This window comes from Amblyraja radiata, chromosome 16 (assembly GCF_010909765.2).
Source record: "Amblyraja radiata isolate CabotCenter1 chromosome 16, sAmbRad1.1.pri, whole genome shotgun sequence".
In the NCBI taxonomy this organism is placed as follows: Eukaryota; Metazoa; Chordata; class Chondrichthyes; order Rajiformes; family Rajidae; genus Amblyraja; species Amblyraja radiata.
The window spans coordinates 24,795,859-24,917,754 of NC_045971.1; the positions used below are offsets into that span (position 1 = coordinate 24,795,859).

At 42.0% G+C, this 121,896-nt stretch overlaps 1 protein-coding gene and 1 long non-coding RNA gene across 3 annotated transcripts; one reads left to right on the forward strand and one right to left on the reverse strand.

The window, feature by feature from the left end:
• Positions 1-60,853: 60,853 nt before the first annotated feature.
• On the reverse strand, positions 60,854-71,047 carry LOC116982062. Its single transcript, XR_004414344.1, has 3 exons — positions 70,646-71,047; positions 62,968-63,070; positions 60,854-61,625 (listed from the first exon to the last, which is right to left on the reverse strand). It is a non-coding gene; the product is annotated as an uncharacterized LOC116982062 (long non-coding RNA).
• Positions 71,048-71,074: 27 nt separating this feature from the next.
• On the forward strand, positions 71,075-120,214 carry fam117a (family with sequence similarity 117 member A). 2 transcript variants are annotated; one of them, XM_033035347.1, is made up of 9 exons: positions 71,075-71,534; positions 81,689-81,837; positions 102,682-102,771; positions 105,784-105,900; positions 106,601-106,744; positions 109,210-109,429; positions 114,022-114,142; positions 115,875-116,203; positions 118,135-120,214. In XM_033035347.1, the coding sequence occupies exons 1-9, from the start codon at positions 71,192-71,194 to the stop codon at positions 118,137-118,139; spliced, it is 1,518 nt and encodes a 505-aa protein (XP_032891238.1). In that variant the 5' UTR covers positions 71,075-71,191; the 3' UTR covers positions 118,140-120,214. The 2 variants fall into 2 exon arrangements, with proteins under 2 accessions (XP_032891238.1, XP_032891237.1); XM_033035346.1 differs by having other exon boundaries at positions 115,875-120,214.
• Positions 120,215-121,896: the final 1,682 nt, after the last annotated feature.

Consider the following 121,896-nt stretch of genomic DNA (forward strand, 5'->3'; position numbering starts at 1 on the left):
CCTGAAAAAAACACGATTCCACCACAGCCTATGTTGGCTCTGTGCAAAGAAATCCAGTCGGTCCCTGGCCCCTGATCTTTCACCGGAGCCTTGCAAATGTTTGATGTGCAGCTATTCATCCAATTAATATGAATATAAGTAGTAAGCACACTGTGCTTGAATTTGTGAAAAATAGCTGTGGATCTTTTTCAATCCTGTTTACAATTTTCTCTTTCCCATTCTGTCACCAGAGAGTGTTGGTTTCCTGAGAGGAGCACTGTTGCAAAGGGAAACTCTCTGGTGTAAATAACTATGATTTAACACCCTAACATCCATGCAGGCATTTCCAAGTGAGGGATCATTAGTGAATGAGCACGAACTCTAGCCTGTACCTCATTCTCTTCTTCAGCCTATTGCGAACAACAGATGTGTCATTTCCTGAATTGGTCGAGGTACATTCATCAGACTAAAATCAAACGGGAGATCTTTATAACCCCTCAGAAGATTTAAAACAAAAACAGTCAATCATCCAAATCGCTTCAATTTATCACATGCTGAAAAATGTCAACCTCCACTTTTGCAGTCAATTTTAAGTTATTAAGCTATAGGTCACATGAAAGTGGTGCCTTTGCAGGGTTTTATTCAAGTTGTTCCAAGTGTACGATAAAGAAGAGTTTATGTGGATCGAGAAGAACAATTCATGTCTGAAGAGGGGTCTCGACCTGAAACGTCACCTGTTCCTTTTCTCCAGAGATGCTGTCTGACCCACTGAGTTACTCCAGCTTTTTGTGTCTATCTTCGGTTTAAACCAGCATCTGCTGTTCCTTCCTATACAATTCATTCTTAATGATCACCATATAAAATCATGGAGACACACTTAAAAATATGCTTTCATTTGGAAACAGATAATTGCAGTCCATCAGATGCTATGTGACCTCACTGGAGAGGAAAGTATGGTTCCATTGAAAGAATTGGAAGAAATCATTTATGGCATCTAACTGCTGTCTGCTTGCACAGAGAGGCCTGTGCTAATACCTGGTCCAAGCGTAGGTTATCATTGTTGAGACTCATCCAATACACTGGGGAGGAGAACTTTAACTCCATGTGGTATCAGGGATAACACCAACACTCACAGGAGGGTGAACAGTCCCTCACTGTCCATGGGAAGGAAGAGGTACTGGCATCTCAGGCTTGCCCAGCCACTTAGTCTTAGCCGCAATAGAAGCGCTGGCTGTCTAGGGCTTCTTCACGACTGTCTACTCTTGATCATACAGTGGCGCTAGTGGTTTCAGGTTTGTCCCAGTGGCTCAATCTTCCTCAAACCTGAAACAGGAGAACTCAGCTAGCAAGGAGCCACCACACCTTGTCTCCCTTCCTCTATCCTTTTCCTTCTTTGCTCTCTTTTTGTTTTCTTCCTCTTTCTCTCGTGCTTCTTCTGTCATCATCTCTCCACTGGCTGGAATGGCTAGGGAACAGGCTGACAAGGTTCAAGTGGCCAACCAATGTCAGCTAATTGCCTTTATCAATGATGCTGGGTATTGGCCTCTCCTGGCCTTTCAGCCAGTGATCGGGACAGAGCGGGCTCCAAGCCAGGGGGCGCTGTCACACCCAAGAACATATTAGAGTTGATTAACTTGGTAAAAATGTAAAACATTTCAGCATCTTTAATGTTTAGCTGGACTGGGTTTTAATCTTACTAGAACAAACTCTTTCTTAAAACAGGTGGAATCATAAAGAAACTAGAAGCCTATTTAATAAAATTAATGAAAGCCAATCAAAAATCAGGATGGCACAGCTGGTAGAGCTGCTGCCTCACAGCGTCAGGGAACCGGGTTAGATCCTGATCTCGGGTGCTGTCTGATTGGAATATGCACGTTATTCCTAGGATTGTGTGGGTTTTCTCCAGGTGCTCCAGTTTCCTCCTACATCCCAAAACGATGTAGGATTTGCTGATTAATTTTCCTTATTAAAATTGTTGGGAGCAGATGCGACAGCATAATAACATCAAACTAATGTGAATGGGTGTTCAAAAGGGAACTGCAGATGCTGGAATATCGAAGGTACACAAAATTGCTGGGGAAACTCAGCGGGTGCAGCAGCATCAGAATGTGAATGGGTGATGTGTGGGTTTGTGGGTTAATTAGCCTCTGTAAATTGCCCCTAATGACTAATGACCACATGTCGGATAACACGGAACTAGTATAAATGGGTGATCGATGGTCAATATGGTGGGCCGAAGGGCCATTTCCATGCTTTATCTTTCAATCAATCGATCAATCATCTTGAGTCAAAAGCCTGAAATATTCAAAGTACTTGGCAACTGATGAACTGGTAAATATGTAGTAAATATACAAGGTAGGCAAAGGTTTTCTGATCAATTTAACAGTGGAATGGCAGATAAGAAAACATTATGCAGAATGCATACTGCTCAAGGTTTGCCTGTAATAAATGATTAAGTAATAACTTTTCTGTTCATTTAAATTACACTTAGCATTTCCATGGATTTTAGATTAAGTGGTAACCCCAGGAGAATGGGGTTAGGAGGGAGAGATAGATCAGCTATGATTGAATAGTCGAGTAGACTTGATGGGTCAAATGGCCTCATTCTGCTCCTATCACTTATGACCTTATTACCTTATTTACCCACTTCTGCCAGAAACTATTTGAAGACTCTGCTTCCGATGTCCTTTGAGAAAGGGGGTTCTAAACCCTCACAGAGAAAATAAATTATCTTCATCTGTGCCTTAACTGGATGATCCTTATTTTTAAACAGTGACTTTGTTCTGTATTCTCCCACAAGAAGAAAATACCGCTCTGTGAAGGCCCCTCAAGATCTTCTATGCATCGGTTAAATCAACCCTCACATTTCTAATCTGCAGCAATACAATGCCCATGCAAAAGTTCCAAACAAGACGACCTATCTTTTCCAGTTATCAGTCAAGAAAACTACCTCCAAATATCCTCCTTAAATAAGATGACCAATACCATATGACCAAGTGCAGGATCGGCGATCATTTCGCTGAACACCTCCGCTTGGTCCGCCTTAACCTACCTGATCTCCCGGTTGCTAAACACTTTAACTCCCCCTCCCATTCCCTCACTGACATTTCTGTCCTGGGCCTCCTCCACTGTCTGAATGAGGTCCAGCGCAAATTGGAGGAACAGAACCTCATATTTCGCCTGGGCAGCTTACACCCCAGCAGTATGAACATTGACTTCTCTAACTTCAAGCTTGCTTTCCCTCTCTCTCCATCCCTCCCCCTTCCCAGTTCTCCTACCAGTCTGAATGTCCCCAATTACATTTTATCTCTGTTTGCTTTGTTGTCACCTTCTCCTAGCTAACAATGCTCTATTCTACAGTTCATACTCAGCAGTACTTCCTATTACCAGGTGGGCTTTGCTCAACCTGAACCTCACGTTCATACTTTTACCAATTCAGGGTTTGACTTCTCCAACATTCTGTGGACTACACTCACTTTTTCATCTTCCCAAATATTACAGCTCATTCAAATGTTCCCAAATGTTATAGAAAAATAGAAAATAGGTGCAGGAGTAGGTCATTCGGCCCTTTGAGTCAGCACCACCATTCAATATGATCATGGCTGATCATCCTAAATCAGTACCCCGTTCTGCTTTCTCCCCATATCCCTTGAATCTGTTAACCCTAAGAGCTATATCTAACTCTCTCTTGAATACATCCAGTGAATTAATCTCCACTGCCTTCTGTGGCAGAGAATTCCACAGATTCACAACTCTCTGGGTGAAAATGTTTTTCCTCATCTCAGTCCTAAATGGCCTACCCCTTATTCTTAAACTGTGATCCCAGGTTCTGGACTCCCCCAACATCAGGAACATTTTTCCTGTATCTAGCCTGTCCATCCCAAGAATTTTATTTGTTTCTATAAGATATCCTCTCATCCTAAATTCAAGTTATCGACAGAGTATGGAAACAGGCCTTTTGGACCACCTTTTACATGCAGACCAAGATGCCCCATCTACACTATTCTATCGAGGCAAGAATTCCTGTAAACAACCAGGATCTACTGAATTGATGGCAAAGGTTGAGTTTATAATTGCGTGAGATGCACGAGATGCCGCCAAAATCAGTGACATAAAACAATACAAGACAGAGGAATAATTATTGACCAAAGAACTATCAAATGAGTTCCTTGGCCTTCTTTATGGGGAACAGGACCTGAGCAGTCTGCAGGTCATTAAACCATCAAAAACAAAATTCCTTTGAACAATTATATTCAGATTAATTGAATCCTGAACTAATGAATTAACTCTATGAGAGTTTCAAAACAAGAGGCTGTTTCATTTTAAGCTCTCTCTTTCTGGCTGTTATTTTATATCGTTGAATCAGAAAGCGATAGGAATTGCAATCAAGCATGCCACGCAAAACAATGGCAGGGAGTTAAAGTTAAACAAGGATGGACATTTTCTGTACAAGCACAATAAGCGCTAAGAATAAATTCTGTTGTTAAAAATTATTTAAATTTAAATTCTCCGCAGCATAAAAGTATGTAAATTTCTGCAAATTAGCTGATTTTATTCTTAACTTTACCTCATAACTTTAAATAAAATGGTATTTGAATAGTTAAGCTGCATGTAAAAAGTATTTCTATGCTTTAGTCTGGTCAAAAAGTTGATAAACATTGGAACAGTGGACACTGGGTAAACTGAATCCAAAATGGTCTCGGGGCAAGCAACAAAATGTTAGTCACTGAGAGGTGAAAATGTGCTTAAAGGCCTGTTACCTATTGGGTCTTCTTCTTCTTGCGTATGGCGTGCATAGCCTAAAGTTGTAGGACAACTTGTTCTATTTGATCTTATTTGCTTGTGCAATCTCTCACCCCACCAGGTAATATACAAATTAGCCATAGGATTCTATGTCCTATTTCTATGATTAAGATACAAGAGGTAATCTACGGGAAGATAATGCTGGTGTGATCAGATAAACAGAAAAATGACTTGGGGATATCATAGAGACGTGCAACGCAATGCAGAATAGCATGAGAACATATCGTACATGACAGCAAAAACTAGCTGAATTCCTTATAAACCTGGTGAAATTCTCCAATTCCATATGCCTAAATATCCTTGGTCAGAAGCACACAAAGTGCAAGGAGTAACTCAACGGAACAGGCAGCTTTTCTGGAGGACATGAATAGGCGATGTTTCGGGTTGGGATCCTTCTTCAGACTGATGGCAATTGGTGGAAGAAAGCTCGATATGAGGTGTGAGGCAGGACAAATCCTGGCAAGTGATATGGGACATAAGGAACTGCAGATGCATTAGTTGAGAAGGAAAATGACTATAGCATATCATACAGAAACATGGAATGTTAAACAACAGTCTGAAGAATGTTCCCATCCCAAAACATTGTCTGTCTATGTTTTCCAGAGATGCTGCCCTGACCTACTAAATTATTCTACCACATTGTGTTCTACACAATATTTTAGCTTCTGCTGCTCCTTGTATCTAGTCCTTGATCAATGGCTTCTCTACATTGTTCCATCAGCTGAGTACCTCTGAAAGTGCTCTTTATGAGTCATAGTCGAAGACTCATACTGTGTGGAAACATGCCCTTCAGCCCAACCTGCCCACGCCAACTATTTATGCTTTAAATAAAACATAGTACAGTACAGGACAAGAACAGGCCCTTCTGACCACAATGTCTAGGCTGAACATGATGCCAAGACCAACTGTTATCTGCCTGCATATATTCACATAATTCCCTGCATATCCATATGCCCACCAAAAGTCTTTAAATGGCACTGTCATATCTGCCTGACCCATCACCATTGGCAGTGCATTTCAGGCACTCACCACCCTCTGTGTAGAAAAACCTGCCCTGCACATCTCCTTTAAACTTTGCCCACTCACCTTAAAGCTATGCCCTCTCGTATTTGATTTTTCTATCCTGAAAAAAAAAGGTTCTGTCTACCCTATCTACGCCTCTCATTTATTATTAACTTTTATCAGGTCTTCACTCAACCTTCGACGTTTCAGAGAAAGCCATCCAGGTCTGTTCAATCTTTCCCTGTAGCTAATACACCTGGCATCATTCCGGTAAACCCTTTCCAAAGCCTCCTCATCAACCATCGTCCTATAAAGCTGCCTCATGACATACAGATTCTTATACTCAATGCCCCAACCTACGAAAGCAAGCACAGCATATGACTTCTTTACCAATCTACCTATTTGTATTACCACTTTCAGGTGGTTATGGACTTGAAAGTAAGATCCCTCTGTGTAGCTATGCTGTTAAAGGTCATGCCATTAATTGTATATTTTCCCCTTATATTTGATCTTCCAAAGTGCATCACATCATACTTGCTTAGATTAAACTCCATCTGCCATTTCTTTGCTCATTTCCGTAGCTGCTATATCCCGCTGTATACTTTTACAGCCTTCCTCACAGTCCGTGACCCCAGCAATCTTGGCGTCATCTGCAAAATTACCAACCAACCTGCCTACGTTTACGTCCAAGTCATTTATATATATCACAAATCATGGAGGTCCCAGCAGAGATCCCTGAGGAACTCCACTGGTCACAGCCCTCTAACCTGAATATTGTCCTTCCACCACAACCTTATTCACTGGAGTTTAGAAGGATGAGGGGGATCTTATAGAGACATATAAAATTATAAAATGACTGGACAAGCTAGATGCAGGAAAAATGTTCCCAATGTTGGGCAAGTCCAGAACCAGGGGCCGCAGTCTTAGAATAAAGGGGAGGCCATTTAAGACTGAGGTGAGAAAAAACGTTTTCATCCAGAGAGTTGTGAATTTGTGGAATTCCCTGCCACAGACAGCAGTGGAGGCCAAATCACTGGATGGATTTAAGAGAGAGTTAGATAGAGCTCTCGGGGCTAGTAGAATCAAGGGATATGGGAAGAAGGCAGGCACGGGTTATTGATTGGGGACGATCAGCCATGATCACAATGAATGGCGGTGCTGGCTCGAAGGGGCGAATGGCCTCCTCCTGCACCTATTTTCTATGTGTTTCTATGTTTCTAGCCTTATCGTAAGCCAGTTATGAATCCATATGACCAAGTCACTTTTAATCCCATGCATTTTAATCTTTTGAAACGGCCTACCATGGGGGACTTTATCAAATGCCTTAGTAAAATCCATGTAGACAACATCCACCATCCTACCCTCATCGATCACCTTCGTCAACTTCTCAAAAAACGTGATCAAGTTGGTAAGACATAACCTGCCACCTACAAAGCTATGCTGCCTGGCCCTAATCTATTCTCTTTGAAATGGGAGCAAATCCTCTCACAAAGAATCCTCCCCAGAGCTTCTCTACCACTGACGTGAGGCTCACTGGCCTTTGTTCTGTAACAAGTAATTCATACGTCAGGAGTCTGCAGAAACGCACTCCTTACTAGTTTTTGTAGGCCTCATTTTGAAGTTAGGATGTCCAAATTTGCAAAAAATATTGCAAAAATACCAAGAGCATTGGCTAGGTTTTATTTATAGTATTTGGTATCTTCTTATCTGCTGCACATTCTTTCATAAAACAATGATCACAATAACCCCAACCCACCACCAACACCACTACCCCATGTTATTTAACTTTAACTCTTTTGGCAAATGGGCATATTAGAGAATATGCAGACAGAAGAAACTGCAGATGCTCGAAACTTGAGCAAAAGCGAAGTGTTGGAGAAACTCACCAGTTTAGGTAGCATCCGTTCTGTCCATTCCCTCCGCAGATACTTCCTGAGCTGTTGACTTCCTCCAGCACTTTGTTTTGTGCTCAATATTTCTAATATGCTTTATCTTTCTCATTTATCCAGGTAAAAATTGCATCAGCCAATGCCTTCAAGTAATTAATGCCTTCTGTATAAACTGGTCCATGTTCTTGTGTATGCAATCAATCTCACTTGTACTTGTTATCTTACTACATGAGTTGATGCCAATAGCATATTTCATGTCACACACTACAATTGGGATTATGGGGAGAAGGCAGGAGAATGGGGTTAAGAGGAAGAGATAGATCAGCCATGATCGAATGGCGGTGTAGACTTGATGGACCAAATGGCCTTATTCTGCTCCTGTCACTTAAGACCTTATGACAATTCACTCTATGCCTGAAGCTTCCATCTCGAAGTATTGTTCTGGGTTATGTAAAACGAACATGTAGTAAATCAGGTTGTGGGAACATTGCTTGAAACCGAAGTTGTAGCTGGTAAACAAATACCAGGAGACACATTCAGCATAAGACAGCATGAACAATAGAACAATAGTGCAGTGAATCAAGCAGTCATGGGACATGGACACGGCCAAAACACCTGGAGCAATCCTGGAGGCATTCAGTACGTGGGACTTCCTTCATTCCCATGACAACAGGGACTCAAGATTATCCCTGGTGTAGATGTGCTTGTTGTCCATTGTAATGGTGACAAATTTGCCGTCAAGGGTGACCAGGCAAAGTTTTTTTTTGGAAACATAACTGGTGAAATGAAGCAATGTTGCACAGACAGGGAAGTTGTTCTATAAAGGTAGGTTAGAAAATGGAATAAGGGAAGGCCTCTCAGCCAAAAGCCGTATTCACCCAGAATGTTTAAGGAGCAAATCTCGTACACAACCCCAACATCTCCAGATCCTGATCTGAAACGTCACCCATCCTTGTTCTCCAGAAATGCTGCCTGACTCGCTGAATTACTCCAGCACTTTGTGTCTTATTTTGTGAATCAGCATCAGCAGTTCTTTGTATCTCCACCTATTGCTTTCTAGCTTTGTCCTGCTCCCACCTCTCTTTTCCAATTTAGATCCCCCAAACTACAATCAGTGTGCACTTTCTGCTTTACCTTCAGCAAGGTGTCATCTCTGAGATGTGTCAATTGCTGCAGTCACATCTAGCAACACAAGGTTGGAGAAGGACAGAACTCCCTAGGACTGAAAAGTCACTGTGCATAATAGGTTTCATGTTTGTGGCATCTTCTACCCTGATGTATGAGAGATGTACTACTCTGCTGTTAAAGGGAGCTCTCTCTGCAGTGACCTTTTCATCTCATTCCAACCTGCCTGAGGCAAAAACGAATCCAACTGTGAATGGAAATGAAGGCCTCTCACCACTCTTCCCTCTGTCACGATGTGTGGCAGCATCCTCTGTAATTCTCCTTGTGATAATCAGTGCTCCTCTGCCGTGGTTAAAACATCACGGGATGCTGGTCTTCCTCGGTTTCTGTCCTACCCCTGACTATTACTTTCCATCCTCGTCTGCAAGGAAGTCTCACTGAGTGCCCTGCATGGATAGGAAGTTTAGGATGTTGTAATTGGTGGGGATGCGAGATATTGAGCAGTAGATAAGGCTATCAGTGCTTTTGGAACGATCTGCTCGCTGAAGATGAAACACTCGATGTGATAAGTCGTGTCAGATCGTTAAAGTTCTTCCAATGTTGTATTCATCTGTTTGGGTCTGATCTCAGTTGCCACTAACTCCTGCTGCTCCTTGATCGTTTATGGGGATTCTCCTTTTCCCCCATTTCCCCCACACTGGTATGTCTGAAAACCTTGATTTATGCTCTGTATCATTGATTGATTGATTGATTGATTGATTTTGATTGATTGAAAGGTACAGCATGGAAACAGGCCCTTCAGCCCACCAAATCCATGCCGACCATTGATCTCCCGTTTACACTAGTTCTATCATATCCCATTTTCTCATCCACTCCCTTCACACTAGGCGCAATTTACAGAGGCCAATCAACCTACAAACCAGCAGGTCTTTGGGATGTTGGAGGAAAACCATGCGGTCACAAGGAAGAACGTGCAAACTCCTTACAGACAGCACCTGAGGTCATTATCAAACCTGGCACCGTGAGGCAGCAGCTCTATCTAAGTCACCGAGTGGCGCATTAATGGCAGCCTCGCCTACAGTTTGTCTGTCCTTTTCGTCATTTTATTTTTTATTTTTAGTGTGTTTTAAAAGTTTGTGTAAATGTTCTCTGGTTTGTTTAATGTGGGGGGTGGGTGGAAGGAGTCGGGGGAAACCTTTTTTCAATCTCTTACCTTGCCGGAGATGCGATTGTTTTCCAGGTCGTATCTCCAGTCGCTCTGTGGCCTAACATCGTGGAGCTGGAGGCCTTGCTTGCGACTGACTTTGAGCCCCACTGCGGGGACATGGACTTACCATCTGAGCCGATTCCTTGCCTGGTATCGAAGCTCCAACCGCGGCCTCGGACTTTAACATCAAGGGCTCGCAGTCTCGGGAGAGACAGTCGGGAAGCTCCAGAAGCCGCACGACGTCGACGTCGGTAGATCGCCCGGCACGGGGAAGCTGAGATTCCCCCCCGATGCTGGAGCTTGATCACCCCGACGAGGAGGCCTGCCGCCAGCTATGGGAGTAAGATCGTCCCGTCAAGGGAAGAGTAGAGGCCCCCGACCGCGGGTGGACAAAGAAGGGAAGAGATTGAACTTTTTTTCGCCTTCCATCACAGTGAGGAATGTGGAGGAGTCACTGTGGTGGATGTTTATGTTAAAATGTATTTTGTGTGTTCTGTTGCTTTTTATTAGTATGACTATTTGACAAATCAAATTCCTCGTATATTGCAAAACATACTTGGCTAATAAATTAAGTATGAGTATAAGTATCACAGTCTGAGATTGCTTAAAGAATCACGACCCAGATTGACATTTGAAAGATCTCCCACTTTCGACTGCCATAATATGCCTTTGCTTTAAGAAGAGCCTGTTGTCTTTAAACAGCAGTAGCAACTTGCAGTGTTAGCCCCTCCCCCCATCTGTTGCACATAGTCAATGAACTGAGACTGAAGTGCTGGCTGGATGTAGCAAGCATTTAAAAGAGCAGAAGGCACCAATTTAACATGCTGACTGTAATGGAATGAATGGGTGTGGACTAATCCCCATGCCCATTTATTGTAGATTTGGCAATTTAAGATGACCAAACTTAGTTCAGAAATATTAACGATAATTTTAACTGCTGACATCGTTGTGAAGTTTGTTTGTAAATATTATTTATTTTTAACCTCTGTCAGAATCCACCAGTTTTGCAATTTTTCAGTAACATTTCCCTTATTTAACTTTTGCTTTCTCAAGAGTATATATATATATATATATATATATATATATATATAGTCGCCTTTAGTGTTATAAGGCAGCAGCAATTTTAGTTCACAACCACTTTAACTGGGGACTGATTTCCTTATTGCCTGGTAGGCGCTAAGTATTTAAAAAAACACAACCTTGGGTGTGGTAGCGACACTCTGTAGACAGTGAGGGCAAGTACTACCCATCATTGTTTAATCTGATGGCACCTTGTCCCTGTATGATCGTTGCCAGCTCTTGATTGTGAAACTGATAATATTTCATATACAGGTAGTGCATGCAAGAAATTCGGTCTCTTATCTTCATTTCGTCTGTTAACAACGAGATCACTATAACATTCATTTCGATTAGAGAGGGAGGTTAAAGCAGCTTTAAATTGATAGAGCAATTGGAAATGCGGTTCCTATTTATTGAATAGGGGAAGAATGAACTGCTGCTGGAAGTGGTTAGTGGGTAGTATTTAAACAGTAATGTTCAGTGATGATCCTGTCACAGATGAATTGTTATTCATACTGCAACTGAAGGGCATACGTGATCTTTCCAGGATGTTCTGAAATATTTATATCTGCTAAATTCCATTATCAGATATTTTGATGCTTTGAATGGCAAAGAGTCCATTCCTTACACCTGGTGACTGAGATATCATATTTTTGCATTTTTTAACAAAACTGTTCAATTGACCTGATCTAAATCTGTTAATGTGATTCTAGAAGATATGTGGAAACACAGAGATGCAATTGTACATTTTGCTGCAGAATGTTTAACCATCTTCATTTTTGATTTGGTCTGGGACAGGAAGTCGTTATATACACAAGTACAGTGAAGTTCCACTACAATGAAAAGCTTACTTGCAGCAGCATCACAGACACATAGACTCAGACAAAACACAAAACATAAATGATATGTAAAGAGCGGCACAGTGGGACAGGAGTGCAGCTGGAAGAGCTGCTGCCTCACAGACCCGGGTTCAATCCTGCTGCATGTGTGGAGTTTGCACGTTCTCCCTGCGACCATGTAGGTTTCCACCGGATGCTCCGGTTTCATCCCACGTCTCAAAAACAAGCGGTTTGCAGGTTAATTTGCCTCAGTAAGTTGCCCCTAATGACCAGGGAGTGGATACAAAAGTGGGATAACATGGAACTCGTACAAAAGGGGTGATCAATGGTCAGCGAGGAGTCGGTGGACCGAAGAACCTGTTTCCATGCTGTATCTTTCGATTCAATTCATTTCAAATTATATAAATTCGACAAGATTGAAGAGGAGAAAATTGCCAAAAAAAACAAGACATTAGGGCAAAACACAATTAGAAAACAAGTCCATGGTGGTGCGAAAGGTGGTCTGTGGTGTTAAGCTGTTGAGGTAAGATTAAGGGGGGGCCGTTAGAGAGGAAGGGGGGGAATCACAGAGGGGGGGGGGGGTCAGTTAGAGAGGTCGGAAGAAGGGTTTCGGCCCGAAACGTTGCCTATTTCCTTCGCTTCATAGATGCTGCTGCACCCGCTGAGTTTCGCCAGCATTTTTGTGTGCCTGAGGTATGATTAAGGTTGTGAAAGTCAGTTGAAGAACAAAAGACAAAGGACAAAGGACATTTATTGTCACGTACACCAATTGGTGCAGTGAAATTTGAGTTACCATGCAGCACACAAATCAGATAAACACAACACTTTAGAATTTAACATAAAACATAAAAAACATAAAAACCTGATGTTTGTACGAAAATAGATGTTGCTGTGCCTGGTGATGTGGGACTTCAGGCTTCTGTATCCCCTGCATGGTGGTAGTCATGAGAAGACGGCATGGGCAGGAAGGTAGGGATCCTTGATGATAGATGCTGCCTTTTTGAGGCAGCCCCAGAAAAAGACGATCCAAGCATAGGAGATGCTTTTCAGTGGCCGTTTTTAAATTCGCACTGGGCAAAGTACAAGGTGAAACTGAGCAGCTGAGACACATAAACGTGATTCACTTCAGTGGGCCACGGCAAGTTGCTCACAGAATTAAATGGGGTCAAGGAAAGAGCGTTCACGTCGTGGCCCTGTTTCTACCAATCTTTCCACCACCACGCACAAGAAGCACAAGAAGCGACAAGACAGACACCATTGTATTCAGATGCCGAGATGTGTGTTCCACTCTGGCTGAACAACTTCTAATCTTGTGTGTGGACTCGATAATAAGACAGAATTAAATGAAAAAGCAGATTTGTTGATGATATTTGTGGGAGCATGAAGAACCTTTTGTCCTTCTTTGGTCCAACCTTCACCCGCAGAAGTGAGCATCAACCAAGGCCACCATGGCAACACTCCCCTCACCCTCCTCAACCTCCAACAATACTTCACTTCCGGCTAAGGAATCTTCGGAGTTCAAACTTTACAGCTCCACCCTCCTCAGTTGGTGACTCTCGGACTATCCTTGATCGGACTTTGCTGGCTTCACCTTGCACAAAATGCTATTTGCTGATCATGTATCTATATACTGTAAATGGCTCGATCGTAATCATGTTTTTCCTTTCTGCTGACTGGTTGGCACGCAACAAAAGCTTTTCACACTATCTCGGTATACGTGACAATAAACTAAACTGTAACTGTAACATCCTTTCTTCTCTTCCTCTACCTCCTATTATCCATCCCCCATTCCACCATCCATCATCACCTTCCCAACTCCCCTTCCCCGTCGCGCATCCCCCAACCACCAACCCCCCCTTTCCTATTGCCCATCCCCCAACTCGACATTCCTCAACTCCCACCATGCACCACCACTCACCAATCCCCCTTCCCCATCGTCCACCCCCCAATCCCGCATCCATCCTCACCACGCACCCATACACCCCTCCACCTTCCAACCCCAATCACCCACCTCTTTCCCCATCATCCATCCCCCCACCATGCATCCCTCATCCCCATCATGCACCACCACTCACCCATTCCCCATCCCTCAACCCCCAACCCCGCCACAAGTGGAGCATTTATTCAGTATTGGCAACGCAGTGGTATTAATATAGTGTGACCCAATTAAACTCCCAATTTATGCAATAGTTGTAAATTACCCATGCATGTCACTATTTTAATGAGGAATTGATTGTAATGTGTGATTAAAACAGTATAAAAGAGTCTATTCAGAATTTTCCCATTGAATTTCAAGGCAGATCATCTAAGCCTTTACTGTTTGCACTGAAGTGGTGGCTTTGATAGCGTGGCTTAGTGGGATTGAGGATCAAATATTACTGCACATCTGCCCAAAACATGTCCTCTCAAGTACTCAAAGCTCCTGAGAAAGAAGGGAATGCGTTTTACCTAAAATTTGTTGGTCACATTTAATAAGAGTAAAAAATTGATATATTTGAAATAAGTTTTTATCTTATAATCTTCATTTGATCCTTTGCAATATCCAAGTTGTGCCTCTTGAGTAACTTGAAAACATACTCAAGGCGCTTTACATCGCATTATTCATACACTCCTCAGTCACACTCGGTGGTGGTGAGCTACTTCTGTAGCCACAGCTGCCCTGGGGCAGACTGACGGAAGCGTGGCTGCTAATCTGCGCCTACGGCCCCTCCGACCACCACCAATCACTCACACACATTCATTTTCTCCTCATCTCCTTCCTAAAAGTACATCTGCCATACCAAAGCTCCCAGGGCAACTGGAAATATTGGTCCCCACTCTCAGAATAGGAATGAGGTCTAACTGAGGCCTTGGTTGCTTTAACCATCTTTGTCTCACTTTTCCATTTCTTCTTCTTTTTCAAAGAAGATTGTTGGAAGTCTGGGCGACTTTCCAGCTCCTGCATTCATCTACTATGACAGCCATTGTGTGTATCATCTACCATTGATGCACTAATCCCAATCAGAGTTGTGGGTTCCCATTCCTGCCTCTGCCCCACAGCTTGCTGTCACTTACTGTGCAAGTACTGGATGGAGATTCTGCTCTACAGAAGATAAAGTGGAAACTCTTGGCAATATGCATGTTATGGGGACACACTGTGAGGATAGTGGGACGGACAGATAAAAGCAGGTCTACAAGCCACATTTCCATCGCCAATAATCATTGATGATGGGAAGGGTCATGCAGTTGCTGCAGCACTGTACCACACAGTGGCACAGCTGATAGAGCTGCTGCCTCACTGCACCAGAGACCCGGGTTCGATCCCGACCTTGGGTGCTCTCTGTGTATAGTTTGTTCAATCTCTCTGTGACCACATGGGTTTCCTCTGGATGCTCCAGTTTCCTCTCACATCGCAAAGTTATACAGGTTTGTAGGTTAATTGGCCCCTGTACATTGTCCCTGTGTGTAGGGAGTGGATGAGAAAGTGAGATAACATAGAACTAGTGTGAACGGGTGATCGATGGTCGGTGTGAACTCGGTGGGCTAAAGGGCCTGCTTCCATGCTGTATCTCTAAATTAACGCTAAACATAATAATTGTGCAATCCTTGATGTGGATAATGTATACTAGACGAAGTGGGACCCGTTGGGTCCCATGTTCACACGGGAGGGCTGGTCCCCCAACGCAATATTCCACCTCTCCACCAATTCCAATATTGGCTTTCTGGAGCGATAGTATGGGTGTTGTGAGCCGAAGGGACTGGTTTCCAGAGGGCTAGTATGGACATTGTAGGCCAAATGGATTATTGGGCTGGCAGCTCAGTCACTCAGGCCTGGTGGGCTGGCAGCTCAGTCACTCAGGCCTGGTGGGCTGGCAGCTCAGTCACTCAGGGCTGGTGAGCTGGCAGCTCAGAAACTGCCAGAAATTCTGCCCAAAACAGGTGAGAGACTGTGAGAGAGAAGGGAGAGAGGGTGGAGAATCAATTTTAGAAATTTTTCATCTTTTTATGCAGATCACAGCAATGAAGGAGGAAAGTCTATCCTGGCCTGGATCTCACAGGGAGCCAATGAAGGGAGGGAGAAAAATACTGGGCTGAGGTTTAATACTTGCAGGGGGAATACTTACTTGTGGGCCGAAAGGACTCCTCCTGGGCTAGTGCAGGCATTTTGGGCAAAAGGGACTGGTTTCTCGGCTAATAGGGGCATTGTGGGCCGAAATTAGGGGTTTCAGGCGGGCCAAACAACTCATTTCATTTCATTTCCATTTCAATTTCAAGCACAGGGCAGGCCAAACAGCTCATTGCATTTTCGTTTCCATTTCCATTTCAATTATAAGCACAGGGCAGGCCAAACAGCTGATTGCATTTTTATTTCATTTCCATGGCCATTGCAGTTTCAAGCACAGGGCAGGCCAAACAGCTGATTGCATTTTCATTTCATTTCCATTGCCATTGCAGTTTCAAGCACAGGGCAGGCCAAACAGCTGATTGCATTTCCATTTAAGTTCCATTGCAATTGCAGTTTCAAGCACAGGGCAGGCCCAACAGCTCATTGCATTTTCATTTCATTTTCATTGCCATTGCAGTTTCAAGCACAGGGCAGGACAAACAGCTCATTGCATTTTCATTTCACTTCCAGTGCCATTGCAGTTTCAAGCACGGGGCAGGCCGAACAGCTCATTGCATTTTCATTTCACTTCCATTGCCATTGCAGTTTCAAGCACAGCACAGGCCGAACAGCTGATTGCATTTTTATTTCATTTCCATTGCCATTGCAGTTTCAAGCACAGGGCTTTTTGGCCAAACAGCTGATTGCATTTTCATTTCATTTCCATTGCCATTGCAGTTTCAAGCACAGGGCAGGCCAAACAGCTGATTGCATTTCCATTTAAGTTCCATTGCAATTGCAGTTTCAAGCACAGGGCAGGCCCAACAGCTCATTACATTTTCATTTCATTTTCATTGCCATTGCAGTTTCAAGCACAGGGCAGGACAAACAGCTCATTGCATTTTCATTTCACTTCCAGTGCCATTGCAGTTTCAAGCACGGGGCAGGCCGAACAGCTCATTGCATTTTCATTTCACTTCCATTGCCATTGCAGTTTCAAGCACAGCACAGGCCGAACAGCTGATTGCATTTTTATTTCATTTCCATTGCCATTGCAGTTTCAAGCACAGGGCTTTTTGGCCAAACAGCTGATTGCATTTTCATTTCATTTCCATTGCCATTGCAGTTTCAAGCACAAGGCAGGCCAAACAGCTCATTGCATTTTCATTTCATTTCCATTGTCATTGCAGTTTCAAGCACAGGGCAGGTCAAACAGCTCATGACATTTTCATTTCATTTTCATTGCCATTTCAGTTTCAAGCACAGGGCAGGCCAAACAGCTCATTGCATTTTCATTTCATTTCCATTGCCATTGCAGTTTCAAGCACAGAGCAGGCAAGCAGCTCATTGCATTTCCATTTCATTTCCATTGCCATTGCAGTTTCAAGCACAGGGCAGGCCAAACAACTCATTTCATTTTCATTAAGGGCTAACAAATCATTTATTGCTAGTACATTGCAGACTCACAGTTAAGTTGATTCACAGCTTAGAATGAGAGTCGTGGCCTCTCCCTCGCGATCTTGCAGAGTGACAGATGTCATGTCAAGGCATCCAGGGTTTTATAGTTCTGCCCAACCCCCCCCCCCCCACCCCCACCCCCCCGGAAGGGGCGTTACCTTAAACGCGGTAATTGACAGACGAGAGGATCTCAAGGTATTTTAAACACTCATAATTTATTTATTTTCATCGATGGGAAAAATCCTCAGGGCCTGCTCAGCGGAGGAGGACTATGAGTAAGATGGCCAACAATCATAGCGATATATGGTAGCGTTTTTTCTAAAATCAATATACAGCGCAGACAGGAAGTGATCAAGATTTTAATTATATTGACAAAAGGCCTCTAACATCTGTCAAATTTACAGTCCTGTGTGTGGCTGTGGAAAAGACCCAGCAAAGCTGGGCTGCTGCCATTTTCCAGAGGATGAGACCCATATTGCCAAAGTTACACTGGCAGAATCCCCCAGGGAACTTGGCTTGAATTTCTCCAGCAATACAAACATTATGCAAACATCTCTTTTCTGCACCGATGCAAGTTTGAAACCACACTGAAGCTTCGCCTTTTGTCTTCAATCTTGAAATTTGATTATCTGCAGTATTTTCATTATTTTTGAACTTTGAGATGATTTTCGGAAGGTCTTTTCTTGGCTCCCTCTCTAGCAGTCTTTCAATCTCATTTCGTATGCAAACGGAAATCCTCCAGTTCCTGGCCACAGTTACAATGCTTTTAGGAGTGTTCAGACACGGCACAGTTTATTCCTATTAGTTCAAAGAGACGTTTTGCAATAAAAACATCTATTATCTGTAAGGTTTACTCAGCACAAAAAGAAAGGAGCACTTGAACAAAGTTGTCCAAGTAACACTAGACTAAGTGAGCTGTTATATTAATTTTAAGAATAGTTTTTGCTACAGTTTAATATGAACCAGCTCTAACACATGTACTAAAAGCACTAATAAAATTGCATTTCCATTTGCAAAATGCCACTGTGCCCACTTGAAAATATGTCAGTATTTAAAATGATCGCTGCATGGAATCATATTCAATGGTCATTACCTCTGAGAAATAATGTTGTAAAAATAAATAGATTTGAATATAGCTAAAGAAAAGTTTCCACTGTGTAGTCCTGCTAGTTGGTTGCCTGGATAATACATTTGCATTGTTCCAAATATTGATATCGATACTGAATGGCAGAAACAGCACCAGGCAGACAAAGTCCATTCACAATTAACGAACATCAAACACTCCCCAGTTCATGAATGAGAGTAAAACTGTTCGGACTCTGGAGTTAAACGCTTGATTCAAACCAAGGCATTTATAGCCCCTTCTTTTTGATTCCTGATGCATTAATAATGCAGGCGCACAGAGCCGCACAACGCGCTCCGAGTTCCCACACTTGCTTTGTGAGCTAAATTTGAGAGGCTCTTGCGAGACCTGCTACTGACAGGTGCTGAATAAGTGTTAATTAATAGCTGCCACTCAATACAAGTAGCCAGGGCGACTCGTAGCACTGCCTCATCCACTGTGCCTCTCCTCTGATCTGGCAGCCTAATCAAAAGCAGGTGGCTTGTCTGAGGGAGAAACTTTCTGAATAAATGGTATTATTTCCAAGTCTTTAATCCTGAAAAGTCTGAACAACAGATCTCTCCTCTGGCAGGGCGGATAGGACAAGTTTTCACTTCCCAGACAAAAGTAGCCAGTTTGTGTAACTTCAAATTCTATGCTAATTGGAGATATTGACGTAAATGGTGTGAAAGAATACTGTAAAAAAAATAATGACTATGCCAGAGCAGTTTTGCTTTACATAGTATTTGCGAGATGGGCGCTGTAATAATGTCAAACGCTTTTCGCCGCCTTGTCATTGACTGACTCCATTGGCAAGATATTTACTCGTCAGGAAGTGGTGCTAATAATGCCAGACTTTTCCCTTTTGTTGCTAGTGTAAGGGTTTTTCAAGAATGCCCGGGTGGCACGCTGGAGAATTATAAATGCAAAAGGGAACATTGTCGGTGTAATTAGGCCGCGCGTGCAGTGTGCCCCTCGCCACTAAACATGCCAACGTGTGGCATAATTAAGACATGCCTGCTGCTGGCACAGAATGACACGGGAGAGGCGATGGGAGCAGGCTCCGTCACCCAGCGCTACTGGTGGTGGCAGTGGCAGCCTCGTGGTTGCCAAGAGAGATGGAATTGAGAGAAATTTGAAGAGACTGCATCTTCGGAAGAGACCGACCCCCAGGCTCGGCTAACCACCTCTCTCTGAGAAGGAGAGCACCATCAGTTCGGAGCTGAGCAGGCAGCCATTTCATGCCATTTGTTTTTGAGGTTCCAGTGTCAGATACCTGTGCCTTTACCTGCAGCTGTAAACGACAGCTCATAAACTCTCGACAGTAAACACTTTAAAGGCTCGGCTCACGTCTCAGATATATGTAAATGTATACATCGCATGTGAAAGAAAGCAGAGTTTTGCATTTCCTTGGGTTCGATCCAGCAATTGCTAGAATCAACACAATAGTTGTTCTCGGTCTAATCCCTCCCACAGGCTCTGCGAGAGAGGTCAGTCAAACAGCTGGAATCTTCCCTGAATAGAGATGACTTGTCATCAACACAACAATCATTTAGATAGAGTGCAATCCCAACAATTCCCAGTTCACATGTTGGTGCAACAGACCAGATCCATCTCGCTGGGGCAAATCGCTTCTGACCATTCTCCATAGGAGTCTTGACATGGGCAGAAATAACCTCAGCAACCACACAGGCATTCAGTTCAAAAACATGACTTACGATTCTCAACCTGAATACAACCTGTATTCTTTTGTACAGAAACACAAAAGTCAGGTTCATAGTGTTTTTAGGAAAAACCGTGGAGAGAACGTTGTTTGGATGGTGTTTTATCATGTTCTCTAGATGTCTTAGAATGCCGTGCAGCCACTGAATTATTGTTAAACTGTTGTTAAGCAATAAAATTGTGGTGTAATATTTGACAACTGAGATGAATGCGCAGTTAATCTGTTACGAGATGGGAAGATAAAAGAAGAGGTGACGGTGCTTTTGTTCAAATAACAGGCCAATGTTTTCGAGAGAATTGAGCAGGCAGAGAGGGCTTGGTACTCAGTCTCGTCTGAAAGATTTGCACTCCCAAGAATGCAGGATGAATTACATTTGGCATGTTCACCAAACGTTTCAGACAATTTGATGACTGCATTATAGGATAATCTTACATGCATTATGCGCTGTGCTATAATAAATTGTGGTATTCTTCAGATCTGTTGAAAAGTAGCAATGCTGTAAAACAAAAAAAAACTACCTGGTAGTAAATATGGTGGCTCTGTCATCTCCAGGAGGCAGTGCATTCAAATCATGCACTGGCATTTTATTCAGCACTGCTCACCCTAACACAATAACATTTCAGTCACAGTTTATTTTTAGTTTAGAGATACAATGTGGAAACAGGCCCTTCAGCCCACCGAGTCTGCTCCTACCAATATTCATTTATACACTAGTTCTATATTTCCCCAGTTTCACATCCAACACACCGGGGGCAATTTACAGAAGCAAATGAACCAACAAAACAGCATTTCTTTGGAATGTGGGAGAAAATCGGAGAACCCAGCGAAAACCTACGCGGTCACAGGGAGAATATACAGACTCTGTACAGACGCTATCCAGGGTTAGGATTGAATCTGGGTCGCTGGTGTTGTATGGCATCAACTCTACCACTGCGCACACTATGCCGATAGACTGCATGATTAACTATTGCTATGGACTTGATTCTGTAGAATTTAAACTATTCGGCAGATTCTCACTGTTTCCCAATAAAATCTGCTCAACTTCAACGGGAAATAAAAATGTTAAAACTGCGACCTCTCTTTGAACTAACCTCATGACCCTATCTCCCAATCATCTTTCTCCTGACTCCTTCCTGCAATAATCAATCCAAAGTAATCAAAGACCTCTCACACCTCTCTCTTCTCCCTCTCCTGTTGTGCAGCAAATTAAAAAAGCTTAAAAGCCTGTGAAAACAGATTTTAATACAGCTTCTTCACCTCTGTTATCAAACTCTTGAACGGAACTCTCGTAAGCAAAGCATGAATTCCTAGTCTTCCAATCTATCTATTGCTGGCCTTGCACTTATTATAATCTGTACTTTCTCTGTTGCTCTTTAACACTATATTCTGCACTCATGTGTTGTATGATTTGCTTGGATAGCATGCAAAACCAAATCTTTCACTGTATCTCATCATGTGAGACAATAATAAACCAATATCAATACCAAATGCTCACAAACTTCTTTTTAACACTCCACCCTCCAGCAACCTGTTCTCCTACACCTCCTCAATCCTTTTGTTGCTACTTCAATCACTTCAATTCCCGGAATGGTGAGACTGTCATATGTTGAAAGAATGGAATGACTGAGCTTGTATACACTGGAATTTAGGATGAGAGGAAATCTTATTGAAGCATATAAGATTATTAAGGGTTTGGACACACTAGAGGCAGGAAACATGTTCCCGATGTTGGTGGAGTCCAGAACCAGGGGCCACAGTTTAAGAATAAGGGGTAGGCCATTTAGAATGGAGATGAGGAAAAACTTTTTCACCCAGAGAGTTGTGAATCTGTGGAATTCTCTGCCTCAGAAGGCAGTGGAGGCCAATTCTCTGAATGCTTTCAAGAGAGAGTTAGATAGAGCTCTTAAAGATAGCAGGGTCAAGGGATATGGGGAGAAGGCAGGAATGGGGTTGTGGATGATCAGCCATGATCACAGTGAATGGCGATGCTGGCTCGAAGGGCCAAATGGCCTACTCCTGCACCTATTGTCAATTGTCACCACCATAATCAGCTCTTAGCTGATAACACAATGGTATGAACATTGAATTCTCAAATTTTGAATAATCTCTAACAACCCCCCCCCCCCCCCCTCCCACTTTCTTCCCAACAACCCCTTCTTTCCCACCTTCCCTCCCCTGTGCCCCATCTGGACTTGCACCTATTTCTCCCCTTTCCCTCAACCTACATTCCTTCCTCTGGCTTTACAATTACCAACTCTTCAATCCTGTCTCACATCTGCTTTAATCACTGGCCTTTGTTCCAACTATCCACCTATCAAAACCTCCCTTGTCTATGTCCACCTGTTACCTGCCACACTTTGGCCTCTCTCACTATTTATTTCCCCTCCCACCACGATCAGTCTGAATAAGGGTCCCGACCCAAGATGCTGCCTGACCCGCTGAGTTACTCCACCACTTTGTGTCCTTTTGTGTAAGCCAGCATCTGCAGTTCCTTGCTTCTAGTCTTTATCTCTTCCATACAGGGGCGGAAATCCTGGGGGGTACAGGGAGACTCGTGCTTTGAGAGGTGGGGGACAATCCCGCCCCATGTTTTGTCATACGGACTTTATCAGATGCTTTCTAAGGGCTGAATCGGCCCATTCGCGGGGCCTATCATCGCCCGGTACGCTTAGAATCAAACTGCTGCATCGAGGCGATCAAGGCTCCTGATGTCGAAGCCCTCGCCGGCCGATGAAAGACCCCGTGAACGGGCCGATTCAAGCCCACGGCCGAAGCCTCGCACTAATGCATCTCGCTCTCTCCACGCTGGAAACTAGGAGACAACAATCAGTAAATTCCAAATCTGGGAATACAAAACCTGAAGATGCAGCAGAAAGATGGGAGACCCAAGACAATAATGAGTGTCCAAGCAATAGATCTATATTTTAACAAACTGAGGAAGGCTGTTTGCCAAATTTATTGATTTGCCCAGCGCGCCGCTTGAATCGGGGATGATTCGGTACAGCGTGGAGCGGCGCCTGATGGGCAGAGGGAACCGGGACCGGGTCACCGCCATGGATGCGGTTCTCTATCTGGAATCTGGAGGGTCTGCTGCGGCTGCTGGCAGGTACACACACACAGAGAGAGAGAGAGGGGCCACTCGGCCCGCTCGTTGCTGCTGCCTCACAGCGCCAGGGACACGGGTTTAGATCCTGATTCCGGGCGCTGTCTGCACGGAGTCTTTTTCTCCCCACTAGCGCCTTGTCTGATGTCGATCTCACCCTTGATGCTGAACAGACCGAGCACCAGCACCGAGTGCTCGCTCCGCCACCTCCCTCGCTTAAGTTTATTTTGACAGTGGGTCTCCACAGGGCCCACGGCTGAAGCCTCCAAAGCCTCGCCAGTGTGTGTGAGTGTGCGCATGCAAGAAATTGTGTCCCCCCGGTCCGCCCCAAGTTTTTATAGCAATTTCCGTGCCTGCTTGCATACCATCCTTTCTACCACATTAGTTTCCTCTTTGATCTTCTTGCACCACAATGACGGGAGGTTATGCCAGGTTGCTAGTGCAAGTCCTATACTGGTTTGGCTGTCTGTGTTTGGATGACCTTCTCTGAAAGTGGCAACCCAAGTAAACTGGAGGGTGAAGAAGACGTTTGGAACAGTTGCCTTCATCGATCAGGGGATCGAGTACAGGCATTAAGATATCATGTAGCAACTGGACATATCATTGTCCATACTCGGAGTATTGTGCACAGTTGTGTTTGTATGAAGTATTGCGAGATGACGTATTAAGCTGGAAAGGGTGCAGAAAAGATTCAGGAGGATGTTACTGGGACTGGAGGACCTGCGTTTTAAGGAGAGGCTCGATAGGTCGAACTTTAAGGAGGCGCGCAGTCACTTTATAAAGGACTAGACTAAGTGGGACCCGTTGGGTCCCAGCATCACATGGGAGGGCTGGTCCCCCAATGCAATATTCCACCTCTCCACCAATTCCAATATTGGTGGCCAGTGAGGGGGGGGGGGGGCTTTCTGGAGCACTAGTATGGGTGTTGTGGGCTGAAGGGACTGGTTTCTAGAGGGCTAGTATGGACATTGTGGGCCGAATGGATTCTTGGGCTGGCGGCTCAGTCACTCAAGCCTGTTGTGCTGGTAGCTCACTCACTCACGGCTGGTGGGCTGGCAGTTGACTCATGGCTATTCCTTGAAATTCCATTTCAAGCAGGGTGCAAGGTCACCAAATTCAAGTGCAGTTTCATACCATTTCAAGCAGGGTGCAAGGCCACTAAAGACAGCGAGTCATGACCTCTCCCTCCTCCATCTTGCAGAGACTGAGCCAAGCCCACACCTCCGGGTTTTATAGTCCCTCCCCCCCTCCCACCAGAAGGGGTGTGGCCTTCATGGCGTGATTGACAGGAGAGAGAATCTCAACATTTTTTAAACACTAATAACTTTTATGTTTCATCGATGGGAAAAATCCTCGGCACCTGATGAGCAGAGGGGGACTGAGTAAGATGGCCAAAAATCACAGCTGTACGTGGTAGCGTTTTTTCTAAAATCAATATAAACCACAAACAGGTGGTCAAGATTAGACTTTTAATTATATAGAAGGCAAGGCAACTTTAATTAGGCAAGGCAACTTTAATTAGGTGACAGCGCTTTAGCATTTCCAAACCAAAGGCAACACAGCTTTAGCATTTCCAAACCAAAGGCAACACAGCTTTAGCATTTCCAAACCAAAGGCAACACAGCTTTAGCATTTCCAAACCAAAGGCAACACAGCTTCAGCATTTCCAAACTATATTTTCAAACCACATTAAGGGCACTGACAGGTCAGTAAAACCACTCACAGTTTAGTAGACATGTGTTCAGTTTATTCACAGCTCAGACTGAGAGAAGTGACCCTCTCGCTCCCCCATCTTGCAGAGACTGAATGAGGCACTCAACACTTCCGGGTTTTATAGTCCATCTGGAAGGGGCGTGGCCTTTAGGAGAGAGAATCTCAACATTTTTTAAACACTAATAACTCTTTTATTTTTCATCGATGGGAAAAATCCTCTTGTCCTGCGCAGCGGAGGGGGACTCTGAGTAAGATGGCCAAAGATCACAGCCGTAAGTGGCAGCGTTTTTTCTAAAATCAATATACAGAACACCAGGAAGTGGTCAAGATCAGACTTTTAGTAATATAGACTAGTAAATCATGAAGGGTGTGGGTAAGGTGGTAGATTCCTGGCTTTTTCACAGGGGAATTTATAACTAAAGGTGAGAGGGGAACGATCTAAAAGGGACCTGAGGAGCAACGTTTACACAGGTGGTGGGTATATGGAACAATTAGCCAAAGGAAGTGAAGCAGGCCGGTCAAGTTATAACGTTTTAAAGACATTTGTACCACTGCATGGATAAAAAAGGTTTAGAAGAACATGAAGACAGACACTAAATGCTGGAGTAACTCAACGAGTCAGGCAGCATTCCTCGAGAAAAGGAATAGGTGAGGGTTCAGGCTGGAACCCTTCCTCAGACTCCGTAGAGGGACATGGCACAAACATAGTCAAATAGGACTAGATCAGAGAGACATCTTAGTTAACATGGAGAAGAGTTACCTGGCTATTTCACTCTATTACAATATCAGGATGACGCAGGGACATAGGTTGGGACATAAGTTATCTGCACACTCAGTTCTATGGCTGCCGTGAAGAGAGAGTGGACGCTAGCGCGCTTTGGCTGCCGCTGCTCTCTCTTCACACTGTGTTTTTGATTTTCTGTTTTTGGATTGAATTCTGTTTTTAATTTGTGTCTCTGTGATGTCTTTATTACTTGTTATATTCCGATTATATGTTATTCCGATTACTATGTAAGGTGTCCTTGAGATGTCTGAAAGGCGCCCATTAAATAAAATTTATTATTATTATTATTATGTTGCTATTCATTGAGATTGCGTGTGATTTGTAACCACACCCACGCAACTGATTTTGCTCCGATTACTTAATTGTCATTGAGGGACATAACCTCAGTGAATATCTTCTTCACCATCAAAAAGGTTCAGGAATCTACTGACGCCGTCACTACAAATGGACCCTTTTGTTTTACTCACTCCTCTAGCCTCGTATCCACCTCGACAAAGGTTCATTTGGTCTACATCTCTCTCTATTACCATCTATATCTCTTGTTTCCCTTTCTCCTGACTCTCAGTCCGAAGAAGAGTCTCGACCCGAAACGTCACCTATTCCTTTTCTCCAGAGGTGCTGCCTGACTCGCTGAGTTACTCCAACGCTTTGTGTCTATCTTCGGTTAAAACCAGCATCTGCAGTTCCTTCCTCGACATGTTTTAATTCTGTGTTAAAGCGTTTTCAGGAAGCCAATTGAGAAAGATCACTGCTCAAGCGACAGGTGGCCAGTGACTGCGTTATGCTCCATAATGGACTGATTATCCAATGTCCTTCCCGATGAATGAATGAATAGCTAACACTGTGCAAATATACATATTGTGGATTACTTCTGAATATTTCAACCCTCACCCACTGCAAAACTTAATATTGTAGAATTTAAACATGCCTCATATCTACAAACAATAATGAATAGATTTTCTACAATCGGAGATGCTGTATAAACTATCTGACCCTTCTCTGCTTTCATTATTAGTTAATTGAAATTTAAGAAAAACAAGCAAATTGATGAAGCTAATGGAAAAAAGGAGAGAAAATGAAATGAAATAAAATAGATATCATCCATTCTCCTGGAAATGCTCTTTCCCCCATGATCTCTCATATTGAAGATCCATTTGTACCTCTTGTCTCGTTCTGACAGAAGATGGCTAACACAAAACATTGTGTAGGAAGAAACTGCAGATGCTGGTTTATACCAAAGATAGACATATACAATCTGGAGTAACTCAGCAGGTCAGGCAGCATCTCCGGATAAACGGAATAGGCAATGCTTCAGGTCGGAAGCCTGAAAAAGGGTTCCGATCCAAAACGTCACCTATTCCTTTTCTCCATAGGTGCTGCCTGACCCACTGAGTTACTGCAGCATTTTGTGTCTAAACTCAACACATTGACTGTTTCTCTTTCCATAAAGGCTGTCTGACCTGATTAGTTTTGGTATTAACAATCATCCTTCTGGCCTCGAGATGCCTCTAGATTTCCAAAATTGTGCCTGCACTTTTGTGAGGCTATAAACAGTGGGCAGGATATTATTGATGGCTTTGGCCACATTTTTCATGACTATCTCCTACAGAGCTGGTAGGCCATGGTGTCCAACTGTGTGCAACTCTAACATGATTGCTGGGGTTCCATTTTGGAGCACAATACACTAGCTGGCAGCTTCTCAAAACCCTGCACAGCTGAACAAGGTAGGATCTCTGACCAATACCATTTAGAGGGATCATCTATGATCATAAGGTCATGTGATAGGAGAATTAGGTCATTCGGCCCATTAAGTCTACTCCACCATTCAATCATGGCGGATCTATCTCTCCCTCCATTCTCCTGCCTTCTCCCATTATGGGCATGTTAGTTATTCCTTGGTTTCTTTTCCCGCAGCTTTGGTTGTCCGAGTCTTCAAGGAGCAGCGTGAAGCACATTTTGCTGACCGTGCTTCTATACAGATTGGTTGTTCCTGTACGAGAGGGAATGTATTGGTAGGTCTTCTCCTTGTGTACATGATGATTAGAATGGATAGAGAGAACAGGGAGAAACACACAACTCGGAGAGCAGTCCAGAGGTCAGGAATGGTTGGTGGAAGAACTCTAAGTGGCACGTTGTGCTTGCCCAGGTAGTCCATGAACATGTCGCCCACATGGACCTCAGTGACAAACAAGGAGGGTAATTGTGCTTCAGGAAGGACAATTTCAATCAAATCTGCCACCCGCAACCTCTGCCTCGGGGCTGGGTAAAATATGGGCTAAGCACTACCAGCGCCTGCCAAGGAGACTATCGCAATGAGCTTTCATAGAGTCATACAGCATGGAAATAGGCCCTTCAGCCCATGTTGTGCATGCCATCCGAGATCCCCCATCTAATCTGGTCCCATTTGTCTGTGTTTGGCCCACATCCTAAACTTTTCCTGGCCATGTATCTATCCATGGCCAGGTAATGTTTGAAGAAGGATCTCAACCCAAAATGTCACCCATTCCTTCTCTCCAGAGATGGTGCCTGACCTGCTGAGTTTCTCCAGCTTTTTGTGTCTATCTTTGGTTTAAACCAGCAACTGCAGTTCCTACATGATAGGTAATGTCCATTCACTAGCTTTATCCAACTGATTCTATTTGCTGCATTTCACTGTTTGATCACCTCCCCATTGTAAAACCTGGAAGATCACCGATATTCACTCTCTTGGAAGAGCTGACTTGAGTTCACTCCCTCTTGCCTCACACCGGAGATAGAGAGAGCATGAAACTCTGCTTGGATTGCAGACCCTCTCACAGAACAGGACTCATTTGCGCCACGCATATTACCTCACAGAAGCTATGTCAGTTCTGTGGAACAGCAATAGATTATGTTCCCTCAGCATGCAGCTGATACTTTACAAAAAGCAGTTGATAATGAACATCAGAGCACTTCACCTCGATGCATTCATCTGCAGCAGTCTGCCATGTTGACTGCAGCTGAATCATCGTGGTGAACCAAAAGCAGAACACAAAGTGCTGGAGGAACTCAGTGGGTCAGGCCGCACCTGTTTCCCTCCACAGAAGCTACCTGTCTTGCTGAGTTCAACAGTCAAGACTGTTTTATTGTCATATGTCCCAGATAGAATATATATATATATATATATATATATGCACATGTACACACACAAAAACAAACAATAATAGTGCAATAATAACAATAATAGTCTATGTAGTTCAAAGCTTATTTGAGGTTGTAGTGTTTAATAGCCGAATGGCTGTTGGGAAATAACTATTCCTGAACTTGGACGTTACATTTTTCAGGCTCCTGTACCTTCTTCCCGATGGCCTGGGTGAAATGAGTGTGTGGCCAGGGTAGTGTGGGTCTCTGATGATGCTGGCTGTCTTTTTGAGGCAGCTATTCCAGTAAATACATTCGATAGTGGGGAGGTCAGAGCCGGTGATGTACTGGACAGTGTTCACAACTTTTCGCAGTCTTCTTCGCTCCTGAGTGCTCAAGTTGCCGAACCAGCCGTTCCTCCAGCACTTTGTGTTTTGCTCAAGGTTCCAGCTTCTGCAGTTCCTTGCGTCTCCATGGTAAACCCAGTGTTAATTTTCAGGGAGAGACAAGTCGATAAATTGTCCCATGACGCTACCCCACAGCATACATATGTCCAATGAAAGACACGCTGTTTCAACATATTTATTGGAGCAAAATGGCAAAAAAACTTGCACAGCCTGGACTGCTGTGAGGGGCCCTGCCATTGGATGGAGGCTGAACGGCGAGAGTCATGGTGGTTTGTTGCATGCTGTACCACAACAGTATTAACTCAGTGGAGGGCAGATGAGGAACAGGACCTTGTAGTGGAAATGCAACAGGAAGAAGAGACCAGGAACGGAGACAACCTTAATACCCACCTGTTTGAGTCACCTTTAGTTTAATTTAGAGATACAGCGCAGAAACTGGTCCCTCGGCCCACTGAGTCCACATCGACCAGCGATGCCGTACACTAGCACGATCTGACACACTAGGGACGATTTACTATCTTCACCGAAGCCTATTAACCTACAAGCCTGTATGTCTTTGGTGTGGGAGGAAACCGAAGCACCCGGGAAAAACCCACTCGAACATGGGGAGAACGTACAAACTCCGTACAGACAAGCACCCATCGTCAGGATCAAACCCGGGTCTCTGGCGCTGTAAGGCAGCAACTCTACCACTGCGCCATCGTGCCGCTTTAAGGAAGGCATCCAATTGTGATATTACAAGGATAATTGGGCCCATTCCCCAATCTTACCTTCTGTCTCTTACTTACCACCCAAGAGTCAGCTTGGCCAGATTGCCCTTCTGCATGTACCCTTACCTGGTCTACTGCTCCTTGTTGGTGCTGTATGGCAGTTATAACGAAGGGCCTGTACAACACCCTCCAACCTGATTTGGACGCTGTGACCCATACCCAGGCTGACTTTGTGCAGCTGTGAATTGAGCTTCTACTTCATCACACAGGTCTTGGTGGTTACATCTTGTGCTAATGTAGAGGCTGCAATGCAGGCATTCTGTCAAGGATAATATAATAATAGTAATATCTTTTATTGTCATTGCACATAAGCACAACGAGATTTGCTATGCAGCTTCCAGCTGATGCCATAACATAAATAGCTAATAAAATTTAGATTTAGATTTAGATATCCCGAGAACATGGATTGTAAAAAGAACAGTAAAACAGTCAAAACAGTTCAACAGACTAAAGTGCAGATGTGTCTGTGCGATGTGACCTTCCGAGGGAGACAGTCCAGGGGGGATGGGGGGCACTCAGCAGGGCCGGTTCAGAGCCGCTATAGCTCTGGGAATGAAGCTGTTCCTGAGTCTGGAGGTTCGGGCGTAGAAGGCCTTGTAACGTCTGCCAGAGGGAAGTAGTTCGAACAGTCCATTACAAGGGTGTGAGGAGTCTTTATGGATGCTGACGGCCTTCCTGAGGCACCGTGTGTGGTAGATGCCCTCCAAGGCTGGTAGCTGTGTCCCAATAATCCTCTGCGCTCTGTGGACGACGCGCTGAAGAGCTCTCCTCTCCGCCTCCGTGCAGCTGAGATACCACACAGAGATGCCATACGTTAATATGCTCTCTGTGGTGCAGCGGTAGAAGGTTGTCAGCAGCTGTTGGGGCAGACCAGTCTTTTTTAATGTCCTCAGAAAGAACAGTCATTGCTGTGCCTTCTTGACCAGCGCAGCGGTGTTGGTGGACCATGTGAGGTCCTCTGAAATGTGAATGCCCAGAAACTTAAAGCTGGACACTCTCTCCACACTGTCCCCGTAGATGGAGATTGCGGCGTATTCTCCATTATGGGACCTCCTGAAGTCAATAATCAGCTCCTTGGTCTTGGAGGTGTTTAGTGACAAGTTGTTACGTGCGCACCAGTCCGCCAGGTTCTGCACCTCCGCTCTGTATTTAGTTTCATCACCGTTGGTGATCAGCCCAATCACTGTTGTGTCGTCTGCAAACTTCACGATGGTGTTGGTGTCGAATGCAGGAACACAGTCGTGAGTGAAGACTCGACACAGTCGAGGTCCCTCAGTGTGTGAATGGACATGTGAAGAAATTAATTAGCTCTGGCTATGATTATCACAGAGTATGGTTGCTTGAACTGACTGAAAGATAAAGCATGGAAACAAGCTCTTTGATCCAGAGTCCACGGCGACCATTGATCACCTGTTCACGTGCTCTATGTTATCTGAATTTCTCATTGACTCCCTACACACTAGGGGCAATTTTTCAGAGGCCAATTTACCTACAAGTCCATATGCCTTTAGAAAGTGGTAGGAAACTGGGGCACCTGGAGAAACCCCACCTGGTTACAGATAGAATGTGCAAACTTCACACAGACAGCACCCAAGGTCAGGATTGAACCTTGGAGGGGGGGGGGGGGTGGCGGAGGGGGAGAGAAGGGGAATGGCCAAGTGTTTGAATGTGAGGTGAAGCTAGGTATAGGTTCTAATTGATAAGAAAGTTGGTGGGTGATTCTTGGGGGATTGTTGAATTGAACAGTGTGTGTGGCTAGTACTGAAATTCATATGCTGTAACATTTGAAGATGAATTTACTAATCTTGATGATTGTTGTTTCTCTAGACGTTTGTTCACATGGTATATTGCATTTGTGTAGATATTCTGGCCTATGATACAGAATATCTGGAAATGGTACAGAGAAGATTTACGAGGATGTAGCCAGGACTAGAGGGTCTGAGCTATGGGAAGAGGTTGAGTAGGCTGGAACTCTATTCCTTGGAGCACATGAGGATGAGGGGTGATCTTGTAGAGATGTATAAAATCATAAGAGGAATAGATTGGGTAGATGCATAGAGTCTCTTGCCCAGATTAGGTGAATCGAGGACCAGAGGACATACTGTAGGTTTAAGGTGAAGGGGAAAAGATTTAATAGGAATCTGAGGGGTAATATTTTCACACAAAGGGTGGTGGGTGTATGGAACAAGCTACCTGAGGAGGTAGTTGAGGCTGGGACTATCCCAATGTTTAAGAAACAGTTAGAGAGGTACATCGATAGGACTGGTTTGGAGGAATACAGACCAAACGCGGGCAGGTGGCACTAGTGTAGCTGGGCCATGTTGGCCAATGTGGGCAAGTTGGACCGAAGGGCCTGTTTCCACACTGTATCACTGTATGACTATCTATCCTACTTTGAAACCTCTCCACCAGGGCCGACAATGTACTGTGCTCTCTCCCAAGCTGTTCCGTTATTCAATGTTTTCCAGATTAGGGTTCACTGCACTTATTCACTACACCTATCCCCTGGTGATACATGCAGCCAATCAACAATGTGGACACAAGGAACTGCAGATGCTAGTTTACAAAAAAGACACAAAGTGGTGGAGTAACTCAGTCAGGTAGCATCTCAGGAGAGCATGGATAGATAATGTTTCAGGTGGACTTTTCAACAGTGAATCAGTCTGAACAAGAGTCCTAACCTGAAACCTCACCTATCCAGAGATGCTGCTTGATCAAGAGTTACTCCAGCAGTTAGTATATTTTTCTTCAATCAACTGTACAGGCTGATAGTCACAAGGAACTGCAGATGCGGGAATCTTGCATGGAACGGAAAATGCTGGAGTAATTTAGCTGGTCAGGCGACATCTCCGGAGGATATGGATGGGCAATGTATCGGGTCGGGCCCCTCCTTCGGGCCCCATAGTGTGGCTGGTGCTGGCTGAGGTCCGATCTCAATCAAAGGTATAAGCACCCTCAAACTGTACTGCAGTAAATGGGTGTGAGTTGTTTGCCTGCGCCTATTTCCCGGGGCTGTCATATTTTTGCGACATAAAGATGTTATTGAGCAAACCAGGACTAATGGCCATTTGTCATCTGGATGACTTTAAGATGTTGACCATGCCTAGCTGTAATACGTTAGGTTTTCTGATAAGAAAATTGTGCTGGTTCCTGGTTAATGATTAGATGTTGCAAGGGAAGGCCATCCTTGGCTGCTTCTGCTGATAATACACAATTTCACTTTATGCTGACGTTTTCACAATGTTTTCCCTTTCTAATCTTTTCATTGAATTTGCATATTCATTCTGTCAACATCTGCCCACACACTACTTCAGTCGGTTTTGTTGAGCAGTATAGCTTTGCTACAGGCATGGCATTCATTATTTTGCATTAGAACTTAGCACATAGAACAGTAACAGGCCCCTCGGCCCACAATGTCTGTGCCGAACATGATTCCGATGAACTAATTTAATCTTACTGCACGTGATCCATCTTCATGTTCGCCAACGACACTACCGTTGTTGGATGAATGGTGATGAATCAGAGTGTAGGTGAGATAGACCGATTGACCAAATGGTGCCAGCACAACAAAATCAAAATCAGCTCTCAAAATCAGTAAAATCAATGAACAGAATGTGGACTGGAAGAGGAAGGATGAGGACCCACAATCCCGTTTATCTCAACGGGACGATGGTGGAGAGAGTCAAAAGCTTCAAATTCCTGGGTGTGCATATTTCCAAAGATCTTTCCTGGAGCCGGCACACTATGTAATTACAGATAAAGCGCATCAACGCCTCTACTTCCTGATTAAGGAGATTCGGTGTGTCAAAGAGGGTTCTCTTGAACTTCTACAGGTATACAGTAGCGAGCATATTGACTGGTTGCATCATGGCCTGGTTTGGCAACTTGAATGTTCAGGAGTGGAAAAGGTTACAAAAAGTTATGAACACTGCCCAGTCCATCAACGGCTCTGACCTCCCCACCATCGAAAGGATCCATCGAAGTGGCTGCCTCAAAAGGGCAGCCAGCATCATCAGAGAACCACACCATCCTGGCCACATACTCATTTCACCACTGCCATCGGGAAGAAGTTACAGGAGCCTGAAAACTGTAACATCCAGGTTCAGGAACAGCTTCTTTCCTACAGCCATCAGGCTGTACAACTACACTACACTACACTACACTGTACACTACAACCTCAAATAAGCCCTGAACTGCAATAGACTATTAATATTATTATTATTATTATTATTGCACCACTATTGTTTGTTTTTTTGAGTATGTGTGTATGTGTGGTACCCGGATGTGGCGTCGAAGGAAGAGAAGTCGAAGCAAAGAAGTGGAAGCCAAATAGACGAACGGAAACAAAGCCGAAAAGCCAAATAACCGAAAGGACAGGACGCCTAAAAGCAAACTCACCGAAAGGCCACTATGCCGAAACGCCAACTCACCGAAAGGCTGCGTCACCTACAAGCCAACTCACCGAAAAGCTGCGTCACCTACAAGCCAACTCCATGAAAGGCCGCTCTGCCGAAAACCCCAGTCACCTATGGCTTGAGTGGGGAAATGACCCCCACCCTCCCGTCTCCACCGGCCAGTGATGTGATGGACGTGGGGGTCTGGACTGACCACTGACAAGTCCCGCAACCCCCCGTCGACGTCATGTCTGTTATTTGGCTTTTCGGCAGAGCGGCCTTTCTGTGAGTTGGCTTGTAGGCGACGCAGCCTTTCCGTGAGTTGGCGTTTCAGCATAGCGGCCATTCGGTGAGTTTGCTTTTAGGCATCCCACCCTTTCGGTTATTTGACTTTCAGGCGTCCCGCCCTTTCGGTTTGTTGGCTTTTCGGATTTGTACGCTTTCGGTTACTTGGCTTCCACTTCTTTGCTTCGGCTTCTCGTCCTTCAACACCACGTCCGCACATGGTATGTGATAATGTATGTGTATATATTTATATGTGTGTGTGTACAGTATGTATATATATATATATATATATATACACACACAGTATATACACGTCTTAATGTACTTGTGAGTGTATGTATATATACACTGAACTTTTCTTCTCTCTCTTGTTTAGTGATTATGTTTACGTATTCTGTTGTGCAGCAGCAAGTAAGAATTTCAGTGTCCTATCTGGGACATATGACAATAAAACACTATTGACTCTTTCCCTGCATATCTATGTGCCTGTCTAAGAGCCTCCTAAATGCCACTATCATATCTGCCTCCACCACCACCCCTGGCAGTGTGTTCCAGGCACCTACCACACTCAATGTATAAAACATGCCCCGCACATCTCCTTAAATTTTGCACTGCTCATCTTAAAGCTATGCCCTCTAGTCTTTGACATTTCCACTCTGGGGAAGAAGTAAGTAAACTTTATTTATATAGCACATTTTAAGTCAACTTGCATTGACCCCAAAGTGCTTCACATAAATTAAATAATAAGTTCCATTGCAAACCATAGAAAAAAGGTATAAAAAAAGTGAATAAAAAATGGACACAACATATTATAGAGTTCAACACAAACGTCCCCCCACAGCAGAATCAAAACATTTCCACTGTGGGGAAAGGCACCAGAAAGTTAAGTCCTCTTCCTCTGTGAAACACCCGAGGTCAGGGCCCATCTGTGGCCGTGCAGCCAGTCCGATGATTTTCAGGGCCCTCTTGCTGTAAAGATGGAACATCGGCGTCGGGTGAAAACATTCCTCAGCGGCTGAAGAAGGGTCTCGACCCGAAAAGTCACCCATTCCTTCTCTCCAGAGATGCTGCCCATCCCGCTGAGTTACTCCAGCATTTTGTGTCTATCTTCTGGGAAAAAAAGTTGACCGTCTAACCTTTCTTTGCCTCTCAAAAGGTTGCATTACTATGGTCAGGTAATCTTGAAAAACTAATAATTTGTTGTATTAATGTTACAGTAGTTTAATTTATTGTCACGTGTACCGAGGTACAGTGAAAAGCTTTTGTTACGTGCTAACCAGTCAGCAGAAAGACAAAACATGATTACAACCAGGCACGGAACTTGCTATCAAAATATGGAGGGGACAGGGGGGGACACAATTATTTGGCGGCCGCGTGCGCATGCACACACTCACATCCACATGTGCGAGGCTTCGGAGGCTCAATCCAGCGCTAAATGCAGCTCAACTCTGCCTGTCTCACCGGGTTAACTACAGCCCTGACTGGACTGACGGGATACCAGTGCTGTTTCTCCGCGCTGGCCATATTTCCCGCAAGCCCAGGCATGTTAACCTGGCGGGACAGGCAGAATGAGCTGGGTATAGCGCTGCTTCTCTGCTCTGGCTGTGGACCTGGGGGTACCGCGCCCGCCTGACTCCCGACCTCTCTGGCCACCCGTGGGGGGGGGGCACTCATGTGCGGACGGGACAGAGCCGGAGACCCGGCCGGGATCGATCCTTGCTGCGTATGAGGCGCAGGTCTGTGCCACATCTCCCTCCTCCAATCACTGCACTCTATCCTCAGTCCCACCCCCCCCCCCCCCACTCCTCCCTCCTCCAATCATCGCGCTGAATCATCATGTCCCGCCCCCATTGCCTGCTGACCAACGTCTCTTTCGTCCAATCGTCGCCCTCGATCAGCAGTCCCACCTCCACTGTCTCGCCGAAAGCGGAGATTTTAAAATCTGAATGACAAAAACTTGGGGGGGATGTCCCCCTCCTCTCAAAACATGGGGGGGGGGGGGCGTGTCCCCTCTGGCCCCCCCGGGTTTTCCGCCCCTGATTACAACCAACTCCTTTACAGTGTGAGGTCAATATTTGAATGAATATTGATTTCTCTAACTTCAAGTATCCCTTGCTTTCCCTCTCTCTACATCCCTCTCATTCCTAGTTCTAAGACCAGTCTGACTGTCCCCTTCATTAAATTATATCTCTGAATGCTGTGTTGCCACCTTCTCCTGGCTAACAATAATCTATTATACATGTTTCTTGATCCACATCCCCTATGACTCATTTTCACGTCTTACACTTCATCTCTGTGTCTCCCTCTCCTCTGACTCTCAGTCTGAGGAAGGGTCTCGACCCGAAATGCCTCCCATTGCCTCTATCTAGAGTTCCTGCCTGTTCCACTGAGTTACTCCAGCATTTTGTGTCAATGTTATTGTTAATTGGATATCTATTTGTTGTGATGTTGCATTAATGTGGGCTGGAGCAAGTAAGAATGTTATTGTTTCATTCCAGGTGCAGACAATCAATCACTCTTGACTTGACTCCGGAATTGTAAAAGAGAAATTAAATTTAAACAATGAGGACATTGGCATTGTTATCAGAAGATCCGGTAATGATGTTTCGCTTTTCTTACGACCACTCACTTACAGTTTTGAAAAGTAGGGGAAGATATTTTAGAATCCTGGTTTCATTGTTGCCAGCATTGCCTAAGCAACCACTTGCAAAATCATAGAGTTTTATTCAGAAATGTACCATTTGGCCCCTCATCTGTTTCACTGGATACATCATCCAACCCTCGTGCTTCCAATTCGTCATTTTTAAGCAACTATTGTGACCTATATTGCAATCTACTTCAAGAGGATGACTGGGGGTTGTTCATGCAAAGCTGAGAGACTGCAGTCAGCCAGAAATGTGATTCTCTTGACATTTTATGCTGAATGCTATAACACAATATCCTTTCTGGTTGCAATCCTTAAACAGACATTCAGGACTTCTCTCTGGCAGAAAATGAGGTGGTACCGCTGTGAAAATAAGGGTACAAAATGAGCAACAAACCTATTGCTGTCACCAATAAAGGTATATAAAATTATGATAGGCATAGATAGAGCAGACAGTCAGAATATTTTTCACAGGGTGGAAATGTCACGCAGTTTAATGGTGAAATGGCCAGAGTTCAATGGAGATGTGAGGGGCAAGTTTTTTACACAGTGGCGATGGGTGCTTGGAACGTGATGGCGGAGGCAGATAGTGGCATTTAAGAAGCTTTCAGATAGGGACATGGATATGAAGGGAATGGAAGAATATGGATCATGTGCAGGCAGATGATATTTGTTTACCTTGGCTTCATGTTCAGCACAGACATTGTGAGCCATAGGGCCTGTTCCTGTGCTCTGTTTTTCTATGTTCTATGACCTCATATTGTTCCCTCTTGTCTTATTACTGCGCAGTTGAAACTCGCTTCAAAACCAGACTGTGGATCCTTACACTGAAAGCTGAGGTCCATGAAGTGCTTAAAGCGACGAGAACTGTAATGTAGTTTTAATTATTAATGCAGATTTTTAATCTCATATGTTACGTGCTAGCAAATGATTTTTGTGAAATACTTTTTCTGGTTTTGAGTCAAGTCTGTTAGGAAATGTCTATCTAATCGGAGATCCCAAAATGCAGCTGCAATTATTGTACCACCACTATTACTCATCTCCCTCGTTCTGTTTTATCCACGCCACTTAAGCAGAATATGATCAATTGTTCTGTTCTGCTCTTGCAATTAGGTGGCTGGCCATCAGCACAGAACAATGAGACTATTTAAAGCATATCATCAATTACGATCGTTTTGGAATTGGGTGGGCTAAAACGTTACATGTTTGGCAGCAAAGTACAGCAGCCCCACTGTATAAAGCTATCTCTGGCCATTATGCAAACTGACAATGTCGCGGGAATTCTGTCACAAGCACTGTTTTGCTTCCATTTGACACAGAAATTGTAAACACCACACGCCACATTGGGCCTTTTGAATTGCAAGTTTTACCGTGTTTTTGTTTAAAGTGTCGTAAATTAAAGAGCTGTAAATGGTGGTGATTTTCTAAATCTTGGTCCTGGTGTCTTATTCAGTTCCAGTCAAATACCGGGCAACATGAAGGCTACAATAAACAAAATCTGTGGTGGAAACCCGATGCCCAGATTATGTGCAATGTTCTGTCATTAATATCTTTGTGGCTCAAATCGAATGGCCCCTCATATGGTATGAAGAAACTTGTTCAGCTTTGGTAGAAAAAGCTGGCCTTTGATGGTACCCCTTGTCTTGTTACCCAGTCTGCATTAAAAGGAAGAAAGCCACAATGTAAGTCATTTATTCACAGGCAAGCTGATGCAGTGCTTCCATTGTTTGCAGGGAAGAGAAATATGAGGAACTCAAGATGTGGTTCAAAATCCAGTCATGCCAGTTTTGGAGACAGTTCTAATGCTGCACGGTTGAAACTTGGCACCAAATGAGACAGTATACTCTTTTATAGTGAAAGCCTTGGTGCTGTGAAGTATACAGTTCAATGAGAAGTCTTTGATGCAGCTTTAATTTATCTTGTAGAATGTCTTCTTTATCTGCCATATGGTAACACATTTTTTTTTGCTAAACATGTTTGATGGGCCAGAGTTGTTCAACATGAGCACATACATACAATCCCAATTGAAGAAACTGTTGGAGCAATAAATTCCCATTGTGGGAGACTTTAAAGGACCTGAATTACTACCATAGGTGTGTCAGTCTCAGACCAAACACTTTCTCAAAGAGTCTGTAGTCAAGAATCATGAGTGTTTCATTGTAATACGTATACTGAAGGGAGTACAATGAAATTCTTACTTGCAGCAGCTGAACGGGCCTGTCAACGCAGTACTCGCAGATCATAATCATAATCATACTTTATTAGCCAGGCATGTTTTGCAACATATGAGGAATATGATTTGCCAAACAGTCATACTAATAAAAAGCAACAGAACCACCCAAAATACATTTTAACATGAACATCCACCACAGTGACTCCTCCACATTCCTCACTGTGATGGAAGGCGAAAAAAAGTTCAATCTTTTCCCTTCATTGTTCTCCCGTCAGTCGGGGGCCTCGAGCCTCCCGTTGACGGGACGATCTAGACTCCGGTAGCCAACGCCGGGCCCCCTTGTGGGGTGATCCAGCTCCTGCATCGGGGGGATGTCAGCTCCTCCACGCCGGTGATCAGACCCCGGGTCGGGGCTAGTCGATCGTCGTGGGGTTTTGGAGCTCCCGACTCGGTCTCTCCTGAGACTGTGAACTCTTTGGAGCACATGTCCCAGGCAAGGAATCGGTTCCGATGTAAATCCACACCCCGCGGTGGGGTTCCAGCTCCATGATTTTAGGCCGCAGAGCGACCGGAGATACAACCCGGAAACCAATCACATCTCCGGCAAGGTAAGAGATTGAAAAAAAAGTTTCCCCCGACCCCTCGCTCACCCCCACATAAAACAAACCAGAGAACATATAATAATGAAAAAATCAATAAATTAATAACTATAATACTTGTACAAAACTGAAGTCCATGTGCAACTATAGATACAGTACATTGTAATCCGGAGTTTAGATCATTTTGCAGATCGATTGGTGAGTAATTTTTTTTTAAAAAGGTACAAATTGCTGGAGTAACTCAGCAGGTTAGGCAGCTGGAGAACATGGACAGGTGACATTGTGGGTTGGGGCCCTTCTTCAGAGTGATTGTGTGAGTGTGTGGGGTGTGGGGGTAGAAAGCTGGAAGACAAAAAAGATAGGAACAAAGCTAGGCAAGTAATGGTGGATACAGTTAAGGGGGGAGTGGTGGTGGTTGGGGGAGGGACGTAGTTGATAGGAAGATGGGAAGATGGTTGGACAAAGGCCAGAAATGAAAAGAAGGAAGATGTGAGACAAATGATTGAAGAGATGGAAATGGAAGGTCAAAATAATATTTTTAGAGTCCTCCATCCAAATAGTATTGTCTTGCTAAGATTCATGATTATGATGCACAAAATCCCTCATACATTGAGAAATTCTCTCCCCATGGGGCTCACACACAAACAGCGCTATCTCCTGTGAAGTGTCATTTTGACACGTGATTTTACAGCCAGAAGAATTTCTACCCTACAGACTCTAAAGAACTAGTCTTGTCTTGGAGATTGACAGAAACATATTACGCAAATGCTATAGAGATCTGAGCTTGAGGGCTTGAGTTATAAGGAACGGTTGAATTGGGCTGGGACTGTTTACCCTGGAGCAATAGAGACTGTGGGAGTGATCTCAAAATGGCCGATAAAATTGAGAGGAGCATGGATATGGTAGAAGGTCACAGTCTCCTTCCCAGGGTAATGTGGTCTAAAACTAGAGGCCATAGGTCTATGGTGAGAGGGAAAAGATTTAAAGGGGATCTGAGGGACAAGTTTTTCACACAATTGGTATATGGAAACAAGCAGCCAGAGGAGGTGTTGAGATGAGTACACTTATAATATTTAAAAGGCATTTGGACGACTACATGGATAGGAAAGGTTTAGAAGGATACGGGCCAAATGCAGTCAAGGAGAATTAGTTCAGATAAGCATGGACGGGGTGATAGAACTGTTTCCGTGTGGTGTAACTCAATTAATCTATGAATAAATATTGCTTGGGTCTATTATACGAGTATAAAGATCCTCAGTGTTAAAAAGGGAATGGCAGGAGCAAGAATGTTGCACATTCAAGTTCTCCACCATTCCTGCGAACAGGTTGTAAACTAAAAACAATGTCAAAATGACTGAAAGGACCTTATTAACGTTGCAATTGAGATTGGCCACTGGGAGGTTATAAAATTAAATAAAGGGCAATCAGAAGCTATTGCGAGGAGCTGAATGCTCGGGTATACAAATTATTTCTGTGCAAATCTGGAGAGAAAATAAAACAGTGATCAGAAGAACAGAGTGGTCGGTGTATCTTCAGAGACTGAGTTATATGAATTTTAAACACTATCCATTGACACTCTGACCAAGGCAAAAATTGTCTCAGCTTTTGGGAATAAAAGATGTCCCAGCCAACGACAAAAAGTTCCAACTAGTTTGTCAGCTTTAACTAAAGGCCAGCAGGTATTCATGCAAAGCATATAATTCCACATAATATCGTCTTAAATTTACAAAGTTCCTTTTATGCCTCAGGGTCTTCAAAACGCCGCACATTCAACTTCCTTGTAAATGTAGTCACTTGTTATTATATAGGCAACTGGAATTAGTTAAGACCAAAGTTGGGCCCTTGAAAAGGGTGAATTCATTATGGGGAACAAGGAAATGGCAGATGTGTTGAACAGATACTTTGGATCCGTCTTCACTAAGGAGGACACAAACAATCTTCCTGATATACTAGTGGTCAGAGGATCTGGGGTGACGGAGGAACTGAAGGAAATCCACATTAGGCAGGAAATGGCAGGCAGTGACTAGTGGGGTACCGCAAGGCTCGGTGCTGGGACCGCAGCTATTTACAATATATATTGATAATTTAGATGAAGGGTGACTTGGACAGGTTGGGTGAGTGGGCAGATGCATGGCAGATGCAGTTTAATGTGGATAAATGTGGGGTTATCCACTTTGGTAGCAAAAACAGGAAGGCAGATTATTATCTAAATGGTGTCAAGTTGGGAAAAGGGGAAGTACAATGGGATCTGGGGTCCTTGTTCATCAGTCAATAAAAGTAAGCATGCAGGTACAGCAGGCAGTGAAGAAAGCGAATGGCATGTTGGCCTTCATAACAAGAGGAGTTGAGTATAGGAGCAAAGAGATCCTTCTGCAGTTGTATAGGGCCCTAGTGAGACCATAACTGGAGTATTGTGTGCAGTTTTGGTCTCCAAATTTGAGGAAGGACATTCTTGCTATTGAGGGAGTGCAGCGTAGGTTCACAAGGTTAAATCCCGGGATGGCGAGACTGTCATATGCTGAGAGAATGTAGCGGCAGGGCTTGTATACTCTGGAATTTAGAAGGATGAGAAGGGATCTTATTGAAACATATAAGATTATTAAGGGTTTGGACACGCTAGAGGCAGGAAACATGTTCCTGATGTTGTGGGAGTCCAGAACCAGGGGCCACAGTTTACGAATAAGGGGTAAGCCATTTAGAACGGAGATGAGGAAACACTTTTTCACACAGAGAGTGGTGAGTCTGTGGAATTCTCTGCCTCAGAGGGCGGTGGAAGCCAGTTCTCTGGATACTTTCAAGAGAGAGCTAGATAGGGCTCTTAAAAATAGCGGAGTCAGGGGATATGGGGAGAAGGCAGGAATGGGGTACTGATTGTGGATGATCAGACATGATCACATTGAATGGCGGTGCAGGCTCAAAGGGCCGAATGGCCTACTCCTGCACCTATTGTGTATTGTAAATCTATTGTAAACTCAGCAGCCAATCATAATATAGCAAGGACCTATTAGCAACACTGACCAAATTACAAGTTAATTGTTTTAAGCTCCTAATGATCTGGGGATAAGTACTGGATCCAAACGCGGGCAGGTGGGACTAGTGTAGCTGGGACATGTTAGCCTGTGGGCAAGTTGGGCCGAAAGGCCTGTTTCCAAATTGTATGACTGTGACTATGATGAGATTTTGAGCAGGAAGTCTTTCTATCTCTGACTGATTCATAAGATATTTTACTTGTAACTCAGCACCAACAGAAGGCTTTAATGTAATGCCTTGCCTGAATTGACAATCAAGTCATACCTAGTTTAGTTTAGTTTAGAGACACAGCATGGAAACAGGCCCTTTGGTCCACCGAGTCCACACCGACCATTGATCCCCGTCCATTATACCAAGCCAAATAACTTATGTCTTTGGAGTGTGGGAGGAAACTGGAGCTCCCGGAGAAAACCCACGCAGGTCACGGGGAGAACGTACAAACTCCATACAGACAAGCACCCGTGGTTAGGATCAAACCAGTATCTCTGGTGCTGTAAGGCAGCAACTCTATCACTGTGCCACCGTGCCGCCCATGTATGGAGGAAGAGGAGTCCAGGAACGCAACAGATCATCAACCAAGTGACAAGTGGAAAGTCCAGGATTGGGGATGTGCAAAGATTGGGGAGGGGGGTGGAGTGGGAAGGGGAGTCAGTCTACCCCACGACAGAAGTGGGAGGAGTTGTACAGTTTGATAGCCACAGGGAAAAAGGATTTCCTGTGGTGTTCTGTCTAGCATCTTGGTGGACTCAGTCTTTTGCTGAAGGTGCTCCTCAGGTTGACCAGTGTGTCATAGAAGGGGTGAACTGTATTGTCCAAGATGCTCCATCGTTTGAGGAGCATCCTCCCCTTCAAGACCACCACCAGTGAATCCAACTCCACCCCCAGGACGGAGCCAGCCTTCCTGATGAGCTTGTTAATTCTGTTGCCGTCTGCAGCCTTCGCCCTGTTGCCCCAGCACATGACAGCGACGAAGTTGGCACTGGCCACCACCGATTGATAGAACATCTGTAGCATCTTACTGCAGACATTGAAAGAGCGGAGCCTCCTCAGAAAGTACAGTCCTTTCTTATACAGTGGCTCAGTGTTCCTGAACCAGTCTAGTTTACTGTCAAGGTAAACTCCAAGGCACTTGTACTCCTTGGAAAACTGCACATCTGCATCCTTGATGGAGACAGCGGACAGGGGTGTTCCTCTCCTCCTAACGTCCACTACTAACTCCTTAGTCTTGTCAGTGTTGAGTTGCGATGGGTGTTAGGGTCATTACATATATGCAATGTGGCGAGGGTGGTGGTGCAGGGTGGGAGGTGATGCCCGAGGTTGAAGATCAAGGCTCATTTAAGGCCCTCAGTGGATCACATGATTGTGTGGCTGGACAGGATGAGATAGCAGAGTTTAATGAGCTGGACTTTCACTAATGATAACTATTCCCCCATTACCCCCTAATTTGCCCTACCGTACTTCAAAAGTGCACTTTTTATATTTGTTTATCATTTAGAGTGTGGGCATCGAGGGCAAGTCAGCATTTACTTTAGTTTGGAGATACAGCCCAGAAACAGGCCCTTCGGCCAACCAAGTCCATGCCGGCCGGCGATCCCCGTACGCTAGCACTATTCTGCACACTATGGACAATTTACAATTTTTACCGAAGCCAATTAAACTACAAACCTGAACGTCTTTGGGAGGAAACTGGAGCACCCGGAGAAAAACCGTGCGGTCACGGGGAGAATGTACAAACTCCATACAGACAGCACCGTAGTCAGGATCGAACCCGGGTCCCTGGCGCAGTAAGGCAGCAACTCTACCGCTGTGCCGCCATGAAAGCCGAGAGAAACATAGACATAGAAAATAGGTGCAGGAGTAGGCCATTCGGCCCTTCGAGCCTGCACTGCCATTCGATATGATCATGGCTGATCATCCAACTCAGTATCCCATCCCTGCCTTCTCTCCATACCCTCTGATCCCTTTAGCCACAAGGGTCACATCTAACTCCCTCGTAAATATAGCCAATGAACTGGCCTCAACTACCTTCTGTGGCAGAGAATTCCACAGATTCACCACTCTCTATGTAAAAAATGATTTTCTCATCTCGGTCCTAAAAGACTTCCCTCTTATCCTTAAACTGTGACCCCTAGTTCTGGACTTCCCCAACATCGGGAATAATCTTCCTGCATCTAGCCTGTCCAACCCCTTAAGAATTTTGTAAGTTTCTATAAGATCCCCCCTCAATCTTCTAAATTCTAGCGTGTACAAGCCGAGTCTATCCAGTCTTTCTTCATATGAAAGCCCTGCCATCCCAGGAATCAGTCTGGTGAACCTTCTCTGTACTCCCTCTATGACAAGAATGTCTTTCCTCAGATTAGGAGACCAAAACTGTACGCAATACTCCAGGTGTGGTCTCACCAAGACCCTGTACAACTGCAGTAGAACCTCCCTGCTCTTATACTCAAATCCTTTTGCTATGAATGCTAACATACCATTTGCTTTCTTCACTGCCTGCTGCACCTGCATTCCTACTTTCAATGACTGGTGTACCATGACACCCAGGTCTCGTTGCATCTCCCTTTTCCCTAATCGGCCACCATTCAGATAATAGTCTACTTTCCTGTTTTTGCCACCAAAGTGGATAACCTCACATTTATCCACATTATACTGCATCTGCCATGCATTTGCCCACTCACCCAACCTATCCAAGTCACCTTGCAGCCTCCTAGCATCCTCCTCACAGCTAACACTGCCCCCCAGCTTCGTGTCATCCGCAAACTTGGAGATGTTGCATTCAATTCCCTCATCCAGATCATTAATATATATTGTAAATAGCTGAGCCTTGCGGTACCCCCCTAGTCACTGCCTGCCATTCTGAAAAGGACCCGTTTACTCCTATTCTTTGCTTCCTGTCTGCCAGCCAGTTCTCTATCCACATCAATACTGAACCCCCAATACCGTGTGCTTTAAGTTTGTATACTAATCTCTTATGTGGGACCTTGTCGAAAGCCTTCTGAAAGTCCAGATATAACACATCCACTGGTTCTCCCTTATCCACTCTACTAGTTACATCCTCGAAAAATTCTATGAGATTCGTCAGACATGATTTACCTTTCATAAATCCATGCTGACTTTGTCCAATGAATTCACCACTTTCCAAATGTGCTGCTATCCCATCTTTAATAACTGACTCCAGAATTTTCCCCACAACCGATGTTAGACTAACTGGTCTGTAATTCCCCGTTTTCTCTCTCCCTCCCTTTTTGAAAAATGGGGTTACATTAGCTACCCTCCAGTCCTCAGGAACTACTCCAGAATCTAAAGAGTTTCGAAAAATTATCACTAATGCATCCACTATTTCTGCGGCTACTTCCTTAAGTACTCTGGGATGCAACTTATCTGGCCCTGGGGATTTATCGGCCTTTAATCCATTCAATTTACCTAACACCACTTCCCGGCTAACCTGAATTTCACTCAGTTCCTCCATCTCATTTAACCCCCGGTCCCTTGCTATTTCTGGCAGATTATTTATGTCTTCCTTAGTGAAGACAGAACCAAAGTAGTTATTCAATTGGTCTGCCATGTCCTTGTTCCCCATGATCAACAATTCGCCTGTTTCTGACTGCAAGGGACCTACATTTGTTTTAAGGTTTGCTGAATGTCCTTGTCCAATTACTGCAGACCTTCAGGTGAAGGTACAGCAACAATATCAATAGAAGATTCTCCAGGGTTGAGATCCAATGATGATGAATGAACCACAATAACCTTGGTGAGATTTTGCTGATGGAGGTACTTCCTCACACCTGAAGCCCTTGCCTTCTTGATGGTAAAAGTCACAGGTTTGGGAGGTCTACTGGAGTACTGGAATGCCTTTCATAGCTGGCACAGTGCAACCATAGAGGGAATGAACGGAAAAAGTGATGGATCAGGCTCTGGCCGAGTCTGGACATCGATGGCAAGTTAGCAATTAGTTTAGTTCAGAGAAACAATGCGGAGACAGGCCCTTCTGACTCTTCCGGCTCAGTCACCTCTGACTGGAAAATCACATTGCGGCCACAGGATTGACTAAATCTCATGAGCTCTCCATCAAATTTCTGGCACGAAGCAAAAACAACTAAGAAATGGTCATTCACCCGAGATAAAGAATGCAAATTTCAATCTCATAACACTAAAAATAACACCTTAAAGCAACCTGAATTGTTTGATAAGTGTATTCAAGTTGTTTCAGGAGGGTGTGAACCTGGAATCTGCTTAGACATAAAAGTATTATCCCTGAGTAAATCTGACATGATTTACCAGTAGCAATCAGCATTAAATTAACAGTCTCACTTGTAAAGGTCCCAGTAATCATTAGCGTGACAAATATAAATGCCAACCTTGTACAGAAAAGGGAAGCTCTCCCAAGATTAGGATTAAGATGGATTGCTTGGGGCAATGTAGCAGCCATTTCATTTCAGGAAAGGCATTTTGTTCCTGACCTTGAAACGTAGTATTCTGAAAACCAAAAAATGAAAACATTCACATTCTCGGCATTAAGAATTCTATTTTTAAAAGACAAAATCCAAGAAACAAATTGTACTGTTAAAATGAATTATTAGGGTTTTTTTTTTAGAAACATGGGTAGCCTTTGGATCCTACATTACATTTCATGGGCAAGCCCATGAATTTTAGTTTATTAATCATCATCTGGCAGCTTGTAGTACTTTAGTCACTTAGGTCCAAAAGATGAGGTTGCTCAAAAGGATTTTTGTGATCAGTGATGCTGACACCGAGTAATCTGGAAAGCTGTGAGTATCTAATAATGTTTAGGGATAGGACAGGGGGCGGCACAGTAATGCAGCGGTAGAGTTGTGGCCTCACAGTGCCAGAGACCCTGCTTTCTGTACGGAGTTTGTACGTTCTCCCCGTGACCTGCATGGGTTCTCTCTGAGATCTTCGGTTTCCTCCAACATTCTAAAGACATACAGGCTTGTAGGTTAATTGTCTTGGTGTAAGTGTTAAATTGTCCCTAATATGTGTAGGGTGTGCGGGGATTGCTGGTCAGTGCAGACTCGGTTGGCCGAAAGGCCTGTTTCTGCGCTGTATCTCTAATCTAAACTAAGGTTTAAAGACTTGCTTCAGTAGTAAGACTAAATCATAAGATCGGCATACTTATTTGAATATGTTGTATATTTAGCTATGCATTAAATTCAATAACATCTTTAAAGTAACTAACAGGCCACATCTGACCACAGTATGAATTGAGCTATTTAAGACCCATAAAGATTTCTCCACAGCTGTTAACATTTCTCTTCCCATAACTAACCACCAACTGTGACTTTGTCTTATTTTAAAATGAAGTGCGACAAAAGTGAAGAACTTGTATTAACCATTAATGTGTGACTTCGAAGCTTGAAAGTCAATTAGTTTGATGAACTTCTGTGGGTACATTTTCAAGGTGTTTCTGGAAACTGGTTATTAAGTTTAGGAAGTGGAGTCAATCGTGCTGGCTTTCATTAAAGGAAACCATTGAGTCAGAAGTGTAGAAACAGACCCTTCAGCCCACTGCAACTGCACTATCACACACCCATTTCCATTCATCCCATTCTATTCACTTCACATTCCCATCAGCGCTCGTCAGATTCTACAACTTGCCTGCAAAGCAGGGGAAGGTTACAATGACTAATTTGTATACCAACTCAAAGATCTTTGAGATGTGGGAGAAAGCTGGAGCACTCAGGGCAAACCCACATGAAAAGCCTTACAGTGAGTAATCTGCACCATGCAAACTTAAACAAAGAAAATTCTGTCTTTGTTCACTACTTTTACAGCTCTCGAGCTGCTTTCAATGGCTTTTCTAGGGCTGTAATGTACACCATCTCAAAGATGTTCCAAACCAACTCACAAAAGCTTGACCAACAGCTGCCAAACCAATGCCTTCTATCTCCAGAAAGACAACACACATGGGAACAACATTATCTGGAAATATGCCTCCAAGTCACATACCCTGACCTGGACCTGATATCGCTATCCTTTCTTTGTAGCCGATCCTAAATCCTGGAACCCTCTACTTCACAGTGCTAAAGAACTTTCCCCACAAGGATTGCAAAAGTTCAAGCAGTTTGAAGGATTGCATTAGTTCAAGCAGTTCGAGGGTGGCACAGTGGCACAGCTGCTGGAGCTGCTGTCTCACAGTGCCAGAGACCCAGGTTGAATCCTCACCTCAGGTGCAGCATGTGTAGACTTTGCACGTTCTCCCTGTGACCACGTGCGTTTCCTCCAGGTGCTCCAGTTTCCTTCCACATCCCAATGACGTGCATGTTTATAGGTTAGTTGTCCACTGTAATATTGTCTCTAGCGTGTAGGGAGCAGATGAGAAAGTGGGATAACATAGAACTGGTGTGAGCGGGTGATCAACAGTTGTGGTGGTCTCGGTGGGCTGAAGGGCCTGTTTTTATGCTGTGTATTTCAATCAATCGGTCATCTCACCACTATCTTCTCCAAAACAATAAAGTAGGGGCATTAACTATTGGACTTTCCCTTGTCTCAAAGTTTAAAAAAAAGTGATACTGCCTGTGTAAAGTCATAGAAATCTTCATTGAATCATCACAGTGATCCTGTGTAGGAAGGAACTGAAGATGCTGGTTTACACCAAAGGTAGTCAGTCACAAAATGTTGGAGTAACTCAGTGGGACAGGCAGCATCTCTGGATGGAAGGAATGGGTGACGTTTCGGGTCGAGACCCTTCTTCAGACGGGTCCATCAGGAACTGTGCAAGGATCACCTGGTGTGGCTGCTCAACTTAGTTTATTGGGTCAGGGTTTTCATAATGATGTGATGTGGGAGTTACTGGCACACCAGATTGTCCCTAATTGTCCCTTCAGGCAGCAGTAATAAAAAAAAGAGCAGATTGTGAAGTTCAAATGGTAGTAACACTGTCAGCACTTTTTGTCAATGCACTGTGAAAATGACAGCAACTTTGGGAATTCCGTGTGTGAGTTATATTAATGCATAAACCTCAAAGTTGTTATCTTTGATTCATCACTTGTCCGTAGTCGGCAATGTTTTGTAGACCTCTCCAGCACCAGCAAGTGAAGCCAGTGAAATGGCACAGTGGCTCAGCTTGTAGAGTTGCTGTCTCACAGTGCCCGAGACCCAGGTTCAATCCTGTCCTCAGGTGCTCTTTGTCTGGGCTTTGCATGTTCTCCCTCTGACCCTATGAGTGCTCCAGTCTCCCAAAGACGTCCAGGTTTCCCCTTATGTGTAGGTGAGTAGTAGATTCTGATGGCGGGGGGGGTGTATGGCGAGAATAAAGTTGGGTTAGAGTTGGATTAAAGTTGGATTAGTGTAGGGGTAGAGTAAATGGGTGGTTGCTCGTCAGTGTGGACTCAGTGGGCCAAAGGAACCTGTTTCCAGCTATATCTCTTTAACTCTCACTGCAGGTTTTCACAATCTATTCACATTGTAAAATACATGAGTTTTCCATTCTGTGGCCAACGAGATTTTGAAATATGCCCATGGACTCTTTCCCTCTCCATTCAATCCAATCACCAGAAAACAGAAAACTAGAACTCAGTGCTTGCAGCAAAAATCTGCAGATGCTTGAAATCCGAAACAAAAACAGACAATTCTGGAAACATTCAGCAGGTCAATTAGTATCAGCATGTCTCCCCGCTGATACTGCCTGACCAGTTGAGTGCCTCCAGTGTTTTCTGTTTACTAACTCAGCTCCTGATTCCAACTCCGATCTTTACCTGTTTGGCTGCCTTCTCTACAATTTTGAGCTTGGCAAACCTCATCAATTTCAAATGATCAAAGTTATTAGATTTAATTTCATCTCAGTTTAATATACTTAGTTAACACATTTTCTTTGCTGCATATCATAGGTATGTTGCAAAGCCTACCTGAAACGTCTTTGAAAATCTGCCGCTACGGGTGTGCGCGATTTTGGCGCCGTTTAGAGGGGGCGGGTTTAAAACGCGATTTTCTCTAGGCTGTTCAAATCGAAGATGTTCAGCCTAGTTAATTATTAACGAAAAATCGCTGGAAGACCCCGTCGCAAAAGCTATTATTAGGTTTAAAGGCCTTGAATAATAGTTATAGTAGTTTAAAAATCAATCTCTAAACCCGCGACCGCCAGCAACCGCAGAGTCTCATAAAGCAGACAACTGAAGGAAGGTTGTATATTTTTACATTAAAAAGGGCTTCTAAAGATCCCGTTATACAAAGTTTACTATTGCGAGTAGCTCATTTTGGCCCCATTATATCGCGCAGTATTTTTCTCGGCATTTGGGGCACAAAACTACCGCAATGTGAACGTTCTAAACCAGCGCGTTCCACAGAGACCCACTAGAAAGCTGATTTAAATGGGCATTTATTTACAGCAATTGAACACTAAATTCCTTCCATTTGGCCTATAAATTAATGTAAATGAGATTTAAAAATCATGTTTTATTGTGAATTATTTGTGAATATTATTTGGACATTTAGGCTATTTAAAAATGTTAATCATTTATTAAGAAATGGATAGATGTTTAGATCTAGTAATTGAAGTCTGAAATTAGCTACAATTAGGTAACTAACTAATTATATGCTTTAATTTCAGGTCATCCAAGTAAGATTATTTTATATTTGTTTCAGAATGCTTCAATCTATGATAACTGAAAATTTCATTCAGTTCTCTTAATTTTTAAGAAAGTTATGGGCTTTTGACTGTTCACGATCACAACTTTTTTGTTATGTCCATAGAAAATCAATAGGGGACAAGATGCTCATTTCCGAGTATGAAAATGGCCATAACTTTTTAAATACTTGAGATATGAAAGTGAATTAGGTGTCAAATTAAACTTATTTTTATGCTTTATCTGATGGGATAAATTACAGACTTGATTTTTAAAATCTCAAAATTTTGTAACATTGCTACATATCACAATCGAGAAACTTTACGTGATGCCAGGACTTGGTAGTCAAATGGTCTCAGATAGATTCAGTCCAATGATGTTGGCCCAGTCAGGTTTAGGGTTTTGGATGTTGGGCCAAAGGTTACGGGGATGGCAGGAGAATGGGGTTGAGAGGGTAAAATAAATCAGTCATGATTAAATGGCGGAGCAGACTCGATGGGCCAAATGGCCTAATTCCGCTCCTATGTCTTATGGATAGGTGATTGATGGAGCCAATTAAAATATCAACCTCTGACCAGAAACTAGCCCAGGCAATTTTAACTGCTATACTTTTCACGGCAGTGAATTAAAAACTTAATGGAGTCAAAACTAATGCCCTGAAGACCCTTTACTTTACTTTTTATAAGATGCTTTTGCACTTTTCATTCTCTTCTGTAAAAAAACCCAGCAGAATTTATAAAAAATCTTGGTGGTCCTTTGGATGTCTTCGTTGGTTGAAGCATAATAATTTTCAGAAACAATGGAGTCAAACCTTTTTTCAAAGAGTAACACCTCCACTAACTTCGTATTGCATCCCATAAATCCTACTTCCTTCAAAAATCCAACAAACTGTCTTTTGAAACTCATACATAAGTGCTTTAACACCTACTCTGTAGGTGATGTATTCCTGAACCATTAATCTCGGATTGAAAAATGACAGAATGTTCTTGTAATTCCACAAGATCATCAGACCTATGTCTGGCCTTTTTGTTATCTCACATGATTTTTGCTGAATCCATCACTGCATCTTGTTCTTTACTAAAGTATTCCATGTTTTCTTTCCCTGGCAATATCATCAATCCATCAAAGTCCATTCCAACGTTATCAACCTCTATGAGAAAGATCTTGATCATATCAGGCCTAAACATAAAACTATAAACCTCCTCTTACTTCCAGTTTAATCTAAAGTTGCCCCTGATTACTCCTCTTCATACCATTTGCTATTAACCAAAATCTTCTTGATCTCCTTCCCTCCTTTACAAATGATTAATAGCTGCACATTGTCCACAAAAATGATATTTTAAATGCAAGTCATTTTAGAATCAGAGACCGAAGATGAACATTTTATCCTAAATTTATTTTGTTTTTCTCACAACTCGGATCACAGACACAGCAGATCATTCTCTTGGTACTTGCAGCATGTGAATATGTTGAATGTCCCCCTTGTTTCCTTCGAGCTAGAATTGGACAATATTCAAGGTGTTGACTGCTTAATGCACCGTTGTTTGATCTTTGCTTCCTCTGAGTTAAATTCCACTGTTTTGGCCATCCGCTTTCAAAATTCTTTCTCACATATCACTTGTTTTTGAAGTTTCACCATACAAAGTAATTTAACAACTCAATTTTCTGAGATCTTCCCATAATCTTCGTGGTTCAATTAGATCAGGGGGGAACTGGATTATTTTGAAAAACTGGGTCCAACATGGTGATTTATGATTTATGCTGCATTATCTGATTTTAAACAGAGTGGTGACAGATGCAGGGCCACCAGCTTAATTTCCCCCAATATAACAGCATATATTTAATTACTCTGGGCAGAAGACTGGTGTTTATGGATAAGCTATTGATGTTTTCATACAGGAAAGTGGGACAACTTCCAGAAAATATTTAGCATCTTACTATTATTTTTTCTAAAATACATAGTTTAGCAGAATTTTTTTTGAAAGATTTACTGAACCATCCATTATCTGCATGTCACTTGAATTATTTTGTACAGTAACACTTACTGGGTGTCACGTGTGGTCAGTTTGTTCAAGTAAAACCTTCAGAAAACTATTGATGCCACACTACACATTTGAACTAATGACACTGAATCTAGCAGACAATGCAGACAAAGAGTTTCATAATTGATTGACAAGGTTTGAATGGCCACCCTGCCCCCTTCTCCACTTGTCCCTTTCTTCTCCAGGCAGCTGGAAGACAGTCTGTCTGTCTTCAAGGGTAGCTGCCCCTTGCCTCACTAATGCTGTCCCCATGACCCTGCCTGTGTAAAACTGTGGCTTGGTATCTGACAATAATGTCTTTCTGTAACGTATTGTAATCTGAAATATCATTGCATTAAATCTGAGTAATTGCACATTAATAAAAATAGAAATAAAAATGATTGTTTGCAAACAGAAAATAATTACAAGGTGATGCTTTCTTATTCATATGCTGTCAAACTGATAAGCCATAACAACCATTGAGAGAAGCATTAGGCATGGTGCTGGATAGACAAAGGGACATCATGTAAAGAGAACATTCAATTAGTTATTATTTTGGGGTAAAGTAATGATTTTGGCATAATTGTATAGTGCACAGACTAGAGATTGTTATATTCAGTCTGGCTGCTTTATAGGTCAGCCACATGTTCTGTTAATCACCCAAACTGGTTTAAACTTGTTCTCTATCACAGTATCTTGGGTGGTGTGTGTATTTTGAAAAGCTCCAAAATAAAGAAATGCTGAGCATTGAAGAAACTACCGAGAGCTCTCTGAATGGAAATGTTATTGCAGGGAGCACAGGAGGAGAGAAAGCCTTGTTCCTGCAGAAATAAATGTATCTGGAGATACATGCGTTTTATTAATATTTCACATTTGATGAAGGCAAATGAAAAAACAAATGAAAATGCACATCACAGTGCAACAGATACCTTTCAGTTTTTTTCTTATTACTGTTTACAGAAGGTCTTCCTTAATTTCACAAGGGTTTATTTATATAGGATTTTCCCCAAAACCCCATCTTCCCTTTCAATGGAACAATCTACTGTATACATTGAACCTGCTGCTTGCCTTATGGTTGTGTGAAACATCAATGGATCGTTTAGATGTTCTCCAGTTTACCGACCCTCTGGTCATAAATGCTCATTGAGGTCACTTAGAACCTTTCTCCGTGTGAAACGTGAATTATTTAAATTACTGCATTCAAAATTATTTTATAGGTTTAATTTCATGTTTTATGTGCAGATACTCACATTCCTGGTACTTTGAGGAAAGTTATGCATAGTTATTTTGATTCTTTGTTCTCTACATTATAAGACACAAAAGACGTTAACAATACATGCCGTATATCTACTGCTTCCAGGTTGCCCAATCTGGTCAGATGTATCCCCAGAGGTTTTGCCACTTGTGACCTCCTATGTTTAACATCCCTTCCAGTTAAAGAGCCTTTCCTTTCCCATCTCCAATATTATTCTTGCAGCGCATGCATTTCTTGCATTTGCACTTTATCTTTCTTCCAGTAATTTTAGATGATTCTGCTTTTCCCATTTAAATCTCCCACACACCATTCTTTTGTAATCCACTAATCTCTTGAACATCTTTTTTTTACACTGCACATTTGTCATTTGATTCTCCATGCCTTGCCCTCCAACAGTGGTCTTCCCTGTATTCTCACAGCTCCTCTTTCTCTCAATCTTAACATATGTGTTATCCCTATTTTTTGTACAGTTTGGATGAAGAGTTATTGAACTGAAACATTAACTTGGCTCCTCACACCATAGAGGCCGAATGACCTGCTGAGAATTTCCAAACATTTTATTCTAATGTCATTATATATTATCAAATGTTGAAAGTAAATTAAAAACAATTTCATGCCCGATAATTTTTTCTTCTGATTTTCTCATTGCAGTGACCAGGAGAATTATTTAAATTCCCAAAAACTCAAGATTATCCTGTAGGAATAGTAATCTTAACAAGTATTTGTAAAATAAACAAAACTTTGAACATATACATATAGTTTGCAGCAAAACGTATTTCTTTTTAATATGCATTGATATAAGATGACATCAAGGCACTAAATTTTAATGAGGCCTATCTGTTCCTTAATTATATCTGGATTAAAATAGGTGGGGAGGTTTAATTAATTTTCATGATTTGTGCAAGCAAACATTTCAAACTCTATAAATGAACATTGCGCTCCCTGGAAATCCCACGTTGTAACGGGGAGAGCGTTCAAGCTCTGCACAGACAGCATCCGTAGTCAGGATCGAACCCGAGTCTCTGGCGCTGTAAGGCAGCAACTCTACTGCTGCTCCACTGTGCCGCCCCAAGTTTGATTCTATCATTTCTAACATTTAACCATTTAGGCCACAGTAACTTTGCATGGCGCCCACAGGGTCACTCTCCCCTAACAAACCCTGGTCCTTTCCCTTCCCTTTAATCAGCTCCCCCAAGGAACATCGTTGGTTTTAGCCAACACTAAACTCTCTGAACCTCCGAAGCCCCAAATTCCCCAACAAATCCAAACTCTCTCATTTCCCAATATCCGACTATGCTTAGGGCCAAGCCATCAGATCTTTTCATGTTCCGAAAGAGGCCTCAATCTCCACCTATCCTCCCATCCCCCAATAACCAGGAGATGATCAAACACCAGCTAAAACCATTCCTTCCTAATCCCAGCCTCAATCAGACATGCAAAGTAACAACTTACTTCAGGACTCCATACTGCCAGTCCTCTCTCACCCACCAATGTTGTGCAATGGCTGAACAGTAACGTCATTGATACACAAGGAGCTGCGGATGCTGGAATCTTGAACAAATCACAAAGGGCTGGAACAACCCAGCAGGTCAGGAAGCATTTGCGGAGGAATGAACAGACGACATTTTGGGTCAGGATTGTTCCTGAAGAAAGATCCCGACCTGAAATGTCGACAGCCCATTTCCCTCCATAGTTGCTGCCAGACCCGTTGAGTTCCTCCAGCACTTTATATTTTGCTCAGTAATGTCAAGGTCTTGGTACACCATCTCTGAGCTGTGCTTCTTTTAATCAAGATGCCAAGAAAGACTCCAGAATTACTCAGTCTAATCCTATAGCCAACAAGACTGAAGTTTTATAACTGTCCTCTTCAGACCATGTTCTTTGCAATGGTGACAATTCACCCGTCACCACTGATCCCTCCAGACTGTGATTCCAATGACCCACACTCCGAACTCCCAAATTCCGACCACTGCTGAACTCTCCAATCCCTCGAACCTCTGAACTCTCTGACCCCCTTCAAAATTTCAAGTAAAGAGCTTTATCACTTATCATGTGTCTTTCTGACTGTCAGGGAGGGGTGTCATATTTTCATCAGCTGCTGCCGTTTAATCTTGCATTCGCAGGCAGTATCTATACCAACAGGAAGTATAGCTGCCAGTGTGTATCATTTCTAAATGACAAGGCAAGAATAAATTGGAGCAAAACAGCAATGAATTGTAGAAAGACACAAAATGCCCTGCATACGTTCACCTATTACTGCCCATGCTCTGTCTTCCTCTCTTCCAGTTTTCTTCCCTGCACTCCCACCCCTCCCCCCCCCCCCCACCCACCCCCAGTCTGGAGAAGCGTCCCGACCGAAAAGGTCAGCTATCCATGTTCTCCAGACATGCTGCCTGACCCGGCTAAGTTACTCCAGCAGTTTGTGTCTTTCTTTGGTATAAACCAGCATCTGCAGTTCCTTGTTATTAATGAATTGCGGACGTTGCCATTAAGATAGTTGCATGACACCGGATTCCCATAGTAACATTAGTGAATGCGGGAATCCCACGTGGGATGGTGGAATAGTCGTGGGGAGGATGTGCTACCCGTTGCTCTACTCTGCTGTTGGTCCTCTCCCACATTCCAGCGATCTAATAGATTCTATAAATGAGCGCACATTGGCTAAGCATTCTGCAGTGGGCCAGCCACAGCCCAAAAATGGGCAGAAATGCAGGATAGCAGGACCTCTGATAGGACTTCCCATCCCATGGCACCTGCCACTAGGAAGGGCAAGAGTTTCAGCAGCTTGGAAACAATGTCACTTGCAGATTTCCATTCAAGTCGAACACCGTCATGACTTGGAAATACATCATCCCTTCTTCATAACTGGATCCAAATCTCAAAACTCCCTAGCCTGTGGGTGTGTCGTCACCAGCAAGTCTGCAGCTATTAGAGAAGGTGGCTCACCATCACCTTCCCATGGGAAATCAAGGAAAACAGAACATAGAACAGTACGACACAGGAACAGGCCCTTCAGCCCATATTGCCTGTGCCTCACACAATGCCAAGATAAACTAATCTTCTCTGATCCATATCCCCCCACACCAGCATATCCATGTGCCCATCTAAAAGCCTTTTAAGAACACTATCGTATCTGTCTCCACCACCAGCCTTGCTGAGCATTCCAGGCACCATCTCGCTCTCTCTCTCTTTTTTCTCTCTCTCGCTTTCTCTCTCTTTTTCACTCTCTCTCTCTCTATCTATCTCTATCTCTCTCTCTTTCTCTCTCTGTCCTCGCTCTGGGAATGCATTTACCATTCCAAACACTGTTCCTTCATCTCCTCGAGGAAACCAGGATGGTGCTACACCTCTGACCCTCCTGGCTGAAATTCTTATCCTTTGGTGTCAAATGGATTCTGGTTTTAATAATGTTTCGTAATTTCATGCAAAGTTAAAAGAAAAATATTCTCTCCCTAATATGAATCTTATAATTTAGTGTGGGAACTTAGTGCTAAAAATCCTGTGATTACAGGAGATAAAAAACTGTCTTTGGTGTAGTAGTCAAAACAAACCAGCACAATCTTGTTCCATCATGAAGCCATCCTTTTCATTTAATGATGAAGATAGCCTTTTGCCGCATATTTCAGTTCCCTCACCCTCCCCATGTAATATGATGTGTAGGAGACACAGGGATATTTTCATCCCTGGCATCCTTCAAGGGCTGCACTCACGCCATCTGACAGATAGAATGAGTCCCATTCAATCCCTCAGAACGAAAGCAGACATAACTTGCATTAACGCTTGGGAAATTGTTACAGTTTCTGTCCATTCAGTTCATACTGGAACATCACGTGAACCCATGGTAACGCAATGTACTCTCCTACTCTGAAGACGGGTTCTGACCCGAACAGTCATCAGTCCATTCTCTTCACAGATACCGCCTGACCAGCTGAGTTCCTGTGGCAAGTTGTGTAGTGTTTTTCTGCTAATCAGCTTTGTTTGAAACAAGCGGAACTATCTCTTCTGGCATAACAGCTGTTGAAGTCTTTTACCCGTGAGTCGAGATAAGGTCTTAGTTTAATGTCTCGCTAAAATATCAGCCTACAATTGACTTAGATTCAATGTGCATGTCACTGAAGTAGGAATGAAGGCATTGCAGATGTTGGTTTAAACCAAAAATAGACACAAAATGCTGGAGTAACTCCGTGGGACAGGCAGCATCTCTGGAGAGAAGGAATGGGAATGGGTCTTGACCCGAAACGCCACTAATTCCTTCTCTCCAGAGATGCTGCATGTCCCGCCGAGTTACTCCAGCATGTTGTGACTATCACTGATGTAGGTACTGCCCAGTACTGTGAATTTGAAAAAAAATCGAACCTACCTATTTAAAGTAAGTGACAAATATTTTAAAATAATTTTAATTCTGCTGAGACTCGGGCTCTGGTAATAAACTTGGTCATGGACTTTGCCCACCAATTTTCGACTTTTACTATATTAAAGAGCAAAATCTTTCATCCAGAGTTATAGTGGTTTCATATAACTACAAACCATTATAGAACTATGTACCAGTTTTCATAAATTATCCTTTGGAGAACAATAATAAATAGTGAAGTCTGATATAAGGTTCTAAAGTTACTTAAGACTTTTCCAAGAAGAAAAAAAGAAGACGTTAGTATAATATGGCATGTACTACAAAGCCTTTTAAAACCACAACATTTATTTCACAAAATCAACAGAAGATAATGAGCTGACAACAAAGTGGTCACTGTGAGCTTAGAGAAGTAAACCCAGCAACAAGCTGAAATAGAACAACTTGAGGAGCAACATTTATAATATATCAGCTGCAGCACAGCTGCAATCAGACAATGTATAAATGGGGAACTCTTTTAGTAAGACGTGGAAAATAACCAGCCAAAGATAACCAGGCAGAAAAGGCATCATAATATTACAAAAACATATAGGGAGATATTGAGGACGCCGGGTTGATAGCAACAGCATTACCAAGCTCTCTTTAATATACTGGCAAGCTGTTTTATTCAAAATACAAACCCTCGTTCTGATTAAGACGCCAGGATCTTGTAAGGTCTGAAAGACTCTTTCAAAAACAATTATACAGCTGTATAGGGTTAGGGGAGAAGGCAGGAGAATGGGGTTGAGAGGGAAAGATGATTGAATGGCGGATGGAATGACGGAATGAATGGCGGAGTAGACTATGGGCCGAATGGTCTAATTCTGCACCTATATCTTACGAATTTATGAATACCAGTAATAATGTATAACACTAAGAATTAGAAAAAATAACTACCTATTTGGAAAAAGTGAAAAAAAATCTCCAGAAATTGTGAAATGATGTAGGGAAAACCAGGTAAAAAAATGTCATCTTCCTGGAGGACTGGCACTATGGTGCAATTGTTTCCTCACAACTCCGGCCCGGATTCAATCCTGACTCTGTTCCTGTCTCCTTCACTCCATAGATGCTGCTGCACCCGCTGAGTTTCTCCAGCATTTTTGTGTACCTTCTGTTCCTGTCTGGTTGAGTTTGCACAATTCAAAATGTGACTGTATGTGTTCCCTCTGGCTTCCTTTTACATCCCAAATATGTGTGGCCGGATTGATTAATTGACCACTGTAAATTGTGCCTAATGTACGAGTGAGTGGTCTGAAGAAGAGTCCCAACTCGAACCGTCACCCATTCCTTTCTCTCCAGAGATGCTGCTTTTCCCGCTGAGTTACTCCAGCATTTTTTGTCTATCTTCGGTTTAAACCAGCATCTGCTGTTCCTTCCTACAACAGTGAGTAGTGGAGTCTGGAGGAGCTGCTGAGAAGTGGGAAGAATAAACTAGGATTAGTGTAAATAGGTACTTGGTGGTCAGTAGGCTGACGGGCCTTGTTCTATGACTTACATGACATAATAAGAAAATGAGCTCAGTTTCCACTGTGGGTGTGGAGTGATTGGAGAAATGTAAATGAAGAAACATGATATTAAGTGCTGAGAGCAATAGGAATCGGCATCTGGTACAAATACGTACATGGAACAGCATAGGCCAGGAACAGGCCTTTGGCCCACAATATTTTGGACTGAAAATGATGCCAGGTTAAACTAATCTCCCCTGCTTGCACATGGTCCACATCCCTTCATTCCCTGCATATCCACATGGCTATCTAAAAGCCTCTTAAATTCCACTATCGTGACTGTCTCAACCATCACCCCATGTTGCGCATTCCAGGCACCCACCGCAAACCGTGAAAAACACGGCTCGCACATCTCCTTTAAATTATGCTCCTCTCACCTTAAAGCTACCTTCGTGAAATCTCCATGGGTACTTGCGAGAAGAAAGCTGAAACGTCCACGTTAGTTTTAAGTCAGCAGATAATGTTGGAAATGTTGTCCAAATCAGTCTGAAGAAAGGTCCTGACCAGGAATGTCACCTCTCCATGTTCTCCAGAGATGCTGCCTCACCCACTGCCTGACTCCAGCATTTTGTGTCTTTTTCGGGAAACAATCAGCAGGCCAGACCTAAAATTGAAACATGAATTATGTTTCTCTTCCTACTGTTGCAGCTGACCTGCTGAGTATGTCCAGCATTTTCTGTTTTGGTTTTGGGTTTTCAACATCTGCAGATATTTTCATTTAAATTGGCAGACTGTCATAGAGACTTGAATAGATGATATATTAACATGGAGTTTGTGCCCAATTTACAAGCATTAAAGACAGCACTATAAGCTCCAATTTATATATGCACATAGCTTAATAATACTAACATAGGCAACTTTTTTCTGCCTAAATTCATAGCTACAACCTTCAATCCTTACTCAACCTTCGAATATTTTCATCTGACCAGAATGTGCTCAATTCTTCTAACTTAAAAGAAATTCTTCATTGATATTTGCTCAACTTCCATCAATCTAAAGTGTAAACTGTTAATTCTTGAAGCCTAAGCTGCTGATATATACAGTGCTGCTGCTGCATTACACTTCACGCTGCCTCGGCAAGGCAACCAGTATAATCAAGTACGAGTCACACCCTGGTCCACATCCCTTCATCCCTTCATCCCGAGGCTGCTGCATTACACTTCACTCTGCCTCGGCAAGGCAACCAGTATAATCAAGTACGAGTCACACCCTGGTCATTCCCCCTTCTCCCTTCTCCCTTCTCCCATCGGGCAAAAGGTGCAGAAGTGTGAAACCGCTCACCTGCACATTGAGGGCAACAATCCCAGCTGTTATCAGGCAACTGAACCATCCTACCAACAACTACAGAGCAGCCCTGAACCACTATCTACCTAATTGGAGACGCTCGGACTGTCTTTGATCGGACTTCACTGGCTTTATCTTGCACTAAATTTTATTCATGATATTACCTTTATCATGTATCTGTACACTGAGGATGGTTTGATTGTAATCATGTAATGTCTTTCCGTTGACTGGTTGGCAAGCAACAAACATTTTTCACTGTACGTGGGTACATGTGACAATAAACTAATGACTAATATCTTTATAATTTTATATAATTTTATTTTTTTCTCTAATCTTTCCAGAGCCCCCAAAATACATCATTGCCGAGTGTAGGAACTATCCCTGCATCTCAGCACTCCAACCAATGTGCATCCTTCAGGCAGGGATCTTTTACCTGCATAAGCAATGGGTCTAACTCCCATTTGAGTCATCAAGAGTGCACAATGATTTTATTTTGGCCTTTACCAACATGGCTTCTAACCTCCTATACTTCAGAGACTGCTTAGCAGTAAAAAAATCACCATTGCTTGCCCAATATTCTGAGCCGTGTTGTTTAGCATTTTGTAAGGTTCAAGGAGGTTAAAGAATTATTATACAATATCGCAAAATAATTGCGTACTTACAGCCTGCTGTGGAAAATAATGGTCATATGTAACCATGGACTGGTGTACAATCATTTCTAACACCACTGCTCTTGACAGACAGGTCATTGCACATCCAAGAACCCTGCAGATAGAAATAACAGGGCAATCATTGTGTTCAACAAATTAACCCTGTACAGTACTGTGAGTCATGAACTCTATCACTGCATCCTCTTGTGGGACCTCCACTTATTTTTCCTACAATAGACCCTCCCAGAATCATTAACGAACTGAAAGGCAAATGGCCTGGTCTGGAACTCGAGTTCATTCTCAGTAAATAAACCATTGAAACATGGCCTTCATTTGAACTTGCTGGTTTACATGAAATAGAGCCATTGTTGAAATAATTTGTTTAAAGGCAAATTCAAATCATTTTGCTATGCATTTGTTTTCAATTCAGATCTATCTTCCTCAAAGACAATTTGACAACCTATTCAAATCACTTGATGTAGTTGTCAGGAATAGGGCCCAGTTCAGTTAGCACCAGGCAATTACAAACAATATCCCATAGCATCCATCTGCTTTACTGACGGGGGATGTTGTTTCAATTCTCCACTCTTTAGAATAAAAAACGCAGCCTCACAATTAGTCACCGAGTGCCTAGTAGTACACAGGCTGTCAATAACAGGGTCGGTCTGGCTGTGAGGTTTCCATGCATGTCTCAAATGTACTTGGATACTATCCTGTGGGAGTCAGTAATCTGAGGTGTCGCTTCACACCAAGAAAATAAATGTGACTGGAAGTAAAAATCTGAATCTGTTGAATCACTCCAGGGAATGTCCTTTAAATCCTAAATTAATTAATGCAATATTCTTTTCTTCTACTTCTTATCATCCTTTCTGTTGTCTTTTCTTCTTTTTTTTTGTACATTTCCTTTGCACTCTGAAAATGGCATTTGAAGGAGCTGTACAATACGGTAAGATCATCAAGCATTATATCTTATCTCCCTTTTCAGTCAGACTCTGACCTAGGGCCAGAACTATTCAAAAAACAAACCACTCTGTGAATGGATTCTCATTCCTCTAAACAGATAGTTCTATCACTCTGCTCTCAATGTTTTCTGTCCCATTTATTTTATTTATTTTCTCTGTTCTCTTTTTAAATGATTCCATGTCTTATTATGTATTGTCATTAATTTTGAGTTTTCTATTTCCTTTGTGTTTTGGTCTTCCTACACATGGCTGACGGTCATTCACACTCAATGTTTTCTTTGTGGCCTGCCCCAAAACAATTGCTTTCATTCTAGCTGAGTGATGCTGACAATTTTAGTGCCAAAATACTGCACTTGCGTTGCACAGTCTTTGAGAAAATAACATTAAATGATTCAGAGATAATACAACTCCTTCAAATACCATTCTGAGAAATGAAGAAAGGAAGAGAAATGCACAAATGAAAATAACAATAAGTGTCCCACTTCCATTCACGTTTGCTGCAATGCAGCGGCAGCCAGTGTTATTTATGCACATGAAAGTCAATATTCATACTTATTGTTGCAATTAACAATGAATTTTAATTGTATGAATGACATGCATGAATTCAAGGTGAATCCCTAAGATTTCTGGAAGAAATTTACCTTTCTTCCAAGATGATAGGATGAAACAGTCTACATTTAGACTATAGAACATAAAACAGTACAGTGTAGGAACAGACCCTTCGGCCCACAATGTCTGTGCTAAACTTTTATCTGCCTGCACATAATCCCTCCATTCCCTGCATATCCATGTGCCTATCGAAAAGCCTGTTTAGACTTTAGAGATTGTGGAAACAGGCCCTTCAGCCCACTGAGTCCCCGCCGACCAGTGATCACACCGTACACTAGCACTATCCTACACACTGGACACAATTTACATTTTTGTTTACAGAAGTCAATTAATCGACAAACATGTATGGCAGCACGGTGGCACAGCGGTAGAGTTGTGGCCATACAGCACCAGAGACCCAGGTTCGATCCTGACCACGGGTGCTGCCTCTACGAAGTTTGTACGTTCTCCCCGTGACTTGCGTGGGGTTTTTTCAGGAGCTCCGGTTACTTCTCACACTCCAAAGACGTACAGGTTTGTAGGCTAATTGGCTTGGTAAAATTGTAAATTGTCCCTAGTATGTGTTGGATAGCGTTAGTGTGCAGGGATTGCTGGGTGAAGCGGACTCGGTGGGCCGAAGGGCCTGTTTTTGGCTGTATCTCTAAATTAAACTAAAACTGTATGTTTTTTTGGAGTGTGGAAGGAAACCAGAACATCCGGTAAAAAACCACACGGTCACAGGGGGAATGTACAAACTCTGTACAGATAGCACCCACAGACAGAATTGAACCTGGGTCTCTGGTGCTGTAAGACAGCAACTTGAGGGAGTGCAGCGTATATTCACGAGGTTAATTCTCGGGATGGCGGGATTGTCATATGTTGAAGGAATGGAGCGACTGGGCTTGTATACACTGGAATTTAGAAGGATGAGAGGAGATCTTATTGAAACATATAAGATTATTAAGGGATTGGCCACGCTAGAGGCAGGAAACATGTTCATGATGTTGGGAGAGTCCAGAACCAGGGGCCACAGTTTAAGAATGAGGGGTAGGCCATTTAGAATGGAGATGAGGAAAAACATTTTCACCCGAGAGTTGTGAATCTATGGAATTCTCTGCCTCAGAAGGCAGTGGAGGCCAATTCTCTGGATGCTTTCAAGAGAGAGTTAGATAGAGATCTTAAAGATAGCAGAGTCAAGGGATATGGGGAGAAGGCAGGAACGATGTACTGATTGTGGATGATCAGCCATGATCACAGTGAATGGCAGTGCTGACTTGAAGGGCCGAATGGCCTACTCCTGCACCTATTGTCCACTGTCTACAACTGCGCCACTGTGCTTCCCCTCTTAAATGCCACAATCGTATCTGCATTTACCACCATCCTTGGCAGCACGTTCCTGACATTCACCATTCACCCACCCTGTGTAAAAAATATTCGCCCCGCTCACAAAATATCCGAGCAATAAATTATTTGGGGAGGGTGTTAAATTGTTTTAGCACAGGTATGGATATGACTTGCATTAAATTTTCACTGAGCCACATTTACTTCATTCGGGCTAAAACGACAAATTGGTTTATTGATGGAATCTGCTTTGGGAGTTTATGCTGGGAATATGGGGAGGGGGAGGTTGGCAGCTTCGAAACAAGGCTGATTTAGTGCCAGCCTTGATTAACCGGAGCGTGACTGCTCAGCTGACACCGTGTGTTAAATCAGGCATGGGTAAACTGGTGTTTATCAACATGAATGTTGATTGGGGGATCTGAGTACTAGAGATGGTTACTTGGCATATTTAGAGGGTACATGACATGGGATAGTTAGTAAGGCAAGTGGTACAATTGCTGAGGTATGAGACAACATCTTCATTGATCATTACCAAGCATGTGAGATCAGTAAACAGCATGCAGCATTGTGCTTATGTCCTTGGTACCTCACTCTTGGCATTATCCTTGGTTGTGACCTCCTTCCACTGCAGCATGGCTGTTTGCCTGTCTTCCAGGTGCCATACAGATAGAAAACCCCCCTCTTTGTCTCCCAAAAGAATCCTGAGGGGTGTCGGAAGATGAGGGAGTCTGCCTCTCCCCTTTGCTTCCACCAACATTCCCAAATCTGTGAAATAACGCCCATCTGATATTCAAAACTGCCCCTTTAAGAGATGCAGACAAAAGCTCAATCCGTGGTGGCTAACTACAGCTTGTGCTAACCGGTTATGGAATTGGACCCTGTGGGTGATGCCTATGAAAATAAACAACAAGTTTGACATGATATTGTGAGTTTGTTGCATTGGGTCAAACAGGCAGAGGTTAATCACTTATCTTATTCTGACGGCAAGTTACCCAGTACTTTTCAGTTAAACTCCCTTTTGTGTCTCAGAAGAACTGGTAAATGAATTACTATGTTTCTCGGAATAAAATAGTTCAGTTCAGTTTAGTTTAATTTTAGTTTAGTTTAGAGATACAGCGCAGAAACAGGCCCTTCGGCCCACCGGGCCCGCGCCGACCAACGATCCCCCGCACATTAACACTATCCTACACCCACTAGGGACAATTTTTACATTTACTAACCTACAAACCTGTAAGTCTTTGGAGTGTGGGAGGAAACCGAAGATCTCAGAGAAAACCCACGCAAGTCACGGGGAGAACGTACAGACAGCACCTGTAGTCGGGATCGAACCCGGGTCTCCGACGCTGCATTCACTGTAAGGCAGCAACTCTACCGCTGTGCCACCGTGACTGCCCACTAATGTCGTACCGAGGTACACTGAAAAACTTTTAGTTGTGTGCTAACCAGTCAGCAGAAAGACAATACATGATTACAATCAAACTTTTTACAGTGTGTAGATACATGTTAAGGGAATAATGTTTAGTGCAAGACAAAGCCAGCAAAGTCCGGTCAAGGATAGTCCGAGGGACATCAAAGAGATAGATAGTAGTTCAGCAGTGCTCTCTGGTTGTGGTAGGATGATTCAGTTGCCTGATAACAGCTGGGAAGAAACTGTTCTTGAATCGGATGGTGTGCATTTTCACACTTCTATACCTTTTGCCTGATGGAAGAGGGGAGAAGAGGGAGTGGCCTGGGTGCAACTCGTCCTTGATTATGCTGCTGGCCTTGCCGAGGCAACGCAAGGTATAAATGGAATCAATAGAAGGGAAGTTGATGGCCTGGGCTGCATCACCAATTTGCTGCAATTTCCCAAACCTATCTGTGAGGGCATAGGTTTCAGGTGAGAGGGGGTAAGTTTAAAGGAGCTTTACGAGGCAATGTTTTTTACACAGAGTAATAGATGCCTGGAATGAACTGCTGGGGAGATGGCAAATAGCGACATTTAAGAGCATTTTAGACAAACATATGGACAGTCAGGGATAGGAGGGATATAGACCATGTGTAGGTAAATGTCCAGTTTAAAGTTAAATCATGTTTGGCACAGACATTGTTGGCTGAAGATGTTCTATGTAGGAAGGAACTGCAGATGCTGGTTTAAACCGAAGATAGACACTAAAAGCTGGAGTAACTCAGCGGGACAGGCAGCATCGCTGGAGAGAAGGAATGGGTGACGTTTTCAGACTCCAGTCTGAAGAAGAGTCTCGACCGAAACATCATCCATTCCTTCTCTCCAGAGATGCTGCCTGTCCAGCTGAGCTACTCCAGTTTTTGTGTCTATCTGCTCTGTTCTGTTATAAAATGACAAACTGATTAAATATATTTCCATTCACAGCACTGTATAGATAAATTATTTTAAAGCACTCTCCACGTTGTAACAGCCATCCTTCTGCATATCTCCCATGAACCAACTATTCTTTCAATAATATGTTTCTCGTCCAATTATTTATTGTTCCACTCCTTTAAACTCATATCCTTCTACACTACTGCCTTCCTCAAAGACAAACCAAAAGTGCTTCCCATAGGTTCTCTTCTATACACAATCCAATCTGAAATCTTTTTCACAATGTAGAAACAAGGAATCGATGCTGGTTTACCTAGGATAGATACAAAGTGCTGGAATAACGTAGGTGGTCAAGCAGCAATCCTGGAGAACATGGGTAGGTGACATTTCGCATCGGGACCCTTCTTCTCGATCCCGAAGGGTCCCGACCAGAAACATCTTCTATCCATGTTCCCCAGGGATGCCTCCAGACCTGCTGAGTTACCCCAACACTTTGTGTCTTTCCTTGGATTCTTATTCCTTGTTTACTGGCTTTTCAGTTGTGTGTGTTAGTGTCAAAACCTTTACTTTGCAGACATATTTGTCGCACTAAGAATGTACGTTATGTTTCCATTTTTTGAACCTATATATATTTCCTGATTACTTAGCATTTATAGTGTTTTTTGTGATGTGATGGGGCTGCATCTTCATGACTGAAGAATGGCGAATGCAAATTTCATTGTGGGCCTTATTTTCTATCTAGAGATGTTACTTGAGAAAAATAAATAGAGACTTGGAAATAAGAAGATGATCAACTAGTTACCGCTGGGAAGGAACTAAGTACGAAAACTGGCTTGCAATCTAATAAAGCAATCACATTAGTATATTTGATGAACCGTTGACAAGAATAAAACACATTACTCTAGGAGAATTATAAGAGGATAAAAATATTGTGATGTTTTATCTCTTATTGACTATGATGATGATGACACACTATGATTAAACTCAAATTGAATAAAGCTTGAAGGTTCTCATTTGAAGGTAAAGCTAGAATTTTGAGTGGAATATTCTCCCACACACACACACACACAATGTGAAATGTCCAATTCACTTGAAGACTAATCTTCCCGAGATTTCCTTTGGGCCGCCATGCATAGGCTAACTAAGGAAAACCTGCTTCATCTTTATTAAACCACTGTATCGTCGCAGGGATTGCATTCCGATCAGTGTATGAATTGGGATAGATATTTTATTAAGATTGGTGTTCACGCTATCTTTGCAGCTTTTGATCCTACCATCTGCAGTAATCACCTCTCTGCAGCATATATCTGTGTCATCATCTATCAGATACCTGGGTGAGGTAGCTTGTTCATCTTGGCTTATCAACTTAAATTCTGTCACCATTGGATTATCATGTCCTATTGAGACAGATCAAACGTTCTGATGTGATAACTATAATCTAGTGATTGCATTAACACAATAAGGTTGCTTTAACTAAACGCCTGTAACAATTGCTGGAGGGAGTTTGTACGTTCTCCCCATGACCTGCATGGGTTTTCTCCGAGATCTTCGGTTTCCTCCCAAAGACCAACAGGTTTGTAGGTTAATTGGCTTGGTATAAATATTCAATTGTCCCTAGTGTGTGTAGTAACATGTTAATGTTCGGGGATCGCTGGTCAGTGCGGACTCGGTGGGCTGAAGAGCCTGTATCTCTAAACTAAACTAAACAGAATTAGGCCATTGACACCATTACTAATCAAGAAGCTACCAATATCCAATTAAAATGATATATGTGGAAAAATAAACAAAATTGAGTCTTCAGGCAATTCAGATCTTTCAGCAGAACCAAATATTTAGTGTACAATTTAGATTTTGCACAACATACTAGACATCCTCCACAATGACTGGCAGGGTTTCCACCAAATTCCTATTAAGGGCATAGCCATCAATTTATTGAATATAAACAGTTTTTTAAATTTATTATGTTATTTATGAGTACTGTGTTTACAGGACTGTTACAATGCTGCAAGGATGATTTTCCTTGCTGTGTTATTGGTACATATGACATTTAAACACAACACCAGATCAGGATATAAGGCCTGAACCCAGTGTGTTTATTTTCAAAGGAAGAATCAGAGCAGGCAAAAGCTTTGTGGTGTACTGCATACACAGTCTGGCAACACTAGGCCCTTACACACCGGAAATGCTGGCAACTGGAAATATATCAGGATTATAATAAGGTTGACAGTCCTGAATCTAGTAGTGACCTGATCTTAATGTCTTTGCTGATGGAAGATAATGTCAGCTCAGGCGGATGTAACAGGAAATATAAAATAAAAACAATGCACGAACCGCCGGGACAAATCTATGGCAGGTGTGCTTTCTGAATTGCAATAACCAAAATTCAAAGACTTCAACCTGGGTTCATTAGGGAAAGAGAAAGTATTTTTCCGCTCTTGTTATTATTGCTATGACGTCAGAGTCTGGTAGTAAAACTCACCGGGAGGAGGTCACGTGAAGGGGGGGGGGGCGGGCGCCTCTGGATGTGGCGTCACCCGTCAGCGTTGCCATGGTGCGTTTCATGTCGCTCGCCCAATCACAGGCCAGAGTCGAGGACAACCCCCTGGAGTGACGTGGCGGCGATCCAATGGGAACGAGGTAGTTGGAGGCAGGGCCCGCCTTCCCTGAAGCAGCCAATGGGAGGCGGAGAGTGAGGGAGCGCCCCGGGGAGGGGGGGAGGGCAGTGAGGGAGCGCACGAACAATGAAGGAGCGCGGGGAGCGGCCAGTGAGGGAGCGCGGGGGGCGGGGTGAGGGAGCGCGGCCAGTGAGGGAGCGCGGGGGGCGGGGTGAGGGAGCGCGGCCAGTGAGGGAGCGCGGGGGGCGGGACGGGCAAGCAGGGGGGAGCGGCCTCCCCGTGTCTGAGGGAAAGTTAGAGCGAGTGTGAAGCGCGGTGTCGGGCAGTGTGGGAGCAGCCAGGGGCTCTCGTCAGTCCGTCCAGCTGCTGCCCAATTTATTGTTCTTTAAACAAACAGCCCACCCTTCCCGATGGCATCGCAAGTGGCGCCGCGAGTGCGGCCCAGCGGTTCGCCCACCTCCAGCCGCCCGCAGCCGCTCCGAGCCACCGTGCCCTTCCAGCTGCGAGCGGCCGCCGCCAACAACAACAACAGCAGCGGCCCCAGCAGCGGCGGCGGCTCCCGTCTACCCTCCTGCTCGCCGCCCTCCGTCTGCGCCTCTCCGCCGGCGGCAAGCCTCCGCAGTGCCTTTCACACCGTCGCCACTTCCACCGGGCCGGGGGGCGAGCAAGAGGCGGCCTGGCGAGCGCTGCCGTCTGCCGAGAGGAAAACCGGGCACTCCGCCTCCTCCTGCTGCACCGCTGCCGCCAGTAAAGGTACTGCACCTGCCGACCGCCGCCACGGCCTCAGCTACAGCTGCACTGTCATTAACCCCAGCCATTTGAAGCAGACAATAAGTTTTGCTAACGGTGTTTAAATATATCCTTTTCATCTGGTGAACAGCCTTCGATTAACAAACAGCTCATCTTCTCTTTCCATTCCCCTGTTTCTACTCTTCCTTTCTATGTAAACATTCCAGTTTTTGCTCGGAAATCTCTGTTTGCAATGATCTTTATGTATTTCCAAATGTGTATACTATCCCCACAGGAGTGCTTCCCCTTAATGACAAAGCTTGGAATTGCAACCTTTCCTATCAGTAGTCGCTGCAAGTTCTGGAATGGTTTGCACGTATTTTTATATTTGCCAATTCTCTATTTTGTTTTGAATTCTCAACAGAAATAATGAAAAGCCAAATAGCAATGAGATTTAATCGAATGGTGTGTAAAAGTGTCGCCTGAACTTCTAATTTAAGCATTTGTTATGGCTGCAGATGTATCTGGAAACATTGTTTGGGGGAGACAGAAAGGGGAATTGCATTTCATATCGGAAACAGTTTTGTAATTTCATGATAAATTTTACACTTATGTAACGCTACTTAAATGTTGCTGTTTTTTAAGCAAATATATTTTATTACTCCAAAAAAAGAGAATGATTGAATTGTACTTGACGACAGTAATTTTCCCCTTATAACTCAGTCTTGTGAAATAATAGACACGTTCAACTAACACAAAAATCGTTGCATTTTGTAAGCAGTTTTAACCTGAGCAAAATGTAATTATTGTGCAATCTTAATGGATTGCTAACTTGGTTTAACTGTCAGTTCTATAGGTAGGAATAATAATAATGGATGGGATTTATATAGCGCCTTTCTAGAATACTCAAGGCGCTTGATTTGTTTCTCTCTGTTGACTGTCTTGAGAGAGGAGAAAGAAAATGATTTCAAATGACTTAAACTGATCAGTAGATTATACCTAAAGGTAGACACAAAAATACTGGAGTAATTCAGCGAGACAGGCAGCATCTCAGGAGAGAAGGAATGGGTGACGTTTCGGGTCTGAAGAAGGGTCTCGACCCGAAACGTCACACATTCCTTCCTCACAGAGATGTTGCCTGTCCCGCTGAGTTACTCCAGCATTTTGTGTCTACCTTCGATAGCATCTGCACTGCAGTTCTTTCCTACACAGTAGATTATACCTGCAGTGATGAACATAAGTAGCCCAAGTAATGTGCTATCAATTTAGAATCTGTTGGGTTCTGCCATTGCATCTTTAAGTAAAATAGATTTACATATTTAGTGCCTAAGCAGCACAGCTGTGGGTTTTCACAACTCCACTGCTCTTTTGAAATGATGCCATGGGATTTTCTTTCTGTACATATGTAGATTTGAAAGAGGAAAAAGTAGTAGAGGGGATGTGGTCAGTTTAACAAAAAAAAACTCCAGTTCAGCGATCCCTTGGTACTGCAGTAAAGTTTAGGAAATCAAAGCAGCGTAAGACTTGCACAGTGAATGGTAGGGCTCTGGGAACTATTGTAGAACAGAAGGACCTAGGGATACAAGTAATAAGTACTCTGAAAGTGGCATCACAGGTGGTGATGAAGGCTTTTGGCACACTAGCCTTCATCCATGAGGGCATTGAGTTTCGAGGTTGGGACATTTATGTTGCAGTTGTACAAGCCGCACTCGAAGTTGTATTCAGTCTGGTCACCCAGGAATAGGAAAATGACATTAAGCTGGAATGATTTTCGTAAATGTTGCGAGGACTTGTAAGGCATGTAGGAGGAGGGTTGTGTAGGCTTGGACTTTATTCCATGGAGTGAAGGAAGCTGGGAGGTGATCTTGGAGAAGTGCATAAACTCATAAAGGGCAAAAACAGGGTGATACAACAAACTTTCTTCAAGGTTGGGGAATTGAAGAATGTGAGGGTATAGGTTTAAGATGATGGGAAAGATTTTTAGAAAAACCTGAGGCACAAACGTTTCACTTGGGTTGATGTGTATATGAAATGAGTTCTCAGAGGAAGTGGTTGAAGCAGGTGCAATAACAAATCACATTTGGGCAGATACATGGGTGGGGTGAGTTTAGAGGGCTATGGGCGAAACATAGGCAAAAGGGACTAGCCAAGGTTGGGAATCTTGCTCTCAACATGGAAGAGTCTTTTGGAGCTGTATGAGTGTTAGTGGTGGCCATGACATTTGTCCTTGTTTATCTGGAATAGGATTTAACTTGCAAATGACTGCTCAGAGTAGTGTTGTTGATTATTGCTCATGGAAACCTTGTTTTATTCCTCCATCTCGTGCTCTCGGAGTCAAATTTGCATGTTTTCCCTGCAACTGTGGGTTTCTCTCGAGATGCTTTGGTTTCCTGCCACATCACAAAAATGTGAGGGTTATTAGATTAATTGGGTACTATAAATAATCAATATTGTTAGTAGATGGTAGAAGAATTAGCGCATCATAGAGAATAGTTACACAAACAAGTAGGGAATGGAGCAAATAGAATTAGCCTGTATAAAGTTGCCTGGCTGAAAGTAGGGTTATTTTAAGATGGTTAACCTAGGTTATCATTGACATCAATTTGGGTGTTACTGGCAAGACCTATATTTGTTATCCGCTAATTGTTCTTGGGGAAGATTATGGTGAATCAATGCCTTGAGCATTGTAATCCTTTTATTGAGGGTACTCTTCCTGTGCTATTATGTAATGAATTCCAGGAATTTAGACCCAGCAATAATGAATAAGGGGGTCACAGTTTAAGGATAAGGGGGAAATGGTTTAGGACCGAGATGAGAAAAACTTTTTTCACACAGAGTGGTGAATCTCTGGAATTCTCTGCCACAGAAGGTAGTTGAGGCCAGTTCATTGGCTATATTTAAGAGAGAGTTAGATGTGGCTAAAGGGATCAGGGGGTATGGAGAGAAGGCAGGTACAGGATACTGAGTTGGATGATCAGCCATGATCATATTGAATGGTGGTGCAGGCTCGAAGGGCTGAATGGCCTACTCCTGCACCTATTTTCTATGTTTCTATGAAAGAATAGAGATATATTTCTAAGTTTTAAAAAAAAAACACACACACAAAGTGCTGGAGGGTGGGGGTACTCAGCAGGTCAGTCAACATCTGGGGGACATGGATAGGTGATGTTTCTGGTCGTGACCCTGTTTCAGATTGAATTTTACATTTATTTACAAGTTAAGACGTGTGACCTGGAGGACAGTGTTCCCCATGTGCCTGACATCCTAACCTTTGTTGATGGAGATTGTGTGTTTGGGGGGTATTGTTGCAGCCAAAGAAAGGAACTATAGTCCTTAGTAGAAGATAAGTGGATGGATATAGGTGGAGGAAATAAACATTAAAATTGGGTGGGGGTACAAATAAAATACTTGCGTTTTTAGGTGATGTTGAGATCTTTGAGAATCGTTGGAGCTCACTCATCCAGGCAAGTGGTGCATATTAGGTCATACAATAGTGCTTTAGATGATGGAAAATCTTTGGAGAAGAGTTGATCAGTGAAAGATACCAGGCCTATGACCTGTTCCTGCAGCTATGGTGTACATGTTGATCCAGCTGACTTTGCAGTTGATGTATCCTAGATTGTTAATGGCGGCAGACCTGGTGATAGTTATGTTTTTGAATGAAAGAATGCATGGTTAAATGGTATCCACTCCAAATTCAATAACTATATAATTTGAACTATAACCAGAATTTCCTGTTCCTTTTGGCTTATGAAATATGCCTACAGTCCCAATATTTCTGCAAAGACAAGTAGTCTTTAAATGAAACTCTGCAGTTCACAAAATATTTTAACGACAGAAGTAAATGGCACTTTCTTACAACGCCAATGAAGAGAAAAACATTTTTTTGGTACAGATTGCCTTTTTTAATCCCAAATGTACTGAGCAGGAAAGTGGCTCGACAGGAATCCAAAATTGCAGCTTTCAAACTTTTTTTGCCAAAGCAGTTTATGTGAGTATTTGGTCAGCTTTTTTTGAGTGCAGATTTTGTGATCTAAACCAGTCAACCTTTTCCTCGATGGAGATTGGCTTCTATTTCTGAGCTGCATATGGGGAGGGTCCTGTTGTGAGTGGCACACATGTTCCAGTTAGCTACACAATCTCATTTTCATGCGGTGCCACCCTTCCTTGTGAGATCGGCTACTATCTACTGTAGTTTGTTTGACTGCTCTAAATATTTGCTGGTTGTAGCACTTTGTTCTTTGTTCCCATGCATGCTTGCTACAGCTGTTGAAAGCTGAAGGGCTGGATTTTGTGATGAAATAGTAATCTTTGTGTATCGTACTTACTGAAATATGACTACATTCAGGAAAATTAGCAAATCCCCAAATTATTTATCTTGGGATGGAGCTGTGGGACCTCAAGTTTGTCATGCAATAGCTTTGTCATACATTCGGCATAGACTGGTCTTAACAACAAATTGATTTTTATGAGAATTTTGTAAAGTAAAGCACATCTGAGAGGAGCATTGTCCAGTTTTGCTTGCCATGTGAGCCATAAATACTGAAATATTGAGATTGGCAATGAAAGGACTTGAGATGAGGCAAGAGATAGGGACGGAATGAAGGTGGAGGTATTTTAAGGCATTGTTCCAAATACAGAAGCAATTAATGCAGAAGTGGAATAGCAGATTCCATTTTTCTTTTCACCTCAAATTACTAAAACAGGAAAAATTGTCAAATTCATAATCTTATCTGTTTGTGCGTTGTTTTTAATATTTCACTAAATGAATTTGTCTCGTGATGGTTGAATCTTATTATTCATGCTGCTAAATTTGAGTTTGATTCTCGAAAATAGGCATATTAATGAGAATAGACCTAACAATTCCAAAATGAGTATCCATGGTAGGCTCAATTTAATCAAGTACTGAATGAAAGCTTCTCTAAAACCTTTTTTTGTAATGAGTGGAGACATTTCTAAGTTCCCAGTGGAAAGGATTATTTTGTACAAAATCAATGTTTCATTATGTGTATAGGAAAGAACTGCAGATGCTGGTTTAAATCGATGGTAGACACAAAATGCTGGAGTAACTCAGCGGGACAGGCAGCATCTCTGGAGAGAAGGAATGGGTGACGTTTCGGGTCGAGTCCCTTCATACTGATATCAGGGGAGTGGGCAGGACAGAGATAGAATGTAATCGGAGACAGCAATACTGGTGGGAGAACTGGGAAGGGGGACAGGATGGAAGGAGAGGGAAAGCAAGGGCTATTTGAAGTTGGAGAAATCAAGGTTCATACCGCTAGTGTGTAAGCTACCCAAGCGAAATATGAGGTGCTGTTCCTCCAATATGCGCTGGGCCTCACTCTGACATGGTCAGATTGGGAATGGGAGGGGGAGTTAAAGTACTGAGCAACCGGGAGATCAGATGGGCTGAGCGGAGGTGTTCAGCAAAACGATCGCCGAGCCTGTACCTGGTCTCGCCGATTTACAGGATTTGACACCTGGGACAGCGGATACAGTAGACAAGGTTGGAGGAGGTGCACGTGAACTTCTGCCTCACCTGTAAAGGCTGTCGGGGACCTTGGATAGTCGAGGGGGGCGGTAAAGGAACAGGTGTTGCATCTCCTGCGGTTGCACGGGAAAGCACTTGAGGAGGGGGTGGTTTGCGTGGGAAGGGATGGGTTGACCAGGGAGTTGCGGAAGGAATGGTCTCTACGGAAAGCAGAAAGGGGTGGAGATGAAGTTGTAGCCAGTAGTGGGATCCCGTTGGAGGTGGCGAAAATGTTGGAGGATTACATGCAGTATGCGACGGCTGATGGCGTGGAAGGTGAGGACAAGAGTGACTCTGTCATTATGAATGGGGGGAGGGGGAGCAAGAGTGGAGCTGTGGGATGTAGAGGGAGTGGAAGAGGGGAACCCCCCGTTTCCTAAAGAATGAGGACATCTCCGATGCCCTGGTATGGAAAACCTTATCCTGGGCGCAGATGCGGCGTAGACTGAGGAATTGGGAGTAGGGAATAGTCTTTACAGGAAGCAGGGTGGGAAGAAGTGTAGTCTAGGTAGCTGTGGGAGTCAGTGGGTTTGTATCTAGATAGCAATGGGTCATTACGTGAAACTAGATTGAGCAAAATCGAATGAGTTAGTATTCTTTTAATATTTGTGTTGAAAAGTTTTGGGGTACAGTAGAGTACCCCAGTAGAGGAGTTAGAACTTATATTTAACATGTGCTTGGTTTGTCAGCAAAGTCAGCTGGTAGTAAAATAATTTAACTTTTCTAACACAAAGGCGCTATGTGAAAGTCTCGGGGGCCCCTTAGAAAAAGATTGAGGCGCAGACCACCATAACATTTGCACCCCACCAGCCATCACATACAACAAATAATCCTCTTGTCATTTTCTCCACCTCCAACGTGACCCCACCACTCGCCACATCTTCCCATCTTCCCCCCCCCTGTCTGCTTTCCGCAAAGACCGCTCCCTCCGAAACTCTCTGGTCAATTCTTCCCTCCCGCACCACCCCCTCCCCGGGCACTTTCCCGTGCAACCGCAAGAGATGCTACACTTGCCGCTTTACCTCCTCCCTCGACTCCATTCAAGGACCCAAGCAGTCGTTCCAGGTGCGACAGAGGTTCGCCTGCATCTCCTCCAACCTCATCTATTGCATCCGCTGCTCTAGATGTCAGCTGATCTACATCGGTGAGACCAAGCGTAGACTCGGCGATCGTTTCACCGAACATCTCTGCTCGGTCCGCATTAACCTACTTGATCTCCCGGTGGCTCAGCACTTCAACTCTCCCTCCCATTCCAAATCTGACCTTTCTGTCCTGGGCCTCCTCCATGGCCAGAGTGAGCACCACCGGAAATTGGAGGAGCAGCACCTCATATTCCGCTTGGGCAGTCTGCACCCTAGTGGCATAAACATTGACTTCTCCAATTTCCGGTAGCCCTTGCTGTCTCCTCCTCTTCCCAGCTCTCCCTCAGCCCTCGGGCTCCTCCTCTTCCTTTCTTCTCCCCCCCCCCCGCCCACCCTACATCAGTCTGAAGGAGGGTTTCGGCCGGAAATGTTGCCTATTTCCTTCGCTCCATAGATACTGCTGCACCCGCTGAGTTTCTCCAGCACTTTTGTCTACCTTCATAACATTTACACCACTTTGTTGTGCACTTTGTGGCACTTGAAAATGTTTGCTGTCTTGTGGGATGCCACAGTTAATGGAGCTGCAGCCTCAGATATTCAAGTTCAGAATTTCGGGTTCAATTATGACCTGTACTGTTTGTGTGGAGTTTTCACATTATCCCTGTTACCATGTAGATTTTCTGCTTCACACCCCTTCACACAGGTTCTAGGGTTCCTCCCATAGCCCAAGGATGTGTGTACTTGTAGATAATTTGCTGACTAGTATGCAGGTGAGCAGTGAAATCTGCAGAGAGTTGACAGGAATTTGAGTAGAATGAAGTGTGTGGAGTATAAATGGTTGTTTGTAGATCGGTGTGACATGATGATGGGCTGAACATTTATGATGACAAACTTTGAATCAAATCCTCCAGAACATCTGCAACATCGGGCCGAGCTGTACATGTTAATTTGAACTTTACATAATGGGCACAGTAATTAACAAAAACTTAATCTTTCAATAGCAATGGAGGAACCATTCCTTTTATTGTTTCTCAACTGAAGCATGTTGGTGGCATCTCTTTAATTATTAAAAAAATAACTTGCAGAGGGAAATCCATGCCATTTTCTGTTATTGGGGTTTTCCATGAATAACTTTGGTCCAAGCATATTTGTTAATACTCATTCTTCCTGCAAAATGGATTTAAAGTTTCTTATTCTTGTGCATTATCTAAGTAATTTGACTATATCAAACTTGCTGATTGCGTCTCATTTGGAGAAAAACATGCTATTCATGGAGCAAAACGTATGCTTATGAACATAATCATTGTAAGAAAACAACATTTAATTTAGTATTAACATGATGTTTTTGACGGCGTGACTTAAAAAAGTTCTAATGTAATTTTTCTTCATCTGAAAAGATTAGTTGTAATTACAGTTTGAGATTTGCACATAGAAAATTGGAAAGAAATGTCATAAGCTTTAAACATGGCATTGAAATAGTTTTTTTTTAAAAAATCTTAAATAGTGCATGATTTTTTTAGGTCCATGTGGTAATTTAAAGCCAATTTCTGAGTGTACTTTAAATTAGTACCTAAATTATGAATGGGTGGGTGTGATGGATAGAACAACTGGATTGCAAGTGGTTGTGACATGGCACCAATGAAATTGAATACATCTAAAAGCTCTTGAGTGCATATTCTGTGATTTTAAAAACACAAATGCTGAATAAATTCAGTAGGTAATAAGCATATTTGCAGAGAGATATAAAATTAATGTTTCTGGTAAATCTCTAACCTGCAGGCCACCATGCATCTTTATATATTTATAGACTTGGCACCTTGAGATGCACTTGGTCAAAGTATTAACTGTTTTGCTGTGAATACTTGCAGTGAAAAGAGCAGCATAGGTAAGGTTTTGAAAGTAGGGTGATGGTGAAAGTAGGGAAGGTGCATATAGGTTAAATTTTCATGTTGATTGAAGAGATTTTAGATGTAATTGTCCATTGGCCAAATCGGATGGAGTTGGAGAAAAGTAGAATAATGAACTGCTGCTGAAGTTGCTCTAAAATGTAACTGGCATAGTTGTGGACATTGCCTATCATTTTTTCAGATATGACATGGGTTGAGAGGTTAACATCTTTCCATCATTTTCAAAATACAAGTTATCAATGTGAAGGTTTGTCAGGCAGCCTTGAGGTTGTAGGAGGAAGTAGTTTTAGTTGTGGTAATGGCTGAGATTTTGTTGTATTTATTCTAAAGAACTGACATCTTCTTAATGAAGGCTGAGACAAGTTTATTTCTTTCCTGTTCTTAATACAATCGTCAAAAATTGGATTTTAGCACATTGATTTACATTAATTTCACGAGATTTGATTGTTGGTCGCATGCGTGTTATGGAAGTCTTTTCCTATCTGCTTTGGTTTTCGAAGGATCAGAATTTTGTGATCTTGGTTTCTCGTCTGGATAGCTCCCATTTGCTCCATTTGTATATAGCAAATTTTAATAATTAATACTGAATACACCCAACTGTTAACACATCGAAGATAAATGCGCTAGCTATAGTTTCATGTATTTTATTTGAACTGTATATTCTTGTACTTTATCTAAATATTATTATTTATGTCAAAACATGGTCATCTAATCTTTATTTTCCTTATGTATACACAGATCTTATTGCAGACAAAGAACATATGCATCACTAACTTAATAGTTACTATCCCCGTTATCCATTTTGGACCAATAGTCCTGTAGGTAGTGAAAGTAAAATAAACCAGATCAGGCGCAAATAAAGTAAAATAAGCCTATCCATTTTGTTTGAATGATACATGAGAGATTTGGTTTGAGTGCAGCATATTAACTGGAGAAAGCTGACATTTCTTAAGATATTAATAATTCCTCTTTGCAGTTGCATCTAAAGCAGGATATTTGGATGTCAGTTGCACAATTTTCACAAGGTTTCAACAAAAGAAAATGGGTGTATTAGAAATTATTTGTACTATGGAAATTATAAAATTGGGAACAGAAAGCCTGTAACAAGTGCTTCCAGGTGGACCACAGCCAGCTGCACAATAATTCTGGTTCTCATCCTGCATTGTACAAGGTCGCTTTACTGTACGCTTGTGGTATTCTGGATGCTTGTATTATTAAATTCCAGGGTGATTTCATATTACCATTGACATTTGAATGGGATGTGCTGAAAATATTTAATGGACCAAGTTGCAGCCATCACATTGGGTATGCTTATAATAAGTTGACCCAAAATGAGTAATGAAATAAAAAGGCCATTCCTAAAAACACTCCATCTTAATTGGAATGGCAGAAAAATAGAGGAAGATCTTCACATGGAATAACTCTTAACTGGGAAATGTCATTAGTGAATAGCTCAAGAATCGGAGGCAACAAATTCAGTGATGGATAAATAGCATGAGGATGGGTGGATGTGAGGTGATGGCAGATCTTTGTGTGTGATGTGGGGAATTATATGGATGATTGAAGTAATCAACCCTTTGAAAATGGAATTGGACAGGCATTTGACTGAAAATAATGTGGGGAATGTTCTGAGAATTGGAATTTCTTTTTTCTCTTTAGCCATTGAGAAACCCAAGCTTCATAAGACAAGATCTTGTATACGTCGCACGTCTTCACTCGACACCATAATTGGACCTTACTTGATAGGACAGTGGCCTCGTGACACCGATGTGCACTCTTTATCCTGGGAGAATGAGAAAGCTACACAGGTATTTTGATAAAGTGCCCTAATGAATAAATATCTTAAATGCATCATGGGTTAATATTTTTATGAATAGTAGCTGAATGCATGATATTTTAAAATAGTGAAATCCGTTGTGAGTATGAAATGATTTTGAGATAAAGTTTACTGTTGCTTCCAATTCTTCCTCTAAGTTCAAGAACGTTTTGCAGTCTCCAATCTGTTTAATGATTTAAGTCGGTGTTGAAGCCAAGATGTACCATTTGTGAGGTGTGGAGGGAGCTGGGGAAGGAAGAAAAGATTAACGATTAACTTTAAACGCATTAAATTTAATGGTAAAAATTTAATCATTTTCAGTAATTTTCCGAAGGACGTTGGGTTTAAAACTTCTAACAGGTTAAAGTCACTTGGGTTCTAGTGGGCAGGTGCCCTAATGGAAAGTTAATTGTATATTGTCATTAAAGCTACTGCTGTTTCCAGTTTTGCGCACAATTACCTGGCTGTAGAAACCACACAAAATCATTTTCGGCTGATGTATGGTGAAGGATGGAATCTGAAAACCACTGGAATTACAAAATTGTATTTAATGACACTGATATTTTAAATTGCTTCTGTGACTGGTTTGAAACTGGAGACCGAGGCGTGTAGCAGATCACCTGTGTTCAACAAATCCAATAAAAGCACAGCTGTGATCAGTGGAGTCATCAGAATGTGATCAATATGAATATGATTTATAGGTGACCTGATTTCATAGTGTAAACAAAAGCCTTGATTTGATTGTCAAAATGTGTATTGTATAGCGAGGAACCTTTATTTGGGGGAGGGGGGGAGGTCAATTGACTTGTGTTCTAACATAACATCTGCCATATGGTATCCCAATTGAAGATTGGTGTCGTGGGTAGCTGGCTGAAACTGATCCCCTCACTATCATATCTATGTTTCAAGATTCTTTGATTTGCAACAGACCTAATTATTTTTCCATTAAGGAAGATTGAAATGCTTTGTTTGTCAATGTAGATACAGTTATTGCAAGGCTTCATTATGCACTTCATTGTGTCCCACGTTCAGTTGTTTATGCATTTGAGTGTCTTGTCTGGACCTAGTGTTTTGACTTACTGTTGCTTTGTAGGTGAAGAAAATGCATTTGGCATTTTGAGTGCTATTCGGAGGGGTGCAAAGAAAGGGGAAAACATCTATGCATCTTTTCAGACTCTTTGTATTGGATCACCTGGAAATTAAGCTTGGCCAGATGTACTATTTTAAATCGATGTTAATGTGTCCTAGTAAATAACTCAATGTTTCACCTGGATGAAATTTCAACTTTATGATTTTAATCTCTCATGTTCTGGAGCCTGTCTGGTAAGATGTCAGCATTGAAATGCCCATCAACCTCTCTCTATTTCAAAAGCACAATTAATAACATCACTATTATATCTTTGGAGAGAAGGAATGAGTGATGTTTCAGGTCAAGACTCGTTATCTTCGGTATTAACCAGCATCTGCAGTTCCGTCCTACACTATTGGATCTTTCAATTTTTAAAAAAAAATATTTGATTTTACTCTTCAGGCTAAATTTTGTAGGTTTTCTAAATGTTTAGCAAATCCTATTGCTGTTCTGTTTTGTGCATCTTTCCCTTGCTCAGCAATTATGGATTTCTATACCTTATATACTACATAATATTTCCAGATTGTTTTACTGTGATTGGAAAAGTTTAGGTATTGCCCCGGGTGTGTTTCTAATTTTCTCTCCAATTGTTAAGGCTAACAGTTTAAGTTCCTGTAATGCATCTTTGTGAAACAAATTGCACAACAGTTATCTGCCTTTGGGTGGTGATGTTGGGAGGGGAGAAATAAGGTATAATAATAATAATACATTTTATTTAATGGGCGCCTTTCATACATCTCAAGGACACCTTACATAGTAATCGGAATAAAAACATATAATCGGAATAAAACAAGTAATTAAAGACATCACAGTGACACAAATTAAAAACAGAATTCAATCCAAAAACAGTGTTAAAAGGTATAATAAGGTATGTTGTAGAATTAGGTGTTTGGTGCATAATTTTATGCCGAGTCCTGGCTGTTTAGCTTGCCATTATTTCTGGTAGATAATGAGAATATTTATTTTGAAGTTCCTTTTGAGATTTCGGCTTTGGTCTAAAATGTGAAAATAATTTTATTTTTTTCTTTCTCAAAATATTGACGATTGATTAGGAAACTGTTCCCTGATGTTAATTCCTTTCAGATCCATTGTTATTTTACCAATAACTTGATGTTTAAATGTAAGATTTTGGTTGATTCGTCTCAGGGTTGTGAGGAATGTATTTTGTTGCTCCCCCAGGAATTTTGCAATTTCAACTTTAATTTATTTGGTTATATTAGAATAGGACATTATCTAAATGCGTACTTTCCAATCATTTTCTTTTTGGAATTCTGAAGCCCATCATAACTTGTGAGAATCTGGTGTGGAGGGAAAGATAAGAAGATGAGCTGTGTTAGGATGTGGAGATGATCCCCAGTTCCTGCTTGATTGCAAATTATACATTTATGGAGAAATGCTATAGACCTTACTGGATTGTACTCTGCATGTTCACTTTTTTGTGGGGGGTGGGTACACTGCTGGGAGCTGTATCCTAAGATTCAATGTTTTTCCATTTGCATCTGTTCAATATAAATTTCATGCTTATCGATATGAGTAAGTCTCATGCTGGTGGGCGAACTGCTTTCCACTCTTACATTTGATGTCTGCCTCAAGCTCTGCCAAATGTGCTTCAGCCACCTTCAGAAGAGAAACAGTTGCTGTGAGTGAGTTTCAATTTCCCACACCGGCTATCTTTGTCTTTGGACTGAAGCTGTCAGCTTAGTGCTGAATTATGAGCCCTCTTGCACTGTATGCTTGTGACCTCTAGGAACTTGGTTGAGGCTACTTGCTTAGAAGCTTTGTAAAGGCTGTCATACTTTTTTACATCAGTTGACTGGATTCAAAACTAGATTCCAAAGGTGAAAGCATAATGTTCTAATTTGCCAACCCTTCCAAACTCTGAGCTGTTGTTTTTGTGAAAGGGAACCTACTCCATTTTAGATTTGGTTACTTGCTTGTAATCTATAGATTCTTTTTTTAATAACTGTGCATACCCACTTAATATATTGTCTACGAAGCTAGATTTCTATTACAACAGCTTTCATTCTGGTAGATAACTTTTATAATAGATAGCTACCTGGGCAATGTATTATTGAGGACATCTGATAGCTTTCACCTATCTTCAAAATAAAGATTTTTTTTCTTAATTGCGTAGTCTGATGTTCAGAAAGAAGACAGGCATCTACATTGACAAACACATATTTAACACAGGACCTTCACTGGCATGATTCACTCTTGTAACAAGTCAATGACTGAACTTTGCATGAATGTAACTTCAGATACTTGTGAGACTGCAGATGGTGGAATCTTGAGGAAAAACAGACAGCTAGAGAAACTCAGCAGGTCAGGCAGCGTCTGTGCCGAGAAATGGATGGATGATCTTTTGGGGCTAAACCCTCAATGCTGATCCAAAACGGTGTTTGTGCATATCCTTCCACAGATTCTACCCTACTTGCTGCATTCCTCGAGCAGTCTGTTTTCTTCCCTCTGGTATACTCCTTGTTTAAACATTTCTTTTTTCATTGAACTTTTTTGTTATTTCTACCTAAGTTGGCTAAGGATTTATTGGAATTCTCATACATGTCTTTGCCAGCTCCCAGACCCACTATTGCAAAGTGGTCGACATCTTACCTTGGTCTCGTAAGACTTTATCAAGCTTAACTAAAATTCTGTCTCACAAATCTTAACCCCAATACCACACGTTTGTCCTTCATTAATTATCTCCTTGAGTCACTCCGCTTCTACATTGCTTAGCCTTTTACCCTGTCTCCTGTTACCACCTCCCTCTTGTCTTCCAGTTGTTCACCAGTAGTGATTATTCACATTCAATGGGAATTTCTTCCCAAAATCTCTCTGCTTGACTCTACATTTTTAGTATGCCTGTCATTAATCTAATGTCTTTGGTGTTTTGTTTTCTGCAATACACATTACTACTTGGTATACAAGTTTGATAGTTAAAATGTAAACATTCAATAAGAAAATACTCTCCTGGAATACAACATGGGCTTGCTGCTCTGGTTCCTGTTTATCAGAGGGGGGTGATGAAGAATGAAAAACAATATGCTTGGGCCAAAATTCCTCAGACTTTGGATACAATTGTCTCTTGAGAGGCTTAAACATTTAGCTGTTGGGAGTGTGGAACTAAGAGATATCTTCCGAATAAGTTTCCATGCAGTTGGAACTTTTATCTGGTGAATCTTTGGAATTCTTTATCCTTGGGTTGTGAAATCCTCAAATCTGAAATAGACTTTTAGTATCAACTAACAGAAACTGGTCAATGCTAGGATAATAAGAGATAAAACTTAGGTACTGAAGTTGGAGTTAAAAGAGGATTGTTGGAGGAAAGCAGGTAAGGCAGCGTTGATGGTTGGATGGGTCTGGACCCTTCAACGGATTAAAAGGTAGTTGATTCATGGATCCCAATGGGCGACAGAGCAGTTTTGAAAGGTCAAATCGTAACCTTTAGTTTACATCTTTGTATGCTTTGGTAATTTTAATTGAAAGGAAAGTTGTCATTCAAATTTTCCTCTACACATTTTGCAGAATATGTTTATAGTCATATTCACTCTGCAAGCTTTTGCTCGCTTTCTGTAAAGAGTAATTTTAATGGGTTTTGCCATTTTGAAAGCTATTTTTAAGCTTTTATTTTAGTTGGGTGGTACTAGAATGGAGTTTTTATAGAAAGCTGTTTTAAAATGCAACAAAATCCTACTGACATTAAACAAAATGTGTTTGGTGTGAATGGAAGATCATTGGCGTGACTGTGATCCAGTAAATGGAGATTGAAAGGAGCAAAGTTCATCTCTTGCATAATCAAGTTCTTTTGAATGATTAAATGATTCATCACATTTTCTCATCTGCATGATGGACTGAAATTTTGGAGATCTGATTCCATTTCATATTGTCAGTTGCTTCAAATAAATTGGCCAAATTTATTTTTCTTCCTTGAGAAATCTTAGCTATTGTGTCCAAGGTTGTAGATAAAAATAACAAGTTAACTTGTTTTATGTGATGAGATTAAACACTCACATTTAAAAAGAGTTGCATAATACTGAAGCAAATACCATAGGCACAGGAGACTGCAAATATGTAAAATTTTGGATCCAAATACTTAAAATTACTGTTAGCTTAGGCCAGAGCTTCTGGAAATTGTAGAAGATGCCAGCGATGCCAGGAAAGTTATTTTGTCTTAATGGTAGCATTGTTGGTCAAGATGCTCAGAAAACTTGGAGACTTATTTCTCCCTGCTTCCTAATTTACTAAAGATAAGTAAATAGCATGTTCCAAACATTTTATCAGTTTTTCCATATCTTTAAGAATTAAAAAATAAAAGTAGTACAGGTAGCTCTGCTATAATGCAATAATGCATTCCTAAGAAACCTTGTTGTAAAAAATTCACTTTATAAAAATTGTTAATGGAGGAAGCAAGGGGGTTAAGGCAAGGGTTTCAGACTTGCGATAATAAATCTTTCTCCCACAGTATTTTCAAAGATAAGTCTTTTAATAGCTACAACTTTATTTTTGTTACCGGAGGCTTAAAATAATAAAAGATGGGTGTCACGTTGTTTAATAGTATCATTGCACAAGTGTTAATAGAAGAGACCGAACTTTGTCGATTTCAATGGCCACCCATGGTGAGCTGTGTTCTTGAGAAACTACCGTCTGCTTACTGCAGAGAGGTTACATGAAAGTTTCTTTTACCTGGACTTTCTTCAAGAGATGGCCTTTTTCATCAATTTCCCAAGTGGCTTATGTACATGATTAGATATCAATTCTGTCTGCATAATACAAATAGTATTCCCCAATTTGTCAATCATGTTGTATACTATTTGTGTTATGAAAACATGTTATAGCAGAACTACCTCTAATACCAATCAAATCTTAAGTGTCACTTCTAAGCAACTAACATATCCTGTAAGGATTTGCACAAATAGCATAAAGCAGCTTGGAGTTTTTTCAGGGTAAATTTATTGGTTGTACTTGAGTGTTTTGGAATCATTCACAATTTGTGTAATAAGAATCATTTGACATTAGTAAATTGGTTTAAAACTGGACATGACAAATTACATTGAGCTTTTCAATTTGGAAGGTGATTTGGGGATGGTCACCATTTAGTATAAATCTCAATGGAACAATACTAACCAAGGCTAATCCGTTCTTTCTTTCAACGTCTAATTGGTTCCATAAAATTTAAGTGCAGCAATTGGTATTAAGCTAAATTTTCAAATGCGTCGGAGACTAAGTGCATTAGGCTTGGAAAATAGGACTACCAATTATAGAATTACCTATTGCAAGTGTTGCAAGTGAGTGTAGCTCTCATTAACTCTAAGGAAACAAATTTATGTGACTAAACCCATTTGTACTTGGTTAATCCTATTATACTTTTTTTGATGTTTGTCAGTGTAATCCAAATGTTACTCTTCATTCTGCCCATTCCAGCACCATCTCATTTTGAAGTGGGAACAATTGGTAGAAATCTTATATCTCAATTCTTGGATGGAGCTGATGGAATGTATCTTGAGATAGACACAAAATATTGGAGTAACTCAGTGGGACAGGCAGCATCTCTGGCGAAATGGAATGGGTGACGTCTCGGGTCAACACCCTTCTTCAGACTGATGTCGGGAGTGGGTGGTACATAGATAAAATGTGGTCGGAGACAGTAAGAGTGGACGGAGAACTGGGGATGGAGAGAGGGAAAGCAAAGGCTACTTGAAGTTCGAGACGTCAATGTTCATACTGCTGGGGTGCAGGCTGCCCAAGCAAAATATGAGGTGCTGTTCCTCCAATTTGCGCAAATTTTGTTCCCTGCAGTCATAACAGCAAAAAAAAAGAAAGCATACAATTAGCAGTTCCACACAAACATCCTTGTGGCTGCGGCTCGCCTGCAGTCCGTTTTTCTTTCTTTTTTTTCTGTCAGGAGTATGTTTTTGGTTTATTTTTAGTTGTGTGTATGAGGGGGGGTGGGGGAAACTTTTAATCTCTTCCTTGATTAGGGACGTGACCTTTTCCTTGTCGTGTATCCATTTCGCTGGGGCCTAACTTCGTGGAGCTGGCAGCCTCCAACCGAAATCGACCCGAGGGCTCCAGTCGTAGAGCCTGCGGACTTAACATCACGGAGCTGGCTAACATTGGAGGCTGTGGTGGCACTGCGGCTGCGACCTGACTTCGGAGGCTTCGGCCGCAGGCCTTGTGGATGGTAAAATCGGGAGATTGCAGGTCCCTGGTAAGAGACCGATTTTCAGGAGATCCCACAATGGCAGATTCGTCCGCCCCGAATCACGGGGTTTGAATCAGCCCGGCGAGGCTTAATCGGCCGCGGGACTTACCATCACCCGCCGGGGGCTTTAACATCAAGAGCCTCGATCGCTTCGACGCAGCTGTTTGACTGCCTGACCACGGGAGAAGAACAGGGAAGAGATAAGACTTCCATCACAGTGAGGAGATGTTTGGAGATTCACTGTGATGGATGTTTGTGTGGAACTGCTAATTGTATGCTTTCTTTTTTTTTGCTGTTATGACTGCAGGGAACAAAATTTCGTTCAAACCTTTGTTTGAAGGGCAATAAAGGCATTCTAATTCCAATTCTTTCTCTCCTTTGTTATCTGTATCCTGAATGCTTCCTTGTAATTGAGGAAAGATTTTAAGTTTGGACAGCGATATTTTCATTTGGACAATCTGGTTAATCAGGCCTTCAATTATGGTATTCAAAAAGGAACTGCAGATGCTGGAATATCGAAGGTACACAAAATTGCTGGGGAAACTCAGCGGGTGCAGCAGCATCTTTAAAACTGTATAGAAGCTCTGCTGTTGTATTGCTCACCCTGCGAGTACATGCATTTCTGGTGTGCCTTACTGTTAATGGCCCCTGGTGAAATGATAAGGAGGAAACTTTATGAATGACATTTGATAATGAACAACTGTTTCATTCTAATTGCACTGCAATCTTTGCATTCTCTCAAATGGCTTCAGGAATGAGTTCGAAACATTTTGGTCTAGTTCAGAATTAAATTGGCATTTGATTTTTTGTTAGAAATGTGATCTTGAGACTTCAAGGAATAGATTCTTGTAATCAACCTGTAATTTCAGATTACCATTTACTAATGTAGCAACGCTGGTAGCTAATGCATTCTGCAGTACAGGGCACCATATCCCTGTACAGTTGATGGAAGTTGAAGAAAGAACGACTTGGGATTTTCATTTTAAGATTACAAAAGCACAGGTTAGGTTAGGTTTAGAACAAAGCACAGGAACATGATGCCACCACATACCCTTATTTGCCTGCAGATAATCTATATACTTCCATTCCCCGTATATCCATGCGCTTATCCAAAAGTCCCTTCAATGCCACTATCCTATCTGCCTTTACCACCACTCCTGGACGTGCGTTCTAGGCACTTGCTACCCGCTGTGCAGAAACAAAACTTAGAACTTTAAACTACGCCCCCTCTCCTTAAAGCTATACCTCTAGTATTTGATATTTCCATCCGGGGAAATGGGTTTTGACTGTCTACTCTCTCCACAAATCATACTTTTCTCATAAGGGTTCGCTGCAGTCTCTGGCATACCAGAGAAAGCCATCCAAGTCTGTCCAACCCCTTGCTATAGCTAATGCCCTCGACTCGGGCTTCATTCTGGTAAGCTTCCTCTGCTCCATTTCCAAAGCTTCCATGTCGTTCCTATAATGGGGTGACCAGAACTGCAGGCATCAGTCCAAATATGACCTAACCAAAATCTTGTAGAGCTGTCGTGACATCCTGATTCGTGCACTCAATGCTCTGACCAATGAAGAGAAGCAGTTCATATGCCTCCTTGTGTTGGAAGGAACAGCCAATGCTGGTTTGCACCAAAGATAGACACAAAATTCTGGAGCAACTTAGTGGGTCAGGCAGCATCCCTGAAGAAAATGAATAGGTGACGTTTTGAATCAAGACCCTTCTTCAGACTGAGTCAGGGGAGAGGGAAACTGGAGATATGAAGAGGTGCAAAGAGCAAATGAATGAAATGTATGCAAAGAACAAATCAAAGCCAGCAAAGATGATCAAGCCCACAATGGTCCATTGTTGGCTGTGGAGAAGGTGATAATGAGTGAAATTAGTAGGATAACGAGGATGACAGTGAAATTAGTAGGGATAACTAGGATCGAAGAGGTACTGTGGGAGAGAGAATATGCAAGGGTTACTTGGTTAGAGAAATCAATATTCATGCTGCTGAGTTGTAAGCTGCCCAAGCAAATTATGAGGTGCTGTTCCTCCAACTTGTATTTGGCTTGCTAAAATCTATGCAGACATACCCTCATCGATCACAGTCGTCATCTCAGCAAAAAAAACTCAATCAAAGTAGTAACATGTGACCTCTAAGTGGGAGTAAACACAGAATAATCTTCTCCAATGTACAGTAATGAGATGGATGCAATTTAGAAGTACTTATTCAACAATTACATTTTGATTTCAGACACATTTTAGGGAAGCAACACCCCAGCCCTCATTTGGGGCTTGTGTTTGAGATTTTTGGGAAATCAGTTGTAATATTTCATCAAATGCAATTGTTTCTTTAGATGCCTTTATCTTGATTGTTTTCCAACATTTCCCAGTCTACCATATTTTTGCTTTGCATTTTTTTTTTTCTTGAGTAACCTTGGACTTTACTCCCATGATATTGAGGAGAAGTTGCAAATTCTCCACATTTCCCCATACATTTTGATGTATTTTGCAATGGAGTGCTTTCTGGATTTCATTTTGTATATCTTCAAAATTGATAATGGCTAAATTAAATTTCAGTGCAGTCTATTCTTTCATTGATTATGAAAAGTTTTAGTGTTGTGCATCTTTCACTAGCTTCAGGTCTGGTAAAATCTCTACCCTGAGCACTGAGAAAGTAAAAGCTAATGTTTTCTTCGATAATGCTGGTGGAGCTGTTAACTTCGGCATGATTATAAGGGGAAAAAAGCTGCTGCCTTATCCTATGCATTATTTCTGATGGGAAAACTGATTTTATTTATTTTTTTCCAGCCATTAAAGCAGGTTTTGTAAACAAAGTTGCTCCTTTTGCAATGGCATCAATTTTTTTTTTTTAAATTACCATTTTTTTGACACTTTTAACATTAATGGCTGATTAAGTAGGACTTTTTGATTGGACGTCCAATTTTAGTATTAAAAAAGGATTTATAGATGGCTTAATCATCCATTAAAATGATTCCAAGCTATTTTCTCACGTAACATTTGTTCATTGGATATGGGTTCAAAGCACTGGAGTAGATTAAATGGATAAGAATAGCAGATGTCATTTCCTAAAGGACATCAATGAAGTGAAACAGTGAAGTTTTATGGTGGTGCTGTTAGACCATTTAATTGCGATTTAATCTTTTGAATTTTAATTCTTAATCTTAAATGTAACATTGCTTGACCATGAATTCAAGCTGATATGCCCACATTGCAAGTCCAGATCACTGGATTCTCATACAGTTACTTCACTGTGTTGCCAGATTCCATCTAATTCCACCTCTACATTGCTGTCTGAATTTTAAACAAAAATGCTTGGCTGATCATAACCTTCAGCTGTATATTTTAAAGCAAGTTATATGATTTGCTGGTGTGCTTGATTTCTTATTAGACAATAGGAAAATCCTCAATTCTATGCTGCTTGGCAATAAATGGCTGTCAACATTGGTTTCAAATAACTCTTGGCTGTCCAAAACAAGGTTATTCTGCTTAATCATTTGGGGGATTCATAAAATATGTTATAATGTTTGTTCCTTCATTCAATAATTTACATTATCCACTTTGAATTCTTGTATGCATTTTAATTTGATTTTTCTCAAAGCTAGAAGCAAATAGAAGAGGCTAATCAGGTTTGATTTTGGAAAAAATCGTGGTGAGAATTAGTTTGAAGAGCAGTATTTTTGTTCCTGAATATTGTCTGCTAGTCTAAACTTGGCCACATAACCCAAGCTACTGGTAAAAAGCAGAATTAGGACTAGACTTGTCATTGGCCAGTCCTGAAATGCAACATAGTCTCATGAAGTAATGGCCTAGAAATTTGCTGTATTCGTATTGTGATTGTGTAGGTTAAAGTGCATTGTAAGACGTGCAATATGTAAAGAGCATAACTTTCAAGCACGCTCCCATGTATGTAATATATCTGCCTGCTTCAGAGATATTACATGTATGAATCTCTGCCTGCTTCATTGTTCATAAATGTCCAACTGGCACTGCAACTTAAGATGCCAGTGTGCTAGGTGCAGGACTGCCCAAATTTGGATGTTTAAACTCATTTGTTTATCAGTAAGCTGCAGCAAAGCAGCAGCCACAGTGGCAATCAGGAAGCGGCCCATCACCCAACCAGGAGGTAAATGAAGGGTTGCTTATCGAGATATGGACCAGCTTGGAAGTTACGGTCAACATAAATGTAATCATTTTTCAGTACCGCTCATAACTTGATACTGTTGCTGACAGTTCCAATAAGGGGAAATACTCTGCAAAATGACATGCCGTTCCCATGCAGTTTCAATTTGATTTTAGTTTTGGCGCTGAATCAAACCTAGTTGGTCTATTTAGAGTACTTTTAGAACTAGTAACAGGATGTCCTGATGTTTTACTTCCTGTACAAATGGTGTCAGTCTCTGGATGAAGGAACATATTGTGAAATCTTGCTCTGTAAAAGATGATGAACACACTTTACTTTCAGTTTCCATTAGATGTCTAATTCAACTAGCCACATTTCATGTCTAATTGCAGGATCTTTTTTGTTTGATGGAACTGTCATTCATGACATGTTTCTCGTGATACTTCTGTTGCGAGACTTTTTAAAGTATTGTGATATGGGTTGGGAGTAGTAATAGATAAAAGGTTTTTTATTCTCTTTCCATTTAATGTTTTTTACATTTTAGTAATTTTTGGGAAATGCTCATTAATGTTTTTTTTTTTTAAATTGCTTCTATTATTGGCCATAAACATTTCATCCTTGTATGATTGTGTCATACAACATAAATTTGATATGACTTCTGCAATCATGCTCATATTTTATACATTGATTTTTGCCTATCTTGTTCCTGAGCTGGAGCTGGCCGGCTTCGGAGCGTGGAGAGCTGTGATGGCGCACTGCTGCGACCCGACTCCGGTGGATGGTGACACCGGGAGCTTGTAGGTCCCCGGTGGGAGACCTCTTTGCGGAGCACCAGCAACGGCAACTTCTCCCACCCGAATTGCAGGGTTGAAAGTGACCTGGAGCGGGGCCTTACATCGCCCGGCGCGGATTAAATGGCCGCGGACTTGCTAGTGCCCGCCGGGGGCTTTGACATCGGGAGAAGAATGGAGAGCAGGGGAGAGACAAGACTTTGCCTTCCATCACATTGAGGAGATTCACTGTGATGGATGTTTGTGTAAATTGTGTTGGTGTGTGTCTTGGTTCTTTTCTTGTATGACTGCAGAAACCATATTTCTATGGTATTGTATTGTATTGAAATCCAGTTGATATTAAGCAGCTGCAATGGTAGCCGCTAAGACTTGAACCAAGAATTGAGGCACCAACTAAATTTTGCAGTAACATGTACTGCTTATGTTAAATCCTCTAGTTTTTGTATATGATAGAGGTAAAATGATTTGGTTTTACCAGTGGTGAATCATTTGACAGAAGCAAATACATAACATGTGGTTAAAACTCCTTAATGTAAAACAAAATGGTATAATTGTTGCTGTCATCTTCATGGTTTTGAATATGCAGGTAATGGCTTTTGGTTAGTGGATGAAGAGTAGAATGATTGTTGAAAGAATGTGTCGAGAAACACGGCAGTAACTTATGTCATATGATCCTTTTCACCTAGATTAGAAAACTGACTATTTGAAGAATTAAGTACTTTCACCAAGCGCTGGCTCCAGTAGTTGAATGAGTTAGCATGCGTATCGCATGGAAAAATGGAAGAGCTGATCTTTGGAGTCAAATTCTTACCACCATTTTGTTTCTTTTCCTGCTTTCAGGATGTAGTGATTTTGTCTGAATAAGCTTGCAAGTGTACTCTGAACTCTGGGTCTAAACAAGTAAACTCTTGTACCTTTGTATGGAGGTAGTTTAACTATTTTGTACTTAAAATGGAGACACAAGAACTACAGATGCTGATTTACAATTGGCATTTGTCTAGAGGACTAACAGTCCAAAATGGTGCTTTTCTGGTCCACAGATGTATTGAGGCCACTTTCTGTTGTAGCATAGAAGGACTAGTCAAACAATAATTATAGAAGTTCTCTAGCAGGTTAGGAGTGTTGCAGAAAGCAACAACTAGCCACCTCAACAATCTTGACTTTGAAACTGCGTTTTCCATTGCAAATTTTAAATGACTTATTTTCCAAGCCTTGACTGGAAAGTGAAATTCATTTTGTTTTTCTTTCTCTGGTTGATTAAAAGGAGTTATGCAGAGTTTAAACAAGGAATTGGAGGAAGCATTTGTTTCTATTCATATTCCATTGTATTTTGTAAGCGCTATTTTATTGGAATTCTTGATGTGGTACCCTGCATAGCAAAATGCATTATGGCAGGCTGCATTACCATGCAGCTGCATAAAATGCAACACCCAGGCTTTCACCTCTTCTCTTTCACCTGGGGGTCCAACATTTTTTTTTTTCACATGATCAGCAATTTGCTTGCACTTTTCCCATTCTAGTGCACTGCGTGCAGCCTCCTGGAGAAAACAAACATCAGTGGATGATTACTTTACAAAACAATTGGGTTCCGTCTGCAGGAGTCCCCCTCTGAGTTGCTTGTCACATGTTGCTTTAATTCTGCGACTTTGTGCAACCCATTCCCACACTGACTCATCTTTATGGCCTGCTGCACCATTGCAAAAAGGTTAATACAATTTGAGGAGCAAAACATTCAAGACATGTTCCAGTCTTCCAGACCATCATATGACCCGTTAAAGCTTAATGTATCTTTTATGGTCTCTGCTTGTATTTCACACTAATCAGTTAGTACACCTTCAGGATTATTACAGTGTTGGTAACGTTGCACCTTTAGATTCCGACAGCCTCTCCATTATATTGTATTAACACCTTTACAGAGTGTCTTCCTCTAAAGGGAACTTTAAGTTTTAAGCTGAATTAGGCCACGAGAGCACCAAACACAAAGTAGTGGAATGTCAGATCAACTACGTGCTGAAAATAGTTGGATGGCTGAAACTGGCTGCGCAGGAGCTTTTTTGTGTGGTGTTTTTTTTGTTGACCTGTTACCTGGACCAAGAAAAAAATCTTGCAGGAGATGTCAAAAATAACCTGGTGTGCTCTCTATTCCCAGTTTTATTGCCTATAGTAACTTTCCCCCATAGACTAGAGTTTTAAATTGCTGTAGGTCAATGGGGCTAAGACAACCCAAAATAGTTTGTGCCCTCAACTCGTTCTGTTACCAAATAAACAGTCTTCACCATAACTTAACTGGATGTTTCTGTTTCTGAAGAGTTTGGCCACATTGCAAAATTTGTAAAGCTCGTCAGCTACAAAAGCTAAAGTATTATCAGGGCATATCAGGAGGTGACTGTTAAATGGCCTACATAACCAATGTCGATTTTAAATATAGGCAAGCTTGTCTTATTGCCCACATCCTTTAACGTTGGGACTTTTTTTGTGGTTTGTGTACTTATTTGCTCTCATAACCAATTCTGAAATACTGAGCAAGAAATTATGAAATTTAATGTTGTGTTGAAAATGCATGTGAATAGAAATTCTATTAATTATAATAGTTATGCATTTTATAGAAAGTTTTGTTCCACTTTCTGGTAAATTGTGGGGATCACTTTAAAATGTTCCCAGAGCTTTTTGGGGTATAGAGGGGAAAGGAAACAACTGTTTAAAGGTGTTTATTTTAGACCCCCCCCCCAAAAAAAAATGTTCAAGGCCTATAATTTGTGTTCCACAGATAATTTTGTGATGCTCAGTACCTCAAGGAAGGCTTAGTATCTGTAAATATTTCTGCATATGGAAAGAGTTTATTTGGTGTCTTTGCCTTAATGTCATTTAATAAGTTTTGCCCATAATCTAACACACTCTTTGTTCAGTGACTCACCTGAACCATTCAGATAATGCAATATTTAAGGAATGTGACGACATCGGGTGAAAGGTGCTGGGACTAGGGACAGTCTGCTCATCGAGTACCCTTGAGTATATAATTGCTGTGGTAAAAGGCTTGAACCTGCTGGTGGAAAATTGCATTTTGTTCATAATTTAATTTTTGTGGGTGTGGATATTGAAAGCTGTGAGTGATGCTGTAAGGCCAGTTATCATGAACTACAGGTGCACAACCTTTTATCCGAAGATCCAAATAACGAAAACCTCCGAATAGCGGCCATTTTTTCGGTCCTTGAAGAAAGGTCCTTGAAAACGTTCACCGAGGGCGGCCCGCAGAGGTGACAGCGGAACCTCCGGTCGGTCCTCGAAGAAAGGGGAACTAAATCCCCATTCATAAAAGAGAAGATGAGGGTATATTGCGCGGGAGGGTTAATAATTGACAATATGCTGCTGCCTGCCCGCTGAGTTAAAAAGTTCCCACGGTAGACTCACGATACACAGTGCAGATTGTCGCTCCCTTCAGTTTCACCCCACCTACGCCCCTCTGCTTCCCGGCCATATGTGTGACCCCTTCCCTCCCCTCTCCAGCTCCCCGCCCATTGCACCGGCGCGGGGGCTTTGCACTGTCTTCACGTCGGCGATTGCAGCAGGACCGTGCCAGTCACCGGAGACGTCAGGACCAATTGGACACCGACCACCAGGCCCACCGCAAGCACGGAGATCCCAGAGACCCACAGCCAACAGCAGCCCAGCCCCGCTCCAACTACAGAGGAACCTGGGTTGCGGATGACGGGGCGCAGCTCGGGGCGTCGTAGGGGCCCATCGGGGAGCGGCCACTCAAAGCCACGCCGGGCGATGTAGGGCCCTGCCCCGGTCTTGATGTTGGAGCCCCCGGCGGGCTCTAGCAAGTCCGCGGCAATTTACAGCCGCGCCGGGCGTTGTAAGGCCCCCCTCCAGGTCACTCTCAACCCCGTAATTCGGGCGGGAGAAGTCGCCGCTGCCGGTGCCCCGCAAAGCAGTCTCCCACCGGGGACCCGCGAGCTCCCGGTGTCACCATCCACCGAAGTCGGGTCGCAGCAGCTCGCCCCCGCAGCTCTCCACGCTCCGAAGCTGGCTAGCTCCACGGAGGTAGGTCCGTAGGTCCACAGCTCCCACCACCGACCCCCAGGCCCACTGCAAGCACGGAGATCCCAGAGACCCACAGCCAGCAGCAACTCCAGCCCAGCCCCGCTCCAACTCCAGAGGAACACGTAGGGGCAGAAGCTGATGGTGTGCAAGGTACGTCTTGTTCTTGGGGTGGCGGATGAGGGGGCGCAGCTCGGGCTGTGGGCAAACTGCCACTTGTCGCCGTAGCGGCCCATCGGGGAGCGGATTCCTCTGGAGTTGGAGGGGGAGGGGGGTATTGTGCTGTTTGATCGCCCCCTGCTATCCCAGGGACAGGGAGACATAGCGGCTTTTTAGACTGGTGGGCAATCACTTCCAAAGTTCTGCCCACACAGTCAGTACACCTCTCCTACACTGCATTTCATACAAACATTTATTCTGCAAGAAAAAACGACATTGAAGACTCAAACTCGCGATCGAGTAACTGCCAGGATCAAGGCGCAAACTCGCGACCTTGCGGATATGAGCCGAACACTCTACCACTGAGCCAGCCATTAAAATCTACGCAAAAAAATTTCCATTCCGAAGACCGACAAATTCTGAATTACGAAAAGTGTCTGGTCCCAAGGCTTTCGGATAAAAGGTTGTGCACCTGTACTGCAGTCCAAGTGAAAATACTCCAGTGCTGTAGAGCAGGGACTTCCAATGATGAAGGAATTGTGTTCTTTTTCCAAGTTGACAGGAACTAGGCAGTGGTGTTCCCATGCCAATGTCCTCATAGGTGGAGGTAAGAGTGCTCTTGTCAGGAACTGTGGTGCATTTTGTGAATGGCACACTGCACCAGTCGAGGGGGGAATAAATAATTTGGTGTTCCAGTAATATGTGGTTCTAATTTCCTCCAGGAGGCCGAGTTACCTGTTTTTGAGAAATTGCTTTTGCTAGCGACGGGAATGGTATTCCAATGCAATGACAGTCCCGCCATTCCGGGAATTAACCTTGGTTCTTGGTTCTTGGTTACTTGGTCCTCCAAAATATTCCAACTGGAATTTAAACTGGAGGTGGTGAAGGGAGGGATTAAGCCAGAAAGGGTATAAAGAACACACACTATACAATTTGACAATGTGGGTAATGGAAAGGCTTTAGAATGTCAGGAGATGAATCTCACATCTGTCCTGTTCAAAATTGGAAGGGGTACAATTATAGGTTTTCAAATCCGATATTTCTATGGCGATTTGTGAGAATAGACTTTACAATTTAACTGTACAAATGCATTAATCACAGGGGATTATGGGTTTAGAAAGGTGGTAACAGTTGCTAGGTACAGGATTCTTGGTTATTTCAGTTCATTTGTGCCAAGTGGACTTCTGACTCTTTGATCCAGAAAAGGTATTAGGTTTTAAGGCCTGATCATTTGCTCATTGTCTGAATTATCCATTCAGTGTTCTTTTACTTATTTCATGTGCAAATGAAGATTGGAATATTATACTTTTACTCTTTAACTGATGCTGGCAGGCTTTGAGAATAAGGCTACTTGAGGTACAAACAAAGCATTGTGCAATTGAAGATGGCCTACAATTTGCAGTAAAGCTAAAGCAGATGAAGTCCCCAGCATTTCATTTGTTTGAGATTTACATTTGAATGTGACACACTGTATTTCTTGACGTGTGCAGAAATTGGTTTCAATTTGAGGTGGTATGTTTAGCGAGGAGTAACGAGACCACATACTTCATGAAATGTAATAATGAGTTACGACGAGTACAAATACAAACCATAAAAGTAACAAAGCAGATAATTGGGTCTTTGTCAAAAAAAACCTGAAGCTTAACATAAAGAACTGTAGTTAAAATGCATTGGAGTGCAATGGGCACTTACAATTTCCATGCAAAGGGCATAAAAGGCATTGCAGGTGCAAAAATAAAATTATCTGGAATAGTAATTGGGCTATGGTTTTATATATTGAGAAGAATATGAACAAAATGAAATCTCCAAGTGAAATGTGCAAGAAGTAACTTGGCAGTTCTTCAATGCAGAATGCAACTGATAGCAGAGAGGTGCAGCAATTGTTTTGCATTTGGAGGGTAAAACCAGAATTGGAAGCAATGCCCATTAAAATAAAATGGCAAATTTGACCAGAACCCTTCATCCAGAGTCATTAGAATATGGAGTTTACCACCATGAAGAGATAAGGCAAATGCAAACGATGCATGTTGATCAATACTAGAGCTAGAAATGGGACAGGTTTAGTGGTTGTAGAAACGAAGAACTACAGATGCTGGCTAATACACACGTACCCAGTGCTGGAGTAACTCAGCAGGTCGGGTAGCATTTCTGGAAGAAGGGCCTTGACCCAAAACATCACCTATCCATGTTCTCCAGAAATACTGCCTGACCTGAGTTACCCCAGCACTTTGTGTCCTTGTGTTTAGTGCAACTCTTATCTGGGTCTGATCTGAGCATTATAATGAACTTGTGCTTAGGATGTGTTCGCTTGCTATTAAGCTGCATTGTACCAGATTCTCAAGACATGACTTTCGTGAGAATAAGTTTCCAAGTACCTTGGTGTCCATTTCTTGCAGTGGCTTATACGATGAACTATGCTGGGATCTGATTTTTTGCAGGGAGCTGCAAAGGCGTCTGCATGGGACAAGGGAAGTAGTGGAAAAGGGGAAATTGGAAAGGATCAAATCGACAGTAAGTGGGATGAACCTGAGAATTAGGGAACAATGGTAATTAGTTGATTTGAACTGAACAGCCAAGGGTTGGCGTCAATATTACGGTCTTTGATTTGCTATTCTCTTTAAATCCATTTCTAAGCTTTGTGTTAGCTAGAATGGGCTAACCATTGTGTATGCCATTTGGCCCATATCCAGTGGTCTTTGTGTACCAACAAGTCTCATCATAGAAGTCATGGCATCTGTTTTGCCCTATGGTCATCTGCTTCGATCTGTAGTTGCTTCTCCAATTATCGATTGAAGGGTGTGAGGTAGAGTTTTGTAGTTAATGCGGTTGTGTATCTCTGATGTATACAATTCTTTGCTTTCTGTAGTATGTGTCTATAATGGCCTGGATTTGGCAGCTGTATTTTCTGGGGGATAATCTGATAATTGGCCTTAGCTGAACCATTTTTTTTTAGATTGAATATTTCTGAATGTGACTTAGTTATATTGTTTTCTGTTATTCTGAATCAGGTTTGGTATGGAAACAATAGCTTTAACTCTGAACTTCCTCCCTCTTTTCATCAGAATGTTTTCCCATTAAAAAAATAATTGTACATTTTCAACTCTAATATGGAATGTTCAAGATGTACAGTTATATAAAAATGACATCATAAACTATTAGTAAATGCAAGTTTGGTTCGGTTCTTGGTTTGATAGATCTGGAACCTTCCGAAATGCAGTATTAAAAGGTTTTCTCGTGTCATTGTGTACACTACAACTATTAGATCTCACAAAACGCTAAGGGGGGGAAAACACTTACTTTTCATCAGGTGTTTTCTAGCTTCATTGCTATCTTATTACAAAGTACACAAAAAGACTTTGGGAGCGGAAATTGCTATGTAAAAGATGGTCTAAAGTAACTGGTATTGCAGTCATTTCCCTTAATCCAAGGATTGACCTTCTAGATTTTGATGTCCTTAATGGTAGTTAAAATGTGCAATTCTGTGCAACAGCTCCAAGAGCTCGTTTATTAATCTACTCCAAGCGAAATTGTATCGATCACTTGATTTAAAGAAGTAGGCTAACCTGCTTAACATTTATTCTTTGTACTTTCAGCAGTCATGCTTTTTTTTTTTTTTGCAATCATACCAATCATTTAATGATTTTTGCAATATTTAATTTTCATTCCTTGCTAAGATTTGTATGAAGCATGCATTGATGTACAAGTGTAGTAGTAAAAAGCTGGCATTCCATTCTGTCAAAAATACCTCTCTGCAGCTAAATAAATGGGACTTGCTTTTCATTACATTTACAAATACAACCTGTATTTCTGGTAGAATTTTTTGTAATTAGGAATAATGCTGGCGATATGAGTGTATAGTCCATGAAACTGCATCTCTTATCCGGCAGATTGAGATTCTATAATAATGGCAACTGTCTCTGTTCTAACTACCTCTAAATGCAGCTGGTGCTAAAATTTCATCTGAGGTATAACCATTGCTTGAAAAAATGTTGATTTTTGGTGTTTTGGATGTGTTCAAACTGGACAAACAGCTTACATTTTTTTTAATTTCATACAAATTTGTGCTGGCCTTGTCGATGTCTCTGGGTTATTACAGAAAAATACCAAATCATTGTTAATTAAACAAATTAATGTTAATAATTAAGTTTAAATATATATTAGCTATAACCTGTTCAGAGTATTTCAATATCCCCTCTTTATAACTATAGTAATGATAATGTTGAGTTTGTTGCATCTACTGCAAGTACCGGTACTAAACAATGAAAATAGTTTTGAAATAATAATTGAATCTAGATTTGCTCTCATGTGGTAATGGAGACTGTTTTTCAAAAAGCATAATTTAGTTTAAATACTTTTTTCCTTTATACAATTAATGAAACTACTTTGTTTGCAGACTCCTAGCACTTGGCATGAGATGGGTCTGAAAAGGAAGAATTCTCACAAACGTTCTGCATCGTGGGGCAGTGCAGATCAGCTGAAAGAGGCAAGTCATGTGCTAGTGTGAATGCTGTTATACCTGTGGGGATCCTGGTTAAATGACTTTGGTCACCTGGTTGCACACTGTGCAACACTTGGCCATACCAGCTCAAGTTAGAAACAAAATATATTTGAAAATTGAAAATTTTGTCAGGTTTGGGAGAAATAACAAGAGAATGTGGTTCTTCAGAACTGTTTTCCCCCTCTCAAAATTTGTGCTGTGGAGGGCAAATGACCACTACAAAAATGGGAATAATAATAATGGTATAATAATGCTCTCTTGTATTATCCCTTGATCTCACACTAACTGGCAAAACAGGAAAATTATATAAATAACCAGTCACCCAACTTTCTATGATAGGAATTAACTTATGGAAAGCATCAAATTTGGCACAAAACAAGTTACCTTTGTGATGCTAAACCCATTCTTTTGCGATAGATTAAAAATGATATTAAAAATGTTTCCTCTTAGTGACTAACTGAAAATAACTTTTTTTTTAACTGGCAATGACTGTACTTTCAAAATATAGTAAAGCACTTTGGAATGTTTGAGTTGAGGAAAGATGAGGCTGCAGATGTTTCGCAGGTTGGGGCCAACATGCTCTGTTGGGAATTTTCTGCTTGTGATGTAATATGGAAGATGGTCAACATCTTCTGAAATGAAATTATCTTAAAGTAAAGCAAAGTAATATTTAGATTGGTAAATGATTGAATAAATTATTGCATATATTCTGATTGTGCACTAAACACTTTTGAATTTTGTCATTGTTATTGATGCACAGCTATTGGGAATCCAGATTCCTAAAATCTGAAGGTCCAAATGGCCAATACTTGCATTTTTTAAAAATTTCCAATTCCTTCCACTCGCGGACAGCATTGTACCTTAATCTTTGAGGTCTGGTGATGGGAGTGGAAATGTATTTGGCTAGCATGCAAATTAAAATCAAAGCCTTGACCTTGCAATGCCAGCATGGTTTTTGATCCATCTTATTGTGGGCTCTAGCTCCAGTTTAGAAGCTGGAGCCTGTAATTGGCACTGAGGCTTCAACGCAGTGTAGAGGAACTGCTCACAGTTGAGTGCCAACTTTTACCTGAAACTTGTCTGCCCTCTTGGTTAGAAACAGGATATTCATAACACTATTTGAAAATGATTATGGGAATTCCATGGTGTCAGATTCCAGATTTTATCCACAATCAGAATGCTGTTATCTGGTCACTTGTGGTGGCTTGTGAGAATGTGATTCCTCTACCACATTTCTACAGCAAATATCTTTCAGAAGTACTTCAATGCACTTTGATGGTTTATAAACTCTTGAACCATATAAAATGCAATGTACATGGAATGCAGCAAATTTCCACTGATTTTTAATTTTTAGCTTCAACTGAAAACATTTGTGGTTATTTTGTTATTGTTATGAACAAGGACAAACTATAGTGAGCGATAAGAATGGTTAAGCTCTTATTAAAACCCTTTGTGGTCGCCCTGCTGCTTGCAATTATAATTCCAAAGTTAAAAACTTGTTTGGAAACCTTGTTGGAGGGAAGATCAAGTGGGATTCCCGAGGGCAAATTGAAAAGGGTCAATTTGTTTTTAAACATTTCAAGCTGGTTCATTGTATTTGCACGACAGCATGTTCCCTATTCTGCATTTTCATCTACCTTCAATCCAGTTTATCATCTGTCATAAATACAAAAGTTTCAATGACATTTGTTTTTGTACGTTTTGAATATGCGTCAACAAAAATTTTAATATTGAGTTCCTGTTAGCCATTACCTTTTGAAATGTTTTGCCACATACAAGCCAAGCTTTAAAAAGTGAAAAGTTAAGCTTGAATGCCTTATGGAACATGGTATTTTAAAGTAGAATTTCAGTGTTATTATATATCACCATGTTGTTAAACTTGTCAAAATTGCCCAAATTGTGCAGTCTAACCAGTAAATTTGGCTAAAGTATGTTCCAATATAATCACATAATTGCTTCAACATACTACAGCTGTGAAATCCATAGCAGCTTGTTGACTTTCATAATACAAGCAAAGAATGACATCACTTCTCCCTCCTCCTTTTCCTGCTTCCATCCAAGGACCCCAGCTGTTCTTCTAGGTGTGACAGGTTAATGTGCACCTCCTCTAACCTTATATACTGCATTTGGTGTTCATGATATGGCCTCCTGTACGTTGAATTCTCCAATTTTAGGCTACCTCTAACACCAACCCCCTCCCGCCCCTTTAGCAGAACAGTATGACCCAAACTGGAGAACCAATTTTAAGGCATATTATTGGTCGCATGTCTGTGGAGACTCTGAATCACACCTGGATTCCCACCTATATCTCTTCCCCCCCCCCCCCCCCCCCCCCCCACTACATTTTTTCTGGCTTCACAATTTTCAACTCTTCGAACTGTCTTTCTTGCACCTTCTGGCCTTTGTTCCAACCATCTGCCTGTCAACCCCCCCCCCCCCCCCCCCCCCCCTTTGCATGTGTTCACCTATTAACCTGCCATGCTTTGTCCTAATTTTCCTCTCCCAAGTCTTTCCCCCCCCCCAAATCAGTCTGAAGAAAGGTCCAGGCTGTCCATGTTCTCCAGGGATGTTGCCTGACCCACTGAGTTACTCCAGCGCTTTGCCCTTTGTGTAAACCAGCATCTGCAGTTCCTTGGTTTCTACACTTCTCCCTTTGTTGCTTACCTCCTTGTAAGATCTTTAGCCTCTATGATCACTTGAACTTTGGTAGTATTGTTTTTGTGCAAGAAGTTATTAAACTGATATCACTAGAATACTTGTAATGCAGAATGAACACACATGAAAGGAAAAGTAAATTATTGTGTCTCGGTTCCTGTATACCAATACGATTATAACTGGTCCTCTATCTTAATTCCTTTTTTCCTTGAATGTATTCCTTAGTTCCATTTAATATTCAAAATGGATTTGTTTTCTGTTTTGAATATATTCAGCAGGTGAGTATCCACACAAAGTAAGAAATTAAGAATTTTAATATTTTCCTTTGTGACATCTCACCAGATTGCAAAGCTCAGACAGCAACTCCAGCGCACCAAACTCACCAAGCAGCACGGCAGAGACAAAGAACGACAGTCGCCACTGCACGGAGATCATACTGCCATAGGTTTAGTACAGCAAGTAAGATGCAATTCCTTGTCAAATGGACTTTGACTATGATAGTGATTTAGAGTTTAACTAAGTTTTATTTAAATCTACTGTAACCTAGATCAATCTCCATAGACAAGGGACCAATTGTATGCCTTAAATATGGTTTTCCAGTTTGAATCGTACTGATTTGCAAACATCTTAAAATGTGTATTGGGGGGAACAAAGCATTCTGCCAGTTTTAATTGTCTGAACTTGGTCTTGAATATTGATTGCTGAAATACAGGAGATCTTTAGTTTGCTTTTCAGAAAAATATATATACAAGCATTGCATAAGGGAGAAGTGTACTGAAGACCCCATTTCTATTTACTATTTACCTACTGTAATCTTTCGAAATGTTTCCACATCAATCAGTCCACATAATTCCAGCAATATTTTACCTTTTTGTGGTTTATTTAATAATATTTATATGATATACTCTTGTATTCAGGACTATTTTGAGTATCTCAACATAGTTGTGAATCATTTAGATTATGGAGTTATCATTTGTATTTGACATTAACTATGATAAAACATAGAATTTTTTCGAAAGTTCAAATTTGTCTATAAGTAAGTTAATAGTGCCTGCAAATAAGTTAATTATTCTATTGGTGTGTGCTCTTTAAAACTGTAAACATTATTTTTTCATTGAATTTTTGTTGTTTTTAATAACATTACATTGATCTTCAAAAGGGAACTTCCAAGTTTGTACCGATTTTGCCAGCAAACCTTGCGATCACAAAGTTAATTCCACGACTTAGGAACAGCTTGGAAGCAATAAATCAGGAAATTGAAGGGATGTTTATAAAAGAACCTGGAGATAAAGAGTTACTGAGGGTATGTATATTTAAACTATCGCTTGAATGTTTTGTTTATAGGCAACTCCTGTGTTCCAGCTGCTTGAATAATTACTCCTCACAGAAAGTGTAAATCACTTTTTCAATTTGTGCTGCTGACACATGTGCAGGTCATGGAAAATTCCAATACAGACAGACCCTTTTGTAGGGATCCAATCCCTTGCCCCCCTCAGCCCCATAATGTAGTGTTGCCTATACATCCAATTGCACACGTTATTGAATATGGGACATGGTGATTTTAGAAGTTGGCTTCAAATGAGTTGCGTAGTGATAGTAGGATGTTTACAAATGCACAGGATTAGATGTTAAAAGTCCAAAGTGCCAAATATCAATTTACTCCCGATGGTGATGGGAGCCTTCTGCACTCACCTATGCTCCTCCGATGTTGAGAAAGGCTAGGCAGACATGTCATTGGATTATCAAGTGGGCACCTACTTTCATCGACGTTTCGCTGATTGAACCCACAACGTCTCCAGTAGGCTCAGCGGTGCATTCTGGCATCCCAGAACCACCCCCCTCTGCATCTGTCTAGTTGGTTATTTGGGAGACCAAATGGGGTCTTTCCTCTTCAGCCAGAGCCACTGGCTACTCCGCTCTGCCACCCGTGATGTTTCTTTGATGGCCTGGCGTAGGGCTTGTCCGCTGATCCCCAGGTCCTTCATCAGTCTTAAGGTAGATGTTGCCACGAATCCTCGACATCCAACTTCTACCGGGCAGATCTTAGTTCTCCAGCCCCGCTGTTCTGCCTCCGCTGCAAGCTCTGTATATCGCAGTTTCTTTCTTTCGAAGGCTTCCTGCACAGCATCCTCCCAAGGGGCTGTGAGCTCCACAAAATACACCATGCACTGAGAGTTCGACCAGAGCACAAGATCAGGCCTCAAGTTGGTGATGGCTATCTCTGATGGAACTGCAAGCCATTGGTCCACGTCCACCAGCATCTGCCAATCCCGGGCTGCCTCCAGCTGTCCAAACCTGGTCCTTGGTGGAATTTTCCATTGCCTTTGTAGTAGGAAAGTAGTAGCTCAAACGTTCAATGTATTAAGTGTTCAAGAAGGAACTGCAGATGCTGGAAGATCGAAGGCACACAAAAATGCTGGAGAAACTCAGCGGGTGCAGCAGCATCTATGGAGCGAAGGAAATAGGTGACGTTTCGGGCCGAAACCCTTCTTCAGACTGATGTGGGGTGGGGGGGAGAAGGAAGGAGAAAGGGAGGAGGAGGAGCCCGAGGGCGGGGAGATGGGAGGAGACAGCTCGAGGGTTAAGGAAGGGGAGGAGACAGCAAGGGCTAGCAAAATTGGGAGAAATCAATGTTCATGCCATCCGGACGCAAGCAACCCAGGCGGAATATGAGGTGCTGTTCCTCCAATTCAATGTATTAATCCATTCAATGTATTAATCCTGTTAGAAGTCTAGTGAATGTGTGAGAATTTATTGCAGAATTATATTGGGAATTATGTGTGGGAAATATCACATCCTTGTCCATGCTAGCATTCCCCATGATTAATGGTCTCAAATCCAAGTGAACAGCCTCATCTGATTGTAATTTTAATTCATCTTGGTTCCTGCTTTTTGATATTCAAGGTTTTGAGTTCCACTGTATCTTGAGCCCACGTAATAGCAATTCAATTCATTGCCATAAAGAAATGTGTAGGAATTATAGAATTCATCCTTGTCAGGGATAGTAGTTATTACAATAGTGATTAAGCTGCCAAAATACCTTTTGTTAGCTGTGAAACACTTTCTGTTCTTGGACATGTTTTCAAAGATTGAATGGCACTATTAAAATTAATTCAATTGCCAATGAAATTCACTTATTCAAGTTGACAGTTGACCTTTGTGAAATAGGTGAAGCTGAGAATTATCTTTTGTGCATTTTGCAATGTTTTATAACTGAAGTATCAGCAGCAGATAATGCACACAATCTAATAAACTAGTTTGATAAGTGGTTAGTTAAATTATTTCTGAAGTATTTTAAGGAGAGAATATTGCCTTTGGCACCGTCCTTGTGGTCATCCACTCCAATGCCAGATATCAGGTGAAGTTTGATAACACCCAATACGTTACTGTCTTATTAAAATTATATGAGAAATCGTTTGGAATCTTCTTTTGGGGGGGCGGGGGGGGGGGTGAGATTGGGTAATTCCACTGGTTCCTTCAGTGGGGGGGAGAAAACATTTTATTGTGCGGGTCTTGTGGCTGTGCAGATGTGTTATCACCATGTGGTTTGTTTCAGTGGCTTTAATTTCAAAGGTGAATTTTCGCAACATGTGAACCCAGGGGCTTGTGATATGATTAAAATACAGTGCAGTATACTATCTGTGTATTTAAAGTTTAATATTTTCAATCAGCACTTATCTGTGAAATTGTGGTTAATATGTTTTATTTATTTGCTGTGATTTGGACTTTTCGCGTCACTTTATCCTCTTTCCTGTTCCTACTTTGTAGATTATGGATGCACCGGATGGGCACAGGGCACCCTTCCCTTCCCAGAGTTCCAGCAGCATTTCTCAGAGTGACCTTTCTCCTGTACCTCTTGAACAGACCAGTGGCCATAGCAGTCCCTCTCCATATCCATCCCCATCCCCATCTCCTTCATACCCAAATGGAATCCAGGAAGAGGGACCTTGTATCATTGAAGATGTGTCATTTTTCGTTCAAGATAAAGGTAAGACCATGATGGTACAATATATAGATCAAATGTTTTCTGACATAAAAATGAGTGGTTTTGTACAAAGCTCTATTGTAATACAGACCAAGATTGTCTGAAGAAGGATCTCAACCCGAAACATCGCCTATTCCTTCGCTCCATAGATGCTGCCTCACCCGCTAAGTTTCTCCAGCTTTTTTGTCTACTTTTGATTTTTCCAGCATCTGCAGTTCTTTCTTAAGCTTGGATAATGAATTGATTCTCTTTTTTACAAATATTCATGTCGATTTTGTCTGCAACTCAAGATACAATCATGCTCTGCTAACCATAGCTCCATAATGTTGCAATGAATGACATTAAAAGCACAATACTGATAAAGAACAATTACTAAAAGTGGGGAGAGAAGTCAAGTCAATTTATTTGTATAGCACATTTAAAAACAACTCGCGTTGACCAAAGTGCTGTACATCAGTTATTAATGTGCTACATACAATGGTACACGGACTTAACAATACATACATAAACTGTTTACAGCGCCCCCTCAGAGGGCCTCAAAAACGCTAGGGAGTAGAAATAGGTTTTGAGCCTCGATTTAAAGGAGTCGATGGAGGGGACAGTTCTGATGAGGAGAGGGATGCTGTTCCACAGTCTAGGTGCTGCAACTGCAAAAGCGCGGTCACCTCTGAGCTTAAACCTAGACCGCGGGATAGTCAGTAGCCCCAAGTTGGCCGACCTGAGGGACCTGGAGGTAGAATGGTGGGTTAGAAGATTTTTTATATGGGGGGGGGGGGGGGCAAGCCTGTTAAGGGTTTTGTAAATGAATAAGAGGAGCTTGAAGTTGATTCTGTACCGTACTGGGAGCCAGTGGAGAGAGGCCAGAATCGGGGTGATGTGGTCCATTTTACGGGTACCCATCAGAAGTCTCGCTGCTGCGTTTTGAACCAATAGCAGGCGAGACGTATGATTGGCTGATGCTAGTGTATAGGGAGTTGCAGTAGTCATGGCGGGAGGAGATGAATGCGTGGATGATTTTTTCAAGGTCGTCGAATTGGAGGAATGGTTTGATTTTAGTTATGGTACAAAGCTGGAAGAAACTAGCTTTTACCACAGAGTTGACTTGCTTGTCAAACTTTAATGCGGAGTCAAATATCACGCCATGGTTTTTGACGTGCGATTTGACTAAGGAGGTTAGGCTTCCAAGGCTGCCTGTTATCGTTTTGATGGAGTCGGACGGGCCGATCAGGATGACCTCAGACTTGCTCTCGTTTAGTTGGAGGAAGTTCTGTACCCTCCAACATTTTATGTCCTCGAGCAGTGCATGAGGCTGTTTAAATTTGACCGGTTGTTGGGTTTCAGGGGGAGATAGAGCTGTGTGTCATCTGCATAACAGTGAAAGAAATGCCATGCCTTTGAATGACTTGGCCAAGGGGGAGCATGTACAGAGAGAAGAGAATGGGGCCTAGGATGGAGCCTTGTGGCACCCCACAGAAAAGGCTAGCTGGGGAAGAGAAAGAATTGCCTATATTGGTAGGGAAACTCCTATTTCTGAGGTAGGAAATGGCCAGCTCAGGGCAGTGTCATCAACACCAACCCCGTACCGGAAATTGTCAATTAGGATGGCGTGGTCCACTGTATCAAACGCTGCGCTGAGGTTGAGAAGGAGCAGGATTGCACAGTCGCCGGAGTCGATGGCGAGAAGCAGGTCATTGTGTACCTTCAACATGGCAGACTCTGTGCTGTAGTGGGCCCTGAAACCTGATTGGAAACTTTCCAGGAAGGTATTTTGGTGTAGGTAAGGTATTAGTTGATTTAGAATCACCTTTTCAAGAACTTTTGAGAGGAAAGGCAGTTTGGAAATAGGTCTGTAGTTACTAGGCAAGTTGGGGTCTAGGTTAGGTTTTTTCAGGAGGGGCTGGACCACCGCGTGCTTGAAACAGGTTGGAACAGTGCCAGTGGCCAGAGAACTGTTGATACAGAGGATGCTGGGACCAGCTATTGCAATGACATCCTTCAGAAGGGTAGTGGGGACAACGTCAAGGGGGCAGGCTTCATAGTGGAGCCAAGCACGAACAGGGAGATGAGACTTTGAGGGAGAGGAAGGCAGAGATGCATCAAATATGATTGTGTTATGATATGACAGACAAGCATCAATAATTTCTATATTACAATTTGGGAGACCGGACAATAGCACCAGGTCGAGTGTATGGCCAAGCTTGTGAGTGGGTCCAGTGGTAAGTAGAGTCAGATTGAATGACTCTACCAGGTGCATAAATTCACTCACAAGAGGCTTACTAGGACAGCAGATGTGAATGTTAAAATCACCAAGAATCAAGACCCGGTCGAATTTGGACAAAAAGCTAAAGATAAGATCAGCAAATTGGGTGATAAAGTCCTTATGCATTTTTTGCTGGGCGGTACACAAGAACAGTTAAGAGGGGATAGACTAGACCTACTATAGTTAGTTGCACTTCGAAACTGGAGAAATGATCAGCGTTCAGGAGGCGGCAGTTGAAATGTTTCTTAAACACAGTGGCTAGGCCCCCACCGCGTCTGGAGAGCCTGGGCGGGCTGAAAAAGTTACAGTTATCAGGACAGTTCCACGAGTGGAGCAAGCTTACCAGGATTAAGCCAGATTTCTGTGACCAGTAAAAAGTTCAACCCACGGGCGGTGAAGAAGTCGTTGAGAATGAAGATTTTGTTCGATAAGGATCTTGTGTTGATCAGGGCCATTTTAGCAGGGACAGCAGGTAAGTTGTGGTCCGTTAGCGGCTCCCATGCCAGCGGGCGGAAGTTCAGGGAGACCACGCCGCTGCGTTTCACAGATGGCCTGGCTGGGAGCCCGCGGGCCGACAGACCGGGGACTGAGATGATTAAACGGATAGAGGCATACCTGAGCTCGAGGGACCACCGATGAATGGAGCGGTAGGGCCGACCAGGTCCGGCTTCGCAGCGCTGGGCGAGGTAGGCCGATGTTGGGTGAGTGCGGGTGAGATTCTTCAGCTTTTCCTGAGCATCCGCGCGTTTACTCCGCCTTCTGGCTCGGTTCGTGCGGCGATGACTGTAAGGCCGGATCCATGCACCTACCGGGAGTTGAGCGAGGAGCGATTGATGGAGGAAGTTTTGTCCGGGGCCTTGGATGAAGTCGACGACAGAGGCTCGGATGTTCAGGAGTGTTTGCCGTTCGTAGGCTAAGACTACCTGCAGATCATGCGGATGTCGAGGCGAGCGACGATAGGCAGCCAGACACAACGGTGCGGCCATCAAGGAAAACTAGTTCTGCCGTTCGTAGAGTGAATGTGTATGCATGTCAGACTTTTCAATTTAATAATATTAGGAAAGCTCTCATATTTAGGTTGTCCATAAATTGAGCATTTGTAACCTGGGGAGATACTGACAAATTGGACTCTTTGTATTTTTCCATGGCATTTGACAATCTTTATGCTACAAGAGTTAAAGATTGTATGCAAATAATTGTGAAGGTAATTGTGTTGAAGTGTTCTGATCACTAAGATGGCTGTCTCAATGCCTGCAAGGAATCAATCATTTCTGAAATTCTCTTGCAAGTTGCCAAAGTTTCTCTGAATGCATGCAATACCAAAATTACGCTCTTGACTATTTAATAAAAGCAACAGATTCCCAACCCTTTACTGGCTCTTTTATCTTATCTTAATTGTGTCCTTCTGTTGTAAGTCTATGGTTCCTTGTTAACACTCCTGTGGTAGTAAATTTGTGCATTATATTCCTAGGTTGCTTTTTATGTTATTTTTACATTGTGCAAAAGTCATTTCTGGGTTTTCGGCATTTGAAAAGCGGGTGAATGGATTTCAATCCAGAATGACCTGTGCATTAACCTGTCCAAAGCACTAACTTGTGCTGCTTCACAACCATGGAATTGGAAAAACATGCAAAAAATTGATTTTACTTGCTTTGGCTTCAACCTTTCTGAATCCAGGAAATAGCTATTGCCTTTTCCATATTCCACCACCCATGCAGGTTTGCAGCATACTTGACGAGTAGTTGGCTTCATTTGTGCTGTGGAGAATCCAGAATACCCAGAATAATTTGGTTATGGTAAAATGTCACTTACTATAGTTTAACAGCAAAAAGAAGCAAAGGGGAATTGATGAGTAAGTGAGACAGTAAGTTGCAGGAGTGCAGAAATAAGAGTAGGACTCAATGGGGATGTCTACTTGGGTCCAGTGTGAACATGATGAGCTGAATGGCCTCCATTGGTCTAGAAAGGGTCATTATGTAATTATACGCATTAATTTAAAGCTTATTGCATTTGTCTCAATTTGGGTGAATCCTATATTCCTTAAATCTTGCAATTTGATTTTGTTTGTTTCTCATGTATTGGAATGGAATTCATGGTTCATTTTTGTGATGGTATCAAAACATCCTTACAGCCACCTGATCATTTAATGTCTGTTTTATTGTACGAATCGAAGTATAAGTATATTAAGTAATCATGTATTAATTCTTGCTGCAGGTGTGGCTTGCCATCTATTGATTTTAAGATGTACATTCATAAATTTCTCATAACCATTTGATTACACAAAAAAAATCTGCTTTGCTAAATCAGTTCCTCCACGTTTTGTTTTTACACACAGATGGTGGCACAAGCTCCCCTCTCCTGAAATATGCTTCCTCTCCCAAACCAAACCACAGCTACATGTTCAAGCGGGAGCCTCCCGAGGGTTGTGAGCGGGTGACTGCATTTGAAGAAACTCCGTAAGTTAAATCTGTACAAAAATCAATTGAGTGCACAATCTTTTTTTCACAAAAGCTCTTTGTGTTTGTTGTAGTAATTTGATGGTATTTCCCAATCAAACATTATGCAGCTAAACTGAAAGCAACTTTGCACTCAACCTTTCTGCAACAACGATATCAGTTGATGGGCTTGCTGCCTATTACTAAATCTGGTTCAATGGTACTTTATTGGCGCCTGTACCCAAGTACAGTAAAATTGCTAATTGGATAAAGTTCAGTTACAATCGTGCTAAACATTAGGCACAATCGTACTAAATATTAGTGTAAGATGGTGACCTCTCGGCACCTCAGAGGGCGTTGGAGGTCAGTCCCAAGCCATCTATGCCATCTTGAAGGCTCTAAATCTGAGTGTGCTTGCAGATTTAACAATTAAATGGGTGCTGCCACCCCCCCCTCCACCACAATTTCCCCCCATATTTACATTGATTCCAAGAATCTCTTGATTCTTAGCCCTGTGTAGTAGCATCAGGTGTAGAACTTTTTCCTTCCTAATTAATATACAGATGTAACTCTGTCACTCTCCAAAGGCATTCTCGTCCCAATATTGATAAGTGCAGCTTCTCCATCCATGCAAGGTTGAAGCCTGTGTAACCTATTTTGAGGCATAAAATTGTTCTGATCTCTCCTTTCTCATTAGTGTTTGCCTAACTTTTACAGTGATGCTAGAATGAAGCTTCATTCTGCTCGTTAAATGTAGTTGGCAAGGGATTGAAATTTAGGCAAAGTTGAAAAACTGAACTTTCGATTCAATGTTGTGGGCCTTGTCCTATTTGCCCCTGCTAGTGTCAGGTTTTCTCTCGAATTATCCTAAAATTCTGCTGCTGCATAAAGAAACAATTCAACCATATTGAATGCCAATTATTGCACACCTCTACCTCTTCATCTGCAGATTTATAATGGGAATTAATATTTCACTAGAACATGAATAAACAAATAAAATCTAGTGTGCAGAATACATGGGACGACAAGCTGATTGAATTCCAAATTCAATAGCTTGCTGTAACAAGGTGTACATTGTAGCAGAACGGTCACTGTGACCAATGCATTTTACAGCAGCTAGAATAGAAAGGCTGGATTCGTTAGATTTAGATATGCAAGTGTTTACATGCTATTCAGTGTCGTATAGCAGACAACATTCTCAGAGGGTAAATTGTTCAAAATCTGGGGAAGTAATCTGTATATTGAATATTCCTAAATATTCTGCGTCAAACCTTGTGGGAATCTTTATGTTTGGAAAAAGCAATGCTTTGAAGTAATCAAATCAAGTAAAATCTTCCTGGCATCAATTTCCAATGTAGTGAAGCGGCACAAGTGAGCAAACGTGCTCATTTAATTCTTTTAGGAGTGAATTTAAGTGAAATAAAACGGTAAAATTACAACTTCAACTGAAAATGCAAGAGTGCAGGTCTATGAAAGCAGAGGTACTGCTGTGATACTTATTTATGAAGTTTCAGCAATCCAGTTGCAACATAAATTAAATCCTGAAGGTAAACTGTTTTAAAAAAAAAAAAAAAAAAAATCTAAAAAAAAATCTATTATAATAGATTTGGTATTACGATTTGTCATGTTAGTATGCAAGCACGGTAGTGATAATTAAATTGGATGCTGCCTTGAAACCACAGTGTACAGTCTAGATTAAAATGCTTACCCAATTAAATGATTGAGAATTAATCTCTCTTTTTTCCCTCCCCAGGGCTATTTCCTTTGAACAGGCTTTGCTATACTCGTGTCCTGATAAAAACAAGGTTAATTTCAATCCCACTGGCTCTGCCTTCTGCCCAGTCCATATCCTTAAGCCTCTCTTACCAACTGTTGACTTGATATTGAGGCACTTACCAGCATCGATTTCTACGACCCCTTCCAGCGCAGGGGTATCTTCGAGCACTTTGACTTCTTGCCAGTCGACAACTCAGGTCTCATTCCAGCAACCGATGGAGAATTCAGGGAGCACAGACTTTGCTGAGCTTTCTAAGGAACAACCTCTACAGTTTGATCCTTGGAAACTTGTTCAGACAGAAGAAGGTGCCTTTTTTCAGAGCTCATTAATAATTTAAACTTGTAAATCTGTAAAAGGTAAATAGCTGACTGGAACTTTACACCCAACAAAAGTTTGATTAAATACTAGAGAATGTGCCTGTGCTAGCTGTTGATGCATTGTTTTCTGACTGCAGGTTTAAGTTTCATATGTTAACAGGCCAGTTAGTGGAAATTTTGGCAAAGCATCATTGGAACTTGTCCGTAAACGTTTATGCTGAAAGCAGTTAATTAATTAACAAGGCACCAAATATCTGCTTGTGTGAATACAAATTCTTGGCATATATACATTATATATGTTGGAGTGTATTGTGACAAATTTGGAGATGCCTGCTAGTCTTATCCTGCACCTTTTAAATGACAGTACATTTTGCTCCTTGGTCAAAGGTGAAATGTTGCCAGTGCTGTCACAGTAAGCCCCACAAGTTTAAGCTGAGGAAAAGTATAAAGTCATAGGACATTCTAATTGTTGGCCACTATCTGGTAATTTTGATGGAGTACTTTTTCAGTCAGCTTTTAACCTTGTATAATACCTTGTGTGCAAGACTGCTACAGTATTTAGAAAATAAAATTGTTTATATATTGAAAGATGCACATTGGAACCTTTTTTCCTTGGATAACCTTGCTCTATACGGAAAGCATTCGGTTTGCATTTTTTATGAAGTGTAGGGCACTGCTGTTATTTTAAAGGCTGTAAAATATAGTCTGAGTATAATCGATGCACAAAGACCACTTGACGGAACTATTGGACAGTGAAATACTGGAATAGGAGTGAACTCTAGCTGCGAGCGCATATTTCCTGTCAATCACACACTTGTATAAGCTCAACAAAGAAAGTGAACTGAATGATGTTTGGTCTGCTTCGAAGCTTTAATATCTCTACATAGATAAAGGTATAGTGGCACAACTTAAGGCCACTAATAGGGATGTCACGGGGGAATTGAAATGTGTTTATTCAGTATTGAGCAAAATGATCACTTCCAATTACTTTTAATTGGGACTGAAAATGAATTGCCACAAAATGATCTGACTTGCTGTGAAGGAGTAGAAGGGTATTTTAAAATCAACTAAGTCAATCAAGGTAACAATTGAAATATTGAGAATTGATAAATTAACTGTGTAGAAAGTGATTAGACTAATTAAAAATTAAGTTAAACAATTTCATACATAGGATTGGGTTTGGTTACACCGAACTAGCATAAGATTAAGTCTGTTGACCCAAATATTTTGGTGTGTATTGAACTTTGCTATTGTATTTTACATAGCAGAATACACTTACTGTATTTGTATACTTCAAATTTCTCTAGTTTGCTCTGGGCTGGAGTTTGCCTATGCCTTGGGTAGGATTTTTTTTTTCTCCAGTTAACAATTCTAAATGTATCCATTGAAAAGTTAAATTGTCATGAAATTCTATTTTTGAATAGCATAAAGGAATTTCTCTACAGTAGTATTAAAATATTAAAAGCCACATACATCTATGAATTCAATGAAAAAACTTCCATGCCACTATTTAGAATCAGACTGAAAATAATGGCTTAATTCAACAATTTGATTGCACCATCTTGCAAATATTGCAAAAGCTTTGAGGCAGGGTGAGGAGAGAAGAGGGAATCGGTGAACACAAGGTCTATTTGCACCAGTTATGTTTGACAGTACTTGTATTTAAATTTACTTTCTCGTTATCACTGTTTCAAATGTGTTTTATACTGAATTGTATTTTTAATTTTACTTCTAATATAAATCCGGGCTTAAATATACAGATGTAGTTTTTTTTCGGTATTTATTTAAACAGTTGATGTACCCATTTAAAGGGCTAGCTTCATTTAAGGTCTAACTTGGGTATTAAAAAAATGAAATCTAGCTTAAAAGCAAAGTGTACAGATTAAATAAAAAAACTGCTTAATTCCTCTGCATTCCAGTTTAATTTACAGGTATATTCTGATACAGAGCCTGTGAAAATAAGAGCAACAGCTTTTCAACTTGGTGTCTCAATCTGAAGATTGTGTGGTTAAATATGGCTTCTGGAACAAATTTAGAATGGATTGCCCAAAGGAATTGTCAGGGGCATGGACAATGTGTTTGCATTTTTGGTTTGGCAACCTTTTGTTTCTCTTCCATCTCCATGATGAAACTGTAGACTGCAATATAGGTCTAATGATCTTCAAAACTGCTTTGAAAGAGGCTTGATACACTGGATAGTGCAGTGCAATTATTAACTCTGTACTTGGAGCTGCATTCTTACCTGTATATTACTCAGTGTCTTTCTACCACCACAAACTTGACTTTCACAATTCAGATTTTGTAGTATGCCATTCTGAACCATTTAAGGAGACTACCAGTGTAAAACAGTCCTGTAATAATGGTAAGAGTGAAATGTAATTATCCTTGCAGTGAAGGAAATGTCTGGATAGCTATTTTTGGGGGGTTTGAAATTTATCTTGTGTGTTTAGCTGTCTGCACAGGCGAAAGTAAAATATTGTGTAACTCTTAAATATAGTTCTGTCTACACGTGTCATTCATGTTCCATTTTAATTTATTATGTAGCCTTATGTGCCCTGATGCTATAGTGTTCCCTACATAACATCTGCAAAGGAAACTGGTTTGAACAGATTTCAAAGTTTATTCATGGAATTAATTGGGTGGTAGGATTTGTGTCTTCTGAAATGGTGAGAAAATATCTTAGTGTTTATTTTGTTACTGAGCTTGGATTCAGCTTAGCAACAGCACCTCTGTAAACAAATTTTTGTGGTTGTTGTGTTGGGCCGACTGTCTTTAATTCATTTAATAATTTGTGTGCTGTTTATAGGTCAGTATTTGCTACCTATCTTAGTGGGATGCTGCTGCCTTGCATTGCTGCAACCAGTGTCTTGGAATTTGGCTTGAGTGCTGCCATCTAGGGAGTTCCAGGATGATTGAGGAATAGGATTTACTTCCCCAGTTCCTCAACATTAAAAATATATTTATCCAGAAACATTTGTATTGTAGTCGGTGAGATAGTATCTCCATTAAGGCAGTTCTCTCTATTTTCCCCACCCTGTTATTTTTGGGCATTGGGTTGGTAATGACACTCCCAAGTTGGTATTTAAAAATGTTGCAGATTTGTAGTCAAGTGAGACTTTGAATCCGGACTAGTGAAATTTGAGTAAATTGCTTGGCAGCTACCAGGATGTGGGCAAACATGCCTTTGGGGCATCAGCACCTTCTGGTGGTAGAAATTCAGTACTGTAGCAGTGTTACATGGGCTTGTAGTTTTCGAAACCAAGTCTTTGACAGCTGCAAACACAAACTATTTTCTCTCTCCTTGCTTTAATCTCGAATTACACTTAATTTTGATTTAGTTTACAGCTGACTTTAAAATCTGAATCGGATCACTTGCTGTTTTGCCCCTCTTGGGGGGGGGGGGGGGTGGGGAGAAACCTTGCAAATATCTCTACATATACTTTCCAAGGGAATTGAGCAGTTACTTTTTTCAAAGCAATTATCTGTATGATCCTTGTAAATAGCTAAGTTGAATGAAGTATATAAAGGCAGGCATTGTAGCATAACATTACTCTGCCATCAAAACACTACCTTTTTCCTTCTGTTATATGTTGTTGAAATGTCTATCCACATTAGGAAACAAAGTAAGAATATCTAAAGAATTCTAATTGTGTTGTGTTTTCTATTGTTGTGTATTTGTTGATCAGAATAACCTCTGTTAGGATGATGGCAGATAACTGATACCACATGAATGTTTACGAGTGAAGGAAATTGCTGGCCAAAATGGTTAATGAAACACCAGATTTGTATTGAAAGGATTGAGTTGGCCTGGAAGCAAATCTTTGTAGAATTTATTTTGTTTTATTGACACTATTGAGGGTTTGGTTGACATTGTACATATGTTTCAAACATTAAGCTTGGACAAATGTATGCCACATTAGCTTGTGGATTTGTGTGTGTTTTTTTTAAAAGTAGGTTCAGTTTCAGAAAATACCAATAAAAGTGCCAATTTCCACTGCAGACACCTTTGTGTTGTACATAAAGGAGATTATGAACTGGTGTAACACTTTAATTATTTAGTATCGCGGAATGAAAATAAAATAATGTACTGATGTCTATAGCCATACATAAGAGGAAAAACATACCAGCATTTTCCAATTTGGACTTTTGCAGTTATTTGATCTAATAACCTGCACAAATATTTTGCGCAATCAACCTAAACTCATTTCTACTGTGCATCTGAGCTTATTAACTCTCCAGTGAAAAGCCTTCAAATGTTTATATGTGAAACATGTTGCTGAGGCAGAGGTATACATGTTGGATATCCTAACTATGACCTAACATCTGGGTTCTCATCTTCAATGGCAAGCCCATCATTCTATGCAAGTAGTAGGGGGAAGATCCATTGTTTAACATGCTGCACATTTTGAGCTACGTGGTCTGGGGGTGATCTAAAGTTCTCTATTATATGCAGTCTTTTTCTTTTCTGTTGCATCCTTTGTCCTTCTGCTTGCCGTCATTTTATTCTGCTTTTGAGCAAGTGCCTGATAGCCAGCATGTTAAGCAACAAATGTTTCCAATAATCTATAGTGCTACTAAACGATAGATTAGTCACAGTGTGATACAGTATGCCAGCGCTTCATTTAAAATGACCAGGATCATTGGAAAGTTTCTTGTGTTCATTTTTCACTTGAAAAATATGATTTAAAAACATGATTTTTTAATCAGAAAGAACAAAATAAATTGGAAAATTTGGCAATTCAACTCCACCAGCCTGGATTAAGTAAGTAAATTTATTGGCCAAGTATTCACATACAAGGAATTTGCCTTGGTGCTCCGCCCACAAGTAACAACATGACATACAGTGACAGTTACAAATGACTCCGAAAACACTAAACATTAATAATAATAAAACATTAATGATAAAACACCATTGATCAAGCATCTGAACCAACAAAATACCAGATCAAAGGGAGGCTACCGATTTTTGGCTGTTGAGTAGAGCAACTACTCGTGGATAAAAACTGTTTTTATGTCTGGCTGTGGCAGCTTTGACAGTCCGGAGACGCCTTCCAGAGGGAAGTGATTCAAAGAGTTTGTGACCAGGGTGAGAGGGGTCAGAGATGATCTTGCCCGCTTGCTTCCTGGCCCTTGCAGTGTACAGTTCATCAATGGAGGGAAGGTTGCAGCCAATAATCTTCTTTGCTGATCGGGCGATTCGTTGCAGCCTCCAGGTGTCGTGCTTGGTGGCTGAGCCAAACCAGACCATGATGGAGAAGGTGAGAACAGACTCTACGATGGCCGTGTAGAATTGGACCATCATTGCCTGTGGCAGATTGTGCTTCCTCAGCTGCCGCAGGAAGTACATACTCTGTTGTGCCTTTTTGACTGGAGTCGATGGTAGCCCCCCACTTAAGGTCCTTGGAGATGATGCTTCCCAGGAACTTAAAATACTCCACAGATGTGACTGGTGTTGTTGATGGTGAGGGGAGGGGGGGGGGGGGTGTCTACAATCAGTTCCACTGTCTTAAGAGCATTGAGCTCTAGGTTGTTGCGATGGCACCAGGATGCCAGCTGTGACACTTCCTGTCTGTAGGCAGATTCCTCCCCATCCTGGATCAGTCCAATCAGGGCTGTGTCGTTCGCAAACTTGAGAAGCTTGACAGGTGTCTGTGGAGGTGCAGTCGTTGGTGTAGAGAGAG

Excerpts from the sequence above, each read along its gene's own strand:
- fam117a (XM_033035346.1), top strand. The coding sequence starts at position 71,192 with ATGGCATCGCAAGTGGCGCCGCGAGTGCGGCCCAGCGGTTCGCCCACC. Across the intron at positions 81,838-102,681 it reads AGAATGAGAAAGCTACACAG|ACTCCTAGCACTTGGCATGA; the intron begins GTATTTTGATAA and ends CTTTGTTTGCAG. Across the intron at positions 105,901-106,600 it reads CCATAGGTTTAGTACAGCAA|GGAACTTCCAAGTTTGTACC; the intron begins GTAAGATGCAAT and ends GATCTTCAAAAG.